Genomic DNA, 116,740 nt, shown 5'->3' on the forward strand with positions numbered 1-116,740 from the left:
GAGAAAATTGCAGTGGGTTGTAGAAACCCACTCTTCTCCCTCTGCCTTTACCATGGACTCCTGAACATGGTGCTGAGCAAAATCATATACACCCAACTTTTCAGTGATGGCTACAAGCTGTTTCTTTTGTATGTAGAGGGAGCCAGCCACTGTGGTGGCCAAAATTAATGGTCAGCTTTGCAGATTTTTAGCTGTGATGGGCCTATGAATCAATTCCTCCTGTCTCCAAAATGCCTGTGATAATGTTTGGTTTTGTTGAGGTGACTGGAAGACAAAAATCCTTTTGAGTTTGGGAGCTTGCTCAGTGGTGATATAAACAGGCAAATCGAAAAGCCCAGGAGGGAAGCAGAATCTCTGTGCTGTGCAGTGCGCTGCTGGCATGCAGATAAATACAGGCACAGAGTGAATAAGGAAGATAGCCTCATCCATGGAACACTTCTGTGTGCTGAATGAGGCAGCGGGACCCAGTAGAAACAGAAAGAATATAGGATTCAGTTAATTAAAGCTGTTTACCTCTATTATATTTCTGTTTCTAGAGGTTTTGGTCGTCTCCACAATCCATTTTGGAATCAATCAAGGGCTGGGGTGGGAACCTCCAATGTTATTTTTAGAGGCTCTTGTGGAGTGAAACTTACATTTGATATCAAAAACCATTTCCTTGTCCATAATTTGATTGGTATCAGTGCTATTCTGCTCAGCAGTTTGCTACTGGAAAACTGTTTGATGCGTTTGGTACACTCCATGTATCATCACTCTGCTTCTCATACATTTTGGGATACTAGGGAAGGCGTGCAGGGTGGCTTCATTTTAATATCTATTTAAAGTGTAAATGGCTGTCTGCAGTGGCCTTTGAAAAGGCAAGGGCTGTTGGAAGCTTTCAACACTAGTGGGTTCTAAGAGTACACATGTGATGAGTGGCAAATGTGATGCAAGATAATTGCTAATGGCTTTGAGGATTAAAGCAGAGAGATTTGCCCTTTGAGTACCTGTGGGAGCTCTGGAAGGTGACATCACTGGGAAGCAAGAGGAAAGCAGTCCCCTAGGAAGCAGTGGTGGGGGGTGACATGGCATGTGTCAGTCAGCCCACCCCTGGAAGGGTTGAGGATCAGAGGGAGAAAGGTGCTTTTGGTTAAATAATGACAAGTGGTGCCTGCACTGTGCCTGTTAATCTGCTGTCCTGAAGGGAGAATGCAGATGGTAGCATTGTTTTGCACATCAGGAACAGTCAGATGCAAGGTTTTGGTAGACCCAGAAGGCAGAGGTAGTATCATTTCTCTCTCTCATATCAGAAATCTGTCTTCCCAGGTCTGCTGGAGGTCACTCTGCAACCATGCTCTCAATCTTTGTAAAATAGGTTATGTGAAACTATGAAAGTTTAGATGAATTTGTGCATATGAAGGATGCTGTTTCAAAAAGAGCAATTCCAGAGAGTGAAAGAGATGAGAAGCAAGAGCTCAGGGTCTATGGCTTCGCATCCATTGCACTTTCTCATGGAGAGAGCACTCTGATGAAAGAAGAGCCCTATTTTGCTTGGATCCCATGAAGACCAGTGATTTGAGGAAAAGAAGATTACAGCACAAGGATGTGGATTTGTTCTCTTAGCTCCACCCAGCATGACACACGAGTGGCTGTGCAGTTTTCCACCTAAATTGCATCTAGACCTGACTTTACTATGGCATAAAAGCTTTGCTGATACTTGGAGACATGTGCAAAACAGCTTAGAATGGTGAGAAAGTTAGGAATGGGCTAACCCTTTATCATGGCTTCTCTGAGCAAGTAGTACTTTTATCTATAACATATGTGTTGGCCTAAGTGGAATTGATTTTCTCCTGGGTAATAAAGCACTCCTGCATGACTCCCAGCTTGCTGCTCTGACAAATTTTGCTTCCATCTCCACAGTAGGGAGAGGGTAGAAGTCATCTAGGGAAAGATGAAAGGAAACAGCCATGGTAGAAAGCATCTGTATTTCATTAAGCTTTGCCTTAGAAGCAGATAGTCTGTTTTTCACCTGAGTGGAAAAATAAAATGGGACGGAGAGACCCAGCATGGAAGAAGTTCAGCATAGGTGCTTAAGTATGTGTCAAAGCCATAGTCATCTGAAAGTGAATGTTCATAAGGGCCAGCATGTAGTAACAGCTCTGTTGGCACTACAGGTCAGCCCAAACTTGCTCCTTGTGGTGCACTGGTTCTGCTCCAAATCACATTGGATCTGGATGCGACTGTGGTTGATTCTTCATGATATCTGCTTGAGAGTTTGTGAATCCTGACCCTATTGCTCTTGGTTATACTTACACTGTGAAAGTAACATGGAAAGGTTTTCCTTGGAGGCCTGTCTCCTTCCACCACCCATTGCTGCTTGTTAGTGGTAGGCACGGATGGAGCAGGAGGCTGCCCAGCACAGCAGCCAGGGAGGTGGTGAGCAGTGAGCTAACTGCCTGCTTTACCCGTGCTGCGTGAAGCAAGCGTGGCCCAAACAGCTGATTCCCCATCCTGCCTGGGGGCAGGATATCTCCTCTTTGCAGCTCTCTGCTGCTGGGGGAGGCACAGTTGAAGGCTATAGGGTAGCTGGATCAGTGCTGCCCCCAGATCTCCTCTGAACTACCTGCTATGTCCACAACCTTTCCTTTTCCCTTGTCCCAAGTGCAGCATATCACAGAAAGAACCCTGCAGGTCCCCTCTGATTTCCCACTCCTGCAGCAGCAGTGTCAGGGAGGTGACACCCTGTGTGCCAAGGGGGCAAATGCCTGGAGGGAAAGGGAGGTCTCCTCTCCCACACCTGAGAGGTTTGGCTGAGGGGGAAGGAGGCACTGGTCCAAAGCACAACAGAAACTTCCAGAACCACCCAAAGCCACGGCCTTTTCCTGGACCTCTCTCACTCTGCCGGAGCTTTGATGACTGGATTGAACAAATGCTTTATAATTTACAGAATCCCTGAATGTGAGTGGGAAAACTTACCTCCTGTGCTCAGCTTCATTTATCTTCTCTTCTTTGGGCTCTACCACACTTCCACCTCGTGATTACCTTTTCCCCAGCAAGAAGGCAGTTGTGTCTCTCTATGGCCATGCAATTATACATCAGGGACCACTAAATTTACTGCACTGCAAATACAAACTTTGCCTTTATTACAGTAAGGTCATTGCAAATCTTCTGGTAGGCACATGGCAAAAAAAGTCCATGACTTCTCTGATCTCTTTGTCTCTTTGTCTCCCTGCTGTGAGGTTTCAAGGTCTCTACTGGGTGTCTGTGTTCAGTTTGTCTGGCTTGGGTGTTTGAAATGAGATACTTAAACTGACAGACCTTGCTTAGCCTCTGCAGCTTCTACAGATTTCACTGGCAACTCATCAGCATTAAAACCACACCCCTGAAAGCTGGTTAACTTAATATAGATTTAGCCGCTGGCCTGCTGCAATCAGCTTTTAGGAACCTAGGGATTGCTCTTTGGGAACCTGAGAAAGACCTGAGAAAGATCTTAACCTGTTCTGTTAAGATCTACTGGAAGTGAAGGGGAATTAGTGGGAAAGGGTCCCCCCTGAAGCAGGAACTGTGGAGGTCCTGAAGGACTGTAGTTGTTCCATTTTCAGACCACCCCAGCATCTCCTCCATTCTCTGCTTCCAGCCTTCTTGCTCCAGCTTAATGCAATTTCTCTGCCTCAGTTTCTCAGACAGTACACAGGAGAGGTGATGTCACTATCTGCAGGAGTGAGGGGCAAACCCATTTATCTCCTTGAGTCCAAAGCAGCTTTCAGTGGCCGAAGGGAAATGAGCCACAGTCTTCTGTTCAAGCCTGATGGTTAGAGAGTTGCTGCCCATTCCCCTGCAGAGTTTCTTCATCCACTTCCATTTGCCTTGTAGGTTTCTTGTTGGCGATAAACACAGCCCTAACCTCTTATGTGGGACAAGATGCCTGTGACATTCCTTTTTCTTCTTCCACATGACATGCCACAGCCCAGCAGGAAGCCCTCCTGAGGGCTGCCGTGCGAGGCTGGGGCACACTCCTGTTTCTGATTTACACTATGCTAAAGCAGCACTGTCCCTGGCTGGGAGCGCCCGTGCCTCAAATCATAGATCGTTAAGGTACGTTCAGCAGAGACATTCGCTGGGCTCGCACTGACCTCTAGTGACAACGCAGGGGACCGGGGTCTTCAGCCATAAAGGGCACTGGATGGTTTACAATGGTCCGCCCCAGTTTCTGGCAGGATTGTGCATATGAGCGTCTGGTACTGCCGTGGCAAAGCAAGCCTGATGTCTGATCAGGGTCTGTCTGCTTGGTTGACGACTGCAGTGGGTCTCAGGTGTCCCAAACCCCATACACCTTCCCACTAAACTACTCCGTCCTCCCCCAACCCATCAGTGGGTCTTGCTCTGCAGTGTTTCTTCTTGTCCATCGCCATTCCTCCTCCTGTACCATAAATCTTATCCCCCATATTCTTTCTGCTGCCCTATTCCTGCCATCCATACTGATCCACTGCCAGTCTGCTCTCCTGGCTAAGGGGGGGTAGTGCCCAATGTCCTTGCTTCCAGGTAGTGCCCAATGTCCTTGCTACTCAGTGTCCCTGGTTACTTCACTCTTGTGCCACCCTCTGCCTCCCCTTGGCCACACCCTGGGCTTTCTTGTGGAGTCTACATCCCTTTTCCAGAGGCTGGGATGTGTGGTGCTCATTTCTATGTGAATGCACATCAAGCATCATCCTGCTTCAGAATGGCAGGGTTAGAAACAAAACCCCCTAAAAAATACATTCAAGCTTGTTTTAGGCTATCTATCTTCTATTCTTTTACCTCCCTTAGTGTGTAAACAAAAATGGTGAAAAGTTTGGGTCCAATTCTAGGAACTGCTCAATGTGTTTCCCAGAACACTGAGCAGCCTCAGCTTTTAGGGACATCAGTAGGACTCATGGCTGTCAGCAGCTCCCAGGGAGCCCTGCATTGCCCAGGAGCATGTCAGAGGTCTGCCATAGCTGCAGCATGTGGAGCATTTGGAAGCCTTTTTCCCAGCTTTCCCCCATCCCTGCATGCTTGACCCCCCTCTCACAGGCCATGCCTACAGCACCACCTTTTTCCTTGCTTGGCTAAGCTGCCCTGGTATGCGCATATGTGGTTTCTGGGCTCTGTAACAAGAACAGTGCCTCAGCCAGTTGATATTCCCTGTGTCTCAGAGCCACACATCCTCCTACCCTCCAAAGCCTGAGGAAGCGCTTTACTCACTGAATTTCAGCGCAGCCCCCTTAGCTCTGTGTTATTATCAGAGCAAAGGGCCAAAAAGCTCTACAGTGAGCATGTCAATGAAGAACCTTTACTCTGGGAGTTGCTTCCAGAGGAAGAAATAATCTATGATGCCCCACAAAAATTCAGTAAAAAATAGTCACATCCATCTGTGAATGCCAAAAGCCAGGCTTCTCTCCACCCGCAGATTTATCTGGAAGGTGGAAGAGAGGCAGGAGCACTCCCAATGCCCTTTCTTTTAGCACGTTTGAGTGCATTATGAACTCCAGGTCAGCTGTACGAGAAGTGATCATACTCACAGGGCAAGAGCTTCACAGCACTGCCTCTTCCCCTAGACCTTACTGCAGATAGACCTGTCCTCTATTGCCCAAATGCTGACACTGGGATTAGCCTAATAGATCAGATGAAACATCTTGGCTTTTCATAAATCTCTGATGAGGAGCATGCCTTCTGTACTTGCCTCAAGGCATGTGCTGGCTGGAGACCTCCGTTCTTACTGATTGACCTGGCTAATCTGGTCCACATAAGAAGCCTGAGAGGGGGTGGAATGGAAGACGACTGCCAGCTACAGCCTTCCGTGCTAGGTTGAGCACAAAGGCAATCAAGTTTCTTAAGCACTGTAACAGATGACAAGGTGTATATTTATATCAGATACCCACATACTTTGGGTGAATTGTGCAACATGAGATTTGTCATCATGCATCACATCACTGTATCTAATCCAGTACCATGGCTCTGACAATGTCAGGAGAGCTGAGCTGCCTGCAGTGATGCACCTCGCCAACAGTGCAATGCAGAAACAGAGGGTCTGGGATTAAAATTCCTTCCCAGTTCCTCCAGCAATCAACTGGTACCCTGACTGTTCTTATTATCTGAGCAGGCAGAGCTGCACATGTAAACAACCACGAGATTAGGCAGCCTTCTAAAGACAACTAGTATAACCATGGCACACATTTCTGGGCTGCCCCCTGGGCTGGATGTGTTTTAAGTGGGATAGTATTTCATGCTGATTTCATCTTACTTTCCTCTGTTAAATGGTTCTTGGGCTAATTGCACCCTGGATACCAGCAGTGGAGACTTACTCCAGTGCTGGAAGTGACCCATCACTTATACTTTTAATCTTTTACACACCCCCAGCATCATCTTTTATGCCTCCCATGATCTCTCCATCCCTTACACAACTGGGGGGCGGGGGGGGGGGGGGGGTTGTTGTGGTTTGTTTTTTCTCTGTCGTCTTTGCTGCAAGGGAATCAAGCCATTCTCCTGCTCTGCGTGTGATGGCAGGAAGCTGCATTCTGTAAATGCATCAGGTGCTGCTGCCTTTGTGTTTGCAGTGCTGTCATCACCCCTTGATCAGCCCAGGAGTCAGTTACTTTGCTTGGCTGGTTTTGGCTTCTGCCATTCACAGAGCAGGGCTCTCCCCTGAGTTGTCTGCAGTGGCTTCTGCAACACTCCCATGGATGTGTACAGATAATTGAAAACCTGCTAGCGTTTCACAGTTATTTGGACTGCTTCTTCCAGCCTGCATAGCTTGACTCTCTGGTCAGAGCAAGAGTGTCTCTTGCTTTTGCCCCTTGGTTGTCCTTCATTTTTAGCACTTCCTGCAGCTGACTTACTGTAGTCAAATGGCCTGATTTAGTCAGTTGTTTGTCTTAGCATTGTCTATCTGAACGCATACCCAACTCGTGGTCCAGACAAACACTTTGGTGATAACTGCTTTGGGGCTCAGTTGTGCTGGAGGGGTGGTCTAGTCATAATACATTCTGCAGCACTTAGGCACCAAACTTCCACAGAAATGAGATCCTGCCAGAGTGAGAAAGTACATTTGCAGCTTCCTGGAAGTGAACCAAAGCCTGGCTTGGGACTGGAGTGTTGCCACTTGCTCCCACCACCATCTCCTTGAGCTTGCAGAGAACCTGAAACAGGAGCTCTGAGAGTGTTCTACTTCCTCCTCCCCTTCAGAAACAGGAAATCTCATATGCAGACAAGCAAAACAGGCTTGAGAGTTCTGCATCATCTTAAAGGGCTGAGCTTTGATTCAGTGAGAACAGCAAACACTTCTCTTAACAAATACCTGAAACACTAATGAAAAAAAAAAAACCCAGAGCAAAACTCTTATAATAAAGGGAATCCAGATTTTATTTTTATACCCCTCACAAGTTAAAAATATGCATTTCAAAATATTTACAATGACTATATAATGAAAGAACCTTTGTTAATGAAACAGCAACATACAGTACTAGAATATATCCACCAAATGATAAAGTCTACATAAGAAGAAAATGTAACAGAGAGAAAAAGAGAGAGAGAGGTAAACTGCATCCATGCACAATCTGCACCTGCATGTTTTTTTCACACTTTCTGCCTTTAGTTGTGGATGGAGTCACAGGAAGTTTTGACCTTTTGTCTCTTACAAATGCCACTTCTGACTGAGATTCTTCAAACTGACAGAAATCTGCGGGTTGCAGCAGTACCAATGCCTTACTTTCCCATGCCAGCCTTTCACACGGGGACCTTGTAATACAGAGTGGACTTAAAATCTCTCAGCAACCCTGGGAGGTAGGTATAGTTTTATGGAAGAACTGGCAGATGGAAAAGCACCGGTTTAAGTAACTGGCCTAAGGTTGTGCAGTATGGAACAGAACTCACAGGCCCTCTCATTAGGGAACATATTTCTACAACATTCTGCTAACCAGTATCATCTGCCTTCGAGATGAGCTGTGTCACAAGGTGGGGCACTCAATTAACACCATGTATTGGGTGATGATGTGGGCAAAAAACACCCCTGCCTTCAGATAAGAACTTGTCTCAGTAAAGATCTGTGATGTTGCAGTTCTGCTACCATGTTCTGGAGCTGACCAGAAGATTTTAGTGTAGACACACACCCAGATGATGCCCTCCCTGCATGTGCATCATTGAGCAACTGCATACTCTGTAATTAGGAACCCCTATGTATCTTCAACCCACACCTTCTCTCTCTCTCTCTCCCTGTCTCTCCATCATCCATGCCTGTATATTTGCCCTTCCTACTGGTATGTGATTCAACCATGGGAACGTCAAACAGTAAACAGAACAGCAAAAAATTTTGCTGTCTTCTTTCTGCAGATACTTTAATATGAATTTAACTTGATTTCTATTTGGTTGCTTCTCAATTGAATGTCTTTAACACATGTGCATATATATATATCTATACATAAATGTAACAAAAGGCCCAACCCATTTATTTCAATGGACAAAAGAAGGGGTCATAAGCCTCACTGCGCAACCCACAAGGCACACCAAAAGGTAAGTGAGAAGGGCTCTAGGAAGAGAAGAAGATTTAGCCCTTGTTTTTGTGGTGCCCTTCAATCATCACTGCTGACCTTGAAGCTTTGTGAAGGTATGACAGGACTTTGCAAAAAAGAAGAGCTGTCTGGGTCACTTGCAGTTTTCTGGTGCAACAGCTCCAGGAGTGCTAGACCAGTTGGAGCTGTTTCTCCCTCTCTTTGGTGAAGGAGTTTCTGAGGATTCTAGCTTTGTTAGTGATTTTTCTGTGGTGGTGGCAGTGGTGATGATGGTGGCTGTTTCTGTCTATTGGCCCAACAGTTCTCTCAGCAGAGCAATTCTTCCCCATTCCCAGTAGCCAACCCTCTCCCTTGGACTCTCATCAGGCTTACTTTTTCCTAAGAACAAGGTAGAGGATGCCAATGACGAAACTGAAGCAAAAGCAGATCCAGGCCAATATGAAGCAGTAGCCATGGTGAGAATTTACGGACGCAAATATCTGGCCTGTGAACCGAGCTGTGTAAATGGAGACTGCAATGAGAATGCACAGCCCTGTGGGAAAGAAGAAGGAATACAGTTGGAAAACGTACAGAAACCAGCATTCCTGTAGGACCGCTGAAGTACTGTTGTCCCCTGAGATTGAAATGCATGTGTTGTGCCATAGGAGAGAGGGGCTGCTGCCCATTAGGCTTATTTATGGAGGATTTCTCTTGCAGATGTGATGACATAAGACACTCGGGGCTTGTTTAGTAAGTGCCATGGGAAATAAATCTTTATTAGGAGGAAATCAGTAACAAGATCTGCAGACAGTTTGGTCCTATGTGTTGAATCCCATAAGCAGTCGTTTCCTAACTCTTTAGTTCTCTGCCCCGTAAAAAATACTTGAACCTTTTTTGTTGTCTTTCAAAGGTATTTTGCAAAACCCACTGGGCTTTTCTAACGAAAATTGGGACATATTTTCATTACATACCATAAAACAAAAATAAAATAACCCAAACCCAACACTTTCCAATTCTTCAGTGCTTTGTTTTATCACAAAAATTGGGCCACTGTAAACATTCAGCTGGCTGACAACCTTCCCTGATGGCGATGTGTGGCAGACACATGCAGCTACTTGTGCTTGCAGAGGCTGCGGGATGCATGTGAAGCCACTGCAAGGCGTGCATACTTACAGCAAACCAGCATGATGGCTCCAGTGATGTAGAAACGTTTGCCTTTCTCCAGGGTGAACAGTTGAGCAATGAACACGACAAGCGCGATGACGGAGAAGATGATCGAGAGGATCATAAAGGCTTGCACAGTTCTGAGGGAAGCTGTAAACAAACACACAGGGAATAGATTTGAGAGGGTCAGGACTCAGCCTTGGCATTGTGCACCAAGGTCCTGCAATTCACCACTGCGACGGAGATGTAGCTTACCCTTATCCTCATTGCTGACTAGCAGCTGACTGCAGGTCTTGTTGCACAGTAGCCAGAGTCCAGATGAGGCTGTTTCGTAGCTGTAAGTACTCACCATCCAAACCTGAAACAGGATGAAAGAGTTGCATCAAGGGAGAGGGGAGCTTTCTTGCCCTTCTGGCCAGTTGTCACACTAAAGCGTAAGCGGCGCAAGAGTAGCCCAAGTGCCATGAGACAAGAGCTGAGCGGGTGGGACACGACGCATGCTTCTGAAACAGGAGGCACTTGGTCCAGGCAGAACACCCGGAAGCCTGTTCCCACGACCGCTCAGGTCAGCCTCTCCCCTTCGCCGTGCTAGCGGCAGAGGGCGCGGCGGGGCGAGCCAGCGCCGAGGGGGTGCGAGGGGTCCCCGAAACCCGCCCCGGCGCCGTGAGGGGGACCGCGGCCGCGCCGCCCCGCCGAGCCGCCAGGGGTCGCCCTCGCCCCGGGTTTACCCGGCGGCCATGGCGGTGTGGGGCTTGCTCCAGTTTGCTCGGGTTTCCCTCCGGAGCAGCGATGGGAGCAGCTTCGTGTTCAGTCGTGGCCGTGAGCAGGTGTCTCCCCCTAGAGACCTGAGCACCCAAGGGCTGGCTACTGCTGCTACAGGCTTGTCTCACCGGGGGTGTCTACTTACATTGGCAATGGTGGAGACGAAGAGCATGATGACAGTGGCGATGTGAACCACGAAGATACCAGCCAGTAGCACCAACATCTTGATCCCTTCTAGGTGGTGTCAGCGATACAGGGAGCTCTGGAGAGAACAAGAACAGAGGGAGGATGTGAAGGGAAAGGATGAATCAAATAACATTACTATAACCTTTATTTATACTATATAACTATATAACACTAGAAAACAGGTTGATCTTAAATCTATCCTGGAAGCAAAAACCTTTGTCAAAATCTGCAAGGGAGTTGCTCAAGAGGTTAAAGAAAGCCTGGAGGTAAAGAAACCAGTTTGGGAGGAGATGTAGAGCAGGGGTAGTTAGCTTAGGGGCATTTTAAAAATAACCTGAGTATATACACAGGTTGCTTAAATTGGTGTGTGGTTATGTAAAGTAAAAATGATACACTCCAGGCCTACATGCCAGGAAGAGGGGTTTTTGCTCACAGGATTCACAGAGATCAGGAAAGGTTTTCTCCTCCTGTTCTCCCTTTCTGTTCCGTGGTGCAGCCTCCTCCAGTTGGCCTGGGACACTGCTGGGTGGTGTGGAGTGGATGGCTGTGTGTTCCTGGGTGCATCAGGTGTTGAGCAGCGGTAGAGTGGCCTGGGGGTGCCCTTACTCAATGTGAAGAGGAGAATCACCAGAACATAAATGTCACTGAGGTGTTCTGGGGCAGAGGAAGATGCTTAGGTTTGCCATGAAAACTGCCTGTTTCCCTTTTAGAACTCGAGGTATGCAGATCACTTTATTACTGCAACAAGAGTCTCTTGTAACACAAGTTCTTCTTTGGTTTGTTTTGGGTTTTTGTTTTGTTTTCCCTCTCTACTCTGCAAGCTTTTACTTTTTGTAAGATTCCCTGTCATTGATGAACATGTAATTGGAAAGGGAGAGGAATATGCTTTGAATAGCTCTCATGACACTGTTCGTCAAGGCTGCCGACTTATCCCCTGAAAACACAAAGTACAAGGAACAAATCTAAGTTGTGAGACTGAGTTCACACAGAGTAAGTATGTTTTCCCTCCACCCAGGGGAGGCATTTCTTAGTAATCATGCAGTATAGCCATAGAAATCAGTCAGAAAAGTTTACTGGGTCCACTCTGTGGCCAGTGAAAGACTGCTTCCTAGAAAGTTTCAAAGGGCTGTGTTGCTTTCTCTTGGTAGTCTGGTACTGAAGAGCAGCATCAAGGATGTGATTAATGTTGGCTGTCAAGCTATTTTGGTCCAGGTGACTCAGGTAAGGTTTGTTGCTGTCACCGTTTGTATAGGGTGTGGTAACATTGTCATGGAACAATACAATTATACTTTCTGATGTCTTTCACACAAACTGTAATGAAAGGCTTTGTGAAGTCTCATAAATGTGGGGTTTTTTACTCAGTGACTTCACCTTCTCCACTCTTGTCTTTCCTCTCACTGTGGACATGTGTGGGAGTGTATTCCTGTAAAGTGCTGCAGCTATTCCTTGCACTGTGTTGGATATGTTTCCCAAACCACAGCGGGCAGACAGGCAGGCTTCTGCATCAGTGGGTCTTTGAAAGTTCAGCATTAGCTTGTGACCAGGAAGAATTCCTTGAGTTCAGGATCTCAAGGAGCCAACTCTGTTAGGTTAGTTCTCCCATATAAATGAAGCCATTCCTTAGGACAGATTAGGTTTGGTGACTGACTGGTCCTATCTACCCAGCAAGAACTTGTCTGCTGTGAGGTTTCCTTCATGTAGGAGAACTCTCTGGAGCTGTTTAGCCCTGGCTTGCTTGTCTACTTTGGGGTGTCCTAGCAAATTCCTCAAGTTCTAGGGCTTGATTTACCTGGATGGCCTGGTCTCTGTGCCCTCTCTTGTCTCGGTACCTCCCTTAGTGATGATCTTAGAGAAAGCACAGCCTTCTGAAAGAATTCCTCTCTGACTGTAGTGACAGTCATTTCTGAGTTCAGCATTGCTGAAATCCAGGTTCTCAATACTATATGCAGGCTACCACATGAACACACCTGACCTGAGAGTTAAAATCCTTCTTTCCATTGACTGTAAAAGGAATGAGGGTTTCAAAATGCTGGATAGCAACTGGTACGGATATCGCCACTGTCCCTGGAGCTGAGAAACTATTGCTGTTGCCATGACTAAGTGATATATCTGCAGCAGGTGCCTTGAATAGAGCTCCTAACTCAGATCTTCCCATACCTTTGACTACTTGTCATCCTTTTTTCTGATTACCTTGGTTCTTACACAAACTGTAACAAGTACTCTTACCACCAGTGTGTTGGGTATGTGTACACCAAATTGTGGCAAATTTGCCTGAAATTTGCCTTTGCTGAACAGTGGCTAAACTTTCTTCTTTCTTAGATGGATGCATTTTCCATGGTCTCTTTAAAAACTCATTTAGCAAGTTTCTTGCTGATTATTTTTGAGGACCTTCAAAAAAGCCCTGTTCTTGAAAGACTGAAAGTGTACTTTCATGACACCCTAAAGGACTACAGCAGTCCTTTTAAATGCATCTTCTGTTTGCTTTCAGAAATGAAAATGAGGGATAAATGTTACTTTTCAATGTAACCCTCCCCAAAAAAAAACCCACACCCAGAACTTTGACCAATATGCTAAGAAAAAACCCTAAATTCTCTATTTTCTTTGCTTTTCCTGCCCCGTTCTCACACTGCTTGAGAACACTGTTAGTTCAGGTGCTTTCAGTGCACCTCCTTCTTGAGAACGTCAGCACCTCTCCCTGAATGCACACTCTATCAAATGCAAACTCCCCCTGGGATATGTGCTCACAGGTTAGTTTTGATTCTTTGTGACTTAAAGCACAAGCCTCCCTCTCTATTTATTCTCTTTCCCCTTCCTTCATCTCCTCCTGCCTTTTAAATAAAACACTGGAGAACAATCCCAAAGGAGTACTGCGTGAACAGACGACATAGAAGTACAGTCATCTCTATTAATGATGGTACAGCATGGACTTTTCCCCCCTTAGACAGAGAAGTAGGCAGAGCACTGGCGACTGACAGGATGGCTTTCCATTTTTTAAGTGTGAGATATCTTTCTCTGCTAGAGGGTGGGGTCACATTGCTGGAACAATAGGACACAATTGCATGCAACTGCCTTTTCTTCCATTCCCCTACCTAAACTGCAGCTGGATTTGGACCTCCTCAGGCTCTTCTTGGCCTATGAGTCAGTCTTAGACTTCCTAGAGCTGCCAGTTTTTTCCAGTGACTCACCCCAAAGCTCCCCAAACCACAATTATTTAACCCTGCAAGTGTTCAGGACACTCTGTCAGTTTTAGGACTGCTTCTCAAGAACCAGTCAAGCCACGAGGTTGTGGATCCTGCACTGAGCCTCCTGACACATCTTCTAGAAGAGAGACCCAGCTAAGCCAAGAAAAAGAGAGCTGCGACATGAGAGTAGAATAACTACTGAGGTCGGACAGGCTAGTGGGGAAGAAGAAGTGAATGTCGTGCACCTGCTGAACAGCCTGCATTACTCAAGAGAAGATCTTGCACTGATGACAGCAGACTGAATTTCCTTTTCCTGGGATGATGGATGAGGAGAAATAACAAGCCACACCAACAGTAATCATGAATAACAGTCACCATAGCAGCCTTCAGCACAAAAAGACCTACAGATAAGCATGACAGACTCTTATCTGTGTTCTCTGACCATTCAAGAGTACACATACTGTAGAACAACACAGAGCTCTGCTGCACCCTAGTTCAAGTTCAAGCAAGCAAGTGCTATCCATTAAGAACAAAGACAAAGTCTTCTCATGCAGGCAAAGTGTAGCCACCCATATTCGCCCTCTATCTACTTAACTGTTTTGGATCCTTCTGTCTGGAAGGCAATCTGGAGAAGTGAGTCCTTGTCCTTGGTTCCCTACTTAGCAAAGCATCAGGATGGAATGCAGAGTGCCACTTGGAGATATGACAAAGGCCAACAGTATAGTTCCTCAAATATAGGGAGTGGGTTACTCAAGAGGGTAAACCAGATTAGGTAGTGGTCCTTTGCTTCTGGCAGAAAGTGCACTGCAGTGAAAGGAGTAGAGGGGATGTGTACAGGATGTTTCTGAAGGAATGATCAGGTTGTTTGGGGTGAAAAATCAGAGCACTCTCAGCTTAATCTGGAATATTTCAGATCTGAAGTGTTCCTAAGGGATGTAGTTCATCTGACTTCCATTCTCATTCTCTTCTCTGAACTGAGATTCCTGCTTGGGACTGCCTCTCACAGGGTGAGTTGGTGAGGCGTACTGTGAGAGGTGCTGGCTGAGGGGAAAACTCAGCCAATAGCCTATAGCAGCCTACAGTCTCCTGGAAGCAGAGGACATCTGAATCGTACTGCCTCTGAGCACCATGGTGACCTCTGACTCCTCTAAAACTCAGGTTTTCAGCTGAAGTCCCTTGGGTTGATACATTCAATTCCTCAACAAGGGAAAGATGGCATTTCAGGGAAAAAACAAATGAGTATGAGTCCTCCTTGTGCCCAGGGTCATTTTGCAGGATGCAAAGATGTGAAGATCTCTGTGACATTCTGGTAGCATGGTGACTTTGGACCCCTCACGTCATTACTAGAAAGTTCATGACAACTCTAAACAACCACAAGGAAGCATCTTTTTGCTTTCACCTTTGCTCTGTTTCTTAGTTTGGATCCAGCTGAATCCAAAGTCCTTGCTGACTCCAGACTGTTATAAACTACCGTATGCCAGCACTGCTGTTGGCAACCTGGTTTTGAAAGACTGGCCTGACACAATCTACAAGTTAGATGCCTTTTATGGGCATGTAGATGAGTAGGCTGGTGCCTCTGGAAAGAGATTTTGTTTGTATGTGTGGGAAAAGGGTTGAGAAGATGTGCGTGGGCACACAGAGACCTTTGGAGCCTCTGGTTTATGGCAATGAGAAGATTTTCTGCGTGCATGGGTAGTGGCTGTGGTGACCACATGGGGTACAGTTAGGCTGTAAATGTAGCAGAAGAATGTCAACCAAAAAGAAAGTGTAGAGCTGCCTGAGGGGCTGCAACTGAAAATAAGCTTAAGCAAATGGAAGATCTTGTTTTGTTCTTGGGAAGTATTTCCTGGTGGTATGGTCTCCAAGAGATCAGGGGAATTGCCTTCCCGGGGGAGTGGTAAAGCCCCAGCATGTGAATCATGTCTTGATTCACATTTCTTGACGGACCATACAAATTCCTCAAGAATCCACGCTTGGTAACAAACTTCCACTCACGAAGAGACGCAAGGGGGAGGCCACAAAAGATGACACACAAGGGTTTTCCAGCTCTCATGCTCATGATTCATGTGAGAGTGGGGAAATATCAGCTCCTAGGGCAGACAGTGAGAAACTGGCATTTTCTCCAGAAGAAACCACCCTCGAGCGCTCAGCCATGTGACAACATCAACTGAAACTCCAAAGCTCGCTTCATAGTAGGAAAGGGAAGAGACAACTGCCTGAGGCCTGGCAGGCAGCCATCAGCCGCTGCCGGAGGAAAACACTGTCACTCCTCACACTAGACACACCAAGGAAGGGCTGGGACTGATGGGCAGCAGGTGACAGAGAGGGGTGGGTAAGGGGACTTCAGAGCTAATGGAAGCACACGAGTGTTCCTCTGTGCCTTTGGAGGTGTGATGGGAAGCACCCTCACCCCTCAGTGCGAGGGTGGGTTAATTAGACACGGGAGTTGCTGGGACTTGCAGGGGTTCAGACAAGATGCTGAGATACAGGAGAAACGCTTGTGGGAGAACTGGCAGTCTGGGCGATGACATGGTGTGTGTAGGGGTGTGCATCTGCGGCTCTGCGTGGCTCCTGCTGTGAATGGGAGTGTGCATCCGCAGTTTGCCTGCGAGCAGAGCTGCACTGTGTATGTGCTCATGCGTGGCTTCCTCATGGGTGCACTTATCTATATGTGAACTTCAACACTGACAGTGCCCACGTGGGAGAAACCATCTGACAGCTCTAACAGGAAAGTTCAGGTTACAGTGTGGTGTGTGCAAAAAGTGCACAGATCATTTCTGGTGGGACTTCCTGCTTTTCCTCCCTGCAACAGCCTTTAGATAGAGGTAGAAGATCTGCAAAGCCCACATCAGCTGTGCTTTTGGCTGCATTTTTAAATTAAAACTGCAATTCTCTGATTCACATAGACAGTTTCATAAAGATCTTCCCTTTTTTTTTCAAGGGACTAACTCTGAAATGGCTCCTTATCAGATAGCATCCCTCTGTCTCAAGACTGCAAAACCTTTGAACACACCACTATGGACTGTGAGACACTGAAGTCAATGCAACTTAGGTATCTAAAGAGTCTGAGCTTTTAGGTCAGTCTGCCTCCAGGGTGTCCTTGTTCCTGCAATCCAGGTTAGAAAAGACTGTGCAGGATTAAATTGCAAAATTGTGTGATAGCTCCTTCTTTCAACCCACAGTGCTCAAGTGATGGACTGGGTGGAGCAGGAGTATGAGTATAAAGCAGAAGAGGATGCTGTGCAGCCTGGAGTTGGTGCTCTGTGAGGGGTGGGATAAAGGTGGTTATGAGGTAAAATGCCTCATCTGGTTTCAAGAGGGCTTCTTACACCTGTGATTAGTGGGCACTGGCAGAACAGTATAAGGGTCATTCTAGCTCATGTTGTTTGCAGAAATGTCTTTCCACGAGGCATCAAGAGCTCCTCTTGTTGGGGCACAACACACTGGCTGGGCTGCAACTGCTGGAGGCCAGCTAGCAGACAGGTTGTCTCAGCTGTCTGATCTGGCACAATAGCCACTGTGCCAGCCCAAGAGCGCAGCTTTGCTTCAGCAGTGGTCCACGTTCCTGGAGCTGACCTTCAGTAATCCCCTGACCAGCCTGCTCCTACCCCTGAGCATTTTGCAGCTCCTCTGTCTTGCTCCTATTGGTGCCACTGTCCTTTCTGGGGGTTGCTGGGGCCCATAGGGGAGATGTCTCTCTGGAATGAGAAGAATGTGGACTCTGGGCCCATTCGTGGCAGCTGCTTTCGCAACTCCCCTCCTTGAGTCCTGCGAGGGCAAAAGGGCAGCCAGGATTGCCCAGGATTTTCTCTAATCCAAATGTGTTGCCAGATGGTCCCATATAACAAGAGCTCAGCCTTCAGATGAGTTGCTGCTCACCTGCCATCAGCCACTCCAATGCTCATAAGTTTATTGCATTTCTCTGCATGGCTGGGGCTGACCTAGCCCAGGATCTGTCCCTGGGCTCCCATCATGGGTGTCTCTCCATGTCTGCGGTACAGACTGGTTTTCACAGGGGAAAGGAGATAGATCTTAATTATGAGCTTGGCAAAATCCCTTGGGCAACATGGGTTCTGGAGCTGAATTGTACTAGCCTCTCTCTCCCTACCATGACAGGGCACGGGCTATGTTTGGTCTTAGACAGCAGCTTCCACGTACTCTCTGCCCTGCTGCAGTTTGGGAGAAGGGTGTGTGGGGTTGCAAATCTTTCTGGTGTTTCCTTTTTTCAATGTCCAGCTGTTCTAACTAAGAAGGTACCTTGCAAAATTCTCCCAGTGGGGTTGGAAGAAATCATGCTCCAGATGGCAGCCCCAAGATGTGCTGCTTTGCTGCCCTCCTTGCAGCATGGCAGCAGAATGCAGATTTAAGAAAGGACCCACTCTAGCTTTCCCTCTAGGTAGTTTACATGGAGAACTGCTGCCAGACCCTGTGTCATGCTCTGAGTTGTCTGGGGGTGGACTGGCTCTGGCTGAGGATCTCTATAGTCACATTTGAGCTGGTGCTTCAGCAGGTCACTATTACAGCACTGTCGCTACCAGTTAGTTATCAGTCCTGGCAGGGGCTGTCAAAAGAGCAGGGCCATGGAGAGGAGCTTTGCCTCAGCAGAAAAGACCCATGAAATACGAAGCATCCATCTTCAGATGGGGAGATAGGAAATCCCCTTCCTTGCCCTCCCTTTTGGAGGTGTAAAAGAGCACCTCTGGTCTCTTACTTCTCCCCGCCTTGAAGGAAGGGTAAAGAAAACTCATCTTTTGGTCCTTTGTCATTGCTTTTTTTTTTTTTTTTTTTTTTTTTTTGCGGGAGAACAGGAGGAAGGAGGAGAATTGGGAGTGCCACACCCTGCAGCCTGCCCCGCGTCATGTTGGGTGACAGTGCTGTCACCTCCCTGCTGAAGAGCACAGGCACAAGAGCCCATTAAGATCAAAGGGGGCTATTAGTGCTATTTCTTGCCTTGTGGGACACTCTAGTGTCCAAGGGCAAATCCCAGCCCCCTATCAGCTGCCTTCCCCATCCCCATCGAGTGAAGCACTCTGAAGACAGCACCCGTCCAGCAGCCAAAGGGAACTGGGAGGGTAGGCAAGTGGAATGTGCTGTGGAAGGGGTGTCCGGCTTCCATATGGGATTGATGAGGCCTGTGAAGCCCCATGGGAGCTGGCAGGGCTAAAGAAGCAGGCTGTACCCACCACCCCTCCCACTTTTGTCAGGCTGAGTGCCATGTGCCAGCCTTACAGTGGAAGGATAATGAGAGAAGGATTAATGCTTGCAGCAAATCTCCGCCATCTCATTGTAAACAAGGCCCTGAGGTGAGTCTTTTAGCACAAACACACTGGCTGTTATCAGCAGATCTCCCGGGACTGTTTCAAAATACAACCTCTGTTCCACCCCAGGCCACCAAAGAGTAATTCCTCCATGCACTTGCATTGCTTGCGCACTGCACAATTCAAAGACCACTGGCTAGGCCAGCAGGGCCGGTTTTCCAAGCCCAGGGCTCTCTGTCCTCAGCAGAGTACTGCGGGGCACTAGCAGCTCTGCAGCTCTGAGGCGCCCACTCCAAAACCGGGTGTTTCTCCACAAGGTCCCAAGTCCCTCCTCCATTAATGTGTCCCTGGGGTGTGGTGTGACTCCATCTCTCTCTGATGTCTACCTCGGGGTGGCACGTGCCCGGCGTGGATGCCCTGCTCTCACACGAGGGTGAGCCTGGATGAATGGCTCAGGCTGCGTGCCTCGTGTTTGAATGGTTAGTCATAGCTGGAGGGAGCTTCCACGGGAGCCTACTGGGAGGAACTCCCTAGGTGGGTGTGCAGTGCCTTGCATGAACGAGCTGCATTTCAGGGTGTGCTTCCAGTGTTAGTGGTAGTAAGATGCCTCAGTTTTGATTCTTTTCCTAGGCTGATCCCCAAGGAAGCAAACAGAAATAAGCTGCCATTAAGGCTGCACTCTTTCAGTGCGCAGAGTCCCCAGGTTTGGCAGCTGTGTGAGGTGGGCTGGGTGGAGGCATTTGACTGACTTAAACCCCTCTTATCATAGCAACAATAGCTAACGGGCTCCAAGTTTTCCACTTTTCATACCCAGCTCACTCTTGTCTGTTTGCTCAGAAAAGAATCCCACTCTGTCCAGAAACGTCAAGTGGGCAGTTCCAGGGCAAAGCTATTCTCAGAGGTGCCTTGAGGAATTCAAAGCTTTTGAGTGAAAGTTGCTCTGTTGCCACAGCATTTTTTTCTTTAAATTTATTATTTAATTTTTCAAACTGATTTCATTGTTAACCATGTTAAATGACAACTTCCAAAACCACTTTCTACCCAGACTGATTGCTGTCTGCCCTGGTAACACTCCTTGCCTCAATCAGCTTCCCTACCACTCAAAACTGTCTATTTCTCAGGCAGGAGGCACCTCTGCATGACCAAGACACAAGCCAGAGAGGACTTGAAATGCACAAAATCCATCCTTCTGCCATAAGGTTAAGGCCAGCTCAGGTTCTTGGCCATTCATATAGTAACTGTCCCCAGCACCAGCCTTAGCCCCATTCCCGGCTGCACTGGGCTAAATACTGCTTCAACCTCTTTCAAACCCATGAAACTGTGCAGGGGCGGGCTGGGTTCCTCCAGCAGGAACCAAAGCCTGGTGCCAACAAACTGGCTTTCTTCAGTCCCTTTCTCAGACCTCAAAAATAGTTCAGATTTGACCACAGGATGCAAACCATAGCAGACATAGAGAACTGGTGAAGAAGAAGAGGGAGGGGGTGGTTGTTTGGAAAAAGGCAGGTGAATAGGGAAAATTGCCAGTCTGTGCAATCCTACACTTCCCATCAGCGCCTCCGCTCCCCAAATCCCACCATGCAGCCCGCGGTGCTCTTTGCAATTCTACCCTCTCCCTCCCTTCACCTCTCAGTGCTCCCCACTCCAGGGTCTGTGCTGCCAAGGAAGGCGTAGCATGCATTTCTGCCCATCATGTGGCTTTGCTGAAGAGCTGGGGCTTAGCTTCAGCTCAAGAGCTGGGACCCCAACAGAAAATGAGATGCCCTCCCATTGTACCCCAAAATCTGCAGCTTTGGGGCCTCTCAGACTTCATGTGGATTGGAATGATTTTTGCTTTAAAGTAAGTAAAGCTTGGCGATCTACAAATGGAGGGGAGGGAGACATGCAGAAAATTGCGAGTAAGAGCCAGAAACGCTGAACCAGCAGCCCTCATTTCAAGCAGGAGTTTTCCCACGTTTGTAAACAATGCTACTCCAAAAGCGCGGCAGCTCCTACGCCGGGGCTGGCCCAGGTTGGGCACCCTTTGCCTGCGCCCTGGCTGCACATGCCCCGGAGGTGAAAACATCAGTGCTGCCAGCGCTCTAGGGTTGCAATTAGGCGCCTAGCAGCATCACTTTGCCCCATAACGCAGCTGGATTTAAAAGCAGAAGCTGAAAGGTTAAGGTGCATCCCATTGCCAGCTCGTGTGCCAAGTTGAAGAGTTGTCGTGGAGTAGAGGAGAAAAGCAGGCAGGAGCTGCTGAGCGAGGGGAGCAGCCGCCGGGGAGGGAGAAAAGTTGCTGAGGCTTTTCGAGAGCAGCTCTTACCGTATGCGCTGGCACCTGTGGGAGCAGGAGCGTGCCGGGTTGCAGTGCTGATGTCCTGGAGCACGGAGCTGTAGTGAAGGGGAGTGACTTGGTGGTGGTTTAAGTTTCCTCCGGTGGTGTGGGAGGGTGGTGTCTTTCCCCTCTGTTTTAAAGGAGTTACTATGAATCAGTCTGCCTTTAAAGAGACGGAGAAGGAAGGGGGGGGGGGGGGGAAGAAAAATTAATGAGCTACGCCCTGCTTTGTTGGCAGGGAGTCAAGAGTCGCTGGGAGGAAACCAGCGAGTCAAAGGAATCTGTGCAGGGCTGCATCTGACTCAGTGTGCAGTACAGAGACCGCAGCCTGGAAAAACGACTGACGCTGATCCAGCTGAGTAATAGAGGCCCACAACAGCATCTGTTTATAAAACTGAACTTCTGGTTGTCATAAAAAAAAAAAAAGTATAGTTACAAATGTGGCAACGGGACTTCAACAATACAGTCACTCAAACAAACAGCTGGTTGGCAGGGGCCATCGATCATGAGGCTGGGTGAGTCACAGCATCCCCTCTCCATGCTGCATAGAGAGAAGTCACCAAGGCTGGCGGCACTGGGGAATGGAAATCGGACCTGTGGGGTTGGCATGGACAAGACTTTTGGGGATATACCCAGGAGCAGAGATGCTGAAGATTTAGCTCTGGTCTGGTGGTGATTCTGGAGCAAGTTGGCCAGATGGTGGTGGTTTGCTTCCATGGAAAGAGAGCAGGAAAGGAAGATGAAATAAGGAGTTTGTGATTCACAGTTTTCTGAGGTCAGCATTTCTTGTCATCTTAAAGAGCTCTAAAAATAGATCCTTGAAATTTGCAGAGAATTGGCTGGTGTAGTTGTCTCGTGGATGCTATGGGCAATATTGAGTGGGGATGTGCTTGAGATGTGGGTGAAGGGGGAAGAAGTTCATCAGAAAGCATTTTAGTTGTGATGCATATCGTGAAGAGTTGTTGATCTGCTACTGCAAGGAATCAAGCCTGCCTTTGCAGAGGCCCAGAAAGAGATAAGCAGATACTGATAAAATACGTGGTAAACAACACCTTTCCCACTTAAATGAGGAGGATGCTGGGTTGCCTTTATTTGAAAGACAAAGCTGATGCTCTTTGCAGTCTACAGCGATTAAAAGTCCTTGCTATTTTTCAGATTATTCTTTCTCTCTGGTATTATTGATATCTGCCTGGTCTAATTTTTAGACTATAGCAACCTGCTTGAAAACAGAGCTATGGGTAAAACAGCAGCAAAGATGACACATATGATGGGCAAAGACATTATACCCAGACAATCTCATGGGAATTTTGCCACTGATGGAAAACAGAGACAGATTTTTCTTCCCTGAGGATAGAATAAGCCTAAGTGTATTTAATACCTATAGGTTAGAATAGGTATTATTCTAACCAAGTGCTTCTTGGTGATTTACATGAATACAATATCCAGGGAAATAAAAATATATTTGCTTACCCTGCAGAAGGAGCTGGCATTTACATTGAGCTGCACTGTCTATTTGCCCTTCCCTGGTCCCCCAGCAGAGTTTATGGGAGTGAGGGATGCTCAGATGCACACAAAATACTGGAGTATGTGGTCTCAAAGCGGACTCGATGGACCAGAGTACAGCTGTGGTGAAGCATCCTTTGCTCCAGACCTGTTCAGAGGTGGCTGCCCACCTGCCAGAGAGCAGCTGCCTGAACACTTGGAGAATTCCTTATCCAAGATCCAGCAGCCCAAAACACCTGCATCTAAAACACTCTCACATGGGGCAACTAAAGGGGAGCCCCCTAAGAAGTTGGGTATGAAGTGACCCGTGACTGGCAAAGCATTATTTGTCCAGAGAGAGCAAACACATTTTGTATAAATTGCTCCCTAGCCTAGGAGACTGTGTCAGGCAATGGCCAACATCAGTTGCATTTCATGGAGGCAGCGGGGTTCTGCAGCATCAGCTTGCCCACAGGAGCGTTGCTTCCTAGCTCTCCATCTGGAAATGTTGGTGCCCAGCCAGCAGAATAAAGAAAAGCAACCAGACGGGCCACATAGGCTGCGACTGTAGTCCTGGAGGAGCACTGGTACCCTGCTAGCAACTGGCTTCATCCCTGTTGCTATACTTGCCAAGTCAGGTATGAGAGGGGATAACAGTGAGTGTCAAGTGAACAAAGGTGCAGATAGCTTCTCCTGTTCGGGAGCAATGCTGCATGTGGTTAAGACGATAGCTTAAGCAAGTGAAGGTAATACCTAATGTCAGGTTACCCCCCTAATGTCAGGGTACAATGAGGTCATGGGAGAGCTCAGCTTCCACTGAGCAGATTTCTAGCTCTTTGGGATATTTCCACCTTGCATCTGGACAAGAAGACAGGGTAGAAGTGAGAGAACTTCCTATCAATAGGTAAAGGTAGGAGAACATTTCATGTTGATAAGACTCATCATGTTTTCTGTAGCTGTTTGTCTGTGGATGAAGCGTTAGCTCACTAAGCCTTTGTGTGTGTGACAGAACCAGCTCTATCCACCCATCGAGAGAAGGGGCTGGTCTTTCTGCATGCCTCCAGCAACTTCTTCCTTTAGGGTGTGTGGTTTTCACAAGGCAGGTTGCAATAGAAAACTCATGACATGAAAAGTCTCATCATGGGATCAAATGTGTAAAGCATGCTGCCAGTTTGACATACTAAGGTCCTCACACCATAGTCCACAGTGTGCCCTGACCTAAGAATCATGCATTTCATAGGCTTTTCTGAATGCCAACAGCCAGGTCAAAGCCTTGAGGATTTAAGATGTGGAAATCTGGACTGGCATTTCCATGCGCAATGATAGGGGTGAAGCTTTCCCGTGTGTGCCATGCCTTTGCTGAAGTTTTTCCCAGACAAGTAGCTTGTGTCTGCTGTGTGTCTGCTGTATGTCTGCTTGTTTTGTCATGCCCCATATATTTGCAGACATCACTACTATGTGTGGACAGTACCCTTGGTGTAACAAGATGAGCATCCACAGTGACATTAGATAAGACAAACATCAAGCTTTTGCAAGCCCAGATCAAAGGAGGAATGGACCACAAGGAGTGGGAGATGGGGTGTGGACGTAGGGGTGGAGGAGGTATGGTCAAGCTTGGCTGAAAGCATCCAGAACATACCGTTTCTAGAGGGGGCAGGAGGGAGGGTAGGGGAAATAGGCCATGGTCTCTCTCCAGTTTCTTTCAATGCCAGAATCTACACTTGGAAGAGGTCTGCAGCTGAGGTCCCATGCTCTCTGGGATACTTTCAAGTACAAATTCAGCATTAATTCAACATATGCTATTTGGACATGCTTTTCTGGATAACTATCTGCAAACACACATTGCACATTTATACCCCCCAGTCTAAACAGCATGTCTTTCCACCTAACAATACTGAAAACGTTTCCTCTCTCTTATATGTGCTATTTACTCTGTGCAATATCCTGCTGGCTGGTTGCAGGACAAATGGAAGTGATATGCTTCACAGCGTTTGCTACTTCTTCGCTTGTCATGACATGGAGAAGGTGGAGTTGAGCCCAAGCTAATGTGTGGGTTAAAAAAATAGAAACCAGCAAATTTCATACTTCTCCGTAGTGATGTAGCTGATATGTTTGTGTGCGCATCCTGGGCTTATCCGTGTGATACAATAATTTGCAGAGCCATATGGTAAGTCTCAGAGCCATAAGATAAACTGCATTTGTCACTCATGAACGTGCAGGGCTTCAAATGGGAGCATTCATCCACCAGAGAGAAAAGGGCAGTGGTTTCCTTATTTATAGCTTCACCCAGTTCTGAGGAAGCAAATATTGGAAGTCACTGGTTTTGGTCATTTTTCTAATGTATCTTGTCATGGTCCTGTTCCTCCAAGGACTGCTAGAGTTCCAGTATTTAGGGAATCTGATGTTACAGGCTCAGTGGTACAAGAAAGAAGAGGATTGTGCAGTCAACACTGAACAGATGTAACTCTTCCCATTCACGGTCTTTATTTTGTTGGTGGGGGTTTTTTTTTGTTTCAGTTTTGTCTAGCCCAAGTACTTTGGTAAACTGTATGAAGAACAAAACCTACAGAAACATCTACATCTACATCTGATTTTTCAAAAAAACCTGCCAGACTGACTGATCTTTTGAAGTTGGATGATAGGTTCAGAGTTGAAAATGCCCTGGGTTTATAATCTTTGTGTAGGAATGGTTTGTCAAAAGCTTTTACAGCCAAGAACTGCAATAGTTTCTTCCAGGACTTAAGCATTATGAGTGGGGTCTATGCCAGAATGCATTCCCCACATCCCACTTACCACATCTGGGAAGCCCCAAAACATTCCTTGTTTCTTAACAGGAATAAAAGAATAATATGGGCATGAGATAAGGAGACCATTCCTACCATAATTTGCATAGTGATTAGAATTTAGTTTTGTCCTACCGTGTGAAAAGGACCATATACTTCAATCTTATGTTGGAAAGGGAGATGAAGATGGATTATGATTCCTCTGTGCAGTGGGTGGACTGGCACCTCATGCTGTCGTAGAGTACTGACATTGATGTTGTGGTCTCTGCAGCAGATTTGGAGATTCTGCCAGACTGGGTAAATGGCAATCAATTAGCAACTGGCCAAGGGGTTTGGACTAGTTCTCAGGGGGCCAGTTAGACAAGAAGTGCCTTGCCATTCCAGGCACTGTTGAGTGGGCTGAATGTGATCCTCAGGCCGAGGTTCTGAACACCCGGAGGAGGCAGCATGAACTGACTGGTGCTGGGAATAAATACCTGATCCTGGGAAACATATGAAACCTATGAGAACATAACTTTCTTCCACGCTCTGGAGCAAAAGAAGGTGTGTCGAGATGAGAGCCATCTGAAATGAGGTGGTCAAACTGAAACAAGGGAAGTTCAGGTTAGATATTAGGAAGAAGTTCTTTACTGTGAGGGTGGTGAGGCACTGGAACAGGTTGCCCAGAGAAGTGGTAAATGCTCCATCCCTGGCAGTCTTCAAGTCCAGGTTGGACAGAGCCCTGGGTGACATGGTCTAGCGTGAGGCGTCCCTGCCCATGGCAGGGGGATTGTAACAGAATGATCTTAAGGTCCTTTCCAACCCTAACCATTCTATTATTTCTATGATTTCTACAATTTTACTGGTCTTTCCCTATTTTTATGAGAGGGGAAACCACTCCACATCTCATTTTCCCTTACTTTAACCTCTACCTCTATCTCTTCCTTTTTTTTTTTTCCATTGGAAACAGTCCAAATGAAGACATTTGCTTGTAACAAGCCAGTGTTACCTCTGCCCTGGCAGACCCATCTGAGCTGTCACTTTGCCCAAGCACCTCTCTCATTCCACATCAAAGAGGCCGTGGCTGGTGCTATTCTCCACGTGCACCTGAAGGCCTCTGTCACCCATTCTGGCAGCCAAGGGGGTCTTCTTTATTGGTTTCTCCTGCTCCCGGCTCATTTCTACCTCTGCCTTCTGTGGGTGCTGTATTGTGCAGTATATGCTACCAATTGCTTCACCGACAGGTTTTACCACTTTAGTGAAGGAAAAAAAACCCTGCAACCACCAAGAAATGGCATGAGTTGACAGTGCCTTATTATTGTCCTTTCATTCAGTGCTGACAAAGGGAATTAGCAGCATGACCATCCTGCAGCCTGGACTGCAACTGTGTCATTGGCTGTAGAAATGGACCTTGGCTAAGAGGCCAAGGCAAGGGCAAGTGCCATTTGTGCTGTGTTTGAGGTTTAATAATGGGACATTTTTCTATTTACCTGGTGCTCCCACGGGCTGTTTCCATGCATTAGCTCTACTCAAGATTTTCTGGACTTCTTAGAGCAGATGTTGGTGTCCTCAGAAAGTTGTAGGATCTCCCTCTGCAGCCAGAGGTAAGGTTTGGAGGGTGCGTGAAGGCCAGCTGTACTTGCTTCTCACTTTCTGCAATATCTTGCTTTTTTTTAATCCTAGGATGCATTTATTTAAGTAACATTGTAATGTCACAGACTCTACATGTATGCAGGAAAGGAGAGTGCTAGCCCAGGAAAATAAATGGTGGAGACTGCAAGGGACCTGGTGTATGAACAAACCATGCAGGCAGATGGTTTTCAGCAACTAAGCTGAAAGAAAAGCTCAGGGAAGACTTGCTAGGGAGGGCAGTGGTACCTGTAAGTGGAAGGATTGGTGGGAGCGGAAAAGCACCATTGTGAGAAGGAAGGAGAAAGAAAACAGGGGCGTGTAGCTGAGGTGGAAAGACAGGCTGGGCATTGGAAGGGTCAGGGCAGGGCAGAGAGGGCTGAACACCATGGGTGTTGCAGCCAATAGGAAAAGCACCTCTTCGCTCCAAGTCCCTGAGCAAAGTGCAGAGCGCTCTTAGGAGGCTGGGAAGTCCTTTCCCTCCTGTTGCTGTTTTATGGCAGAAGGGAGAAGTCAATCTCTAGGTTTGCTTTTTTATTCTCTGACAGAGGGAAATGATTCCTTTGGCGACAGAGGCATGGTTCCCTTCTGAATGAGGAAGCATTTACACATGTCACACTATGGGCCAGCCTCTGAGTTTACTTGCAGCAGCGCAGAACTGGAACAACTTGCATCGACTTCATAGCAGTCTTTCTCATTTTGAATCAGTGGCTGAAGCAGTGCTATCATGTCAGGAAACTGGTGGTAAAGAGAGAATTTGTGAGGGGGAAAACCTACAAGCACAGAGACTGAGCACTGAAGTAATCTCTCTCTCCTTTCTTGCTACCTGCTCGCCTGCTTCTTGTCAGCTGTCCATTGGTCTTCTGAGAAGGAACATAAATTATGCTTTGCTTCCCCTCATACACACACATTCCCTTTCTGTGCCTTATGCATTCACAAACACAAACATTTTCATGACTCCATTCCTTCTCCTTTTGTAATCTACAGTCACCACTTTTATGGCTCCCTTGTGTTTGAGGCAGGATATGGGCAGGGAATAGTAACACAAGATTCAAACTGGAAAAATGCAAACCTATTATCTGGGGGAAAATAAACCCAAAGTTAGATGTTGAGAGGGCGGGAGCCTTTGGAGCTTGTGAAAGAAATAAAGCTGGAAGCGACTTAACAAGGACAGCAGGCAGAGAGCTGGAAAAGAGCTTGCAATGTGATAAAGCACTTAGAAGGAGAGAACGCAGCCAATGTCATTTAGAGCTCTTCAGATGCCGATGTCCCTCTTGCATCCACAAATCTCAGAGCCATATTTCACCCCTGAGTGGTCCTATCAGTGACAATGACAGCAAAAGCTGAAGATTCTCACTGTTGAGAGGATTTGCCTCAAATCCTATGGCAAGGAATCACTCTAGTGTAGTCCAAGCAGTGCTGTGGGACTGAGGAATTGCCTGGCTGGTCTGTGGTGCCTTCATACTAGTCAGAGACATCATGTCCCTGTGCAATTCTATGCTGGGAGTGTGTGGGAAGACATGGGCTAGACAAGGAGGAGGAGCATTTACCACATTGCCTGGCTCTGGCAATGATAAGATGATAGCACGAAGAAGAAAAAGCCTGGGTTTTTTGACTTCAAGTGTGCTTATAAAGGGTGATGCTTTGTGAGATGTGGAACAAAAATCAGCAAGATGTCTCAATGGCACAAAATTATTGCTTGAATTTGATACGTGTGCCTGGGCACTGCCAGCCCTGTGAGATATGTGGTCAACCAGAGAAAAATGAGAATGAATGAACTGAAGCAAAGGACATGGCAGACTGGTTGAGAGTACTCCCAGGTGAAGAATAAGGACTCTTGGAGGTGAACTGAAGAAATGCTTAGGCTGTGGTTATTTGAGGGGGATTTTGAACCTTAGACTGAAGCTTAAGGATAAGCCCAAAGCTGTAGGTACTGCCTTGCTGGGAACAAATGTTATGTCTCATGTGACATGCAAGAGTGTGGGTCTACTTTATAATATTGGTCCACATTGGACTAGAGGGTGAAACTGAGCAAAATGAGGCACAGGCTGAATAACCTGCAACAATAGCTTTGTGGTGGCGCTGTTTGGTATGAATGATGAGTTTACTAGGTCAAGGTGAAACACAGAGGAGCAAGGGGTACCATCATCTTCATCACTTCCAGAAGAACAGGGCAAAAGCCTTCAGAGTGCAGGGTCTGATCCTCTCCACAGTGCTGCTGTGCTGTGCTGCACACAGAGCAATGTGCAGGCAGGGTGATAGGCCACTCTGACTTCCCATTTCTATTACCATGGCTAAAGAGTCAGCGAGCCATGTGTTAGGAACTCCTATGTGGTACTTGAGTTACATCTCATATAGCTGGTTATACTCCTTAAGTTGGTGATGTTTTCTGGGTGTGATGGGGAAAGATGCCCTTCTGCCTCATGGACCACTTGCAGAGCAGCTATTCCCACCAGGCATCACCAGCAACTCCATCTGGCTGGCTGCAGAGTGCTTTTCTCTATAAGAGAAGTGGTCAGGGTGGAGGGGAAGGGAGGTACTGATCTCCTTTGAACCCTCCAAGTTTCACGGCAAGGATGGGCTCCGTGTGACTCAGCAGCAGTGGTGCAGCCGGGTAGACGAGCTCTGATCAGGCAATGAACACTTGTGGGCTGCACTGCTGTTTATGGAAGTTCCTTCTGCTGGCTTCCATGTGGTTATTCCAGTCCAGTGTTGTGACCTTCATGGTTCAATGTCGAGGTGATATCCATGCCATTGGCCAAAGAGTAGGCATGACGGAACTCTGGAAGTTAACAGAGACTTCTGCATGTCACACCTACCAAAATAAACGATTGCAGAGTGAAAGCAGGATGAAAAATGGAAGCTGCAAAGTCTTTGGTAACTGATGTGTGTCTACAGCCTTCATCTTTGCTGAAAACTGATCCTTCCCAATACCCAAGCAACTACTGGTTGCCCTTTCTCCCTTTGCTAGCTGGCAGCTGAGTCTGTCGCAGCAGCAGCTGATGCTGCTCACCAGCGTGCCTCACTGGGTGTGCACTGTGTTCTTCCCAAAATGCCTGGAGAGAGCTGTGGATCTGAGAGGCACCGAGTCACAGGTCTGTGGGGGCTTCTCCCCCCAGGAGAGCAGTCTCTGAAGGCAAGCTGCTGCTCAGCTGGTGCCTTGCTGGGTACCAGGTGCTATTTGTAAAGCTGAGGTCTTAATACAAGGGCAGCTCTTCTTGTCACTGTGATTTAAAAATCCTTTTGCCGTCTAGGGAAATGTCAGCAGGCAGAAACAAGTAATGGGAGGGTTTGACCCAGACACAAAGAAGCTGTTGTTTTCTGCCTGTCCTGGCTGTCAGTGGTGTTGGGTTGCTCAACGCTGCTCAGGAAAACAGCTCTGGAATTTCTCTGCCTTCCATGAAGGATGAAGACATGCGAAGTGAAATGCCTCTGCCTGAATAAACACCTGCCAGGCTGTCATGGGAAGAGCTGGGATGCTGAAATGCAACAGGGTGAGGACTGGCACCAGGCCCAAACTGGGAGTTGAGGAGAATCCTCTGGCAAACCTGACATCTTGTTTTTGATTCCTTGGTTCCCACCTGCATGTGTAATTGATACCCAGGTGGTGGAGTGACTAAACTTGCCCGCTGTTGCTGCTGCTGCTGCTGGGTTTCAGCTGCACCGAGCAGTGGGCAGGAATAGAGGGGAGGGGATGGGTGTGAGAGAAATTCCTGTCTCAAGAACCACAGAAGCATTTTCATGCCTGGGATACTTTCCTATTTGCTTTCCCCCAAGGTGGCCCCTCTCACCTTGGAGACAGTGTGGCACCTGAAACCATGGTCCACATGATCATGAGCCCATTTACAGCTGCAGAGCAGAAGACATATTTTGCAGGTCAGAATGCCAGTTGGGAGGGTCCGAGGGGCTGGATGTGGAGGAGCTGGGGTGTATCAGAAGAAGATATAAGGGTGACATCCTGACTCAGAGAGCCTGTGTTCTGGCAGAGGAGAGCGGAGGATGTGCTGTGCCCACACTTGGCCCACTGATCTGTTTTCTGATCCATCCCACTATTGATGGATGGCTCAAGGAGAATCCTTCTGTGTGCAGACTTGTTCACAGCTGGTGGAAACTTGCCCAAGGCATCTTTGCCTGCCATCACAACCCCATAGAGAAAGGAAAGGGACATATCAAGAATGATCCAAATCAAGGGAGGGGAGGAGTTGCAGTGGGATGGTACAGATCTGCACCTTACCCTCCACTCGTATGAAGAGCCCCATCCTTTCCCATGCAGTAACTGTTTTTCCTACGCAGCCCTCACATCTCCTGGAACTCGATAGCACAGAAACCAACAAGCATTTGTGTCCAGTTTCTTCCATCCTGGATTTGCTATACTTAATTAAGGTCCAGGCCATTAAAGCAATTATGTCTAGTTATCACAGAGAGGGTCCTCACATACCTGCTGTCTGAGCACACTGCATCTGTAAAAGGCTGGTGCCAGGCACTCCTATGTGCTGGACCACTCTCAAAGACGAGCCCTGGTTGTGGAGAGCTCTGCCAAATGGGATCATAAGTAAGAAAACAAGCGTCAACCTGAGCACTTCAAATGGTCAGTCTCGACAAAGAGCTCATCAGAAGGACCTCACAGGGCTCTGTGCTAACACTGGTGCTATTCAGCACACTTGTTATGATCTGGAAAGGAACGTGAACAGCAAGTTAACAGTTTACTTGTGGCCTACAATTATTCCAGAGAAGCAATATAAAGCTGGCTGCAAAGGATTGCAGAAGATCTCCAGGCACTGAGTGGCTGGGCACTCTGTGGCAGGTGAAATTCAGTGGCAGCAAATGCAAGGGAATTCCACAAGGAAGAAAACAGCTTGGCTCTACAGATACACTGAATGGCTCTAAAAGTCAGCTGCTGCCAGCAGAGAAAGAGATCTTAGATTCATTGCAGACAGCCTGCTGAAAACACTCTCTCAAGGCTCTGTAGAGGTTAAAAAGCCAAACTGAAATGTTAGGAATGAGTACAGAAGAAACAAAGAACATGATTACGCTTCTGTGTACTTCATGATCTGCTGAAAGTTTGAAAGTTGTGAGTGCTTCTGGTTACTCCTTTGAAGAGCATAGAGAAACACTAGTAAGAATAGAGAGGACATCAACAGTGATCTGAAGTAGGAGATAATTTCTGGACAAGCACAGATTGCTAATCTTGGAAAAGAGATAACTCAAAGGGAATAAAAAATGGTATGGAGAATATCAACAGAGAACTAACATTCATGCAGCCCCATATCACAGAAACTAATGGCACCTGATAAAATGGTTAGGCAACAGGTTTAAAACAAACAAGCTATGGACTTTTCCACGTAGGCCTCAAGGAATAATGGAACTCATTCCCATAGACTGAATGTGGAAGACAATGCATGAATGGGCTGGGCACACCTATGCAGCATATTTCCTTTGGTGACTGCTGAATGAAGTAGTACAGATGCTACCTTTGCATCAGAAGTGTCTTAAACAGCAGACTGATGGCGGGTGAGCAAGTGTATTGGGATGTACTTAATGTTTCCTCTGTTTCTTACTCTTCTTTCCTTAATACCTTGTGACTGCTAGACAAGAGATACTGGTTCTTCAGCCTGGGCTTGTAAAGGTCATCTTACAGTTTTAGCAAAACCTTTTTCTTTTTTTCTTAGGTCATTTCCCAAATTAATATCTGACAGCTGGTGGGGTATTACAGGAGAAGTGGAAAGTGAACCAAGGAGCTGCAGAAGACGACGAACTTCCAGATGGAGAGCTTATGGACATTCCTAATGTTCTTTGCACTGGTGTGTTAGGCCATGCCCTAAACCAGAAATAGGGACTTTTTAGTGAAAGCAGGCAAATATTGTGGTCACGTTTTTAAAATGAGAGAAGCATTGCTTCCCCTATTAGCTTTGCCAGGACAGTAGATGTCCTTATACATTTAGGAGACAGAAGAAAGACATAGTCTTCTCTTGCTGGATGAGCAGTAAATACGCTCTGGCTGTCTGATCCAAACAATTACACCGGTCCAAGAAGGAAATGCCGAGTTCTCTATCAGCAATGAAATTTGGATTCTGTATATTTGCAATCCTGAGTTTTGCAGAAATAACTGGGTAAAATTTGTCCCCAGGGTCTCTGGTCTTTCCAGCTTGCACAGATTCATTGCTTGGGGCTGAATTTCAATTGAGGAGAATAGTTTTGCATTAATAAGCTGGAAGGAAGTATAAACTGTCCAAAGACAATCTTTGCAGAGGAAAAGATAACTAGCTACAAGTCCAGGACTGTGGGGTGATGGTAAGAGAAACGTGTTGGCTGTGGCTTAGCACAGTTTCAAACATCAAGCAGCACTGGCCGTAGCCTCTCTGGGAGTGTTTCACAAAGGAAGACCATGTCACAGCTGTGGGAGGGAGACAATATACTTTCTGCAAACAAAACTGCATTTTGGTTTATTTGTCCCTTTCCATTTCAAATGCCTTGATTGCTGATGTCTGCCGTGTCATTTGGTGACCAGCATCTACTCAGAGACTACAGCTTTTAGGATGATATGTGTCCTGAACCATTTCAGCTGTGGTTCTGCTTTTTTCTTTCCTGTTCTGTTCTGCCCAGTTTCTGACTCCACCTTCTCCTCTTGCCCACCCTCCTCAGTAGACAATGTTTTTCCATTTAATTTTATGAGACAAATGCAAGGCATTCTCATCCCTTCCCCCAGGCCTGGAGAAGAAAAGCCCACATCTGGAAGCCATTCACAGCTGCAAGATCTCTTCTGACATTCCTTGCTTTGAAATCCAACCCAGGTAACCTTCTGTCTAAATACTCTGCAGAAAGGAGCTTTGTGAGGAGAGTCTGTGAAGAAGCCTGTGATCCCTACATCCTTTTGCAAGTGCCAGACTTCGAGATTACAAACTTTCTTCCTCACAAGGCTATTATTATTTGAGTTTAGGGCTTCGTAGTTTTGAGGTCGCCAAATATCCACTTTGAAAGCAATTCAGAAAGGGAACCTTATTCTTCTGGGGTGTGAAACATACCCAGCAGCAGTTAAATTAAGCTGTCTGAAGCATTTTTTTTCCGGTTCCAACTTCCACAACTGATTTTGTCCAAATGGTCCAAGCTTCAGATTTCTTGCATCCTCCTTGCCCACATAGAGTAAATTGCTGTAATCTGACCCCTTCTTGCCAGGAAGGTGGATAATTTGTAATAACATTTTAAATACCTTGGAACAGAGACTTACTTGTTATCTCTGTGTTTGCTTAGCCTGTATATGCTTTCATCTATGACTGCATTGCTGCATGCTTTACAATGCTAGCAACCACACTCATCATTGTCGTAAATGCCCCCGTCATGACTAGTAAGACAAAGATAATTGATCTGGTATTTAAAGCCTGGCACAGAGGAAGCAGGTGTGTCTTTTCCCTGCAAAAAATAAAAAAACCAAAACAAAACCCAAATAAATAAAATAAGGGGCTTGTCCTGTTTCTTTCCCAATGAGATTCTGTCTCCTTTTATGTTCTGATAAAGGCCGGTGACTCCCTGTGCTCTGTAACACATCCCTTTCCCTGGAGAGCTCACTGGTCTGGCTGTGCAATAGCCTGGGGTGTTTCAAGCTGTATTGGGTCTCTGGGACCTGAATGGATCCAACTACCTTAACTTCTGGCAACACACCAAGGTATTGTTGCACTCATATTATATGCTTGCTTGCCTGGAAACATCTACCCTGATGCTCCTTCTTGTACTGCAAATCTGAGCAGACTAGAGAGGCTATATTCTTCTACATTAGTGTAATTTGGGAACCATTCATGGTTGGTTGTTAATTTTTTACTCTTTAAGTAAATGAGCTTTATTCTGAGAATAGATGTGAATGTACATGCTCAAGAGGTGGAGGAATATATTATAAAAGAGTTGTATCAATTTTCTAGTTCTCAATCCATGAGAGATTAAAGGCACCCATTCACCTTTTAAAAAGATAACTATTGCGGGGTATGATTTATGCTGTCCTGTTTCACCTCATACTACTACAGGCACAGTTCAGCTCGTGTGTCTTAGCTGAGAGGACAGTAATAAATCACTGAACAAGAGTGACTTAAACCATGACACATTTATAGGGACTTGTCTGAGCCAATTTAGCTTTCTAGGCTGCCCCATATAATGTAATGTAATATAATGGTCTGCACCTATCTGGGCCATATTCAGCCTACATGCTACTTCAATTTGACTCACACGTTATAACTATTTCCCTGAGAAGACTGCTGAGGGACAAGGAGTTAATAGCTCTGGGGAATAAGTTACTTTTTTTTCTTATATCAAGCTAGAATTGTTCTTTGTGTGATACCATGACCAGAAGATCTGGAATAGACACATACTTTGGGGAATATGGCTGATTGTGCCTAGAACTGAAGTGTTCCTAAAGGCTTTGTATACACAAAGAAATACCTTTTTAGTGCTGGGATTAAATTTGCACTGGTATAAAAGGCAAGCACCATGCACATTACTCTTACTGACACCTTATTCTAACTGTTTGAGGAAACAAACCAAACGATATTGCTCCTAATGGTTATTACTGTTATCTGCTCTATGGCAATGCTGAGAAGCTATGGCCCCAGTGTGTTAGCTGCTGGTCAAAAATATAATAAGCCACCACTGTCCTTAGAGATAAGTGTGATGCTGAAATGCAATCGTGACCATTAGTGTGGCCATCACAGAGATCTGAGTCCCTGTTTCAGAATGCAAGGGTTGGCCTGAAGCAAAGCCATTTTCTTTTTATGCACTCTTCAGTTTGGGTACCTTGAGGAAGATTTCTAGACACGTCATGCTGACCTTCCCACCTCAGTTACTCTGTTGCTGGTGATCACTTGGATGTTATCGGGGCAATGAGACCTGTGTCTGGAAGCAACCAGTCCTGTCACACAGGGATTGTAGGCTCTTCACCTGCTGTGGGCAGCGGGAGATGGTCACAACTGCCACTCCCACACTTCTGAAGTTGTGGGGTTTTGTCACTGGCTCTTGCTGCCAGCATTGCAAGTGGCATACTTCCTTTTGACAGCAGGGTGAACCAGGGCAGGGCAGGGCTGGGACAGGCAGTTCTTCTGAAAAGCTGGGCTTACACACACAGTGATGAAACTTTGTCTTGGAAGGATGGAGGCAACTGGAATACGCTGCTTAAGGGCGAAGATCCAAAACAAAATAGCTGGAGTAATGGAAAGATTTGAGTGGAAGGAAATTTTCAGTTGAATATCAGGAAATCTTCACTAGCAACTGACTTTTGTTGGTGTGTGGAATAGCTTCCCAAAGGAAACCCAGTAATGGAAGCCTAGCCTGTCAGGTCTGGTCTGGTCCCAAACTGGAATAGCTTCCCAAAGGAAACCCAGTCATGGAAGCCTAGCCTGTCAGGTCTGGTCTGGTCCCAAACTGGACTGGACACAGGAGAACACACTGCAGGCCAGGAAATGAACTTGCTTTGGCTGGGACGAAGACTATGGGTGTGACCCTGCACCATAAAAAAATCAATGCAAGTGTTTCCAGTGACCTCAGGGAACTCAGGCTCCATCTAAACAGTAATCCAGTGCTGATTTTCCAGCTCCCTTCTCCACTTGGAAGTGTTTCTTGTCAGTGCAGTGGTGGTGGCAGAGTCACCAGGATTCCCAAAACCATGCCTTTCCATTCAGTTTTGCCACTTGCTCCCTTCAGGCAGCTGTCAAGGAACAAGAGTGCAAGAGTCTGAGATGCACAGAGCATCAGGAGGAGAAACCCAGATCTACTTCTCACCAGCCAGGATGGGAGGGAGCACATCCATTCTGTGCATAAGGCCTGTAGAGCTGTGTTTGTTGGCCTAACTTGAAACTCACCCTGGCCTCTGATCTGGCAAAAATGGGGAAAGGGGAAGGAATAGATGCCTTTCTACTGGGCTTGGTCTTTCTTCACTTGAGCCCTCTGCTCCCCTGGGACTGCTTTGCCCAGTAGCCCTTACAGCAGAGGCAGGTGACATTTTTGATCTCTTGTGTTCATGGCTGGTCCTAGTGGACATATCTGTGGCTTGTCAGATGTATCACCGAGGAAACATCCTTCTAGTACAGTCCTTCCTGGTGTTCCTCAGATATGCTCAAGTGTGTTAGTTAGTGCTGGGATGCACAGGGCAGCATGAGCAGGGTGGAGGCAAATAACTGTGGTTTTAAAAGTAAATAATTTGAGCAACAGTAACCTCTCCACCCAGGTAATCACAGTGAACAAACATTCTGCATGTCAAAGGTGTTTCTGGAGATAAGGGTTAGCACAATAAGTCTCCTGCTTGCTTAGCTTTATCTAGGGCTCAGCACTTAATGCCACCTAGCTCACTCTCTGCTGAAGGCAAAGTCTTGCCCCTCTAAGCAGCAGCGCCCCAGTAGATGTTACCAGTCATTTTTCAAGGGCTGACATTAAGCTCCCCGTGTGGCAGGTATGGTGTTTTTGAAGGGGGCTGGATTTAACCCCTAAAACTTTGCCATTGATTCAGAGATTGCAGGTTTTGTCCTGGGGAGAAGAGAAAAGGGACAGATACGGAGAAAAACTCATTCTGATGGCTGGGAAACTCAGCTTCATGGTTGCAAACTGCCCTTGCGCTTGCAAAGCAGGATGAGGCTTTTATTTTCCTTTTTTCTATTTTAATTACCCATGCAAATACTGCTTGCTGGAGAAAATCTCCATTTCCTCAGATACCCAAACAACAGGAGTTCTACAAAAGAAGTCCTGGAGATTGCTGCTTAAGATTTGGCTTTCTGACCTTCCTGCATATATTGACAGTCCATTACCATGTTGCGATGGTTGCCTAGCAAGGTGGTGACACTGGTGCCGAATGTCACTGGTGGCAGTGACAGCTGTATCACCCCAGAGGGCTGGTGAGGCTGAAACTCTGCAATATTTGTTTTGCAACAGTGCAGTGCTTGCCCCGGTGTAACCACAAGTCATGCAGGCAGGCGTTGTGACAGGCTGACACTGCCTACGTGCTCACCTAACTTCTGTCACCCTGCAGCGGCTCCCTGGTTTGATGTTACCAACATCCCTTTGAGCAGAAAAGACCATGCCTTGCTGTGCTCATATGGACACATACAGTGGCTGAGAGGCAGTTCTGTAGACCTGTACAGCTGAGCTTGGAAATGTATTCAAGAGCAATGCATTACATACAAAACCATCCTTTAATTTGTGGTACAGTTATTTTTGTATTATGATGTGATGATCAAGACCGTGGCATGTAAGAGTTTGTGAGCTGTGATACAGAAACGGTTACAGATGGCAGGGTTAGAGGCAAAGACAACCAACACCATCTCTGTTGCGTGAAAGCTTATCAATGGCTAGACTTCAGAAAGTACCTGCCAGGGAGGGATCAGCAAGTGCTTCTAGTGGGGTTCCTATGGAGGTAAACTTTTAGCATGATGGTACTGAACTCATTTATCAAGAAAATTCAATTGCTGGCATAGCTACGTGTCACATAAATAATAGTGGGGAGAGCAACAACAGCAAAGTCACCTCAAATTGCACAGGCAGAAATGGATCTCTTGAGTTCATTCCAAAAACGAAATGCCATGGCTACCTTCTCATTGCAAAGTGTGTATGTGGGATGTGCCAGGGAGATTGGAGTCAGTATCCTGGAACACAGTGCCACTACAGAGGATATGGACATCACAGTAAATAATCTTCAGGCTAAAAACCTCGACAGTTTAGGAAAGACATCACTCCTAAATGTATGAGGGGAGTAGCAAGTGGGATATTTTCATGTTTTCAGTCCCACTAACCTCTGTGTCAAAGAGGTCTCCTGGTTCCTTTAAACTCCTGGTTCCCTGAGAGCTTGTGTCAGGGGCCAGATTAGTATATTGTCCAGTTGTCCACACATGTAGGATTCCTGGCCCCGTGTACCTGGAAATGAGGTACACAGGTAAGGACAGCAGTACTTGTGCCCTGTGCTATGCTCATAAACAGAAGGGAAGCTGGGAAGGACCTGGAATACAGGTCCAGGCATGGCTGGTGAGATCACACCAGAGTACCGTCTTCTCTTTTCGTGTTTATATTTTTTAAAGGATGCTGAAAACTGGAAAGGACTCAAAATGTGGTTTATATAAGAGAAAGTTAGGGATTGACTTAGTCACAGTATACAAATACTTCACTTGGGAGAGAGATTTCTAATAGTAAACAATGCTGGCAGAAAAGGTCTTGTTGAAATCTCGTTACACCTACACTAGTAAATAAAGCAATCCGGGGCCAGTTCTCTGAACCTGAGGGCAGGCGGCACGACATCTCTCTGAATAAAACTTCTTCTTCCCCAAAGAAGGTAGCCTGGACCAAATAACCTGTTGGGAACAATGTCCTGACCTGTGGTGTCAGGCTCGGCCCTGCTGTTGGTAGGAGATTACTAGCTGCCACAAGCCAAAGCTTGCCATGAAGCATGCTAACAGTTTAACAATGCAGAAAATTGCATGACAGGGCTTGTGCATGGCCTGAACTGCTTAGCTTACTAATACAGAAGTCACCTCAGTGGCTGGCGGTTGAAGACCAGGTGGAAATAGGGCGTACACTACAAACTGTGAGGCTGGTTAGCCAGAGGGACAGTTTCAGGACAGTGAGTTCCTTGCCATTTGAAGTCTTTCAGTCCAGCTTCAATGTCACCCTAAAAAGACAGAGATGTCAGAGAAACATGGCCTTAGTGTGGGCAGGAAAGAGCCCAAAGGTGAATGCCATGCACGGGGTCAGAGCAGGATTCTGCAGTGTCCAGCACATGCACCTGTATCCCTGAGGGGTGTGATCACTTCAGGAAAAGCCTCTGTGAGAATCTCCTAATAATCGGAAAAAGACTCATTCTCCATCACCACGGCTAGGAGCCCTAAGCTCTGCGGAAAGCACTTGATTAAATCTCTTTGCCTCCAGGATAGCAGATTGAAGCGGCACTTCCTATACAGCTTGCCGCTCTCTTTCGTGCAAGTCTCCTACATATAACCCAGCAGCCAAGAGGCACTGGAGGGGCTCAGAAAAAAAGAGAGAAGCTTTCTGGGGGTGGACATACACATTGCAAGCCATGGCCATTTTCCCAGCAGTAGTGGAATAAACTGGCTGAGATCCTACAGGCATCGAGTCGCTTTCCCTGGATGTACATTTTGGTTATGTGCTAGTGAGCCAGGTGTCTGAGTCTGTGCCCCAGTGAAAGCTTGGGAGTGAGGAAGTGGAGAAGGAATAGTACAGAAATCTTCCTAGTAGGAAATATAGTAAAGAAGGACAGATTGGAGGTGTGGCTTCTCTGACATCCCTGTCTCTACTCGCCAGGATACATCCCCAAGACAGCAATTGGTGCTGTCTGAGGCATCTTGTGCCTTATCGGATTTGATCTGAAACCCACACGTTTCTTCTTTAGCAACAACAAAAAGACTTCAGTAGCTTTTCCATCCTAGAGAATCTCAAAGCCTTTTGAGGGCCTCATTTGAGTTTTTAAAAGAAGTCTCCAGATCTCTAGTGCAGAGGTTAAGCCAGCTGTAAAAATGGCTATGAAGGAGGTGGGGCAGTTCAATCACTATAGATTTTAATTTTCATTTAATAACTATTAAATGCATTTAAGCAGAACAGCGGATCTGCTCCAGCAAAGCTGTGAAGCACACATTTAAGGTCTGTAACAGACTGTGGGTGGGAAGAAACACCAATAAATTCCAGAATGGTTCTGTGGAGAATCTTAGCAATATTGCACTTCAAACATCACCGTCATCCCAAACCCGGAGCATGACTACTGCAAAGGGAGGTGTTATCCTGAACTGCTGTGTTAGCCCAAACCAAGGCTGGAATAGTAAAACATGTGGTAAGGTAGGACAGACAGACTTTCCTAGGGCTGATTGAGGATTGCTCAATACAGGTTGGGCTTCAGGTGCCCATTACTGGACCCCTAGGGCATCCTTAGGGTTGCAACGCAGGCAAATTGAAGATGAGTAGTAAAGGGCTGTCACACAGGCCAGTGACCTGCTTTGAGTCTCATGAAAGGGGAGCAGCTGACCTGTGACTGCATCTAGTCATGAAGTGAAATGCTAGGGATTTTGAAAGTCTGGGATATGGTGCCTTGGTAAAGCTATGTTAGAGGCTTCAGTAAGGGGAGTAATTAAGGATGTTTGTTGTGTCCAGCGCTGGATTAACGAAGGAGTGAAAGAGCAATTTTGCAATCTCTGTTTTAATCCGGCACTTTGAAAGCTGGTTTCAAACCAAAGCAAACCAGAAAACTCTTGCTTTAAAAGGAAGGAAAGTGGGAAAGAAGCCCTTAACCAAATGTTTTGCTAGCTCAAAAATCCTTCAGTGAAAACCAGCAGGGGAGAGTGATGCAGACAGATAGAGCTGAGCCTTCCCACTTCTTTCCAGTGCTGAAGACTGACCATGAGTGACCGCAGCATTCTTAATTAGGATCACGGCTCTCTCAAAGCCACCTGCTTTACCACTGACCCAACCCCTAATCCTCACCCATGGTGTCCTCAGCATAGCTCAGCCTGGTAGGAGCAGCCCCTTTGAGCTGTGTTCCCTCCCGTTGTCTCCAGCCAGTCTTTCTAGTTTCACAGCCTCTGTGAAGCTGCAGGCTTCTGTTTTTTGTATGTCATTCAGGAAACACACCCACCTCTCTCTCCGCAGCCCCATCTTTTGCCTGGCTCAAAGAGTCTGTAACTCGTGTGAAAGAATTTGAAGCAATGCAAACTACAGCCAGTTTAAACAACAAAAATAAATCATAGAAATTAGAGATGGGAAAATCTTGCTAGTTTATTCAGCCCATCTTCTCACATTCTAACCCAGCCCAGTTCCTGCAAGATTCTTGCCTACAGTACATTTTCCAGTGCATTAGCCAGCCTGGTTGTGTATGATTTAAGCAATGGACATCCTTTGCTTCCCATGAGAGACTGCTCCACAGATGACTATTTCTCACTGTTTAGAAGAGGTTTCTGAAGGTTCCTTTTCCATTCTGCCTGACCTAATTTCTCTAAGCTCTGCCCATGGTAACACATGAGCCAAATGTTCTCCTTCCTTCATGCTTACCCTCTTCAGGTGATGGCAAATAATTCTTGTTCAGTCAAGCTGTTTAGCCACAATGCTTAATAATTAGTTTTAAAGCTCAGCAATTATAATCCTTGGCTACCTGGGAAAGACTAATGTTGAGATTAGCATGCTAATGGGTGCACAGAACATAGAAGACATTTCTGGTAGCATTGCCTTTTATTATAATAGTCACACATCCCATCACAAGGTTTGGCTTTGGTTGCTTTTGTCTTTGCCAGATTTAAAGCCAGCATCTTCTAGCTCATGTCTGCTTCAGCTGTTTTATTAGGTTCTTTTCAGGTTTGTTTTTAATTTGAGTCAAAACCACTTAGCTGTTTCTGAGAACAAGGCTGGCAGAGGAATATATTCTGGTTCATCCACATTTTTAAAAATCCTGATGAATTTCTCTTTTTAAAAAATACCTTCTAAGCAATGGCTTGCTTTAAAATAAATCACTAATTTTCTGTCAGGAACACGCCTTTTGCCATGTATGGCAAAATCCGCCCCGCCTCCCTCCCCCCCCCCCCCCCCCCATAATTTGGTTAAATAATGAACCTTTGAGTAATTACAGCTTGATACTGCTCAGAAAAGAAAAAAAACAACAAAACAACGGGGGCCAGGAAGGACAGTTCATTATGATTATTTTAAACTGTGGGCCTAATAGAAGTGATAGCACATGATTTAAGGTCCGGATTACAATGCGCTCGCAGAAAGGGCCCTGGCTGCGGCTAGAGGATCACCTCGCTCTGGCCCCTCCTAGCTCAGGATGGTGTCACTGCTCCTGGACACCTCCTGCCTGTGGGAAGTGATGTCCCCACTCTGTGTGTGTTACCGGGGTTGCCCAGGCAAGCAGAAACCTGGCTGTGAGGAAACAGGGAGGAACAGAGGGAGGAGGAGGAGGAGAGAGAAACGAAAATACAAAACCAAACCAAAACAAAGCCCAACCGAAAACCCCATCAGAGGAACGGGAGACACCCAACCTCTCTGCTGCAGCCTCCAAAGTACTTCTCGTTTCCGTTTCCACCCGCCCTGCCCCCGGGACATGTAGGGAAGCCTAGGCACGCCGCAGCTCGCCAGCCATGGCGCCACGTGCTGCATCCACCCCGCAGCCATGGCACTCACACCGCCTGCTCCCGGCGCTGCCTGCACTCTCCCAGCCTCTAAGGCACAGTGACTTGTGTCACTGCTACCCTGTCCTGACCTGTCCCCTCCCCAGTGCATGGGCAGCTCTGACGTGCTGCCCGCCACAGCGTTCAAGGGCACGGGGGGGCTTGAGCACCAGGAATGGCACTCCATAGCGTGACTGTCCGTGAAGCCACAGCTCAAGAATGCCATGAAGGAATAGAAGAGATCTGAAATCCTCATTAAATCTGGGAAAAAATGGAGACACTCTCAATCCTGGATAATTAGCAGGATGTCCAGGAAGATAAAAGGTGCAATTATAAACATCTAGCACCGTTGTTTTCAAAGGGCCCACTGTAACATAATCTGTCTGCTCAGCACTGTAAAGAAAGCTGGTTTTATAATTCCCTTTAGAGCAGCGTATTAGACCTTGCCTCCTCCAACCTGTGCTCACTACCATCTCTGCTCCATCAGGGAAACCAGCCTGAGAAACTCAGTTGTGCCTTCTGGCCACCCTGGTTGCTGTACCTCTTGCCACGCTCCCTCTTTATTCATGAATCCTTCCCCTCCCAGTTTTCTCTTCCCCCTCCCCCTCTTTCTTTTTTTCTTGCCAAAGCAAGGAGTTTTTAATAGCTAAAGAACGAAAACACCTCCCACACCTCACCTCAAAAAAGCTAACTCTCTGTCTTACTCACTCTTTTTGATTTCCAAACCTCTCCTGCTAGCTTAGAGTCTTCCTTTGAAGCACTGGTTCCTCAAATACTAGCGCGTGAGTATAACTTCAGTAAATCATGTAGTTCCAATGGCCTCAAGGGGACAATCCATGTGAGTAAATAATTCAGATGTGGGATGAAGACCACGGCATTTAGCAGAGATGGAAAAGTTTTCAGTTGCATATCGTGATTTGGTCAGAATCAAGGTATTACAAGGGAATATACTGACTTCAATCCAGGATGGAGTAGTATCTACCTGATTTGCAGAAAAATTTAACAGTAAGCTTGAAGGTCTTCAAGGTGCCGAGGTCATATTGATGCAGGTGGATTGACTAGATAAACTTTGGAGGCTTCCTCTATATCAGCTTATTCTGATTCACCACAGTGAAATGGAGGAAAAGATAAATCGAAGCAAAGAACAATTGCTTTGACTTACTCATTTCCATGCATGAAACCAAAGTGCAGTATGGTTCAACTGTTCTGTTTCTTTTTTTTTTTTTTTGTTTTAAAACTGATACTAAATGTTTCTGTGACTTCAAGGTCACCTGCATACGGGATGTACTCTTTGCACAGATTAATTTTAGAACCTAGAGTTTTGTCATTATCAAAACAGAATGTTTCTTTCCCACCGGCATTGTGCTGATTACAATAGCAACAAGGATAAGCTGTGCTGTAGATTTGCATCTGTGGGAATGACTATGAAGACCCAACAGGGAAACAAGAAGTATTTTTGAACTATCAGTCCAGCCATGGCAATGTGAAGTTCTGCACAGCTTACTCTGCTCTGTTTCTGGACTGAGGTTTGTACCCTTCATTGTGCTCCATATTGCTGGAGGGAAATTGCTAGCAACACCCGATTAAAACAAGCACTGAATGTTTACTCCCCATCACTGCCACTGCTTTGACTGCAGTGTAAATGCACCACTAATGACTTGGCTGATGGGAGGGGAAAATTACGTGTCAGAGCCAAGTACGGAACCAGGAATTTGGGCTGTCAGCCAGCTTGTTAGCTCACACTGTGTGCCTCTAATGCAATGCATTGATTTGTGACTCTTACAATAATATTTTTAGGAAATAATTTCACTGGCAATTTATTTGTGTGTTGGAGCAGCCTGGTGAGGCTGGAAACCTAAAGCAGACCCTGCTTACAAATCAAAAGAAAAAATGTAAGAATGAGGCTAATTAACCACTGGAATAACTTTTCTGAGGATGTGATGGTTTTCCATCATATTCTGTCGCACAGTCAATACTAGTTAGTTGTATAAAGTACATGCTATAGCTCCAGCAGGAGCTCTGTGTATCACTAGAAATGATTGTCTGAAGTTCTTTGGGTTCTGTTACATCTGAGATGAGACTATGTGGTTGCAATGGTCCCTCTTGATGATAAAAAAAATCCCATAAGCCTGTGTTAGTCATTGGGTCTGGGTGTTTGTGTTTCTGTGGAGTAACAGTCTGAGATCCCATAAGTGGTAGATTTAAAACCTGCAACAATTCTCATAAAAGGGACTACCAAATTACAAAGACGCATTCTGCAGAAGTGGATGCCCTGCCAGTCCTGCAGCTGATGTAAAGTACAGTGATGAATTACCAAGCTCAGAGAGAATTAACCCATCAATAAAATGACAGACTGGGTACATTTCAAAGCCTCTGGTCAGATCTCATGGAATTTCTTGGCTGCTACATGCTCAGTCGGAAAGGAATAGTGGGGATAGTCCATTATCACCTTGTAGTATTTCACTGGATGCCTCAGAAGAGCAGATGAGGATGTGAGCAGTGGATAAGGTGCTTATCTACTTGGGGGTTTGTGTGCACTCTTTCCTGGACTGGTTTCTCTTTAATATCCTTATAGATCTATACAAAAAGTTGTCTTTTTTCTTGTCTGCTTACCATTTATGGCTGGATAAATTTCTTAACTAGCATTTTTTTCTGTGTGCTCAGGTGAACACATCCTAGAGTTGCTAGAGTGTAAGTACTCTGTGAAAAGCAACCCCCTTTAAATAGTGTTATGCTGCCTACCTAGAAATTGAGGCATCTAGAATCCCCAGTGGGTCCTCAAAGTGTGTGTTGCTTCATTTGAGGTTTTTTTCTTTTCATAGCTACTTTCTATGTGGTTTATGAATCATTGATAACCACAAAGATTATAAAAAAATCCAGCTAAGTAAGACTTGTTTCAAGAAAAAAAGAAAGAAGATGAAAAGAAAAAAGCAGGGGGAAAACGTCCAAAGCAGGTCCAAACTGATGGCCAGCTTATTTGTTCATCTTTGAGATGCATTGACTTATTCCAATTCAATCTTTATTTCTGTTCTGCCACAGACTCGATGTCTAGCAATGTAAGCAGTTCATGTTTAAAAACAGAATTCACCTTTAAATGTGTTTAGGCTTGAAAAAATATGCCTGGCGAGGTCATTCATTTGCAGAGCAAGAGTTAATGCATCATGCAAACAGCTAAATAAAGGTTACGATCTGAGTGGAATTATTCAGAGCTCAGGGAGAAATCTGGTATTTGCAGTCTGTCACTGGGTTTGAGAAGCCTGGCTCTCTTGGTGTCACTGCCACCCAGAGACATCCTGCTTTCCGTGTGGTGGTACGGGAGGGGACTGCAGCACTGGACAGTCTTCCTGTAAAAAGCAGCAAAACCAGGAGCGGTGGGAAGTGTCATGTGTGAGGAACGTGTGGAATGAGGGGTGAGTATGAGCCAGTTTTTGTCCAGGTTTCACATAGCGACCTTAACAGTGTAAACAGCCACTCTTTCTCCTCTCTTTTCCTCTTCAGGACAGCTGAAGAGCCAAAGCCAGGACTGCATGTATGATCCCTGATACTCCTGGGGAGGATTGCTGCATGGAGGGCTATGTAGTGCCACGTGCCTCTTGAGACCTGCCAGTTAAGTATGGCAATTTTGGGCCCTATCTGTTAAGGGCTCCTTGTCCTTCTTTTCCACCAACAACCTCTGGAGTCAAGGGTGTTGCTTTGGGGCAGAATACACCCAAACTATGTATGTGGTATGGCCAGGGTAAAAATGCATCACTTGTAAATGCCCAAGCTTTTTTAGAGTTGGCGATCTCCACAGAGGTGTTGTTCTAAGATTGTGTTTTGCATTTTGTTTCCTTGTTTTGTTTCTATAAGCCAAGCACTTGACTGACTGCGCAGGAAATCAACTGCTATGGGCATTCACTTCAGTGGGTGAACTTTAAACGAGTCATCAGGGACTGGCTGCTGCTGAGTTCAAAGAGAAAGAGACATTCAAAACTTCTAGCCAAGCCAAGTTATGGTGGGAAATACCAGATACAGAGGAGAAAACTGAAAGGCACAGTAGGGTGAAAAACAGATACAGCTTGGTTTTCCTGTCCATAATTGGTCATATTAAGGCAAGGCTGGAATGGAGATTAAAAACAACACCACCACCAAAACCTAAATCAAACCCATCCCACCATAAAATTCTGCTGAGGGAAGTTCTTTGAGCATCAGGAAATGTGCTCTGGAGTTGATGTTCTCTGAGCTGTGTGCAATAATCTGGGGATGGAAACACACTGAGAAAGTTAATATGGTACTTGACAAAATATTGGAAAATGTATTAGAAAGAATAGCTCTGTGCAGGGCAGACAGCGGAACAAATACCCTGCTAAGCTCCTGCATTCATTCCTCTTTTTTCTTTCCCCAGTGATTTCAGAAGCCTCCCCAGGCTCAGATAACTCAAAGAGAAGAACCCACCCCCCATATTGCAGGCAAGGTAAAGAAGTTGTGTTTATAAAAATGGAAAAAAAGAGGAAGATAGAGGGGGAAGAAAAAGGGGGAGAAGGAATAGAAGTCTAAACTTGGGCGTTGCTTCCCCCCAGAACACATTTGAACATCAGACTCCCAAAAAGAAGACTAGAGAAAGGTTGCCATCTTCTGGAAGGATAAATATCTGCCATTATTCAGAATACCAAACCTGATACATGCATATTTTTGAAACCGTAGCATATTTCTGATAAATTTATTTTTCAACCTGAATTCTTGTCCATGTAAATCTAATTAATTCTCATTTCATCAATATATATGCTGTGATCCTAGCTTTAGAAACTGACACAGCATCCTGGATTTTAATGAGAATCTTATCAAGCTTAAAATTAAGAACCTATTAACATTAAGCATTATCAGTAGAGAGAAGGACTTTATCTATCCTTGAGCCTGAAAAACAGGCTTTTTTTACTGCACATTTAGAAGCCAAACTTAAGGTGTTGACATGCAGAGAAACTGAATAATGAAAATAAAATAAAAATCACCACTCTCCTTTTAAACAGCGTCAACTTTATTCTACTTTCTTCAGTAAATTAAGCACATCCATGTCAAACAGAACCTTTGTCTTAACCAACCAACCTGCAGGCACTCCATGGAGCATGAAAACATTTAGCATTGCTTTCATTTAGCCCATCTTAGAAATGATTATCTATATTTGAGGAGTTTATGCAGTGACTAGGATTAAAATAGTTGCAGCGCTACCGACTGTTCTGCTCAGGGCAGGAAGGGTCAGGAGCCCGTGATAGCACAGCCCACATATGGGACTGTGAACCTGTCAGCTCCGTCTGCTGTCTGTGCTGTGCAGGGTCTGTCACCCAGAGAGATTCATACACCTGCCTCCCAGCCTCTGGGCTCTGGTGTTGGAACTGGGGATAAGAGCAGATGGAGCACTGGTTTCCTCTGTCCCGGCAGAGCAGCAGGGCAAACACGCAGGGAATCTGCCTTCATCCCTCCCAGTGGCAGTGGCAGTCTCACCCACTTGACACTGGGCAAAGCCTTTATAGGGAAGATGGGGTGCATGCTTTCAGGATGCTCCTTTTCCTTGCAGTTTGATTCAATGTGGCACTGCTTCATGCCAGTTCATTCTCGTGAGAGGTGATGCCGTTCTTACTTTTCACTGTTCTGATGACAAACAAGGTGTATCAACACCCTCAGGTATTGTAAAAGCCTTTAAACTTTCAGGACAAGAGCTCAGAGGGGACTTAGGGTGAGTGTGAATCTTTCTGTCTCTCCTTACTAGCTTCCCAATTTCATCCAATGTGAAGCTGCTGGGAGATGGGATTCCTGGTGAACTTCATGCCTTGGCAAAAGCTGCCATTACAAGGGACACAGACAGCCTTCCCCATGCTCCCATCCTTTGAATATTGGACTTGTTTGACTCATCACTATTTCACATACCTCTGTTATGGTGGTGATGCTGGTCCGCAACTCAGCAGTGCTTCTGCTGAGGGGCTCCTTTTGTCATTAAAATCTCCAGTGTCCATAGGCAGAGCTGGCTTAGCGTCTTTTCAGGGTCTGAAATCCTCACACCTCAGAGCGGATGCAAACTTTCCTCTCCCTACTGCTTTTTCTCCTCCCCTTTCTGCGACTGGCAGGTCTGGCCAGGAAGACATCCCAGGGCTTGTGGCCTTTTGCCATTCTGCTGAGAGAGTGCACAGGGCAAGGGTTAATACAATGCCAAAGTCAGTCCTGACGCTGGTAGTTTCTGAGCTAAGGTCACTCAGAAAGCCGCCAGCTCGCTCCATACAAGCTCCCAAACAGCCATCACATGGAGATGGTTGGGATCTTTCTGCGTTTTATGAAAACTTTCTACTCAGTCAATACAGGTCACCCTTCCACACTTAGCCCCAGTGCACAGCACCAATCGCTTCCCGTATAATCTCCCAGAACAGCTGTGCTGTGATTGCATTGTGGATTACAAAATGACCATTTTCCACAAAACAGCTGCTGGCTGGAGGGAAAGCACTTAATAATCACTGGGGATGTGAGGGAGGAGGGGAGGACATGAAGAAGAAAGGGGTCTTGAAGCAATTGCGTTTCCTGGAGTATGTAGAGATGAGAAAACCAGCAGACAAAGTGTGAATCCCATTTCTGCATTGCTCCTACAAATTAACAGGACTTCGAGGACTTGCTGCCAAGGTAAATTCAACTCTCTTTCGTTTGGGGGCTATCTAGATATTATGGTCAGTTATTGTCAGTAAGTGCTTGGTTTTATGGAGAGGAACTTTTCCGACAATGTTCTCATGAAGGAGTAGTTCAGATATACTTCTCATTCCCTGTGTTCTCTGCATCCTTGATCCAGTTCCTTCTTCTGACTCATTTGTTTCTTATCTTTTTTTTGCCTTTCTCCTCATCAGTTGTTCTGAAATTATATAGCATTTCAACTACTACCACAAAGCAACAGGAGAGAATATTCTTCTCACTATTGAAGATTTAAATCAGAAAAATTATTTTTGTCAATATTATGAATGGAAAGGTATTTTTAAAAAAATAAAAGCAGAAGCAAACTGAAACCTGACAACAGAAAATCTTGTAATCAAGCATTAATCAAAAACTATGTGTGCTGAAGGTTTCTATTTTCAGATGAAAAATCATGTTTTTGAGAACAATTGTATCGATAATTTCCTTTTCATTCGTAAGACAAATTTTCCATTGAAAACACCTTCAGCAAGGAATTTGCCACCAGCCTTAGCCAGAAACCTTCACATAATTAACTGTTCCTAGGAGATATCTGCTTTGTGAAAATGGTGACATCCAACACGCCTTCAGATCATAGAAGTTGTTAGTTATGCTATTACTAAGATGTTGCCATCTCCAGGGTGCAGCATCTCCATTGTTGAAAGAAAGAAATGCTCTAGTGAAGAGTTAAAAAAAGCCAGAGCATAAAACCATATTTTTTCCTGAATTTTTCAGGAGCTGGGTATTTTCTTGCCTTCAATGAGGGTGTTCTGCATCATGCACTGTTTTCTCAGTTCAGTGAGATGCTAATGAAGTCTTGCTTTCCAAGAGGAGCTTCAGCAACGTCTTTAGTGACCACATTTCTGAGCTTGCTGGTTAGCAGAACAAATGCTTTTAACTGCACCACTTTTAGCTGTGGTGCACTCACAAACAAAGCAAACCTCAGTCTCGCATCATTTATTTATAGTACTGTCCACAGCATGCTGGGCCTTTCAGTGCTGGGTGAGTCAACCAAAGTTATCTATCTGAAGAGGACCGGCAGCAGGCAGTGTCTGTACAAACTGAATCAATTCATGGGCAAATAGATTTTGAGAGTCATAAATAGGAAAGGGTGGGAGTATCTGGATGAAGTTGTGCCAAACATAGGGAGTGCCACGTGGGAAGAGACATGCGTTGATTACATGAAAGTTGATGTGTGGGTAGGAGACATCTAATCAATCCATGGAGTGATAAGTTGGGGTTCGTAGAAGGCAGTGCAAGGTTTTGCAGGAACCTTAAGCTTCTTCTGAGTAAGAAAGACCACAGGACCTTGGTACAAGACCTGCTTTCTGGATTATTTTTTCTGATGAGATTGAACTGGGAAGAGTGTTCGTGGCAATGTTTGCTCTACAAAAAAAGCCCTTTGGCACTTCGTGTGAGAGCAGAGACATTGCCATCCCACCACCCTACCCAATTTCTGATGTGCAGAGCAGTGCCTGCTCAGGTGGGAGGTGCTGCTCTAGGGCTTGAACTCCAGCTGCCAGATCTGGATAGCTGTGTCTCCCTCCTGAGGAGGTCACTGCTGTGATATGTGATCTTCAGTGATCTGGGAACATTTTCCTGCATTTTCCCACTCTGAAATCAACAGACTTCCTACCTCCCTAAGTACAGTAGTGAACAGCTTGAAAATGTGTTTTGGGAGACTGGCAGCAAGAATTCTCATTTAGTTGGACAGAGCATTCATCATGCCCCATCTAAAGGCAAAATACAGTATTTTAGGAAGTTGGTTAACAGTTCTTCCCAGGGTGGAGTGAACATGACGTCCCTACTATTTTGCTGATATGCTCACACGCCCCGATGCACTCAGCCCTGCAATGTCTACTGAGTCACCCTCTCTTTCCCTGTACAGATATCCAGTGTACTTTGAAATGATTAAATGATTGAAGCTGACCTATTGCTCCACTGGCCTGGCCTTCAGGAAATCGTTCTTCCATGCTGAGTGAGCTGTTGGGATGTTGTAAGGAGGGCAGAGTGCTCATATTCCCTCCCTACAGGTGTGCGCTGGGAAGAGCTGGGATTTGTAAGGCTACGTGGGACACATGGCTGGTGTGACAGTCCCTCCTGTTTGTGTGTTGTAGATGGAGCTGTTGAAGGGATTGCCATGGCGCCGTGCTTTCCTGGCTGTCATCCTCAACCTGCTTGCCCTCAGCCTCTCCACCACTGCCTTGCTTGGCAGCTACTGGTGCACTGGGACCCAAAAAGTGCCCAAGCCTTTGTGTGGGAAGAGCAAGGCCACCAAGTGCATTGGTGTCCCCATGCCACCCGATGCAGGTGCTAGCAATGTTTCATCCCAGGACGTGGTGCACTACAGCTGGGAGACCGGGGATGACCGCTTTGCCTTCAGATACTTCCACACGGGGATGTGGCTTTCCTGTGAAGAAAGCATGGAAGGGCCAGGTAGCATCTTGCCTAAACAGCCCCAACTTCTTCCCTTGTATTTACTCCACCAGAGTTTGGAAATGAAAGGCGGGAGGCTGATAATATTTGGGAGAAAAGCCGCCTTCATTTTCCTAGTTGGCATCAGCCCTGTGCACTGCTGTGGTCATTATATTTCTGTCCTTCACTGGGCTGTTTACAGAGTGGGGCAAGGCAGAATGGTTGTCTCTGGTGTGCTCTTCAGTCTGGAATAGGGCTGTGAAGTGCAAGCAGTGGTGGCGGCAGTGACTTTGTGATAGCATCGTTCATCCTGATATGAACTGCAGTGAGCCTCCTTTCCCTTTCTGTGTATATCTCCATTCCTACACACAGCTTACTTCATGTTCTCAGGGCACATTTGTGCACGTCCCTTCAGAGATCTAAGCAGGGTGATTAGTGTTGACAATTTATGGTTATCACTCTGAAGGCTGCAATAGATGGTGTTTTCCTTAAATCACCAAACTGAGGGGTTTTGTGAATTGAATAGGGACTGGGCTGAGAGAGAGAGAGAAGTACTGCCTTATAGATACAGAAAAAACCTGGAAAACCCAAAGGGTCTGAACCTAGAGAAACTAAAGTTAAGAGGCAAATTGACCTGAGGGTTAGAGCTGTAGTATTGTAATTTTATTAGCAGCTTTTGTGATATTGTGATTGGTTTCATTTATGACTTCTGACCATGTGGGACTGGCACTGTAAACCCTGGAGTGCCATGGGCTGGTCATGAAACCTGTACTAGACCCCTTTGGTGCCTCCCTTCATCCTTGGCTTGCTCCTGCCCAACCCTGCTGAAGTCCTTCTGATGAAACCTGTGCCATGCTAGCACAGGTGGATGCCCCACAGTGCACAGATGCTCCTTATGGCCTGGCACACACATCAAGGATCAGAACTGACCCGGAAGGTGGCCAACAGGGAGATTTGTATCTAAAGATGCAGTGATAAAAGTCGCTTTCATCAGGCCCATTCTACTGAGCCCACCGCCCTCCCTCCAGCTCTCCCCAAGCACAGACATCACACCTTCTTTAACTAAGCCAGTGTTCTAGTATAGCATTTCTTATGTTCTTATCTGTTGCTGTCAGAGTTTGAAAATAAAGAACTGGTGAATAAAAGCAGAGAGAAGGGGGGTGGGAGCAGGAGAGAATGTGCTTGAAACTCATGTTGTAATGAGAGGGCTGCTTCTTTATGAGCATTTCCAGACGTGATGCGGAAGAGATGTGTATATTCGGGACTGGTTTGGGTCGGGGTGTGTTTCCATGGTGCTTGTGGGAATGGGACTACGTCCCTTGACAGATTTCTCTGAAAGAATTGTCTGGCCACCAAGTAGTCCTGGAATAACCCTGATGTCTGAAGGAATGCAGGGAGAGTGTTACATCTGGATTGCAGCAGAGCACGGGGTAGAGCACATAGTCAGTCCCAGTCCCCTGCTTCCTGTAAATCAAGTAATCAAATACAACCCACCCACTGCTTTGGGCCTTTGAAGCAAGTGCATAGACAACAACAACAACAACGGGCTGCTATGAGCAGAAGGAGTTTGAGTTGAGCTGGAGAAAGGATTTCATTATTCAGGCTAATCTCAGGATCAGTTTAGATGATCCATTACTGAATAACCTCATTAAAGTTCTAGGTGAAGTAGCAAACTGCAAGTTAATGAGGACTGCAGATGGCACTAAACTGGGTAGTGTCTTGAGAGCTGTGGATGACAGAAGTAATACAGGAGATTGGGAGAGATTAGAACTGGGGATAGAAATTAAGAAAATGAGATTCTTACAATGAAAAGCAGCAGGCTGATACTTCTGGGAGAAAATACTGTGCCAAGTAAAGGAGAGGACCCTCAAATGCAATAATACAGCAGGCAGTAAGAGACACAGATCATAATTTTGGACCCTCGGCTGGGACAATCATTTGCATCTGGCCAATGTAAAAAGCCAAAGTAAATATGAACACCATTTGTCCAAATAGCATGCCTAAAATATGAGGACAGAAGACCATATATATCTCTGTGTGATTCCCTGCCACAGAAGAGGGGCTCACATCTCTTGTCAGGCAGTTTCGCTTAGGAAGAACTGGTTTTTTGCTTTCTTCTTTGGGAACCAGTGCTAGAGCTACCCTGCTGAGACTGGGGTGAGTGGGAATTCAAGTACTCAGAAGAAGTGATGGGTCTGCAGCCTGTCATAAGCTACACACTTAATAGGCCTGACCCTCAGTACTGTTGTGAATGAGCAGCAACAGATTTTTATATTCACCAGAGCTGCATAAGATTTACAAATTGCTTCAGTTTTTTTCTGGAAAGGCCACTTCTAGTTTTCCAGGCAGACATTGCCTTCCCCTACCTTGTCCCAGTGAAGATCTGGAAAGATGGTAAGAAAGAGAGCAGAGGTGAAAAGATCTGATGGGTAGACGCAGGATGAGTGGAGCTATGCACTGAAAAGAGAATGAGAGGAAGAGACTTTCTTTTCACTTATGTACCCTGCATTGTTTTGTGAACTAATACCTTTGGTTTTGTGTTTCAGAAGAGAAATGCCGTAGCTTTATTGAGCTTTCACCACCAGCAGAGAGAGGTAAGAGCAAATCCCCATACCTCACTGTAGCTGCCCATTGCACCTCCTTGGGATGGGGGACCTGCAACATATCACCTGTGTGAGGACAGCAGGGTAGGTCCCCAAAGAGCCAGGCATGAGATCCTGGCCTCTTGGTTCCTCCCAGATATCTGCCTAAACCACTGCCATCTGTGAGGTCAGTGCTGGAAACCTCAAACTCCCTCCCATATGAAGTGGGAAATTGCAACAGTCAGCAGGGAGATGAGTACTTTCAGGGAGCTCATCTTCTTTTTCTGCCTTGTTTCCCCTTTTTTGCACTGGCAAAGACTGATGACCCACTTTTATAAAGCGATGTGCATTCCCATATAAGGGGTCTGGTGCAAGTGGCGTGCAGTGGCATCGCTGTACAGGTCAACTTGGGTCGCTCTTGGCACAACAGCAGGGTAGAGAAACCTCACCTACTTATTCTTTTGGGCAAGAGTATTCACACAATTCAGGTACTGCTGGTGTACAAGAATGTTCTGAAGTCATGCAGATCTCCACTTTTTCTTAAAATGAATGACTCACCTGCATTTACTGAATGACTCTTGCACTTACCGCAGAATGCTCACCTCACAGGGAGTAGCAATGCATTGTTCTTCTTTCTCACCTTCTTGTGCTTCATTCCCTGCCCAGGCCTCTGGCTCTGTTGCTTCCAATGTCTTCCTTACAGACTGTTTTCCTAAGAAATGAGGTTTATGCAACCAGATTATGTGTCTTTGTAAATCTCTCTGTCTGTCCCCCTCACACTCCTCCCCTACTGCGCCTTGTCTAATTGCATTCCAACACTGATAGAAAGGCTCATGTAAGACACTGAGCTCCTACAAATTAATTGGAAGGTCACTGTGAGCTTAACTTGGAGTGACACTGTAATCTTAACAACTCTGTCACCTGCCCTCACCCCTTTCTGAACATAACATCATCTTAAAATGACCTTGGCCTCCAGCACTGCTGCCATTATATAGTTGGGCCAGCACTGGAGAAGGGGGTATGTGGTGTGACTGCTGATTCTAGGCTGAGCTGGGTGCATGCAGAGCAGCTCCACGTTAGGTAGGCAACATTACAAGACCAGATTACAGAGCATGTGTGGTGAGCCTCGACTCCAAAAGTGATGCAGAGATCTCTGTGCCCATGTGGTGCTGCAGCCTCCAGGATACTTTCAGCAGTCTGAGCCCTAATGAAACAGCTTCCTTGTTGGTACTGCAGTGTGCAAGCCAGCTCCTTTAAGCAGGGAATGCAGCTCATCAGTTCCTGCTGAAGAGCTGGGTGACTCTATGGCACTAATAACACTGAGGAGTCAAGTGCCACATTAATGAGGGTTTTCTTCACACCCCTTTTCCTCAGTTGAATGTCTCCTCTACAGGCATTAATAGCTGTTAACAGTAGTGTTCACAGTGCTGCTTCATTTGTCAGATTAATATTTCTTCCTCAGTGAATCCTGTGCTCTTCCACAGCTCACCATTACAGAGTGCCTTTTCTCATTCTCCTCCAAGTCCTACCGCAGTGAGCTCAGCTGTGGTCTGTGGTATTATGAATCCCACCCATAATCCCAGCATGAAAGTACCTGCACTCTGTTCAAGAAGCAGGGTGAGTGGTGAATGTAATTGCCCTAACTGGACATCCACCCCAAGGAATGTAGTTTCATTTTAATTGGGGTTTCAGTGAAAAATACAGGCCTGCAAGGGGCTTCCTGAATTCCAGAGGCCAGGTCCCAGCTGCAGCCATGGATGTATCACACAGTTCTTTACTTAACCAGTTGAGTCCCAAGTTAAAAGTTATTTGCTTCCATTGCTGTGATTAGAAACCTACCTCAAAGTTCACTATGCTAATGGATAAGAACATTGAAATGTCCAGCGCAGATGTGTTCGTGGCCAACCTACAACCACTAGGTTTTGCGCTAATGCTAAACAGCTTTCCCCCTCTCTTTTTCCCTTGTTGTTTCTGAATAATGCTGGCTTGTTTCCAGACAGCATTTTAGTTCCTCTCAGCTTTTGTCATGCCAGACTAGCCAAGCCATCTTCTACAGCAGACTCTTTGTCACCTTTTGCATCCCTTGAGCCCTTGCTCATAGGCTTTTGTGTGTTGTTTTTCCTTCTTTCCCTTCTTTCCAGAGGACATCCTTTCAGGATTGGGTTGGGAAGGGAGAGTACTCCCCCTTGAACAAGCCACCCTGTACTGATGTGAGAAGTCTCTGGTTTCTGGTAGGAATCCTGTGGCTGTCGCTGGGATCAGAGATGCTGTACATCAGCTTGCTGCTCATCAGCTTCATCCTCCTGATGGTGGAAATGCTGCATACTGGCAACCCTGTCTGTGGGTTGAAGCTCAATGCCTTTGCTGCTGTCTCCTCGGTGCTGTCAGGTAAGTGTGTCACTGCAGGCTTGGCATCCCAGCCTCCTCTTCTCCACAAGGCTGAAGTATGCTGCTCTGGCTCCGGCTGTAAATTCGTTGCTTTCTTGTCTTTTGTGTCCAGGTCTCCTTGGGATGGTGGCACACATGATGTACACTCAAGTCTTTCAGGCAACAGTTAATCTGGGACCAGAGGACTGGAGACCGCACACGTGGGACTATGGCTGGGCATTCTAGTACGTGAGCTCTGAAGCCATTTTCATCTCCCCAGCCTTTTGGGCTTTAGCCATACTACACCCTGCGAAAACCCACCTCCTCCTTTCTTGACCTTCTGTTTCCAAAGATAAGTGTCTTGTGGTTCTCTTACTGCTAATCTCTCCTTGCCTTATCCTCTGCTTTAATAAATAGTTGCTGAGTTGCTTAAATGAGTAGCTACCAAAGTCTGGCAAAACAATTGGGTCACACCTAAACAAGTGCCTTCAACCCGGCTACTGATCAGGTTTGCCTCTATGGTGGTTTGCCCTGTTTGGTCTCACCTCTTCCCCAAGTGCAGAGGCCAGTGTCACACTTGTGATGATGCTGTCAAACGTGCCTTGTTTTTCTGCATTTCCTGTAGGCAGGAAGAGCAGCTGCAAAAAGCAGGTGGCTCGGTGTTCCTTTTTCTAAAGGTTAAGGTAACTGCAGCTGATATGCCATAACTGGCTTGAAAAACAGTTGGATGAGCCTTGCAAGTGCCCATGGAAAGTGCAGGTTCAGTTTGCAATGCTGTACTGATGATGACCGCATTGACTCTTAAGACTTAAACACTCCAGTGCCATGTGCCAGCCATGGACCTCAGATGTTGGCATGGCCATCTGGTTATGCTCAAGTAGACATATCTCATATTCAGGAAGACACTGAACAGCCCTGCAATACAGAACTTAGTTCCAAGCTATGCTGTCCTGCTCTGACCAGTTACAGACTTTCCTACTGCCCTTTTTATTTTCCCTGTATCCCTCCCTTCCCTGTGACAGGGTGTTGTGAAGACCACCAGGATTTACCCCACTGATTTAAGAGGAATTTTGCAGTGGAAAAAACCCTAAGAACTGTAATGTTATGAGCCTTAGTCTTTCCGATTCATGTGCATGCCCAGCAGCTCCTGCCTGGCAGATCAGGGTGCATCACAGCGCATGCAGTTCCGTTCCTTACACTACTTGGCTTCTCACAGCATGTGCTATTCTTGTGTCTCTCCTGTAGCATGGCCTGGGCTTCCTTCACCTGCTGCATGGCTTCTGCTGTCACCACTCTCAACACCTACACCAAGACGGTGCTGGAGTTCAAAAGGAACCACATCAAGGGCTATGACATGAGCTTCAAGGATCAGCCTCAGCACCACCAGTGCTTCATACAGCGGCAAATAAGCAGCTACTATGGGCCCCAAGACAAGCCCCTCCATTTAGTCTCTGAGGGAGTCGACTTCTACTCTGATCTGCAGCAGAAAGTGCTACAGCGGGAACCAGAGCTGGATCTGGATGAAGTCTTGGGACAGACGGTTGGGGAGGATCGTTGTTAGGGATGAGTGCACAGGGGCAGAGCAGTGGGGTTTGGGAGGCACAAGAGCTCTGAGCCAAACACTAGCGCTACTGTTAATCGAGTTCTTGGGGAGCTCTTCCTTCCTCTACAGTTCAGGGAGCCGGAAGAGAAGGTGGGCACTGGGGCAGGGCAACAGCAGTGTCAACAGTAGCAAGATAGGTCTTCCCTGATCAGTTTGCCTGGTGCCCTCAGCTGGGAAGGGTGAAACCAGAGAAACCAGAGGGACATGTTGCTGGTCCAGCTGTCTCCATGTACTTGCAGACAGTTGAGGCAGTTGTCCTAATCCCAGCAGTATTGTACCTGGGAACAGATAGCACCATCCAGCTGGCAAATTGCAGTGCTGGGCCTATTTGAGTGGTGTCACACTGACCTTCCAGCAACCCCCCCGTCCAGTGTTAACAGTGAAGGGCACTGGTGCTCTTACTGACTGGCTGTAAGCCTCTGTGAACCCTATTTGTTCTTCATATCCAGGCCCAACCTCCTCTGCTCCGTGCTCCCAGATTTAAAATGCTGCTGCAATAGGAATGGAGAGCTGCTTTCAGACATCTCTCCTCCTCTTTCATATCTCTAATGATTCCCACATGCCCCTTTCTTGCTTTTTGCCCCAAAATCTCCGATTCTGGTGTACTTTCCTGTCCATCTCTTTCTACTGTGCTTGTCCACAACCTTTAAGGATCCTTGGCTGGGCTTTTGCTTATTCCTTCGTTTCTCTTCATCTGTCCCCTTCTCCCCATTGTAAAAATATCGCAGACAATCCCCAAATCAAGCAAACTCATAATCTCCCAGAAGCGAAACACCAATTCACATGACACGATGCTGTACAGGGTATTTATTTGCTCCACTGCAGTTCACAGTTCAAATACATTTTCCCAACAATATACAGACAGACTCTTTATTCACAGTGGGGATGTGTGTGTGCGGGCAGAGTGAATTCACATTATGGAGGAGCTAACATAGAATCATAGAATCGTGGAGTGGTTTGGGTTGGAAGGTTGGTTTGGGTTAAAGCTCATCCAGTTCCAACCCCCTGCCACAGGCAGGGACACCTTCCACTAGAGCAGGTTGCTTCAAGCCCCACCCAGCCTGGCCTTGAACACTGCCAGGGATGGGGCAGCCACAGCTTCTCTGGGCAACCTGTGCCAGGGCCTCACCACCCTCACAGTAAACATCACTGCACTCGAATACCAGTTTTCTCAAGAAGAACCTCAGGAAAATAACTACTTCAGGTAACAGCCGCTTCACCTTTCCCAGCAAGGTGGTGGCTAGAAAGGAGGGAAGGGGGACTCCTGTTTAATCCTCATGTTACTGGTCCTCACACTTTCAGTCCCTGTTATGCAGCTGTATTAACTGACTATATATTATAAATACTAACCCCTGTCTGGAAGAAAATGCCAGGCCTGGAGCCATTGCTACAGTTGGGCTAATATATACAAAGCTATTTACACAAAAATACCATTAAACATATACAAACTGTTGACAGGCTCTGACATTAGGAGTGCAGGGCCCAAGGACCAGCCTTGGGGCTTACAGCTAATCCTGAAGGGATATCCTGGAAGCTTTATATGGAAAGGCAGGGATGGCAAAGAGAGAGGGTGATATAGCAAGGAGAGGTGTCAAGAGCCCAGGAGAGCAAACCCATGGTAGATGTGTTTATCTGGAGGGAGGGTTAAAGTCCTGCCATCACCTCACCACTCAAAGGGAAGCAGAGAGAGGCTGGAAAGGCATGTGCCAGCAGGAGAACAGAAAAGTCCTTTGCAATCCTCATCTCGGCCTGGTTCTGCCTAATATCAAAGGTCAGACCTAGAAAGGCATACTAGGAAAAGAGTTCCTATGTTGTTGCCCTGCACTATGGGGAGCTGCTGAGGCATCAGAGTGGTTGATTTTTATATGGGCATTTCTAGTCCAAGAAAATACATGTAGATGCTCTGCAACTACAACACAGAAGACTGATGGCACACTCAGAGGCATACTTCAAAGCACTAAACATACTGTGAGCAAATGCACCCTGGGGGTAGTCTGTTCCTCCTGGAACCGCACATAGGGCTGGGCTGGCAAGGGAATGGTAACACTAGGCCCAGAATATTAATGGGGTTAAATGCACAGAAAAGCTTTCCAGTTCTGCCTCTGCCTGAGATCTAAACCCTGAAGCAGTGGTGCAAGAATCAGCTTTGCTATGACTGTACCTAGTGTGATCTTTACAGTGACAGTGGGGATCTGCTGGGAATCTATCCCAAAAGGGCTGTGATGCTTTTGCAAAAGAGGACTCTGCCCATTGGACTGCAGTGTGATGTTACTTTGGGTTTATAAAAAGCTTAGCAATGGATATAAATAAGATGTGAACCTTTTTGCATCACCCACACAAACCTGTCCTGAACTTGGAACTGGGGAAAGAAATATACAAGTGCAAGGCTGGCAAATGCTGTGGGGACCATCTTTCTCTAGATTTCTCTAATTCAGCCAGAGACCTAATTTGTTTGTGAGTTTGGGGTGAGAATGGAGAAGAGGGCTGAGAGCACAGGAAAGGTTGTAGACAAGATTAGCCCTGCAGGGGCCAGACAGAAGCTTCTGCCCAAAAATATAGAAGACTAAAGCAGGTGATGCCTTTAGCCACATCGTTTGCCTTGAGTCATCATGGCCCACTCTAGGCCTGGAGCTTGTCTGACTGTCTGGGAATACTGTTTGGACATAAAAAGGAGTGTCCTAAATCTCATTTATAAATTAAACATACAAAAAATATACATATATTCTATAACTTGATACATATATATATAAAACCTGTTTTTTTATATATATATGTATATAAATTCTAAATTCACATTTCTGTGTTACCTGGAAGGAAGCATGCAAGAATGGCATATGGAGGGGGAGATGCTGAACAAAGTTCCTCTGGTACAGGACAGGTCTGCCTTGGACAAACCTGCCTCAAGCAGCATTCCCCAGAGAGTGGTAGAAAGGGGAAGTGCTTTTAGCCCCTATTCCCTCTACGCAACAGTTTTCCTGGAGATCCACAGAGCAGCTTCATGTATTCCCCGTACAGGCCACAGGTTCAACCAAAATCTGAGGAACCACCAGGCTAGAGCTGGAAAAGGAAAGACAAACAAACAAAAAAAAAAATAAAGCCAAAACCTGTTAATCATACAGTCTGGTAGAGAAAAGTGATAATTCACAGGTCAGCAACTGAACCTGGGCATCTGTTTGCCCATGTCAAAACAAGTGACCTCTGTCCCACCTCTCTGTTCCCTCTGTGAGTCTCTCAGTTGCTGATCCCTGGTTCTAAGGTACCCCTCCTTGTCCAACTGCCAAAGTACAGCTGTGCCTCACAATCTGTCCAGTTTATACTCAAAAGGGACAACCAGCGTTGGGCAAGCCTCTCTGCATTCAGCAAAGCCTCTTTGCGTTACAAAGAGCACCTAACTGTGTCTGTAGGGAAGAGATCAGATGTTTTCAAAGGTCTGGATTTCTTTAGGGATTCCTGTACAATCTCACCCGTTGAGGAAAGTCAACAAATTTCAGCCAGGCAAGAAATCTTCTCACTTCTCCACGGCTGATTTTGGGAGTGGTGGTGTCCTTCAGCCACACCATTCGACCTTGACTCATCATGGCCCACTTCAGGCCCAGTTTGCTGACTGAGAGAAATCCTGGCTGTTTTTCAGAGGTTGCAGTTGTTGTCACAGTGATTTGAAATGCATCCTTCTGGAGGTCATTAATTCCAACTGGTCCATCACAAAAGGGCAAGAAAATACCAGTGAGGAGTAAATTATTATGTTTCTTCCAAAATAAATCTTACAGTCTTTACTCAGTCAAAACATGCACTGGACTGAGGATATATTAAGTCTGACTTTACAATTGCACGTACCTTAGTTAATGAGGGAAAATGATTTTAAGTTAAAATTTTTCCATGGAAATAAACTGAAATTTAGATCAGAAACTAAAACATTTGGTTCCAGGAGACATTTTGGAGCTTGACATAGAGATGCACAAATTTCAGTAATGCAGTTCATTTTCAGAGAGCTTTCCTTCCCACACCTCTTAGCAGCTACTGTTTAACCACTTGTGTTAGAGCACAAGCAAGCCGGTTCACTCCAGTCACTGCAAAATGATCTGTACAGACCTCAGAAACTGCAGTTTCTAATAAACCCCTCTAAAAATGATACTCTATTTGCTCTTGACTGAGCTGTGTTTTTGATACAAATCCAATTAGCTGCATCACTATGCAGCTGCTTTTCTATCCTTCTTGCCCCACTGGACTCAGTGCTGGATGAACTGATTTTTTATCCCATATGCTGCCATGCTCAATAAGCTAGCTGTTGGCTGAACTGGTTTAGAAAAAGCAAGGCAACCCAACAGGGACTGTACAATCCTGTATAGATGTTAAATCCAGATCCACTTTTCCCTGAAAACACACATTTAAATACTTTGTATTCCCCCTTCCAAAAAGAAAAAGGAAGAAACGACACAGCTGCTACCCCTGGGAGCAGAAGATGGCCAACAAAGGCAGAAGTGTATCTGAGGTGACGGAGGAAAGTTTTATAGTGGTTCTTCAAGCACTCTCTTAAATCATAAATAGCTTAATGGAAAGCAAGGAAACTTCTCTGGTGTAAAACATGCATAAAATCAAACTCGGACCTTTCCTTGCTTAAACATGTGCAAGAAACTTGCAAAGTAGGGTTTGGAGAAGACCAAATAAGATGAATCTTACTTCCCCTTGCTGGCCTATGTGTGGTGGACTTCGGTGCTACCTTTAAAGGCTCAACTACACTGCACTGTTTCTCACAGCTACCTCTCCCTCCGTATTTCATTTAGCCTAAGTAGTTTCTCCTCCATTTGTACTCACCTGCTGAAGCAATGACTTTGTCTGTTGCATTGGTGAGGTCCAAAAGGACTGTAGGAAAAACAGGATGGAGGAGATAGAGGTGGTGAAGCCCTGGGCGCTCAGGTCTGGCACCAGGATGCTGTTGGAACCAAGGACAGATTAAAATGTTACAGCTGGCCAGCAAAGAGGAGCCTAGTTTTGCCAAAGAAATAAAGATGTTTTCTGACACTGTGCTGTCTTTATATGGATCAGAGAATCAAAAACTCTACACAGATTAAATCCTGCAAAGTTTTTATTTCTAAAACAGCATCTGCTCCACAACTTTTCTTTCGTAAGGCTGATATCTGGCTCTGTCAAAGCCAGCTTGACGGGCTACACTCTGGAAGTTTAAGTATCCATGCTGACCTGTGTGCCTGCATGCAGAGGAGAAGAGCTCTGGGGCTGGGAACAAATCTGCAGTAAAAATATCTCAGAGTTGCAGGAAAAATCATGAAATTCACACAGAACATTTTGGTTTTGTGGAACTTTCTGTCAATAAAGCTTTCAGATGAAGACTTTGCACACAAAAACTCCTGTGTTCAGGCTCAAAGAAGTCAAGAGTGTCAAAAGGAAAAGATGTTCCTGACAGCTTTCTTATATGGCAGGTTTTAAAGTTCAATTACATTAGGAATAAAAGACAGAGACTACATATGCCTCAGAGACAAACCTCAAAGTGAAGAAAGGATGCTTGCTCACCAAACTTTGCAACACAGGCTGTGCTTCATCAGCCCAGAAGAGAAAAACAGACTTCTTGTCCAAAGTCATGACTGACAGTGCATCGAGTTGTTGCTTCTGCCATGGGAGTTCCTGGTTCCAAAGAGGGAGGCCGGATTTGCCATCTACCACCATCACCTCAAGACAGGGAAGAGATCTAGCATTAATGGGTGTCCAGGCATGGGCATGCAGAGTCCCCTTGCAGTGGCATGGCCTGTGCTGTTCCATTTCATGCCTGTGGCCACACAGTGGTAAATGTCAGCACAGAAATGGGAAGAGCAAGGAGCAGGGAAAGCTTGTCCTTTTCTACCCCACCTCCCTCACTCCTATGCTGCCACTGCCCTCCTTGCCTTCACTTGTTTTACCTTTTTGTTCCCATCTCCCGTCTGTGCTTGCAGCAGGAAGTCCAGAGTTTGGTCAGCACTGAAGTAACCTGGTACAGGCTCGCTGCAAATTTGGAAAAAGAAACACTCAGCCCCATGGCTGAAAAACAGGGATTTCAGATGGAGGCAGCATCGTTGCTATCATCCTCCATTCTGCCTCTTAAAAAGGTAGGATTTGCCATGCTAAATAAGATCTTTCATCCACTCAGAACTGTTCTGACTGTCAGGAACTATTTGTTGGTGGATCACAAAAGTGAAAAATGATTAAGCAGCCCATGGTGCTTGTTAGTTATTCTTCAGAGTTGCCAGGGTTGGGGGGAAATCCCTTGCTGGGCTGTATACACATGTGTTTATCACCCTGTGACATGACTCTCTATTATTCTCTCCTTAGCATGAGAACCTGTACAGTTTTGCTACAGTCATAAAAAATTACCCAGCCCTTTCAAAATGCATCGGTAGATTTGACCTCCTGCTGCAAGTGTATTTCCCAGGCTGCCTTAGCTGTGTGAAATGGCTCTTAATATACTTTCCATTAATGTCAACCCATGATTCTTTGTTTTCTTACTGCTGGCAGTTTTACAAGCTTTTTTATAACCTTCAGCAGTTTAAATGAAGTCTCCTCTCACTCTCTTCCTTCTAGGAGACATAAGACTATTACTTGAATATCTCCCATTATAACTGTCTTCTAACCACCTTGCTTGCCTCTGGCTTTCTGAGTCTTATCTCTGTCTTCCTTAAATTCACCACAGCTAGACATATAGATCTAAAGAAGCACAAATGATTCCTCAAAATTCACAGAATCGGAGATTTTAGGGCAAGGAAGGATCATCAGAATGTGTCCTCCCTCCTCTGGTTTATGACAGATTGCTGTCAATTGCTTGCCAAGTAACCAAGTATCAGTAGGCTTACATTGGCTAGATCTACCATCCATGAGGCTTGCTATGGAAATACAAAGATGAGACAAATTCATCACTTCTCAAGACAGTCAGTTCTAATGATTAATCTCACCCAAACAAACATGCCTCCATTTTCATCTTCTTGAGCATGAATGGCTTTTGCTGCAAGGCACTTGTTCTTGCTATAGCAAGATTAAAATCCCTGTTAGCTCCTATGACTTACACATGCTTATGAACTCACCTGTCAGGCTTCTCTTTGATCATAGAAACACACTGACTTAAATCTTCCATGCTAAAGCATTTTTTCTAGCCTTTTTCTCCATTTTTTAACAGCATTCTCTTTAAAATGTGCATACCAGAATGGCAACTGAACATCAATACCACAGTACAGCAGTGGCTTGAATATTTATTATAAATACTCAATATATACGATAAAAATATGTATTATATTTATACATACTCCATCAGTACCATTCACTCTACAGACACCTTTGGCAACCAGAACCAATGCTTTCAAGGCAATATAATGGGACACTCCTATAGCTTGAAAGCCCTCAAGCAGCAGAAGGAAGTAGTAGGTAGTTGTATCCTATGGGCACAAACTTAAAACCTCTCCTAAGATGCCTCTTCTCATGTCTCTTATGGTTACGGCCAGCACCAAATCCCACAAACCAAACGTAGACAGACGTATGTATTTTAGATGCTACCAATCAACTGAAAAATCCCCTGGGCACTTTCTCAAATGAACCAGGCGGCTAGTAATTATTCCTGCCCAACAGTAATCCCTACAGCAACCTGCTATTAATCCTCTCTCATCTGAAACATCCATTTACAACACAATTTTCAACTGCTTACTCAATTTCATGGTCTCTGAACTTCACCCTTGTTTTATGACTACTGATTCCCCTTTATGGTTTTCCAGGGATCTTGTCCAAAGCAATCTGGAAATGCAGCACATCTGCAGCAGCCAGGTTGTTTTTCTCAGAGACTGTTCCCAAAGTGCTGGACTCAGTCTGCCTGGCTGGAATGGTGTGCTTGGGCAGGTTTACCCAGGAAAAGGGGAGTTCTCAGCTGGTTCTGTAAGCTTTGTCTGACAAGAAACTGTGTTTTCGGTGTATTTGACTCTGTGGTGACACCCTTGAGCTGAATTTGTCCCCCAGCCTGTGTTGCTAAAGCAGAACTTCTCTAAGTCCTACCCCCCCAAAAAAACCCCCTCTTAAATAAATGCTTGTGCACAATATATTCAGTCTCTCAGATTATGTCTCTCTTAACTCTAAGAAAACAGGCAGTCCAGGGCTTTAGCACAGTGGCCTTGATCAAGAATTGCTTTTACTACTTTTCAATGCATATCTGGCAGCTCCTGCATATGTGTTGTACTCTGTCCTTTAGGAGGTAACAGAACCATAAAAAGCAGAGCTGGAGTGCAGCAACCTGGAATACTAGTTGCCCTGAGAGTTTGTGGAGTCTCCATCCTTTGGGATGTTTAAAACTTGACAGCACACAGCCCTGAGCAACTTGCTCTAGCTGATCCTGCTTAAGCAGGTGGGTTGGACCAGGCAACCTCTAGAGGTGCATTTTAACCCCAAACCAACTGTGATTCTGCGAATAGAACAGGTAAAGCAGCTTTCAACCCTTCTTGATTTGAACCCATAGAATTTTTTCAATTCATTAGTGGGTCCATTTAGAAATTTCTTGTGTATAACTGATTTTACAGCATCTATGAACTCGCTTTGTTTAGCCAGTACACACTTGCCCTTTAAACTAGACCCCAGACACATCCAGAAGTCCAGAACTCTGGACCCAAAACACACTAAGTCCATCTCTTCTCCCCATAGCATGATCCACTAGACATAAGCCATTGCTAAAAGCCATTGCTTATGTCACCCATCAGACCTCACGAATGTGGCCATTATCTGAATATCAAACCTAGATGAACAACAATTTTTATGCTTAATGAGGTTCCAATGCCTTCTTCCTATAGATGCTTTTGAGAGTCAGGTAACACTGAGCTGAGAGCTGCTTGCTTTCTTCTAGATAGCAGAGCAAGCAATTTGTTTCCCACATAGTTTCCCTCAATTGTGCCCAACTGCCCGTTTCAAATATTTAATACTGTGCAAGCTGAAATTGCTGGTTATTATCAACCCACAATATCTTGCAAATTACTTAATTTCCATGTGTGAAATGAGAGGAAGAGCAGTATTAATTTAAGGTTTACATTTAGTATAGATAGTGTGCTGACTGAATGAGCTCCAGAATGAGAATGCTCATTTTCAACTTTCAAGGAACATTAAGACCTGTGAGCCATACTCAAGACACCTTCTCTAAATTCTTAACATCACTAATGCAACAGCTCCTCTCCACTGAGCTGGGAAGTAGCAACCCTGGACAGCAGCTGGACTGAATCACACACCAGTAAACCCCTAAATTCCAATGCCATGGCATTCCCATGACACCAGTGTCGGGTGCCTGAATCAAGCCCCTTATTTGTGATCATTCACAAGCACACAGCTCCAGTTTCCAGCCTTCTGTTCCTTATTCTCCCTGCCTTCCTTACTTGCTCTGCATCTGCAGATGCAGATGCAGAATGCATCTGCAAACCTACACTTCTTAGATCTCTCTGCAGATTTGGAGAATTTGTCTCAATTGCTTTTTAAGGAGCACATGTGCTTACAAGTGAAAAGCAGGAAATGGTACAGGAAGAAATAGGGCAGAAAAATATTCCCAGTATGTAACCTGCTGATGTTCTGCAGTTCCAAGGTCCAGCGGGGCTCCAGGTCTTGCCCCCGCAGCAGGATCAAACCCTCTTTGGATGTGATGAGCAGGTTGCTGCAATTTGTGTCAGGTGTCTTCATTGTCTGCAGGAAGTCGACACCCCCACTGGGACAAATGGAAAGCAGAGAGGAGATTCCAAGGCTTGTATCTGCACATCTCAGCACTAGTTACCTGTCTCCATGGCAATTCATCCTACCTAACATTTAAACTATTCTTGGAGATGCCATCTTTTTCCCAGTGATGGAGCATAGCTTCCTTTGGGGGTTCCTCAGTTAAGTGAGCTAAATTAATGTGGGATCTTCTGAACATCTTAAGTTACTACAAAAAGCAGGGAGTTTGTGAGTTCACATTTGTTCCCTCCTTTTATTCCTATCCAGGCTGACCTTGACCACACTTTGGCAGTAAAGGAGCTGAGAAATCCAGGCCCATAATGCTGTACACAGACTGAGCTTCCCAAAGGGACTCTCTTAGCTGGGAACATCTTTTTGTTGGTTTTTTTTTTTCCTCCAGATATGCACAGGTGTTGGGAAAAAGGACAAGGAGCAGAAGAAGCAATGGACTCCCTTTTATCATACTTTGCAATTCATACAGAGCAGGAGGGAAACAATGGCTTGCCCAGAGTACTGTTATCAACTGGACAATGAAAAGAAGCACAGTACTGAAGTAGAAGGGACCATCTCTAGGAGCACTAAAAAGTGCCTACCCTCCCCTTCCTCTCCCAGCAGAAGCAAGATGACATGTCCATCTCCTACCTGTAAATGTCAATGAGCTCTGACAGGTTGACAGATCTGCGCTTTTCCCACTCTGGTTCCTCCTGCTGCAGCATTGCAGAAAAACTGTCCCTGTTTCTGGCTTGAGTAAAGATATCCCTCAGGGCAACTGCTTGAACATTACCTGCCATGAAGAGTAAAGATGAAAAGTCCTGCCTGCAAAAGTTAACTCCCTAGTAACACAGAGGGTGCCTGGGACAACTGCAGTTGTAGTAGAAAATGAATAAATGCCCAGAGATGGAACATCCCTGGCATGATGTGCCTTTGGGAAACTCCAAGGTATTCCAGACCAAGGTATTCCCCACCATGGCAGTGAGACTTGTTCCCACGCCCTCTACTCCTAGCTTTTACAGCAAAAGGCATAGTCGAAATATCCCAGGGACGCTCTGGGCCATTTTAAATAAAATGGATTTTTCTCAGTAAGGTGAAGTGCTGGAGAGGCAAGGTGCATCTTACCAAAACCAAACAGGATGTAGATGGCTCCCCGACTGGTAATGTGGACTTGGGGGCCAATCACTTTCCCTTCTCCATTGGTGCTGTACCTCACAGGCCCACCCAAAGCAGTCCCAGTCTTTCCTGACACCAAGATGAAAAACACATCAGGCTGCAAAGAGAGATATGTACAGAATTTTAGCAGTGCTTTCGTACACTTGTGCTCTCAGAATCTTCCCCTGTCCCCACAGCATGAAGCTCTGTTTGTTCTTTCCCCCCCACAGCAAGGTCTAGCTAGTGGTCTCTTTCTCTTTGCTAAATCTGGCTTCCTGGGCATCTTACATTTGTCCTTTTCTCTTGACTGCAAATGCATCAAAGATGGAAGGGACTTCAAAAACCTAAACTCCTGTAACAATATTGATGCTAGAATTGTGGGAGGGATAAGAACAGAGGAAATCCACATCAGAATTAATCACGCAAGTATTTCTTTTAGATAAACTGAATGCTCCTTTCTCCAGAGATTTATCTCAGCATGGCTCCCTATGCTGCTGCTAAACAGCAACTCAAACCAAGACTTCACTGAACAGAAACAGATAATTCTCAAGGGGTAAATAATGACCCTTCTGTTCATTCCCAGTAGACAAGAAATGCAGGTAGTATTATTGTTGCTTGATCTCACTGCTCTGACTCTTGAAAGAAAAAGGGTGCTTTTCAGGGATATGTAAGGGAATTAAAATGAGGGGCTCTTCCAGCTCCTGTTAAAGCCTTCCCAGACCAGGCTCCCTGTTCTTCCTCTACATAGTCATGGTCCTTTGAAACCTTGAGCAGGTATATACTGTACCTGTGTCTCTTTGAGAGCCAGAACAACAATATCCCTAAAACCATCTCCATCTACATCTGGAAGAGTTGCAGCTGGTGCAGCCAGGATCCCACTTGAAAGGTGGATGGAGTTTAGTGTCCAGATGGTCTTGCCTGTGGGAAAAACAGGATGAAAGAAACCTGCAGCACTTGGGGAACCAGCAGGCATCCCCAGAGGGTTCCACAAAACCTTCTTGAAGGGAGAGCAAGAGAGGTTGTTTCTCCCATTCTCTGAGAAGAGGAAAGACAAGGCCTCAGACTGGGACAAGCTGCAGTGGGGAGCAAAGTTCCTCCCCCAGCACTTCTTCAGATTGTCTTTTGAGTCATGCCTCAAGTCCTGCTGTGCTTCCTTTGTAGCATCTCTCTAGAAAGTCCTGAGCACAAAGCAATTTCTGAAATAGCAGAGAATATCTGAGGTTTGCTCTTGGAAAGAGAACCTAAATGAGAGTGCTGCTCTGCAGGACAGCAGTTGTTTTCCTCAGCCAGCAGTAAAGCATGTAGGTAGGTGCCAGGAAAGGGAACAGATGGGCAGTTCTGATATTCAAAGTGCAAATCTGTGTGTCTGTTAAATTCCCATCAGCAAATAGCCCCTCCAACATGGCATGTTCACTCCACCTCAGGGTGAAAGCATGTTAGCAGACATGATGTCAAATGGTTCAGCAGTCCAGCATGGACCCAGCTGGAAACTCAGTAAAACCTGATCTGCAAATTGCCAAATAAATACCCAAAAAAGGCAAAATGAAATTCAGTGATTTTACTTTTCCATGATTCTTTTGCCAATACTTCTGCTTTTTCAGTCAGAGTTTAAAAATGCTTTGCTTTGCTGCTGCTCCACAGGATAGGGTTTGCCCCTACATGACAAAAGAAAACCAAAGCCCAGACCTGCAAACACTTGTGTATATTAATGACACTACTACTGCTGATAAAGGAGACAGCCTATGGTCCTTGCTATGCAAACACTGTGCAAGTAATCTGGTCCCTAAAAGCATTTGAAAGCTTTGCTACTCATTGATTAGATCTGTCACTTAAAAACAAGATTTCTTGTATGTCTCCACTCTCTGTTTTCATTCCAAAAACATCCCTGTACCTACCTATGAATATTTCTGCCAGTGAATTAATCTGGTAAACCGAACAGCAATCAGAGAATGGGGGTGCACATGATCAAGTGATTAAAAATGCAGTATTCATTCACATCTAATCAATCTTTCTATGGGCCTAATTTCTTTGGAAGTCTTCCTGGCTGTAGCATATGTCCTTATATAACTTCTCCAAGAATGGTTATCAGCTTTTCAGTGGTTAGGTAAAACGCCGAGTTGTACTAAAAGGTCAATGTTGATGAGAACAGATCTTACATATCCTCTATGCCATGGGGATGATACAGGATCAGATTAACACTTTGAACTGGTCTGAGGTGGTATGATGAAGATGCTGCCACAGAGCTGCAATGGTTTGGATTTTCTTATCCTGTGTAACTAGAAACTCATTACTGTTTTGACTCCTTCCTGTGTATCACTAGATAACAGACACTCTGAAGTGCCAGCACTGAATCATTCATGTTTATTAGTCCTTTAAAGAAAACAAAAAGAGCAGTAGCATATTTCTAATATGCTGGTAGTTCACTCTACCTGTGGAGGCGCTGAGAAGGCTAAGAAATTTTGATGTTCCTGTAACAAGACAGACGGGCTCTGCAGGTGCCCCCAGTGACAGCCCTTTGCACTGCACACTCCGAGTCTCCTCTGGAAGCTGGATGGACCACAGGGTGCTGCCATTCATACCAGAAAGGGCCACCACAGTTACGGAGGGCCTAGAGACACCTGGAAGAGGTAGGAAAGAGAGAGTTAGAGGCTATGTCCATGCTGCCTTTGGTCTTTGCAATTGAGTTCCAGCTCTAAGCTCCCAGAGCTGAGTAGCTCAAGCGAGCTACATCCACACTGCCTGAGAGCAAAAGTCAAATCCCACCCCACAGCAGTGATGTCCAGACAAGTTGGGCTGTCAAACAGAGGACCTGAGCTTACAGCAAGAAATGTGATCAGCAGGCCACAGAGGAACCAAGATCCTGGGGACCACCTGCTCAGTTGTGCTGACTTCCTGGTGTGAAATATATTGCTGTCAAACAAGACTGATCGTTCTGATCCCCTCTCCCTCAAGACAATAGCTAGCACCAAGAGGTAACCTTGAGTGACTCCCAAGGCAGATGCCACCTCATGTGAAAGTCCTGGGTTCTTTTTAAATCTGGAGCAGAAGGTGGTGATTTGCAATGAGTTCTTTCCCTTTTTTTTCCAAATGACTTTTATTATTGTGAAAAACAGACCAAATGCAAGCAACTGGTGTCACTCAGGGTTCTTTTCCTAATTCATCAGTTAGCACGAAATAACTGTAAAAAAAAAAAAAAAAAAAGCACTATGTTGTTTCAACGAACTGTTGGCTCTGATTCCAAACATGAGCAACTTTTACTTCAGCCTGCCCTCAGACATAATTGTGGTTACTGTAATCTCCATATGGAATGGTCCTATCGCAATTGAAGATGAACTCCCATACATTTCAAAATAACAACAGTCCCAGCTGACTCCTGTCTTACTACCAAAACAACAGTTGACTTGACTGCACAAATTCATATCTGGGCCACTGACTAAAAGCAAGTCTAAGCCCACTCTCAAAATCAAACTCACTCTCTTCTCAAACGGAGGATCAGCTGGCTAATGCTAGGGGGTTGCCCCAGCCCAAGTTCTCTTCAGTGGGTTGGCAGGGACCAAGCACAACTAGCTCCTGAATGCAGCTCGCAGCTGTTGTGTGTACAAGCTGGAGAAGCAGCTAACAATGTCATAACTTACTCCATCAAGTATCTATTCCAAGCTCATCTCTACTTGACACTGTGTGAATGCTTTTGCACAAACTACAGGAGGGCTGATGTCCAGCTATATGTGTTTAAGACTGTGATGTGTTTAATGTCTTTTGTCTTCCAGCATAGCTGTAGTCCAGGATGCAGCTAGATATGACTAGTTCCATTCATAGCATGCTGAGAACTGTACATGTTTGTGATGAAAGATAAATACTTTTGTGAAGGGCTCTGAGATGTAACAAGAGGGGAAAACCCCCACCTTCCCACCCTATATCCAATTGCTATTTGAAGAGTAGTGCTTTCTGATCACTTTGTCTCTGTCCTCAAATCAAGTGTGCACAAATACAAGACAAAGAGATGGATTTGCCTCAAGATGAGATAAGGGGAAACAGATATCCCTGGCCTAACAGGTATTGGAGTGCAGGCTTGCAATGAAAATTATAAGCAGCATTACACAAGCACAGGCACAGTCCACCAGCCATTTTAAGGAACTCTGAAAAGAGCAATGCAGTGAATTTGCAGTGGCAGGAACTCTTCCCACATGTATGACAAACATACAAAGATCTGTACTAACATGACTAAAAGAGGAATGGAAAGGAGCTGCAGTGCTTACCCATGACGCTAGCATTCATCAAGGCAGTGAATACAATCAGGATGTCAGGGAGCCCATCGCCGTTCACGTCACACAGCTCCAGTGGGGATAATACACCACCTGCAACAGCCATAGAGAACCACCACACTGTTGTCAAAAAGGCTACCCAGCCCACTGTGAGAGGCAGGCTGGCCCAGAAAGAGACTCATGAACAGCCAAGCCTCACAGAGTCTGCTAGGCACCAATGCCAGGCAGCTCAAACCACAGCGAGGTCTTTCATTGCATGGAAAGGCCAAAATACAGCATCTGGGTCAGAGAAAGGAAAGGTATAAATGAAGGAGCTAACGGAAAAAGATTTCTGCTTCCCACCTCACTTTCCAAAGTGATGTGGAAGCCACATATCTTATGAAAGGCTTAGATTTGGAAGCCAGGGGCAGAAAGCAAGGAGGGAGAGACATATCTAGACCTGGCAGAATTTATTTCACAAACCACTGTTACTTTACTGCAGAAGTTGGAACAGGAGATACTTTAGAAATGTTACCAGTGGCCCATATAGGATGACAAAAGATCACAAATGTTGATTTATAGATTCAAGCAGGACAAGAAGACAAAAGAAATAAGGTTAGTCAAGCCAGTTAGAAGACACAAAGACTTCTATCCCTCTCCTTATGAACACACCCACACACTTAGTGTCGAGGTGCTGGTGAAACCCAGGATGTAGAAAGGGAGATGCTATGTTTTAAAGTGAGCTGGGCCACCTCCATCTGGAACAAAGTGCACCATCTGGACAAAAAGGTGGGAGGGGAGAAGAGTCAAAATGTTTTTTGGTGTTGACATAAACAAGATTTTGTGGTACTGTTATCTCCTGATGCCAGATTTCACAGGCCTCAGCTTGAAGAGTGAGCAGGACACAGCTGCCCGTCTATTACCTCGGAGCATCTGCAGTGGTTAGAAAGGGCCTCCGCTCTGACCTGGCTCTCCCAGATAGGTCTCTCCCACCAACGCCCATCCTGGGAGCTGCCACCTCCCCCGTGCCAGATGCTGTTCCTGGGGCTTTCTCACCTGTTCCCTGCCCTAGGTTGCGGTTCCACGTGTTATGCAAGTCTCTAGGGGGACAGGGAATTAGAAATGCGCACACCAGCACCAGAATCATCGAGATCACCACAGTGAGCAAAAAGATCGCTGTGCGCAAGTATGGCATGAGAGAGGGAGCAGTCTTCTGCTCCAAACTCCCAGCCACCTCTGCAGGATAACCCTCAGGTGCGCTCTCTGACGTGTGCTGCTTTGTCATCCCAACCTCCACATCAGAGTCAGGGTCCTGCACCTCCTCAGGGGGACTCTTCCCATTCTTGACACCCCCGTTCTTCTGGATGTTGAGTACCAGGTCATCTTCACTTTCATCACTGTCAGCCTGAGTGAGAGGATCGTATTCCCCAAGGTCTGGGCTCTTCTTTCCTGAGGAAAGAGATGGAGACAGATGATAAAGCATGAATTCCTCACTTTTGTGGGATCTCAGTGTAAAAAAAGTGATACAAAGTGCAGTGGAGAGTGATATAAAGGGGACAACAGAGCAGCCTGCATTTTGAATGGATCCAAGTGAGAGGTGTGACAGAGAAGACAAGGTCTGTCCATGTTTCAGAGTAGCAGCTGCAAGAGAAAATATACCAGCAGTTTATTTCCCTGAGATAAAGATGTGAATATATATTATCTATATACATATATGCACGCACATGTTGTGTGTGTGTGTGTAGATATATATATGGAATTCATAGCATTCTGGTACTGTTTGGTAATGAGACACACTGACATGAAGTCATGCTTAATGCTCTGCGTACCTAAACTGCAGCATTCTCTTGACTTCAGACACTGAACATCCTTAGCATTTGCCAGCCTCTAATCCTGACACAGCCCCTCTTCACTTGTAGCCCGTGTTCTCTGAGGGGGCCTCCCTCTGCAACTCATTTTTCCCCTCCTCATCCTGCCTGGTCCAAGCAGCACTGCTGCCTTCTAGTATGCCACATCTGCTGTCCTGCTTCATGAGGGATAGAAGGGATACAACACTGTGCATGGTTTCTTGCCGTGCTGATAAAAATGGGGATCGACTCCCTGAAGATGAGGGCAAAGTGATCTTGCCCTTCTGGGCCAGTACCATCCTGGTGTCTGAAGGGATCAGGGCTGCCCCTCTAAGAGACCATGGCTCTTAAGGGTACCATGACTCTAAGAGTGCATAGCTCAGCACTGTGACAGCAAGTGCTCCAGCCCCTGCAGCAGAAAATCACAGTGCTCCTGCTCTGTTTCTGCTCCCACCAGAGCGGACAGCTTGTGCTTGGCCTTGCCAAGATAGAGAACTTAGTACTGATGCCTTCAGGTGGTGGCACAAGAAAGTAGCTTAGCTTTAGGTGTCTCTCCCACAGATGCCTGGCACATCTAGGGCTTCTCCCCCAAGCCCCTGACAGCCGCAGTGAGTGTGACTGTGAGGAGGGCATGAGCAGAGTCCAGCTGCACATACTGGCCTAAGGCCAGGGCCATCTGTTTATCGGGGCAGACTCATCGCCCTGAGCTATGAGTGCAGGATCACGTCTCAGGGAGCTGCCCTGCACCACCAGGCTGGGCAGAGAGCCATGGCCGCTGCTCTGACCATTGTAGGGTCTCAGCCTATTTCTCTCTCTCTCTCCTACCCCAAGGTGGGATTTTGCTATCCCAGATATGTGCCTCATCTCCCTTTACCTAAAGCTGACCCGAGACAGGAGCTAACTTGTGCCAAAAGATGCTTAAAGTGACACATGCATGGCATAAATAACAAGAATAAAAACGCAAGCTGTAACCACTCTCAGACAGTAAGATGATGGGAAGGTTTTACAGAGCGGAAATTTAAGGGCTTTCATGATTATTATTTCTGCATAAGTTCATAACATAAACCAGCCTTACTTCTGGTTTCCAAGTTAAAGGCAGACTCACAGTTACAGATGTACTCTCGTATCTAATTAGCATAACACACCTATTTTGCATCATCTAGAATCTATTTTGCAGCACGTGCATCTCAATTTTTCTCTCATTTCACTCCCCACAAAAAGACCTTTACTCCAACTTCCCGTACCACTTTTAAATGGTATTCAGTGTCAATACCACTAAAGGCCAAACCCCCTACACTAACCTGAGCAGCCATGACAACCCACCCACATTGAACAGAGGGAAATAAAGATATCCAACAAGATCACATATCTAAATCAGACCCTTTTGAACTAGGGGCTTCTACAAAAGACTCACGGCAAAACAATCTAGTGCACGTACACACTCCAAAAAGCTGTTCCTGGAGAGCACCCAACTAAAAGATATTACATTCCTATGCGACAGTCCAGTGTATCCCTGTGAGACACTGCATTGTTTCACACAGATCTGCCCTAAATATGCATTCAAAGTGTGGGTTCTTCAGGAAGCCTTGATAACAATGGCTCCATCCTGCAAGCAGCAGAGGCGGCCACGGACCTTGATGGCACACAGCTCTCTGCTCAGGGAGCACAGTGACAGCACAGTGTGAATTTCCCAGATGTCTATACAGAAGGTTGTGCTGACAAGTTGCTGAAAGAGTACTCAGTGAAAACAAGAAATTCCAGAGAGGACTTGCTGGCAGGGTATTTGCAACTTCTCACCACAGATCCAGATGTGCCAGTTCAAGCCAGGTCAGAGTGGTATTTAAAGCAAATGCTGCTGGTCCAAGAGTAAATGCTATGTAGCCTGGGAAGTCAAAGTCGGGCAATTATGTTAACTAGACTGCTCCCGGTTTTGGAAACTGGTGTGCTTTGAGTAAAACAACTCAACAGCATACTTATACTTCAGATATACTGTCTTTTTTTTAACTATTTTAATTCCAGACAGTCAACCCAGAAGACCGAAGCCTGCTGTTCATCCTTGGGCCAACTAAAAGCATATAGAGGAAAAAGCTTTACCTGGAATAGTTCTGTTCTGAATCTCTAGCAGGCAGAAAGGACCTTGAAACTATGTCTCACCCACTTCTTGAACTGGAAGGGACTGAGATGTTGGCAACGTCAACAGTGGTGTCAACTACAGATGATCTGTAACAAGAACACCTTTCCTGCTGAGAACCACTGATCAAAGGCTAGAAAACAGCTACTGCACAGCAATGACTTAGGACTTTTGGTGATCTACATAGGAAAGAATCTATAGAGTTACAGAAGAGCTATAAGGCAGAGAGCTGTTCAGCCATATTTCTTGTCTAAGCCTGACCAGGAACCAGAAACTGGCATTCCTTTTCTCTATCTTTTCTCAGAAGGTTAGTTGTCACTCTCACAAGGCACAGCCACTCAGTAAAGTCAGGCATAAAATTACAAAATGCCTGGCTGATTTTTTTTTTTAAGCCAAAAAAAGGGAAAAGCCTGCCCTTTAACAATGGCTACTGGACCATTCATTGGAAACCCAATTGTATATCTAATCTCATAGGATTCAAATGCTTCCCTGCCACTGTTTGGAGAGAGCCCTAACTATCAAACTGTAGGTGTTTTGAGAACGTGTCTGGAGGGCTGGTGAGGACATGCTCAGCCTGGCCTCCCAAGGCTGTTCTACGTTACAGAGAATACGTAACTCATGATTCACCTGGCTGGAGGGAGAGCAGAAGGAACACACCTCTTCAACCGAGTTTTACGTCGCTTGCTGTGGGAAGAAGGGATACCACACCTGGTATCCATAGTGTGGGAAGAAGGTATAGCACTTCCACTAATCACTCTCAAATGATTTTTCAACAAAAAAGCATAAAGAGGCATAAACACCAGTAGAGAATGTGTGAAAACAAAGGCAGTCTCACACCGTTTAGAGAATTATGATTTATTGAGAAGTGCTCCAGAAGTCAAATTCTTTCCTTTCTGGTCAACAACTAGGCTCAGGCTGGGGAAAGACAGTTTGTCCATGAAGAGAAAGCTTAAAGTGCCTCTGCTGCAAGTGATCAGCTATCAGAAAATCCAATGCTGCCATGCAGTTTCCAGATTTCCACTGCGAAAGGACAAATGTTAAGAGATATGAGCCAGCCTCTTGGTCAAACTCTCACCCTATCTCCTGAACCAACAATCACTGTGTAACCTTCATGATAAATTAGTCCCTGTGCTAAAGAAAAGAGACTCCAGACCTACCTCGAGCAGTTCCGTGGCCTTGTGTATGTACCAGGTCTGTATAATTCCCATCTTGCTACCTATCTTTTGCATAGTGTCTCTAAGTGTATATAAACCCTGCATCTACTTTACAGGGAGGGAGATCATAGCAGCAAAGTCAGTTTCCCGGCTGTTCTATGCACTCTCCTACAGGTATAATAAATAAGCTGCTTCTGTTCTGACCTGTTGTGAATTGTATTCCATTTTTTCCCATGGTACCAGTGATAAAACAGAGGTTCCCAGTCAGGTTACAATCAACCTGAGGAACTGTGGCTCGTGGTCTCTGGGTAAGTTACTGGTCATGTCACCGTTGGTTTTATTTTTTTTCTGCAGCCACTGGAAGAAAAAGCAAATACTAAAGAGGGTGGTTTTCAAAGGCAGAAGACAGAGAAAATGCCCCAAATACATCGATTTTCAAGGGCAGTTAGACTCTCAACTTGAAAATCCCCTGTGCATTCGCCTAAAAGTATTTTTTGCACAGGCAGCTCTTGCAACTATTGCAATAGAAGAATGTGACCTCTCAAAGAAGAAAAGATGACTCATGTGATCATGATTTGGAAAGGAGGCATCTGTGAGGTGATGTGAGTTGGAATCAGGTCCCTCTCATAATGAAATACTCATTTCTAGTGCTGACGGCTTGGAAGATGTTAATTGTAATCATTTTTTTTCTGGTTTTGATTTACTGGAAAGACTTTTCTTTTGCACTCACTTTGGAGTGAAAAGAGCCGATCATGGACTTTAGAGAAGTACAATTTTCAGTGCATTATTCCAATGATGACATACTGGTGCCAGTCTCCTCTGTACTCACTTCATGTTCTGTTGATTTTGCTTTTTTTTCCCCTCAGCTGGCAGTTGGCAGGCACCAGTCACTGGGTACTGCAGACATATCTCTAAGCCCGTGGGGAGATAAGTTGCCACATATTGATGTAATTAATTTAATGACATGCGGCAGGAAAAAACAGCATTAACAACTGGCTTTTTGCTTCCTCATTGTGGTTGAAAGCTGCATTTTCCAGCACACAAACAAGGAATTATATATGCAATTTAACCTAAGGACCAATGCAAGGACAGTTTTCTTAACTGCAGTTGCAAGGCCTGTTCTCTTTTCCAAGTCAGTGCCTCCCAACAGCAGATACCAAATAGATCACGCTGGTTCCAGAGTTCCCAGAAGAGATCTGTACTTGTTATTGTACAGTTCCCCAGTGGTCACACCCCAATACACACACTTATACCCAACAGTTTGCACTTCTCTTAAAATTCATGTAAAATGTACTCCTTCCCAATCAGACAAACATATATAGAGTTAGGAAGAAACTGATGTGCAAACAAAACTTCTTTGAATGATATATAATAGGCACTACATAAACTAAAAAATAATGATTCCTGATATGGGTTACTAAAAGCTGGTGGGAAGGGCTCTGAAGACATTCCTGTGATCTTCATGGACCGATGGAACAGCAAAGTACGACCTGCCCATTGAGTGCAGCTTCATGGACTGGGGCACTGCACAACTGTAGCGGTGAATGGTACCAGGGAGCAGCCCTCCTCCAGCAGTGCACAGCTGGGCCCTGTCTCTGTCCCAAAGACAAGACATGGCCAGGAGAGGCAACAATGCACTCTGCCATTGGGTTAATGCAGCCAGGTGCATTGGCACCGTCTCCAGGCCACCCAACAGCAACTATCATGCTCTCAATATCTGGTTTTGCAATGTATTTTCATTCCCTTTTAATCTTCTCACTGAATAGAACGGTTGTTGGGCTGCTGCTCACTGCAGCCTTATCTTTGAAAGATCTGGTTCCCCAACACAATAGTCCCTTATGCTTGAATATCCTTTCATCTCGATGAAGTCCTCTGGCCGGGAGATATGCAGAGGTGGTAGGCAGACTTTAAATATTTAGCTGGGTAATGGCAGCGGCACTTACTGAACTCCCAGCCTAGTTCTGGGGGTAAAACCCGGCAGGAGCGGATCAGAGGGGGACTAAAGCTCTCCCGCGGTGGCTGTATGAGCCCTGTGCCCACCTCTGCGCAGTCTGCGGGCCCCGGCGCCTCGTCCCGCGCAGCCCCACGCGGCTCTTCATAGGTCCGCGGCCAGGCCCAGGCCCCACATCGCCGCACACGGTGCCCCCGGAGCCCCGCGGCGCTGCCTCGTCCCGTGCAGTCCTCCCTCCGCCGCGGGACCCGGGCAGAGGCCGCCAGACCCTTTCCGCACCACCAGTGCCCCCAAGGCGGCCAGACCTACCCCTCGCCCCGGCGCCGGGCCTCTCCCCACATGGCCACATCACCATGGCAACGCTCCCCACCGCCCCCCGGCAGCCACAACCGCGCCTCCCCGCCGCCGGGCGCACAGCCGGACGTAGCTGCCACGGCCCGGCCCGGCCCGGCCCGGCCCGGCTCAGCGCGGCCCAGTGCTCCGTCCCTCCCGCGGGTGCGGACCCCTTACCCGGCAGCTTCAGCGCCCGTGACAGCACCGTAGCCATGCTGGAGAGGCGCAGTGCCCATGCGCTCCACCTCCCTCCCCCCTCTCTCTCCCTCCTCGCCTTCCCGCCGCCTGCTGGGAGTTGTAGTTATGCGGCAGCAGAGGCTCCCTAGACGCACACACCCAAACCTGGCGGGGTCTCGGGAGCTGCGTCGCTCCTCGCCCCGGCGGCCTCACTCCGTTCGGACAGAGAGGGGTGGCGGGGGGCAGCCCGGGGGGCCCTGTCGCGGGGAGCTCGGTGGGAGGGCGCAGGCCGGCGGGCCCTGAGGGCCTCTCCCCATGCGGGTGCGCCTGCCAGGAGCCAGAAGGCCTCCGGGTGGGATGGCGCTGGGGCCTTCAGCTGGGAGTGCTGCTCTCCCGCAAACACTGGCTGCCCACCTGGCATAAGTTTGGGATTCCCACCGAAACGGAAGCTCTTCACTGGTTCCATTGCTCTTCATTTTCTCCCTATTGTTTTACAGGGGCAGAGACCCCCCAGGGCAGAGGGGGCTGGTGCCAGCAAGCTGTAACAAAGGACAACCCAGATTTCTACAGCCTGCATGACTGTGCTGGACACAAACACATGCAAAAATAGGCTTATTGTCCTAAGTGGTTTACACAGAAAATGCCAGTCCTTTAAGTTGTTCTTGGTATAAATATATGCCCTCATTCTTGGGAAGTTTTTGGTTGGAATTGGACTTTGTTTTATTTTGCAATGGGTTTGGGGTTTGTTTGGGGTTTTTTTGCTTAATTACAGAAGACTGCCAGGGCGTTTTCCAAAGCTGTCCTCAATCTTCACCACAGCCTTCCGAAGCAAGTGAACAAGTGAACTCTTCCTTTCCCACAATGGGGAAGTTGAGCAAGGAGGGTTTTGCGGCTTCCCCAAAGCCACAAGGCTTCAGCTTCCCAATTCCCAGGCCCATGCACGGGTCATCCAACACCACCACTTTCAATTCATGATTTGTGTGAGAGCTCTCAAGGCCGACTCCTTGAAGAAGAGAAAGGAGTATTGGCTAAATACATCAAAAGAGAGTCCGACTGGCTAAAGAACATATCATGTTTCCTCAGCATCTGCTGCTGCTGCTGTTTTCCCCTGGTTGAGGCATTGTTCCTGCAAATAATGTGCTTACCCTTTCCTGTCCAGGTCTGTGCTGAACTCCTTATGTAATTACAATAAAAAGAGAGCAGAAGAGAGACACCCAGTGGTTTAGCTGGCGAACAGACATTTTTTTTTTTTCAGATAGAAACGGTAAACAGAGTCTGATCCAAACCCTTTTGTTACCAGGGGGCTTTTTTCCACTGACGTCATCAGGCTTCAGCTCAGGACCTTCCTGAGAACACAGCATTTGTGGGGACAGTCCCAGGTGGCAAATTCTGGAGAAGGCATCAGAGTCATGTTTCTTTCCCTTCCAGGTCTTTCTGAACACAGAACCCTTGTATTCCGTATGCCATTTCCTCTCCTCTGCTTTTTGATTTAAGAGCAGTGACAGTCCTGTATCTGTGTAAATATTTACAGGAGAGATCCGGGATGCTCTTCAAGTCTCGGTTAGCAATGCCTGTGATACACAGGGACAAGAGCTGTCCAGCGGCTCTTTCTAAGAAAATGCTTCTGGCACCAATTAGAGCTGTGAGCAAAGGTATGGCAGAAACTGCCAGAAGCAAGCACTGGAAAATCTGGTGTCCTCATTTGTGGTCTTCTAACATCTGGCACACACATACACTGCAAAAGCCCATACTTTACAACACTTGTACAATTGTGGTACAGCACAGCCCACTCTTAATTTCAGCCGTCCACACAAAAATGGCTTGTTCCCCAAGCCCTGAGATCTCTGTGAGGTTAATGGATAGTGAGGACAAGTGATCTGTGGTGAAAATTGGTGCTTTTGAGGAACACATGACTAAGCAAAGTGTTCAGAGGGTGTAATGATTTGCAAAGCATGAGAAAAGAAGTTTTCCTTCTTTACATTGTGAATGTAAGCTAATTTGCATATAAATTGGACCTGCCAAGTGTACCAATATCAATCAAAAAGCTGTGAAAATAAAACTGGAGCTGCAAATAAATCATTCATTTATGTGAATGTTGCTGTTCACTCTATTTATTTTTTTCCAAAGCGATTTGAAAAAGCCAGATGCTGAAAAATGAGATACTTGGGGTTAAGATTGGAAGTCTGAGAGCTTTGGGTTGGCAATGTGGTCTATTAGAAAAATGTTACAAGACAAAAAGCATGAAAGTATGCAGCCACCAGCCCCTCATCAGTGATAAGCCTGTGCAAGCCCTTTCTGCCCACACTGATTCCTGCTGCCCTGTGCAGGGTGAAGACCCTGCCTGAGGTAAATTTGCTGTGCCCGATTTCTGACCTGACCCTTTGAAATGCTGGTGTGTTGGAGTTGCTTTGTGGGCATGCAATATTCACCTGAGCTACACAAGTTGTAGTGATACCCGGGGTCTGCCTAATAGGGCTAGTGCAGAAGACTTTGTAAAGACTTCTTTGGTGGGACGTGCCATAAGGAGACCTTTCCAGTGTCACTGCTTTCAGTAACTTCTTGCTGGCACTCCAAGTTTAGACAACTGACTGCAAGCAGCAATTCTCATGCAGGAGAGTGGACTGAACACCCTGCAGTTGCTTACAACACAGAAATGTAGCAATAAAAAAGAGAGGGAGTTTCTTGTTAGTTGGTTGTATTAAAGTTCGTGGTCTCTGCTTAGTGTGGTGCAGTGATAGCACATAGGTGCTGGGTATCCCTGTCTGAATGCAGCACGGTGGCGATGGTGGGCTGGGCAGTGCTCCTTTCACATCACTGGGAACGTGGATGGTAGCAGGCAGGGGACAGGGAAGGGAAGTGCCAGAGCTCCCTCCTATCCTGCTTCCCCCACTAATCCCTGAGGAGGCACAGGGAATGGGGAATTTCTGTGATACACGCTCCTGCCTGCTGCGAGCCATCCTGAGGTAGCACGCTGCTAGCACAAGACAAAGACATTGGGCACACACTGCGACCCTGCACCAGCACATTTTGGATTTGGACCGAGGTTTTGGGAGTGTGCTGCCACGCCTGTGTGGGTTTCCCCATCATGTTGGCTCAGCTGGTGCCCTGTGTCGTGCCGTGGGGGGGTTCTTGCTCAGAGTGTGCCTCCACCCTGCGTTGTCATCCCACACTAACTGTCAGCAGTTCGTTTCCTCTTTGCAGGAAGTTGCAACTGCAGCGTAACAGGACTGTGTGTTCCACGTGCTGAATGGGGAACAGCTGGAGACAGATGATTGTTTGGGTTGTTTGCCTGTTGCCTGGACATTTTGTTTGCTTGTTTAAGCCCTGAAAAAATAGGTTACCAGTTTCTCCGGAGGCTGGTCTATGTTAAGCCTGTATATTGTGGGCTGCTTTTGAAAACTGGTGTTTTATAACTTTGCAAATGAGTATTCTGCTGTTTCAGTGGCAAGGCTCCATAAACAAGGCAGTCTTCTCAGAAACTTCCCTGCCACAGAGCCAGTGGGACTGGGACAGAAGGAGCAGCCAAAACCACATGCTTCTGGTGTCAGAGAAGCAGATACCCCTGAGTGTGGTCCCAGTTCAGCCTCTCTCTTGAGTGGATTTAAACGGCTGACTAAATAATAGTGCTGGCTGATATTTATGGACTGTGCTTAGTGCCACTCAGCTTTCCTCCCTGATCCACTCCTTATCATTGGGAAACTAGCATCACTTTGCTGTAATCATAATACTGTGTTTGTAACTGCTCTGTCTGTAACAGTTGCACTATCTGGTTCCTTACTTCTGGGTGGTTTTATTCTGAGTGGCTGGACAGTCCTTTTTTCTCACTGCTGAGTGCAGACATTTTGGCTGTGGGAAATATAGTTAAATAAGAATAGGCTAGTTGGGAAACAGAGAGGGTGTTGTTGCCAGCTGATACTGGAGAAGTAATATCAGGAAGAATGCAGATTTGGCCAAGGCACTCACAAGCCGTGCCATTGATCTAGTCATGAGCCCGGGTGTGCAGCGATTGTGCAGCTTCAGGCTGTGGTGGCTGCACATCCTGTCAAACCACAGCAAAATGTCAGTCTGACAAGAACATGGGACCAGAGTCAGGGGTCCTCCACATGCTTCACAAAAATCATCACTTTAACACCTTGCAGTTCTTCGGATATCTCTTTATCGAGTACTGACCAGACCTGAGCCTGTTTGGTTTGGCACGGACCTGGAGGAGGAGGGCAGGGAAAAAAAAAGATAACACTGCAGCCGATTCATCCCTCCTTGTTTATTCCACCAGAAACAGATTTGGCAGAATGCATCAGAAATGAACTAATCAGCAGGGAATTAATTGGCATGTTTGTGAAAAGACAGGAATAACACGGTGAACAAATTCATGGCGAGATGGCCGGAGGGTTCAAGCAGCCAGAGAGAAGCGCTGCATAGTGGAAACTGTGATGAGTAAGAGAAGTTATACAGCTGTGCTGGAGAGCCAGCAGTTGAGAGCTGCCCAAAAGAACCAGGGGCAAGTATATACGGGTGTCCTTGCAGACGGAACTGCTTTCGAGAGGGGCTCCATAGCCCAGGCTTTCCTTCCCATAAGGCTCCCATGTGTGGGGGGAGATGGCTAACTCGCAGGAGTGGGAGGGAAGGGTAGGAGAGGTACAGCTGGAGGAGGCTCCATGGAAAGACTGTGGAAACACGGAAAGCGGGGAAATGAAGAGGGACACGTCACTCATTGCAAGCTGAAGTGCAGAGGGGGTGGTGAGGAGAAGAGGAGCAGGGAGGCAGAGATTTCAAAGCCTCGTCACGGAAGGACTGGGCTCAAGAGCGCAGGTAACACTTGTATGCAATTCTCTGCCTTCTTTCCCAGTAATATTTTGTTTCTTCCTCTGAAGGAGATACATCCATGCACCTCAGAAAGAGCTTGTTGGGTTAAGGGACTCTAAAGGCACCTGTGGCAAGAGCCACAGAGGAGAGAGGGAACATACGCAGACTGGCATGGACTTGGAGGTTGAAGGATTGCTACCTACATGTCCAAAGAACAGGGATGTGCAGAGTGAAAGGAGGAGGGAGAAAGGAAGAGTGAGCAAATCCTTAGAGACAGCCAGACAGGCAGACATGCAGAATGCAAGGTCTGTGGGTGCCTATCCAGGGGGAGAGAGGAAACTTCTTAAGAGGGAGCACCAAGCTCTAAATGAGAGAGAAATGGAGATAAGACATATCCTGAAAAAGCAGGTACACCAGGAGAAGAGGCAAAATGTGTATATTACCTCCTCCAAACCAACAATTACTAATGTTATGATTTGCAGTAGATGTGGGTTTTGCACCTGGATGGCTTATTTTTTGTTTTCTTCTTTAGCATCAGTATGCCTGCCTGCTGGCAACAGCATCACCCTAGCTGTCCGTCATCGGGGCTGTCAATTGGATCCCTTTGTTTAGCAGGATGGTCAGGCTATTTGAGGGATTCAGGTGTTCTTTGCTTTCACACAACATCCAGGTAGAAAACAAGCAGTGTAACTCTTAATTATATGCAAAAGCACTATTTAATTCAAATACATTGCCAAACCTGAGAAGGTCAAGATACTGTTATTCCTACACAACCCAAAGCTGGGTGTGGCATGTACCAGCATATAACATTATACCCACACACATATCAACAAAAAAATAACATATTACAATGGATTTTTAACCAGGTTAAAAATCACTTAGTCACTTGAAACAGGTGATGTTCTAGCTGTACCAGTGTGGCTGGGTTAATATTGTGGGATCCAACTTCTTAACTTGCTCTTGGCATTTTTCTTGATCTTTCCACCATTACATAATACTACAAGCATATGCTAATGTTTGTATGACCCTGTTTGGGGTTTTTTTCTGCTTGGAGAGCTAACAAATGCCATCCACTTTGCAAGTAGAGCTTGCAAATTCTTTGATTGTTCTGGACTCACAGTCTTGGCAGCTTTCTCCTCTACAAGCTCAGAGTCTTTTCAGGATCCCAGCCTGGGAGCTCTGGCAGAACTGGCATTAACTGAGAAATTGTGTGCAGCTACTCTATGTTTTCTTAATGTGAAGTTGTTTGCTATATAGCACCTAATCCTTCTTTGACTTTATACAAAGCCCAGAACATTTTAGTTGGGTGTGAGTAGTATAACCTTAAAATACTCTTAAAATATTGCAAAGGGAAATAAAAATAGAGAAATTCCAACAGTATGTGAAAATACCTTTATTATCTATTAAGATCCTTTACAAAATAGAGAATCTTAAACTTACTTTGATGTTTAAATATCTATTGGAGAGCTACATTTTATGTGTTTATGGTTTACCTGAGATCAAACTCCTTGATTCATTTAAAAGTATATTTTATTTCTCTGCAAATAACCCAAACCCCAGTATCACTCTTCAGCTTTAGTTTGAAAGTAGCTCAAGAGGAACTTGGGAAAATTATGAGAGAGGAACAGGTCTCAAATGAAAACCGCAAAGCTAATTCACTTGCAGCCCAGTACTGCAGCAAAAATATCTTTCATTTTAGGTATCGCTACAGTGACTGCTACCTCTAATCAACAAAATCCTCCTCTCAAAGCAAGCATGGGCTTGAGCTAACACACAGGGATGCTCATGCATGGCATCTTGGGCATGTATGTGTTTAGAGCAGCCAGAAGTGCAGGGAAAGGTTTCAAGCCCTCTTGGTATACAAGGGGCAGGCAAGCTCTGAATCGTAGTGCAACAACTTCTCTGTCTGCAGTAGGAACAGTATGTTCCCCTCAGGCTTCAGGGGAGAGAGGGCTTTCTGAAATGAAGCTGTGTTTGGCACCAGGAGAGGATAATTTAGACAATTCCCCCATATCCTAGCAGGCAGCACAACCCAGGAGCAGTAGCAAACTTTGCCATCACACTTGACCTCAGTGTGTCAAAGGCTGGGGCAGGTACCAATGAAACATCAGTGCTCTGTTGTCATTCCCCTCTGCATGTAAGGAGGGATGAGCACTGGAAATGGAGTATACTGGAGCAGCAAGAAACAGAAAGGATAAATCAGAGCGGTACAGAGATGGGTGTTCAAACCCTGGCAGTGCTCCTTTGCTTTGGGTCAGGGATTCAGGTATGGACAGCACAACTGCAGACCCTGGCAGGGCTGTGCTTGGGGTATTGAGCTAGCACAGCTCTTTTACAATGTGAGAGCGAGGAACTGAGAGGTTAAAAGAATGAAAAAAAAAAATTAAAAAATGGTGTAATAGTGAGATGAATATGTCTATCTTCATTGCTTGCAGACGAAGGGACTGTCCGGTGCACCACTGAGCCTACCCTGCTCCAAGGGCAGAGTATAACGTAACTTCCCTTCAGAGAGCATGCCATATTATTGTAATTAATAGTAACAATAGCTAAGCTACTATGCTGTTATTGTTGTTCTCTAGATTTAGGAAAGAGCTTCAATCCAAAGATGTGAGAAAGTTTTCCCTGCTTATCAATCCATGTTCTACCCTGACAGTATTTTCCAGTGAAACACTGCAATGGATCCAAAGATGTATTTGCAACAGGCTTGGCAACTGGTTCCTATTACAGATGACCCTGCAGACTTTTTCTGCTAGAAAACCTTATTAGTGAATAGTCATTTGCCTTCTACAATTCCACCTAAGAGAGGGAAGATTGCTCAATTTCTGTGTAAGTGTCTGAAATATAGGAATCTATTTCAAAGATTATTATAACCTGATATTTACTATGATAATAAATTACAGTAGGCCCTCAGGAATGCGGGGAGCAAAACTACAAAAAACTGGTCTGTGACGAGCATGTGGGTCTTGTGATTCATTTGGACATCTGATGTTTTAAAAAGTTTGAGGTCAAGTAGGGTGAATTTTCAGTATCAGACATAGGTGGAATTTATCACCACCCTTCTTTTAACAAATACAGAAAGATCAAAGTGTCCCAGCCCTGGGTATTGAAACAGGTGGGAGGTGGAAAGGGTGTAGGAATGGACAATCTCATCAGGAAGTTTTAAAATGAGCTGGGAAGCCACACTGCCTCCTTGATGTTGGCAGCTTTTTCAAATCATTTGCTATTAGAGACGTTGGTGTCTGGTAAGTCCTTTTCCATCAGGGAAGATTAAAAAAGTCATATGCAGTGCACAGCCATCAAAAGAAAGAATTAAAAATAAAAGGTCTAAAGGCTGGAGTATTTATCTGGAAAAGCAGAGAGACAGAGGAGCTGTGGTGTCAATGCAAATAGTTTCAAGAAGGTACATGAAGACCTTTCCATGATGTGCTTTGGTGATATCATCAAACCGTCTTAGAGATCTTCATTTTGGCTGCTTTTAGTTGGGGGGAAGACGAGGTGTATCTATGTGTGAGATAGGAAGAGGGCAATTTATTTTTTTTTTTTTTTTACTTTAAATGAATATTGCAATTAGGAAAAGAATACTGAGCACAAAATACATCCTGACAGGTGGAAAGTAATATTTTTAAAGTAGTGTGACATTTTCCATCAGTATGGCTATATTCATACTGCTATTTTAAATAGATGGAAAAATAAATGCAGTTGGAATTAAAAAACACTAGTGATTGAATGTAGGAAATGCACAAAGTAAAAGGATTTATTTATGTACTGCTTTATCTGCTACCTCTCCTTGTAGGTTTTGAGGTGGCTGAATTCTTCCCAAATGGTTAGGAAATGAGGGTTATATGACATTCAAAAAGCAATTTAATATCCTCATATTTTGCAGTGAGGTCTTAGACTTTCGATGCATGAACCTGAAAAGGGAATAATTTGGATTTTCTGAATGTGCCTACTTCTCACATGAGCCACTCCATCACTGTGACTACAGATGACTGAAATTGCCACTAAACCCCATGAACTTGGCAATGCATTTTTTTCTGTTTGCTATGAGCAGTATGTTCATAATTGGTATTTCCAGCCAGTTTCTACCAGAGCAGCTGTTCATGTCATTAAAAAGAAAACAACCCAAACCCCAAAAATATCAGATTCAACACTGAGGGACTACTTAATTAAGACAGAATAACAAATTAGCATGAGTAGGCTGTGGAGAGACTGATCTATCCTCTTACATTTAGAGACAGTACTTGTCCAGGAGGGCCTGTAGGTTACGGTTGACTCCATTGGCTTGGAAATGATGGTAAACTTGAAAGAAGGCAAGGAACTTAGGCAAATGCTCATGTGAGTTCATGTACCTGTCTCACCTACTCTGCAGGTTTGCTCAGGATGAACTGATCCCCTGACACCAGCACAAGGTATATGGCAGGTGGGATTACCTTGGAGGCTCCATCACTGGGCAGCATCTCAGTTATTGACACTGGTTAATGGATCAGATCAAAAAGAACAATTTTTTATTCTGGCATCTATTAAAGCATTGATAAATGGCTTTACTGGTTTGTACCTTGCTTGCCCTAATTTCAAAGTGGGGATGCAGGTGTACCTCATAGCACGTCTATACCTCATTGATAGAACATGTATAGCTATAAGAGGCTATCCCAACACACTACATATGAAGCAAAGCCTCTTTCCTAGCTGCTGCCAGTTAATGAAGCATCTCTGTACCACTCAATGGCTTGAAAAAAAAAAAAGTAAGGAGGTTTGCACTTGTGAAAAAGAAAAGCCCCTCTGCTTCTGTAAAAGCTAGGCTGAGCAACTTGAACAAAATCTTAGAGAAATATATTATCAGAGAGAAATTTGGTACTGGGGTGGCAGACGAGAGGAGGAGAAAGAGAGGAAAGAGAGAAATAAAGCAGTTAGCAAGGGTTTTTTTGTCTCCACAGAGCAGGGGGAAGTCAAAATCCTACGAACAGCCATCATGGTGACTCTTCCTCTTTTCCTCTTCTTCATCCTCTTGCCCTTCAGTAAATCTCAGGAGGACTTTCTGGACCAGCATCAGAAATGGAACTACAGAGAAGGCGGTAAGAACTGTTGGTCAGCCTGGGAGCTGTTCAGTGATTCAGAGCTAAAGATTTGCCTATTTCGTGCTTTGGAGTGAGACACGCAGTGCTCATTCATGAGTGCTCTTTCTTGATTCCTGGGTAGGTGCTGAGATTTCTGGAGAGAAAAATGTGTTTAGAAATAATCGGCTGGGGTATCCAGTGACAACAGAAAACGCAGGCACCTGGAGGCCGAGAATTATGCTGTGAGGGCGAGTTATCTGCTTTTTAATTTAGATCCTCTGTATGTTTAATATTTGGCATTTCATTACAACACAGTTTGAGTGATGGGAAGTGGAATTGAACTCAGACCACTGGCTCATGTTTTCTTGTTTGGTCACATTTGTTTTCCTCTCCTCCTGCTAACCCAGCTGACAAGGTCAACATAGAAGGCATTAACAGCATTACTCAGACCCTTGAGAAATGGGGAAATGGCATCTTCTGGCAAATGAAGCATACCCTGCTGAACAACCCAAATGCTTTACTGCCGGAGTTCTCCAGGTAATTCCCCTCATCTGGAGGTGGGTTCTGTCCTCTCTTGGATGTCCTTCCTTAAGCAGGATTCATCTCCTTTAAGATGAGCTTTCAGAGATTGCTCAGTTGTGGGGAGATGAATCCCACTGTCTTGGTATCTGTTTTGCTAGCAGCTCTGATTAGTAAACCGAATAGTCTGCTGACTATTGTGAAACATTTGCTGTTGCCATGACAGTATTAGAAGAGTTATCCTAAAAAAAAAAAAATGCAGCCTGTCCTTGGCATCTCACTTCTGTGACAACAGGCTGGAAAAATGAATTGTGCTATAAATCCACACACGGACTTGACCACAGGGCAGGGAAAAGCAGCTGATATGGCCTATGATGTTTTTTATTTCAGTCTCTAACACCCATATCTGAGAAAGCTATTCACTAGTCCATGTCATCATATTTCCCCCTTTGCATTGCAAGAAATATTAATGATTGAGCATACTCACAAAATTTACTTCAATCTCCTATTTCCAGAAACAGTGGGAAAGGCAATGAAAGAGAGAGAGGGAATACTGGGGATTACTAGAAAACTAATCATTTAAATCAGAATTCTTTGTAAAGCAAGTGGTCCTCTTCCATAACTCATCTTTCTCTTTAGGAAAAAGAAAAAATAAAGTCTGTCCACAACTGCTATGCATTGAAGCAGTTGAAGAGGAAAGGTGAGAAGAATAAAATGCCACTAGTTAGAAGGTCACACAATATTTATACAAATTAAGGTTTCAGGAGTATATGGTTGACAGATTATGTGTTGGCCTTTGCCATCAAGTCAATTTCTCTCTGGCTGCATGGTGGCTGAATTCATAACTTTCACACTGCCAGTGCTGAAATTCATTGGTGCGTAAGATTACTAGGGCCAATGTTAAGTCATGTATTTGGAGAGCTCTAACTTTAGTCCAGGGAGATGTAATGAGACTCTTCAGCCATATTTCCTGCATAGGGCTTTGAATTAAGAGTTTGCTGGCAAGGGCAGAGGCTGGTCCATTAGAAATGTTGAGGACTGACAGTAATCCATGGGACTCACTGGCTTAGCCTCCATGTCTGCTCCTGGTTAACAGCGAGGCTAATTGATACTAATTAATATCAGGTGAGATTAGAATGAGCATCAGAGCTTTGTAACGCCCAAAGAGAGACTGAGAGAAAGCCCTTCAAGGGAAGAGACAAGGTTACCCCCAATGCATCAGTACAGCTTACACCTTGCCAAACCCTGATGTAAAACCTGGTTCTCTCCCTCCTTCAGCTCAGGCAGAGGCACAGCCTCGGGTGACCCAGGAGCTGTGCAATCACAGTTGCGCCATGGCATGCAGCAACATGCCCTTCACTGGGAAGTCTTCATAGGTGATCCTGCACATTACTGCTCCCTTCTTCTCTACTCCTGCTGGTTCCAGCCAAGCAGGGTGGTTTTTATCTCCCCCCTTTAAAGCAGGAGTTCTGTGAAGTGCTTCTGGGAGCTCATGAACCAGCTGTCATTCAGTGCTGACCCAGCTGTGCTTTGGTGCTGATGGAAAGACCATAATGCCCACACTGGTCCTGAAGCTCATGGTTTCCTGAGTTCAGACAGGGACATCTCAGATGAATTCCCAGTGCCCAAGGGGCAGGGTGGCTTTAGAAGCATCTTTTAATGGTTGCTTGCAACTCTTTCATCATGAAGGGCCCTTACCTACCAAGAAACACAAGGCCATAGAAATATATTTTGCATGCTCAGGAACACTCCCTACACTGTGTTATTCTCCTGTATTCCTCTCTTTGTAGTCTCCGCCCTGTCTCTGCAGCTGTGGACAATCTTGTGAGGGAAGTCCAGTCGATGAGGAAAAGGCTGGAAGAGCTGAATGAGCGCCTCAATGTTATCAGCAAAACTGTCCTTCCTATCCGACTGAACGCTCTGCAGCAAAGCCAGAGGCGCGGAAATACTCAGCTGCGGAGACTTCCAATGCATAGGAGAAGGTTGTATGTTCGCAGGAGACCTCAGAGGAGTTAATTCTCTACCAGAAAAAAAGGGAAATCTTTATTTTCTAACATCTGCTTAAGCCTTTCTCAATGGGATGCTGCTAGAGAGAATAAAGGACATACAAGACAGCTTTACTAAGGAGACCAGAACTTCTGCATTTTGTTACTGCCTTTCAAATGTAACTCAGTGGGTGAAACCTGACCTTGTTCTTCAATGACGGCTGTTTTGTGTCCCAAGCAAAATGAGTTGACAAGCTCAGTCTACTTGAGCGTGAATACCCTAAGGCTATACAGTCATTCTTTCTGTTTACCAGAGGAAGCTCTTTCTATAAAGATCAGGTGAATTTTTCTCTCTGTCCTATTTTTACAGTACTCCATCTGAAACAGCTAGGGAATTTGATCTCCAAAAGTGCTGAATGCCTGCTGAATGCAGATAGATTAGTGCTTGGCATTTACAGCTGGGCAGGCAGGGAGAGAGGAAGCTGTGTTCTAAGATACAGCCTTAACCTTTTCTCCATCAATGCAAAGAATGCTCTGTTCACATGTTCAGAGGGTGGGTAGGGTTGGATAACCTTGATCTATGCACCATGTTTCAAGACTGAAGATGTGTCAGACTCTAGGGACCAAATTTGAAAATCCACCTTCTGCAAAGAGGTTTTTTTTTTTTTAGCTACCTGGAACTGGGTACTCAGAACCTTGCTATTCAGCAGATACGTTCAGAATTTCCAGCGCTCTGAAAAACGTCACATTGACTTCTGCCAAGACCCCTGTAAAGCAGAGGATGTATTTTCAAAACTATTTACATGCCTTATGGCATAGATAGGTGTCTAGAAGCGTTTTCCAAAATAGCTTAAAACACAGTTCAGTCCCCAAAATCACAGAAAATACTTCAGTTGGTGTCTAATTTGCAAAGTATCTTCTCTACATGCAAGCACTGACCTCCATACATTTACCAACTATGCGCCCCAAGGGCTTTGGTGCTTCAGGGAGTACCCATCATACCCAGATTATTTTTGCCTGTGGGTTCCTGACAATAAAACTGGTGATAAAAACAGTGCAGAAATCAAATTATGCGCTAAACAGAGGATAGAGTGGGTTTGCCCGTCAGGTCTCTAAAGTTAAATCCAATACAAAGATTCCTATCTAGTGTTACAGCCAATTGCATACCTGAAATCTGTTGAAACATATGGACAGAGAGGAAAATAAACTAATTTTTTAAAGGTCTGGATGAAGCAATTTATGAGAACAGAAATAAAGAATGATTATGTCTAAATAGTGTAGGGGAGGCTGGCATGATAGTTCTTTTGCAAACACTCTCCAGTCTTAAATAGTGAGGATGCAGACACTTAAGGATTTCCAAGGCTTGAGTTTCTGGAAAGAAGTTCAGTGACACTAACAACAACCTCCAGAGGGAAAGGAGAAAAACTAGTTTCATATTAAATCTTTCAGAATTAACCAGAAGAAGTAACACAATCAGCATTTTGTCTGCAACCTGGGAGTCAAGTGGGGGAGATATAAACAGCTTGTGAGAAAATCTGATAAATATTTCCCAGAGTAAATTCTCTGAGTGCAGGTTTTCAGAAAATAACAAAACTCGAACTTGGGAGGACTCTCCTTGGCTTTTGCTTGGGAATTTGAAACACTGCTTAGCTAGACAAGGGAAAATTCAAGCCTGTGAAAAGGCTGATAAAATGATACAGTTGTGTCTTTGGTGAGGTTGTCATTATAATTTCTCAGGAAATGTAGAGTATTTTGATCCCAGAATATAATTACCTAAATTACAGGAATAACAGGAGAGAGAGAGGCCTCCTCCTCGTTATTCTGCATTCAGAGCTACTAGGCTATGCTGTAGCATCAGCTGCATGCTTGCACAGACTGCTGGTCTGTCCAGGGGTTGCTTTACACACTTTGCTTGGGGCTGTAGGGTCTGCTGGTCACTTTGGACTGTCTGAAGGAAGAATATATAATGACCATTATATGTATCAACCATAAATGTCAGCTTTCATGTTCATATTTTAGACATGACCATTTTATCAGGCAACCTGAAATTGTGTAAAATCAATTGAAGACTACTTGAAACAGAAAGACAAGACTTCTCTCAGTCCCTCAGTCCAAGATGGCTGGAGATGGAAGGCCAGACCAGATCACTGCATGCTTGTACTTCTGGATGTCCACCACAGCTTCTGCCAGAGATAGAGAACTGGGCAAGATAGACCTCTAGTCTGACCCAGTCCATGTATTCCTACACTGATAATGTACAAGTTGGTATTTTTGATAACACTCCTCAGCTCAATGGAGAAACTTACCATTTGTTTTAAAAGGAAACAAGCTGCAGTGTGCAATGTATATTAAAATTTTGCAATTTCTTGCATAATGGTGAATAAACCAAATAATATAAATCGTTAATAAATTACTAGATCTGTGGCCTTGTCACCACTGATAGCAGCCCATCATTCACTCTGTGAAAGTCCATGTGAGGCTTCAGTCCTGCTCCCCGACCTCAACATGGCCTGTTTGATCAGATGAGCATGGCAAGCTGCTTTAACTTCTTTGCTTTTGCATGACTCTCTCTCTAGATGAGAATGTCACATTCCTTTTATAATTTTCTTTTTCTTTTTTCTTTTCTTTTGCTCTTCAAGAGTATACGAAAGTAGTGCATCAGCCTGCTTTTGTGGCACTCACCTTCTATTTGAGGAGGCAGGAGTCCAGCTGAAAAAGCGCCTGTGTACCTCCGCCACATCTGCCACCTCTCCCTACATTTGGGGAGGCTGGTCCATGACAGTGTTGAAGCACTGGCACAGGTTGCCCAGAGAAGCTGTGGCTGCCCCATCCCTGGCAGTGTTCAAGGCCAGGTTCGACGGGGCTTGGAGCAACCTGGTCTAGTGGAAGGTGTCCCTGCCTGTGTCAGGGGGTTGGAACTGGATGATCTTAAGGTTCTTTCCAACCCAAACCATTCTGTGATTCTACGACCTGTGGCTGCCCCAGGGACTGATATACTGCCTTCACTATCCTCTTCTTAAACGATCCTGGGCAAGGCATTTTCTCTAGGTGGCACTTGCTCTTTGACATGGCTTATACAACTAAAACCCACTTGTTTTAGTTGTATTTAGATTAAGGATCTAAGTCCTCCATGCACATAAATATTGCCAGCTTTATAAGCCATCTAAGACCCCTGTTGTGTTCCTTTCCATGTATTCCTGGGAAGATACCCAACTAGAGTTATGAACAGAGCTGACCCGTTGGGCTGTGAACACGTCAGCAGAGAGACAGCAAGTAGCAACAGAGGCTTCCAAGATCGACCCCTTACCTAAAGCTTTCAACACCCACAGACACGCAGAACACTGTCTTAAATTCACTGTCTTGAAAGGCAGCGACTGTGATCCCCTCAGTTCCGCTTATTAAACAAACAAACGTTATGATGTTGCAATTTCAGGAGAGCTGTGCACTTCCACGTGACGCATGACAGTTCTGTCTGTACTTCTGCCCCCTTGTGCTTTATTTCCTCCACGCCTCCTCTCTCCCCAGATGAATACCGCCTGCTCCCGCACGCTATTACTCTTCACGTACCCGGCGACCTCCGTTACTTTACCCCCGGGGACGCGGTCGGTTCTCCGAGTCCCACTGAGCCCGGTTACTCCCGCCTTGCCGCCGCGACTCAAGCGGTCCCCGGGCTCCCCCTGGGGACGGTGCGCCGCGCTTCGGGCGGCGGGGGGTCCCCTCGGGTCCTCCCACCTCACCCGAGCCGAGCGGGGCCGAGCCGAGCGGGGCCGAACCCAGCCCTGCCAAGACGCGCCGAGCCTAGCGGCGCCATGCTGGGCATGATCAAGAACTCCCTGCTGAGCACGGTGGAGGCATGGCCCTACCAAGTGCTGAGCAAGGGGGAGAAGGTAGGTGGCAGTGCGGCGGCTGGGGTCTGCTCCCCCTGGGGGTTTCTCCGCCAGCGGGGCCGGATAAGGCGCTGCGAGGGGGAGCGGGTGTCCTCCGGGCAGCGCTTTTCTTCCAGCCCATCCGGGCAGCAGGCAGCTTCTCCATCTCTGACTCCGTCCTCAGGAGCAGCTCAGCTACGAGGAGAGGGCGTGCGAGGGCGGGCGGTTTGCCGTGGTGGAAGTGCTGGGGAAGCCGTTCGACGAAGCCTCGAAGGAAGGTGTGCTGAAGCTCCTCAAGTACGTCGGAGGAACCAATGACAAGGGTGAGAGCTGCTCGCCGCCCTGCGGGGCCTGGCCTACGTTTGTGGTTGACTACTGGTCACAGAGGTTTGGTGAAAGCTGGCTGGCTGGCTGGCTGGCTGGCTGGAGGTGATGGCACCACAAGCCCACCTGGCTTGTAGCTCCCATTCTGTGATGGGGATGGCCTCTTGCTGGGAGAAACAAACTTGCTACAGGTTAAAGTGTGCCTAGCCAACTCATGCAATGATTCCACTCTTAACTCATCTCCGTTTCAGGGTAAAATCTCAAAAATGACTTGTTCAAGCAGGAACGAGTTACCTTGCAGCTGGGATAATGTGAGGACAGGCACACGTGTTACCTGTCACAGCTCCCTGGGTGAGCAGTAGCTGATGAAATCCAAAGTATCTGGGGCACTTTGGTTCTATGATGTGCCCTTGTAGGCAGTGAAATAACTCTATGACCTTGATGTTTTATCATATACTCTGGCTATTTTTATGCATGAAAGGGTAATGAACAATGGGCTTGCTTTTTAATGGTACTTCATAGTGTTTTATAATGGTGCTTCCAGGTGATTGCTTATAATTCTGAATTTACTAAAGTACGTGCATCAGTAACCATCTGTAGCAGGAGGAGAAGACAATGGAGTAGTTCTGAAGCATATACATTTGCTCACGCACCTTTCTTGGGCATCTGGTAGAGGGACTTGTATAGTCTGTATGGGAGTAGGAGCTGGATGCTGCTGCAAATGCCATTTCCCTCTGCATGTTTTGGAAAGGTGTATATCATTGTTGCTGTAGGAGAAGGGGTACCTTTTATAACATGTGCCGAAGAGAGAGACAGATATAGTATCAAAGTGAAATAAATGAGAAAGATGGCTTGATCTCAACGGGTTCTGTGGCTGCCTGATCCTGAGCTTTGAAGATTCCCGACTGCTAAAAGAAGAAGAGGGAAGAAAAACATTCTTCAGTGCCATGTGGTGCCTCTTGGCAGTAATGAGCAGAAAAGCAGCATGCTGTTCCTGAATGTGGATAGCATGGACAATCCTCCTGAGAGCCATAACAGCTCTGAGGTTTGGGGCACTGGAACTTGTAGGATGTCTGGAAGCATTTGGAAGGGTTTAGGAGAAAGCTCGTATTACACAGTACGGGCTGTGGATGTGCAGGACTCGCTATGGACCTGTACATGCAGATGATAACAATTTATATACTGATGAAAATTTACACGTATCACTGACCAGCTCCAGAACTATAGACCCTGTTGTGTTAGAGGTGATTTGTTAGAACAGAGTGTCTTGGTGGTGCAAGCTGTGCATTTGAGAGCCACAAAATCAGGACCATTAATAAAAAGCCTTCTAAAGGTCACCTGGAGCCCTTATCTCCCAGGGTCCTTGTGTAGCCAGTGGAGGAAGAAGTTTGGCCCAAGCAGAAGCCTAATGTGGCTGTTCTCCATGCCCCACAGGACTCCACTCTTGATTGACTATGCCAGGAGTTCAGTGGGAGGAGTTTTCCTAAACTAAAATTAGCTTTTGTGAATCACCTGCTAATTCTGTGAGTTCCTGAGAACCTAGACTTCAGTAATGTCTGTTTCTCTTTCAGGGATTGGTATGGGCATGACTGCTCCTGTCTCCATCACTGCTTTTCCTGCTGAAGATGGCGCTTTACAGCAGAAAGTGAAGGTCTCTCTGCGGATCCCAAGCCAGTTTCAAGCCAACCCTCCTTGTCCTAGCGATGAAAGCATTAAGATTGAAGAGAGACAGGGGATGACCATTTATTCCACGTAAGGAGTGCATCTTGGGATTTCCAGTCCCAAGTGCCGAGTTCTGAGGCTTGCTCTGAAGAGCAGCATTGGTTTTACCAGGTGACTTGCTGTACAAGGAGTGCATGTGGTAGAAAGAGAGGGAGGTGTCTTTCTAGACTGAAGACAGGTGTTTTATCTCATTTCTCATTATTAGCCGTCTTCCTCTGATTTGAAATACGTGTGTATTTTTCATTGGGAAAACAAGTATGGAGGTTAACCCTGAAAGGCTTTTTGTTTCGCCTGGGGAGACGAAGAGCAGGGGAGGGTGAATATGAAGGTACTGAGTCATTTCTAATCTCTGAAAACTATTGTTTTCCCCACTTTCTGGGATCCAGCTGTTTCTTAGTCATCAAGACCATCAAGACCATCAAGATGCAAACCACATCCTTTGGTGTGGTTTGCATCAAACTACGGGTGCCAGATGAAGCCTCATTTAGATGGACTGATGCTAGAGTCCATCGTGGAAGCAAGCAGCCATTGCATTGCTTCAAATCACCTTTGAATGTCTTCTTCAGCTGTTGACTGGCAACCTGGACTCAAACCAGCATCACAATAGCAATAAGCTTTTCACATTGTATTGAACCCCTTGGATGTTCCCCTGCCTCCTATCTTGAACTGTTTTGGCTGAGTCTCATCTGTCTGTTTCCTTCCTTGCTTGTGACTGCTGCCTGGCCTTTGCTGCCGATGTGGTCTACTTCTGCAAGAACAAGCTGTTTTGTCTCAAGCCTTGGCTCTGAGGCAGGGCGGTGAGGTGCAGGCTGATGTGGAAACAGTTCCTGTTGGTGGGAGGTCAGCATAAACCAGATCAATTCCAGCCCACCCCTTTTAAATAGCATCATGTGCTATAATTTCTAACATCTCTCTTCCTAGCTCCCCTTTTCCTTGGACTAGTTAGAGTTTGTCTTCCTTTCGTGATCTGGCTTCCAGCAGACGCTTTTCGTACCACAGTGAATGTAGCTGTTGACAGCATTGGTGTATTGAGTGTGGGTTGAGCAGACTTGGAGATAACCTTGTGTTCTAGGAAGCTGTTCCTCTGATATGGCATTGGTTCAAAGGGCAGAGCCATTCTGCTGACTGATACTTGTGGGTGTGTTTGGGGTCTGCCGGTGGGTGACTGCACTCTGGCTGTGTAACCCTTGAGACGTCATCTGTTACAGAGTGTGCTGGTTCACAAATAAAAGCACCTGTGTGAGTGTATTTCAGCAGGACCTGGACCAAAAAGTGTAGCTAAATATATTGTGGCTATATATTGTTCTCTCTCTTTTCCTTTCTGTGCTTTGCCAGGACTGCTCAGCACCTCTCTATGTTTGGTTTCTTTACAGGCAGTTTGGTGGCTATGCCAAAGAGACGGATTATGTCAACTATGCTGCCAAGCTGAAGTCTGCTCTGGGGAGTGAAGCTGCATACCACAAGGATTTCTACTTCTGCAATGGTTACGACCCCCCTATGAAGCCTTATGGGCGACGCAATGAGGTCTGGTTTGTGAAAGAGTGAGCATCTGGCTCCCCATGGTGCTGGCTTGCACCCATAACCTCCCCCTACTATGTTCCTGTCCTCTTCAAAATAAACTACTAATTTGGCAGAGGCAGGAAATCATCATTCTCTTCCTCCACACCTATGCCTTAGTCTTTCATGGATCAACCATTTCAGAAGAACAGCGCAGACACCCCCAGAGGTCCTGCTCCTTCATTCCAGATCAGGTCCTCACCCACACAGACTTGTGATCTCTCTGTGGCTTGCTTTTATGTCCCTCATGCTCTCAGAGTTTAATGCTGAGACAGACAGAAGTATTTAATTAGCAAGACTTGTGCCTCACAGGTGTCCAAGTGCTATGAGTCTCACCTGAGGCAGGCAGGAGAATATGACGAAAGTGCACACAGGGACTTTTTTTATCTTCTTGAACTTGCTGCAGCTGTAAAATACTGCTTTTATCTGTGCCATTCCAAAAGCAGTCTAAAGGGACGTGGACATTGCTACCAATACAGCACAGTGAAAATAAGTAGCCTTTATACTGACTCATAGTGTGCGAGAGCAATGCTTCCGTCATCTGACGGAAATGTCATTTAGTGGAAGATCCAGGTTTCTGTTTGAAGCTATCCTTCTGTATAAGGTGAGACATTTTGAGGTGTGTTATGTCCTGATACCAGGTAGCAGCTGGACAATGTGACATGGAGACCCCAAGATCATTTCCTCACCTTCCTGTTACTTGTGTGTAACATTTCTTTAAAACTAGCCTACACAAGGGCCAAAACTGAAATGTGTGTGGTAATTTAACTGAATTAGAAAAACACAGGCAGTGAAAAAGGCAGGTGCCTATTACTTGTGATTTGAAAGTGCATTTGAAGAATGGTGAGCATCTAGTGGAACTCCTGTGAAGTGCACATCTTTAAAAAAATCCTTGTTAAATAGTGTTAGTTTCTGAAGGGCTACTCGGAGCAGCTGTCTTCTATAAAGGAGGAGGAAAACCTGTCCTTCAAAACAAGGATTTACATCAATCAATGAGTAGCCTTTTGGAAACTTCGAATCCAGCAGTAAAGGTGGGCCTTGTTTTAGGAAGATGGAAATGTTTAACTGTTAGGCATCAAACCAGCATTTTAGCTGTTGGCTCTGCCAGGGAGGCAGCAAGATGCCCACAGTGGGAACACACTCACACACCGTGCTGCTGTGAGTGCCTGTGTAATTTGTTACCTCCATTAGAAGAGGTTTGCTCCTCTGATGCTTAAGTGCCCCAAAGTTCAGCCCCAGAGTGATTTCCCCCCTGGAAACAGATTTGTCAGATAGCACGCCAGGTTCTGGCTGGTCGAGCTGTTTGACACACCTGCTTTCTGAGAACAAATCCCAGCAGTAAAAGGAGAAAACCTGAGGTTCTGATGTGCTTTCCTTTTCTCTCTTGCTGAGCCAGAGCTTTGCTGTGGACCTCACAAGAGAGTTTCACTCACCTGTGTGTAACAGCAGCTAGTCAGAATGAGTAAAAAGAGCGATATTATTTAATTAAAAATAATCCAAACCCAAAACAAAAAAACAAGCAGCAGGAACAAAAAACACACACAAAAAAAAAAAAAGCCAAGGGAAAACCTATTGGCTGTGGTTACTGATTGCAGTGCAGGGGAGGAGGAATCAAAAGGGAAATCAAGGCAGACAAAGTGTTAATCTTTTGAAGCAGTTTTTTAAGGAGCAAAGGCCCTTCTAAGGCCATCCCTAAATCCAAAAGGACCTATTGATATCCCAGTTTATTTTCACCTGTGTGATGTGAAGAATGAAGGGACACAGTGCTGGCCAGTTTATGCGTTCCCAGGTTCATTTTGTGTGTAGACTGTGGATACAGTCTTTTCTGGCTGCTGGTGATGAATGTCCTGCAGCGATCAAAATCCCAGAATCGCTCAAAACTTCTCCTGTGACATCTCAAATGTTAGGAGGACCAGTAACAAACCTGCATATCTTAGCAGCATGGAGGTTTTTATTTCATAACATGCATACACTCTGATCAGCGAGTGAGAGCTTCTGACCCTATGATGAGAGTAATCATTCATGGGCTGTCCTGCGCTGCCCTGGTGCTGGCTGTTTGCATGCAGTGGGCAGAGTACAGTTTCATAAACAGTGTTAACTGATACCAAAAGCTTATGCAAACTGAATTGCCTTTTCTGTACACATCTGTACACACAAAGCTGCCTGTGTTCTGTCTGCATTTTCCAGAGCTTTTAAATAAATAAGAAAATAATAAAATTGTGATTTACAGTTTCTGTGCTGATCATTGACTTTGTGAGCTCAGTGGGAGTTGTTGATTTGAAAAGACTTTAGGTTGCCAGTTTATCTTTTTGTTTGGGGTACTAATCATATTGCAGCATCTATAAATAGTCGTGCTTTTTCCAATAAATTGCTATTTTAGGTATCCTGGTGTGGCACTGCGTTATATGACTGTGTGAGTTGCGAGCTAATGGAGTAATCTCCTTCTTCATTGGTTCCAGCCACTGAGAAGCTTTGATTGATGTATTTGTGTTAACGTACAAACTAGGTGGGCTGCTTACCTGAAGAAAATTGTGTGTTCACTTGTATGTTCCTGTGGCTAGGGTTCATGGACTGTTTTCAGGCAAATACTCATGACTGATTTTCAACATGACCTACTATTTGGAAATGTTAGACTATTGTCACATTGAGGTGCATCCAGCTCAGTGCCCTGCTGCCAGTGATGGACAGTAGTGGCCACCAGGGACAGATTACAGAATCAGTGCAACTGGGGGCTGAGACGACCTCTAAATATTTCCCCGTCTGTAGTGCAATGTGCCTCAGGGATTTTTGTTGTTGTGCTTGGTGGGCCCAGATAGATTTTATCCCATGCGTTTGTCCAGCTTCATTTTAGACTTAAGGTAAACTTACTATCTCTGGCATCCTTTCAGTCTGTGGCATCCTTTCAGTCTATGGCAAGGAGTTCCATGCATGTGGAAGGGCAGAAATGCTCTTTGGCTGAGGGTTTCCAGCACGTTGTCTCTCTACACCATAGGCAGCTGAGTCAGCCAGCTTTTCGATCCACCTCCGTCACTGCAGGTGCATGTTTGTTTGGACAGCCAGACTCCTTGTTGACATTAGAGGGTTTCCAGCAACCTCTTTGTGCTGGGGCCAGGAGTAAGAGGTACACACTGGCTTTTGCCCTGAAGCCAGAGTAGTCACAGCCGCTCTGTTACATGCAATTGGCTCCTGAACTGATATTAAAAATAACAACACCTTTTTCTCTGCACCCTCCAGTTTATTCTCTGATAATAGTGCAGCCAATCTCCTACAGACCTCTTTGCTTCTCTTCTGTGCCTGTGCAGTGCTGTTTTCTGTCTCAAGCGAATGCTGAAATGGGGCAAATTTGGTGCTCTTCTGATGTTAGCAGGCTATCATGAAGTTAGCTGTTGTGTGTGGATTGAAGAAGACAGTGCAGGAGAAACTGAAAGGCAGAGGTTTATTCTTGTTTAGACACCTTGGTGCTGTCAGCAGCTGGGATGTGATGGGTTGTGTAGTGAAGGCTGCATCACTGCTCATGGCCCATCTCGCATTGCCCCGCTCATCAGTGAAGTGGAGCATCTCCATGGCTGCCTGCTGGACTGGATGGGCTCAGCAGGATAATGACCTTGGGAATTATCTCTGCCTTCCAGAGACAGGAGTGGCCTTGCTGCTAATTAGCATCTGGGCAGGCCCTTCCCAGTGCTATGCAAAGCTGCTGTGTGACGGCCACAGGAGGAGACACATTTAAACAGAGCCAAATTCGAAAGCATAATCTTGATGGGAATTATACACATGCCATGCAGATTTAGCTGTGCTGGATATACCACCTTCCTAAGCTACTCCACTGGTTAGTAACACAATCTGTGAGAGGTTTCCTGCTGGCCTCAGGGGTAGCAAGCCATATATATTTATATATATGAAAGTGTGTATCTGTATAAATATGTATGAATGTATATGTATATATGTAGTCTATATGTAGGTACCTCCAGACCCTCTTCTTTGCTCTATTGGTTCGCTTCTGCTGTCACTGAATAACTTGCTAATGCAAACACAGCCACAGGGCGAACATTTGCAAACTGAGGTTTTAAGTCTGCTAGAATGAGAGCTCTGTTAGCTTTGGAAAGAAATACTTTCTTTTGTAGACACATGCCTAAATATATCTAACACGGCATTAAGAAGATGACAGGCTTTATGAAAGAGGTAATTGGTTAAGCTGTTCATATAAATCTGGCCAAACTTATAATACTCCAGTCACTTTGAGGGAACGGGTGATTTATGGTGAATGGGAAAGTAACATCATTATTTCCCTATTTTCATCAATCACCATGGCAAAGGGTGCGTGAGCAGCTATTGTGCTTGTGATAGCAAATATTCAGCTTTGCAAGGCTGCCCGAAAGCAATGGGACAGAGGAAGAAGATGGTGGCTCCTAGCTCACATCGTCCCTCCCGCTGTAATTACAATAATACCTCTTTTACAATAGCACTCTGAGCAGCAACTCACTTTCTTCTGTGACAGCATTTCAGCCACACTGAGCTAAAAAAGAAATGTATCTCTTTTAATGGGACCATAAGTAGCTTTGGATGTATAACATTTCTATAAAACTGCTTGGCAACATGATTTATTGGAGCAGGATCAGTGGTAAAAGTGACTTCTCTGACAGTAATGGATGAAACACTTCCAGTGTATCTACTCTGTCTCTGCTTGATGCCTATGCCAGCAGCAGGCTGGTTTTGTCAGCTCATTCATAATCTCTGCTTTGCTCTCAGCAGAATCTGTTGCACGAGACATGTTTCAGCCACGGAGGATGCTTTTTTTCCCTAGTCCTCTGTGGGAGCTGCTGCAGAAGATGGATCAGTGCAAATGCTGCTTGATTCTTAAGGTGCTGTCTGTCTAATTCCACATCCAGACCCTATGCCTAGGTGAGAGTTGGGGGCATGCTGCTCCCCTACCCCTCACTGCTGCCCACCCCCCAATTTCCATGAGGAGAAACTTGAGTGAATGGGTGGAAGGAGCTGCACTGTTCTTAGACTGAGGGTGAGATCTGGCTGATCAGCATCCCAAGGTCCTGGGACAGCCTCAGAGGTATATTCAGTGCAGTCCCGGTGGGAAAACTGGCTTGAGGAGCCTGAGCTTTAGGTGTAGATTTTTCAAAGGTACAAATGGAAGTGAAAAGATCTCAGAGACCACATCCTGAAAGATACCACTAGGATTTAGGTGTTTTGGTGTCTTTGAGGATATGGATTCTCATGTGTATAGATCAACTCACTGCTATGTACCAAGCACAGGATCAGGCCAGTGCCTCCTGTTTTGCATTCCCTGCAGGCTGGCCTGCAGTGTGGACTTAAAAGTGCAGTGGCCCTTCTTACCCTCTGGGAGGCCACGAAATGATGCAGCTGGATATCATAAACTGTGAGCCTCTTGCTAACCCCACTTGCTTTGGGGGACCAAGAAGCAGCAGAGATGCTCTGGAGCTATGAGGCCATCGACAGGCAGCAGGTGTGGAAAAGCAGTTCCTCAGCCACGTGCTGCAGCACCCTGACCTGCATCGTGACTCAGGTGACACTGTGGCATTGGGTGTGCAGTGTCACATCGACCTGACACTGGGGCTCCTTGTGGTGGGACAGCAGAGCCCATGCTTGTGATACATGGGCAGCTCTATCGCCCATCCTGCCTGTGCCTGGACTTGGAAGCTAGGTGGGTTTGGGTCTAAGTGAGGTATGTGTTGGGAAAGTGCCTCCTTCAGCACATACTTTGGTTATCCCAAGAGAAAACAGAGAAGCATTGCCATGGCAACTGTTCTCCCTTTAGTATTTTTCCAGAGTTTTCCAGTCTTGTTCAATCTTTTTTATATCCCTAGTGTTTATTTTAAGGTCATTTCTAATAGGAGTCCAAAGAAGCAATTGAAGCATCTTCTGCCGTTAGACAGTAAGTTCAGTCACCTTCCCATATGACTGATGAAGTACAAGATCAACAGAATTGAATGTTGCTGTGAGTAAGACAGGAGAGAATCTGAAATTTGAAATGCATTGTTCTCAGAAAAATGAAACAAATGAAACCTTTTACCCAGAGCAAAGCATTGAAATAAAAGGTAGTGTACTGCGTGACAATTTTGGGCACACTTTCCTGCTGGCAGATCTTTCTAGCTGTTTAATCACTGATTGCAGAGATTCTCAATCCTCTTTATGACTCAGCTTTGCAAGGGAACATCTTTCCAAATCAACATGTGCTGGCTTGTTGAAATCTCTTTCATGAGCTGTAGTTTTATTTAGCCAGGGTACTTTGAAGAGGATAGTTACTGCAATGGTGTTTATTTGGGGTAATGTAAAATCATGCTTCTCATTCTCCAATGCTTTGCTTCCAGCTTGTGCTGCTTTTGGCTAGGGTAGAGTTAATTTTCTTCATAGTATCTAGTATGGGGCTATGTTTTGGGTTTCTGCTGGAAACGATGTTGGTAACACTACTGTGTTACTGCTGAGCAGTACATACAGAGTCTAGGCCTTGTCTGCCTCTCACACCACCCCACAAGCAAGCAGGCTGGGAGTGCACAAGGAGTTGGGGGGGATGCACAGCCAGGACAGCTGACCCCAACTGGCCAAAGGGATATCCCATACCACATGATGTCACGCTCAGCATATAAAGCTGGGGGAAGAAGAAGGGAGGTGAGAATGTTTGGAGTGATGGTGTTCGCCTTCCCAGATAACCGTTACACATGATGGAGCCCTGCTGTCCTGGAGAACACCTGCCAGTGGTGGGACGTGGTGAATTAATTCCTTGTTTTGCTTTGCTTGAGTGCATGGCTTTTGCTTTACCTATTAAACTGTCATTATCTCAACCCATGAGTTCTCTCACTTTTACTCTTCTGATTTTCTCCCCCATCCCACTGGCGCTGGGGGCAGTGAGTGAGCGGCTGTATCGTGCTGAGTTGCCATGGGGTTAAACCATGACACACCTGCACACTGATACCCATGCATGGGAAACCCAGTCTGGAGGGAGAGGAAAAATCCTGTGGAGGTGTAGGATGGAGGAGGTTGAAGCCTTGGTGCTGTCTCAGGGGATGGTGGTGTGAGGGTGGGTCAGTTGGACATGGTGTCTTGGGTGCCCCATAACTCACTCACTAACCCTTTGCCCTGGCAGATTTTGAACGGGGAGACTGCCAAACCCCTTCCAATAGGGCTTATGCTGTGGTTGATGCAACACAGTTAAACATAGAAGAGGAACCAGAGATGTCTACCAGCTTCTCCAGCTCTGCCTTGAGCCAGATGGTGTTACCTCCCTGCAGCAGGGCCCAGGGAACAAATATCTCCCTGGAAATCCCCAGCAAGACTGTCCATCAGCTGTGTTGTCATCTGCTTTGTGTAAGACTTTAGTATATGCCTTCGTGGAGAGCAGTGCTCTTCCTCTAAGGACATCCTCAGCGCTGCTTCCCGGGAGGGCCAAAATCCTGAGCCACAAGAGCAGCTGAGACTGCTCTGAGCTCCTTTCCCTGCCCCAAGGGGAGTAAAAACCACAAACGCTGATTGTATGAGATACAGTGTCTTGGGAACCTGCCTTAAAACGCTTTCCAGTTGGGAACCTGCTGATGGAAGCGGTCCTGCAGGTTTTGGAGTGCCTGCTTGAGCTGAATGGGTCTGGAGCAAATACAGCTGGGAAAAACAGGTACAGTTTCATGCATACAGGATGGCCAGAGGTGGTTTTCTTGTTCTGACCATGTGTTGACCCTTGTGTATCTTCATGCCTCACCTCTCCCATCTCCCTGGGTGTGGTGGTGGCACTACTTGCCTTCGGGCAGGCAATGCCCTGTTCCACACTTGGCTCCTCAGATGCATGCTCCAGGCGTTGTTGGTATCAGCTTTTTAATGGTTGCAGGAGATCTCTCTGGATCCAAGAATGAAGTCCAGATCTTGAATCAGGAGGGTTATTTGGCTGGACACAGGTCTCCACAGAGCTGGTTTGTTAACAGGCAGCAGGAGTTCATTTATTTTACATTGCAATGGTACTATTTCTGAACAAGAGAGAAAAAATACAGGGTTTTTTCTGTAGCATATGATTTAGGTTTTGGCTCTTAAAAAAAAAAAAAAAAGTTTATTTTGAATAGAAGCCCAGAATGCACAGAATGTAGCAAAAATTTCATAGATACAGACAGGGATTTTTGTTTCACCTTTCAAGTTTCTTCTGCTCCTGATGCAAGGGCAGTAGCATTTGAAAACATTTGAAAAGGCTCTGGATGTTTTCCCTTTCCTTGGAAAGCAAGGTGTGAAAATAACAATAATGAAGAAACACTGAAGGCAGCTGCTTCCAGATAACTGTACTGAAAGAACAAGATACAACCAGACACATCAGGGAGATGAGGCAACTGTCCAGTCAGAGAGTTTCCTGGTGACAGCAGCTCCCTGTCCGGGGAGACGCAGCAAGGGGATGAATGGGAGCTCCCCAGACAGCCCTGATGTGAAGAGAAACACGATTGTTTTCCAAAACACTTGATCCCATAATCTACAAATCCATTTATCATAAATAGCCATTCAACAGCCCACTGTTATGACAAACTCTTTTGGAATGAATCCAGCTCCAGAATGATGGCAAGCTAAAAATGGTGTCTATTCCCATGGCTATAGACAGAGAGCTGCTACTCAGCAACAAACGTACCACCAAGTGCCATAAAAATAGCCCCTTTGGAATTATTCAGTGTTTGGGACTTGTCATTTCACAGGGGTAAAAATGGATCAATTTTAGCACAAAATATGCATGATATGTATTCACAGCTTTTCAAATAGCATTTATAAAATTATGTGTGTAATTTTATCTTAAATTGATGCTGAGCAAACAGACAAAACAATCAACAAGAACTTAGCACGTAAGTTTTGTTCTGAGGAGAAATCTTGGTTGCTGGTAACACATTAGATAACTCTAAGACTTTTGCCTTAGAAATGCCGATGTCAAAAGAGATGTTTCTTCCCTTCCCCCCCCCCCCCCCCCCCCATCCCTTTCTTTCTTTTAAGACAGCTTTAGGGAAAAAGTTGAAATTACTGCCATTATGACAAATGTGATGCCTGTAAGCCAAAGAAGCAGCCGGGGCCAAAGTTGTCACCTCACACAAATGAATTCCACAGCTTTAGCTATTCTGTAGGAGAGAGGTTTCCAAATGGAGAGCTTTATATCACTTGGGGTCCCTGCTTTTGCAAGTGGAGTCACAAATGTGATGCTGCTGAAATGGTGCTCTGAGCCAGAACTGGGGTCAGTATCTGGGACATAACTTGAATTGGCTCTTAAGGCAGCATTTGGGAACCGTGCTCTTTGGCCTCCTCTCTTGTTGTTCTGCTTCCTTTCATCTCACTTGCCCTTGCAGCACTGATGCAGGGACAAAGCATTTGTACTTCTGGGAGGGAACAGATACAAATATGAGGTTTCACTGCTGCCCTGCCTCAGGCTTTCCTGTCTGCCTCCTCCTCTGTGGAGCCTGGCTGCAGGCTTCTAAAGGTGCTCAGTCACACCTCATAGTGTCCAAAGCCCTAGGGAAGGATAGGAACTAGGCATAGGGAACCTGGTCTAGTGGAAGGTGTCCTTGCCCGTGGCAGGGGACTTGGAACCGGATGATCTTTAAGGTTCCTTCCAACCAAAACCAGTTTGTGATTCTGTGATTCTATGATAGTGCAACAGCAATGTGAGGCCTTTTAGGAGAAGACAGTAATTTTGCTTGAGAACAGAACTGGTTTCATTCACTCACACTCATTGTTTGTACTCACAAGCAGCTGGATGCCAGCATTCAAGTGGTCGTTTACTCTGTGTCAGATTGCCACAGCCACCACTGATAGCCCCGGTTGGGAACTACCCTCCAGAGGAGTGACCTGCAGCCCCCCAGGAAGCGCAGAATGAGAACTGGATGAGTACGCTGGTGGATGCCAGGACCACACAACATCATGCCTCAGAGCTGTGTTTGTGTTTGTGGAGTCTCAAGATAATAGCGCTCGAGCAGACATGGTTGTGCTGTCCTGACCAGAGGGGGTATGGCAGTTTAACTGCAGGGTTTAGTGACTGAGAGAGGAGAATAAAATGGGCTTTCTGGAATAGTGCAAGAGCACAAGACAACAACTTCACTGAAATTCTAAGGTGATTCAATTGTAATGCTTTTCCTTAGAAAGCAGCATTAAAGAAAATCCTTTTAATGAACTATGACATTTGTCTTTGAGAAGTCTTAGAATGGTACATTAAAAAGAAAAAAATAAATCATGTGATTTCACAAAAGCCAATAAATATTTTTTAGGGAAAAGTACATCCCTCTTATCATTTAACTGAAATTATCAAATGGTTTCTATTCCAATAGCACTAGGGTTCACATTTCTACTTCTTGAGGGGTCAGGGAGGTCTTGGTCAGAGAAATCAAGGGATAGAAAAAACTGTCAGAACTGTGCTTTGATGTTTTCCCACCTCTTGCTTAAGCAAGAAATATTGCCTGTTAATGTGATAAAAAGGAGTGAGGCTAGCAGGAGATTTATGCCCTCCTGGAGACATTGTGTGCTAGCTCTTCACCAAGTTCTCTCATCCTATTTCCATGGCAACTCCATATAACGATAACTCCCACTGATTTTCTTCTTTTATCTGTTATTTTGGACCCAGACAGTGATGGAGCTGAGGCATACATTTCTTTCACACCATTTGATGCCCATCAACAACTAAAGTAAATAATGTCCTTGTTCTTCAGACCTTCAGGAAGTGCAGTTAGTTCACAGCGCTTTCAGGAATTCACCTGCAGAGCTGGACAGAGCCGAGACAGGAAAATCAGTGCTACAGATTCAGAGAGGAAGCTGCAAAGGATGAATGCTCACTGTCGGCACAAGGTGACAGGATTAGATCCCACTCCTGCTTTTCTCTTCCCCTTGGCTGGGGTACCTGCTGGAGGATAAGTAGGAAGCCACAGTGGATGGATGGTTTGGGTGCAGGGAGCTGCATCTCAGCTGTCCTACCCACAGAGACAGGAGGTCGCTCTGCCTGACTGGGAGATTCTCCCTTCCACCCTGCTATCTGCTCGTGATCACAGTTCTGGTCCAGCTCATGAGACAAGGATCACAAGCTTCTCTCTACAGCCAGAGAAACCCTTGACGAAGTGCCCCTAACCCATGACTTCCTCCCTCTTATGAAATCTCTGCAGCAAGCTGCTGCAGGCTGATTTTGCATAGCAGAAGTGGCAGGCATGCCCCTTGTTCTGGGAAACCTGTGCTGGCTTCATCTAGCTAATAGGACAAAGACAGAGCAAATTGTCAGGACCAGGGTGGAGAGTTCACAGAGAGCCTGCAGTCCCGCTGCTAATGTGGGCTGCACACATCTTCTGCACTTGGGCTGCAATTCAGTCAGTGCCAGGAAGGACAGGACAGTCTGAATGTGAAGGCCTATCCCAAGCATCCCCTTAATTCATGCCCTGAGAGCACCCACGTGATTTGGCTTTCCTCATTTCTTCCTACAGAGATTCCCATTTAAGCAAATGGTCAGTGCCAGCTGAAAGGGCATCCTCCTTCAGGAAGGGACTTTAAACCCCACTGACTAACACTTGATAGTAGTGGACCTTCTGAGTAAAGCTGCTGCTCAGAAGACTGTCCTGCTCTGTTTACTCCTCTCTGTCCTGTAAACCAGCTGTTGGTAAGAGGCTGGTTTACAGGACAGAGAGGACTAAATAGAGCATTTTAACTGGTGGAGAGGCTAATTATGCAAAAAATTATTCAGTTCTCTGCATGCAGAGAGATCTGCAAGGACAGGAGCATGTCAAGGATCAATGCTCTACTGCTGTGAGAGTGGTTGCAGCAAGTGCATGGAGCTGTGGGGAAGATAGCACTGCTCCTACAGGGACCATGTCCTGGTTGAAGTCACTTTGGATTTGTGTTGCCCACTAACTTGGAGGAGTGAGCCAAGGAGGAAGAGACAATCTCCCTGTCCGGCTCCCCACCAATCTGCTGGGCCCTTTTTCCTTACACCCTTGCAAAGAGATCAGGACAATTTCAGGTCTGAGATCTTGTGCTGCTCATCTTCACCTCATCAACACCCAATGACAAGAGTTAAACCTAAGGAGAATGGAAAAAGAGCCAGATACTCCATGCTGTGATCAGCCCCTTCTCCCAGGTTAGACAACGTACTTGCCAGCTGGGACTGGTGTCCATCACTGACAGGTAATGATGAGCCTGGGTATGCAGGTGAGCAGTCATCTAGGCATGGTGGGAATCTGTTCTTGACCTTGTGCCCTGAATGTAGGGAAGAGGATAACTACATGAAAGATCTCCCGTAGGACTCCTAGCAATTCAATTGGAACATCAACATCAAACCAGAGAATTACTAAATACCAGATCTGAGACTACCAATACAAATTCAGGTCCAGCATCTTGTCCACATGTATCGTGATGATCCCATCAATCAGAAACTGGGGTTGAGAGAGTGGGGTTAAACACAGCAACAAATCTCTGCTAAATTTCTAAATGCTTTGTATAAAGTGTTTCCAAAGTTCATGTTTTTTTATTTCTTAGGATGTTGCTAAGACACATAGACCCATAAAAATTATTCTTTCCAGCCTTAGACATACAGATGCTTCTAAAATGAGAACTAAAGCCAAAGAAACTTTTGCATTGATTTTACCAGCAAGAATTTAACTTTTTTGTCCCAGATTCTCACTTCAAATGTATCATCATGCTTCTATTAATTTCAATGTGAGCATTGTACGCACAGTTGGAGGCAGAGCATACCCCAAAAGCTGATTACATTTGAAGAGTGCACTGTGAATGAGAAATCAGGCGAGACACTATCAAGGGTTTCATCTCTTTGGGATCCTGTAAATGAGAATACAGCTTCTTTCAGCGTTTCCTCATTCATTCAATATAGACAAAGTTGATTCCACTTTTAGAGATTACCACCAGACAATAAAGAGAAATGATATTAAAAAAATAAAAGGGCAAGATGCATAATGAAACCTGAATAGACAGGACCTTTCCCTCCTTCCACCCCTCTTGTCTCCAGGATTTGGAAAGAATCACTCATAGCTAGAGCCAGGCTGGACGCCTTGGTAAATTGGGCTCTAGGACTCCTCCCATAAGATGGAAAATGTGATAGCCACCAAGATACGAAGCACTGATCGGGATGAACTCACTCAAACACTTTGGCTAGGTTAAAAATGGTTCACCTTCATGTGTTCCAGACACTTTGGCAGAAATGGGATTGTGTGTCCACAGTGGATGCTGATCTCGTAGTGCCCTTGCCTGGTTACTGAAGATCCTGATGTCACAGTGGAACAGAGGAGATTCCAGATTGCAGCTCCTCGCTTTAACAGATTTAAACAGGTTTTAGTTCCTCTTTCAGAGAACACACTAAAGCACAGTGAGAGGCAGAGGCTGTCTCCTCCTAGGACAGGAGGGTGACACTCCACACAGCTGTGGAGGCAACTTCCCGGTGATTTGAAGCAGAGTTATAACTGCTACACAGTCCTTCCAGCAGCCTATGCTGTGGAGAACTGAGCTTACCCTGGCTCTCACAACCCAATAGCTTGCCACACTGCCAGAAACTCACAGATAGGTCTGTTGTGCTGGAAAAACCTTATGCTTTCAACTTGTCCATAGATCTCTCAGTAGAGCCAGGTAGATAAATCCATACATTTTCTATCCTTTCTCCTCCCAGTCAGCACACAAATCCTTGCATCAGTGACTACATCTGCTTGCGAGCTGACTTGCATTTAATCCTGGCCCTGCCAAGGTCTTATCTCACAGAAATCATTTGCCATTTAAAACACAGTAGTCTGGATGTACCAAGGGGAACCATAACACAACCTCGATATGTAGCAATGATGATAGTGTTGAGTAAGGAGGAGAAGGGGCACAGACAAGTCATGCTATCTTCCTGCAGCTCCTTGCAATGTTAGCTACCTGCTGCTTCCCTGTGTAATTAAATTGTTCTGCCCACATCACAGCCAGATACCACTGCTTCTGCCACTGGGCATCTCCTGTCCTGCTGACTGGAACACTCCCAATCACTCAGGTTCGGGAGCCTGGGAGGCTGGACAGGATGAGGGGGCGCAGCTGGTGAGCCATAGTCTGCCTGCAGTGCCAGGCTGCCAGAACCATGCCAGCTTTCCCATTTGCTGCCCTATCTCGGTGACTGTCCCTCTCCTCCAGACTCGTGAAGCACCAGCAGCCTGTGGCCCAGGCTCTGGGGACTGACTGATCCTCCTTGCCCATGGACAGACCTGGGCAGGAGGCTCTCCAGGCAGTCGTTTCTCTCCAACAGCTGAAGTGCGGCCAGTCAGGAAGACATCGGTTGAAATCAAACCAAACTGTGACTAAAATAAAATGAGTTCAGAGACAAGCTCTTTGTATTGCTGTAGAAAACAAGCTGAACTTCACAGTGGAAGAGCTTCCTTTTTAGGCTGGAAAGTTTTAGGTTGGTTTTCTGTTTTTTGTTTTTATTGCAACAAGCTGAGTCAAATCATTTCATGGGAGCAAAATTGCAAATTTTGCCAAAGTTCAACGAAAAGCCGTGAAATGACTTTTTTTTTAATGGTTTTAATATCAAAGCTTTAATGAGACCCTGGGTTTTCTGTTTTGTTTTTAATTATTATTACAACAAGGAGTCCCAGGCCCCAGAAAGTGGGAGACCCCCCGAGCCTGCGACGGGAGCAGCTCCCCCCACATCATCCTCCCTTCGCGGGGCCCTGAGGCGCTTTGCTGGGCTCTGCGGAGCAAGGGCGCCACCTGGCGCCCGCTATCGGAACGGCAGGAGGAGTCGCCCGGCGGGTTTCAACCCTGAGGTGGCGGCTCTTTTCCTCGCACCGACTTTCTTGGCGTTGCCTCCGCTTCCCTTAAGGACCCAGAAACCTAAATCCAGCCTCCTCCCTGTTTGCGAGGGGGTTGCTTTCACTCTGTCCAGAATTAGCCGGGTGGGATGCAGCTCACTGCTCTGGAGACCACCGTGGGTACGAGGCAGATGCTGAGAGCATCCCAGGCCCCGCGTGCCTCATTGCTCCCTTGATACCAGTCTCAGGTGGCTGAGGATCACGGTCGGCTCCTTCCAAGCAAATAGACAGTGAGAGAGGATGGTTGGACGTTGCTAAAACCAGAGTGCCTACAGGAACAGTCTCTTTACTCCGATTATAGAGTGGCTCTGGGATGACTAAGAGACACTGAACAGCACCAAGATGCCTAATTTCTGAGATTCAAACATGTGCTTGTTCAGTCTCGCAAAACCAGTGAAGAGCTGATTTGCAGGGAAATGTGCTTTCTTACAGCACTGAACAA

At 45.8% G+C, this 116,740-nt stretch overlaps 5 protein-coding genes and 1 long non-coding RNA gene across 7 annotated transcripts; 4 read left to right on the top strand and 2 right to left on the bottom strand.

Moving 5' to 3' along the window:
- Positions 1-8,817: 8,817 nt before the first annotated feature.
- Positions 8,818-21,486, bottom strand: EMP1 (epithelial membrane protein 1). Its single transcript, XM_030478094.1, has 5 exons — positions 21,338-21,486; positions 10,555-10,671; positions 9,903-10,005; positions 9,657-9,797; positions 8,818-9,036 (listed from the first exon to the last, which is right to left on the bottom strand). Exons 2-5 carry the CDS (start codon positions 10,630-10,632, stop codon positions 8,873-8,875), a joined length of 486 nt encoding a protein of 161 aa, XP_030333954.1. The 5' UTR covers positions 10,633-10,671; positions 21,338-21,486; the 3' UTR covers positions 8,818-8,872.
- Positions 21,487-52,004: 30,518 nt separating this feature from the next.
- On the top strand, positions 52,005-59,777 carry GSG1 (germ cell associated 1). Its single transcript, XM_030478096.1, is given in 7 exon segments — positions 52,005-52,054; positions 52,139-52,494; positions 54,618-54,640; positions 54,983-55,030; positions 57,254-57,406; positions 57,519-57,630; positions 58,631-59,777. Coding segments are annotated over 6 exon segments (1,008 nt in total). The 5' UTR covers positions 52,005-52,054; the 3' UTR covers positions 58,947-59,777.
- Position 59,778: 1 nt separating this feature from the next.
- Positions 59,779-81,772, bottom strand: FAM234B (family with sequence similarity 234 member B). 2 transcript variants are annotated; one of them, XR_003990394.1, is made up of 13 exons: positions 81,674-81,772; positions 75,137-75,529; positions 74,096-74,194; positions 72,269-72,457; positions 70,627-70,757; positions 69,810-69,957; positions 69,336-69,477; positions 68,545-68,688; positions 64,898-64,979; positions 64,486-64,670; positions 63,801-63,918; positions 62,453-62,679; positions 59,779-62,045 (listed from the first exon to the last, which is right to left on the bottom strand). XR_003990394.1 is itself a non-coding variant. In XM_030478095.1 (13 exons), exons 1-13 carry the CDS (start codon positions 81,708-81,710, stop codon positions 62,040-62,042), a joined length of 1,872 nt encoding a protein of 623 aa, XP_030333955.1. In that variant the 5' UTR covers positions 81,711-81,772; the 3' UTR covers positions 59,779-62,039. The 2 variants fall into 2 exon arrangements, 1 of the variants encoding a protein (XP_030333955.1); XM_030478095.1 differs by having other exon boundaries at positions 64,515-64,670.
- Positions 81,773-86,322: 4,550 nt separating this feature from the next.
- LOC115604738 lies at positions 86,323-94,169 on the top strand. The gene is made up of 5 exons (XM_030478102.1): positions 86,323-86,482; positions 89,130-89,302; positions 91,411-91,548; positions 91,938-92,067; positions 93,840-94,169. Exons 3-5 carry the CDS (start codon positions 91,446-91,448, stop codon positions 94,063-94,065), a joined length of 459 nt encoding a protein of 152 aa, XP_030333962.1. The 5' UTR covers positions 86,323-86,482; positions 89,130-89,302; positions 91,411-91,445; the 3' UTR covers positions 94,066-94,169.
- Positions 94,170-97,533: 3,364 nt separating this feature from the next.
- HEBP1 (heme binding protein 1) lies at positions 97,534-101,585 on the top strand. The gene is made up of 4 exons (XM_030478101.1): positions 97,534-97,921; positions 98,085-98,223; positions 99,796-99,976; positions 101,320-101,585. Exons 1-4 carry the CDS (start codon positions 97,844-97,846, stop codon positions 101,489-101,491), a joined length of 570 nt encoding a protein of 189 aa, XP_030333961.1. The 5' UTR covers positions 97,534-97,843; the 3' UTR covers positions 101,492-101,585.
- A 2,573-nt stretch (positions 101,586-104,158) lies between these two features.
- Positions 104,159-109,722, top strand: LOC115604739. The gene is made up of 3 exons (XR_003990396.1): positions 104,159-104,295; positions 109,317-109,318; positions 109,623-109,722. It is a non-coding gene; the product is annotated as an uncharacterized LOC115604739 (long non-coding RNA).
- Positions 109,723-116,740: the final 7,018 nt, after the last annotated feature.

Source organism: Strigops habroptila, chromosome 3 (genome assembly GCF_004027225.2).
Source record: "Strigops habroptila isolate Jane chromosome 3, bStrHab1.2.pri, whole genome shotgun sequence".
NCBI lineage: Eukaryota > Metazoa > Chordata > Aves > Psittaciformes > Psittacidae > Strigops > Strigops habroptila.

What these genes read in the sequence shown, in the direction of transcription:
- EMP1 (XM_030478094.1), bottom strand. Translation starts at nt 10,632, where the DNA reads ATGTTGGTGCTACTGGCTGGTATCTTCGTGGTTCACATCGCCACTGTC. An exon ending in TCGTCTCCACCATTGCCAAT is followed by an intron (nt 10,006 to 10,554) that starts GTAAGTAGACAC and finishes ATCCTGTTTCAG; the next exon opens with GTTTGGATGGTGAGTACTTA. An exon ending in AGTCAGCAATGAGGATAAGG is followed by an intron (nt 9,798 to 9,902) that starts GTAAGCTACATC and finishes GTTTGTTTACAG; the next exon opens with CTTCCCTCAGAACTGTGCAA.
- LOC115604738 (XM_030478102.1), top strand. Translation starts at nt 91,446, where the DNA reads ATGGTGACTCTTCCTCTTTTCCTCTTCTTCATCCTCTTGCCCTTCAGT. An exon ending in ATGGAACTACAGAGAAGGCG is followed by an intron (nt 91,549 to 91,937) that starts GTAAGAACTGTT and finishes CTGCTAACCCAG; the next exon opens with CTGACAAGGTCAACATAGAA. An exon ending in TTACTGCCGGAGTTCTCCAG is followed by an intron (nt 92,068 to 93,839) that starts GTAATTCCCCTC and finishes CTCTCTTTGTAG; the next exon opens with TCTCCGCCCTGTCTCTGCAG.
- FAM234B (XM_030478095.1), bottom strand. Translation starts at nt 81,710, where the DNA reads ATGGCTACGGTGCTGTCACGGGCGCTGAAGCTGCCGG. An exon ending in CCTTCTCAGCGCCTCCACAG is followed by an intron (nt 70,758 to 72,268) that starts GTAGAGTGAACT and finishes TTTTTCCCACAG; the next exon opens with GCAAGACCATCTGGACACTA. An exon ending in AGCCTGTGTTGCAAAGTTTG is followed by an intron (nt 63,919 to 64,514) that starts GTGAGCAAGCAT and finishes TGGTTCCAACAG; the next exon opens with CATCCTGGTGCCAGACCTGA.
- HEBP1 (XM_030478101.1), top strand. Translation starts at nt 97,844, where the DNA reads ATGCTGGGCATGATCAAGAACTCCCTGCTGAGCACGGTGGAGGCATGG. An exon ending in CGGAGGAACCAATGACAAGG is followed by an intron (nt 98,224 to 99,795) that starts GTGAGAGCTGCT and finishes TTTCTCTTTCAG; the next exon opens with GGATTGGTATGGGCATGACT. An exon ending in GGGATGACCATTTATTCCAC is followed by an intron (nt 99,977 to 101,319) that starts GTAAGGAGTGCA and finishes GTTTCTTTACAG; the next exon opens with GCAGTTTGGTGGCTATGCCA.